Source organism: Empidonax traillii, unplaced genomic scaffold (assembly GCF_003031625.1).
Source record: "Empidonax traillii isolate 1590-97213 ecotype Southwest subspecies unplaced genomic scaffold, ASM303162v1 scaffold22:size5013007, whole genome shotgun sequence".
NCBI classification, from domain to species: Eukaryota; Metazoa; Chordata; class Aves; order Passeriformes; family Tyrannidae; genus Empidonax; species Empidonax traillii.
The window spans coordinates 2,615,558-2,758,691 of record NW_020955215.1 but is presented as its reverse complement, the minus strand read 5'-3'; the positions used below and the strand labels follow the sequence as shown (position 1 = coordinate 2,758,691).

At 50.7% G+C, this 143,134-nt stretch overlaps 2 protein-coding genes across 4 annotated transcripts in view; one reads left to right on the top strand and one right to left on the bottom strand.

The window, feature by feature from the left end:
* NR3C1 (nuclear receptor subfamily 3 group C member 1) overlaps positions 1-17,399 on the top strand; it is a 66,804-nt gene extending 49,405 nt beyond the window's left edge. Inside the window, exons 5-9 of the mRNA XM_027902203.1 lie at positions 602-880; positions 3,408-3,552; positions 9,136-9,266; positions 12,047-12,204; positions 13,027-17,399. Coding sequence (XP_027758004.1) covers positions 602-880; positions 3,408-3,552; positions 9,136-9,266; positions 12,047-12,204; positions 13,027-13,179 — 866 coding nt within the window. The 3' untranslated portion in view covers positions 13,180-17,399. The remainder of the gene's footprint in view (positions 1-601; positions 881-3,407; positions 3,553-9,135; positions 9,267-12,046; positions 12,205-13,026) is intronic.
* A 7,650-nt stretch (positions 17,400-25,049) lies between these two features.
* On the bottom strand, positions 25,050-137,004 carry ARHGAP26 (Rho GTPase activating protein 26). Of its 3 annotated transcripts, XM_027902172.1 has the most exons (23): positions 136,699-137,004; positions 118,268-118,363; positions 117,244-117,305; positions 116,784-116,855; positions 115,512-115,613; positions 112,774-112,884; positions 111,815-111,919; positions 111,070-111,199; positions 110,605-110,705; positions 107,821-107,915; positions 99,713-99,791; positions 84,689-84,725; positions 78,962-79,027; positions 78,144-78,218; positions 73,298-73,385; positions 72,144-72,202; positions 71,207-71,312; positions 57,614-57,773; positions 53,767-53,905; positions 49,481-49,634; positions 30,585-30,695; positions 28,715-28,806; positions 25,050-26,881 (listed from the first exon to the last, which is right to left on the bottom strand). In XM_027902172.1, exons 1-23 carry the CDS (start codon positions 136,850-136,852, stop codon positions 26,793-26,795), a joined length of 2,283 nt encoding a protein of 760 aa, XP_027757973.1. In that variant the 5' UTR covers positions 136,853-137,004; the 3' UTR covers positions 25,050-26,792. The 3 variants fall into 3 exon arrangements, with proteins under 3 accessions (XP_027757973.1, XP_027757983.1, XP_027757994.1); XM_027902182.1 differs by lacking the exon at positions 30,585-30,695; XM_027902193.1 differs by lacking the exons at positions 25,050-26,881; positions 28,715-28,806; positions 30,585-30,695 and adding an exon at positions 30,711-33,363.
* Positions 137,005-143,134: the final 6,130 nt, after the last annotated feature.

The following is a 143,134-nucleotide window of genomic DNA, read 5'->3' as shown; positions in this document are numbered from 1 at the left end:
TTGCTCCAAGTTTTAGTAGTTTACAGTTAACATCTCTGTGTGATGTTTTATTTATTTGGCGAATGAGTTTTATGGTTTAATTACGCAGCAGTGATTTATATGCAGGAGAAACTGGCAAGAGAAAAAGTTCCTCCTGCCCAGCATTTTCAAAAAAAAACCACCCTGTTTTCCCTGGCTCACCAGATCCAGTAATTTCTTACCCATTAAATTTATTTTTTTTCCTTTCTTTTGCCTGGTTCCTATACTTAATATCTTAAGGAAATGCAAATATTTCCAGTGGTAGGATTTGGCCTTGTATTTTAGGATCAGCCTTGTAAGGTACCTGCAGACATTACTGAACATTTGGAAACAGTAACATAAATGTGACTTTCATTAAAACAGAAAGCAAACTTACTTTCAATGGAGTCTCAGTTAGAACTCATGTGAAATTATTTACTTTATGCACAAATGCTGTGCAGGTTTCAGTGGCCTGGTCCCAGCTGCAGGGGAAAGGAGGGGAGAGGGGGGAAGAGGAGGGAAAGCAGCGTTTCCTCTGCTGCACTTTTACTGCTGTGTGGTCACTTTCCATCATCTCACCTGTGGCTTACCCAAACTTTCCTAGCTCGCAAAACAAAGAAGAAGATCAAAGGACTGCAGCAGGGAAGTGCCACGGGAACACGGGATGCTCCCGAGGCATCCGGGAACAAGAGCATCGTCCCCGCGTCGCTGCCGCAGCTGACGCCGACACTGGTGTCGCTGCTGGAGGTGATCGAGCCCGAGGTGCTGTACTCGGGCTACGACAGCACCCTGCCCGACTCCAGCTGGAGGATCCTCTCCACCCTCAACATGCTGGGAGGGCGGCAGGTGGTGGCTGCAGTCAAGTGGGCAAAGGCAATCCCAGGTAATGCACAAATATGTTAATTGCTGAGTGCTGTCTTCTTATGGCACTTAAAAATCTGTGTTTGTTTTCCTTCAAAGCTGTACAGGTGAAGTTTTAGTAATATCTGGGCTTGTTCGTGTCTCAAATGCTCCTGGAGTAGAAAAGTAGAAAAAAATGCAGATGCAGAAATGTGTTTGCTGCAAATTAGGTCATTTTACTTGAACACTTTGACTTTTGGATCCTAAAGTTCGTATTTAAATGGAGATTTGTTTTAAAAGTAATATAGAGAACTATTTTTATTAGCTCTGTGTCCACCTTTTAGATCACAGAATGGTTTGGGAGGGACCTTAAAGCTCAACGCCCAGCCACGGGCAGGGACAGCTTTCACTAGACCAGGTTGCTCCAAGCCCCATCCAACCTGGCCTTGAACACTTCCAGGGATGGGGCAGCCACAGCTTCTCTGGGCAATAAATAATTATTTCTTGAATATTTTTAGTAATTTTTAGACTTTACAGACCAGCACTGCTGTGCTGCTTCTCTGGGTCTGCGTTCATGGATGGTTATTTTTCACTCCCCTTCACCGTATCTGCAGTTTTTTCTTGACTGGGAACAGGTGTTTGAGTGTCGAATTCCAGGGTGGAAGTCAAGATGTTCATTTTCTCCCCAGCTCTGTAGCAGCAACAGTTAAACTGACTCTTACCTGGGGAAGGGGGGAGGTTTGTTGCTATTTTGGCTCCCACCTGAAGACACAGTTAGACACGGAAGGAGTGATGTCAGATCTCAGCCTAGAACATAACACATGGCATCTGTCTTGGGAGAGGCCAGCGCCAAGGATAGCTGAAGATCTGTTTATTCCTACAGAACAAAGGCCAGTGTTTTATGTCCCTCTCGCTCCTGTCAGTCCTGTTACCTACCTGTTACCTACTGTTACCTACCTGTTCTCAGAAACCCTGGCAAAAACACCTCCATGACGCATGTGTTGCCCAAAAATAACATCACAGAACAGGTCTGCCAAAAAAAAAAAAAAAAAAAAAAAAAAAAAAAAAAAAAAAAAAAAAAAAAAAAAAAAAAAATAAAAAAAAAAAAAAAAAATAAAAANATCATAATAGTGCCTCTTTGAGCAGAGGAAATAAATTAACAGTGAGAAAGAAAGTCTGGAAAACTCAAATATATCTGTAACCAGCAGATATGTGACTGGAGAGATTTGTGTGTGTTCCAGTTGACAAGGTGGTGATTGGTCACAAGTTGGACTCGATACCCTTGGAATTCTTTTCCAGCCTCGGTGATTCTGTGTCAAGGCTGTTCACACTGAGCAGTTACATGGGATTAGCTCAGTCTGCTCTAGGAGAGATTCACATGCACACACTTCCTTCTGGGACAGGTCTTTGAGAGACCATCTGGTATTCCCAAATCCAAATTTAGATTCCATTTTATAAAACACTTCTGTGTTCATCATCTCCGCTGAATGGTTTTCCTAATTAGTCAAACCCTTCAGGTTAGAGCATATGCTCTCAATGGAAATGCCAATCTTCTCTTTAATAACTACATTAATAGCAACTATTCTTATCATTTTTATCTCCTTTCTTTTGTTGGCTGAGGTGGTTCCTCATGAGTATTTAATTGTATATCCTGCTCCTGGTTGTAGCCCATCAGCCATGCTGATAGCACGCCAGCATTCCTTGCCAAATCCTTTCTCTGGGATTTCAGAATAATCTTTTCCTGAGGAGGGTTTGAGCACAGATTCAAGGTTTGACCCTGTAAGATTGGAATCACTTCGAAACCCTTTGTATTTTTGAAGCAGTACCTGGTTGTTCCTGCTGTCTCCAAAGCCAGGAGCTGTGTTTGAAGCTGTCAGACGAACCAAGTTTGTTCTGTATTCATCTGCTGGCTGCTGTCTGTTGGCACATCTTCAGGAAGCAGCTTTTTAGATGTTCTGAGCTCTTTAGATGTCAGATGCTTAATAAAATTAGATAAAATCAACTTGAATTCAGGCTCTAATAATGATTCAGTGTGGCACGATAGATTCCTGTTAAATGAAGGCAGGATCTGATAGGAACTTGTTGTAAATCCAAAGCTGCCAGCATTTTCAGAGTTTGAGGGACCAGTTGTCAGATTTTACCCATTTCCTCCTTGCTGGCTTGGCTCTGTTCATGCTGCATATGAGATCAGAAGCAGTTAATGCTGGTAACTAATGCAGTACTTATTTTGTAAGTTCTGTGTACAGTTGTTGAATAAGAACAAAATTTTACATTACGCCATTTATTGTCTGGTGGACTGCTCTCGGGAAAAGTAGCAAGCCCTGTTATTTTTGGAAGGCTGCCCAGTGAATTATAGTGTATATGAAATACAATAGTTGCCTCTATCTGACTGACCATCAGTTCCAGATAACCACATACACATATATTATGATTTTTAAATATTACATCCCCTTTTACTCCCTGTAGTGCCTATGCACTGATAACACAGCAGTTGTGCTGCTCATAACCCTGGTCCTTTTCCAAGTCAAGTTTCAACTGACACCACCACCCCCCAATTTTTATTTTTCTAGGTTTCCGAAATTTGCACCTGGATGACCAAATGACCCTTCTGCAGTACTCTTGGATGTTCCTAATGGCTTTTGCTTTAGGCTGGAGATCCTACAAGCAATCCAATGGCAATCTCCTGTGCTTCGCACCAGATCTCATCATTAACGAGTGAGTAAGACCTGCCACAGCGTTTCTGGGGTTTGCACTCAAGGGGTGAATCACTGGGTAACAAATCCTTGCTGAGATCCCAGATCTGCCTGTCATTTGCAACTTGTTTTTCTTTCAGCAGCTTGCTTAGCGTTTTTAACTTAAGTCAAATGAAAGAAAGGTAATTGAGATATTAAGTGTATTTATATCCAGGAGTTTTTGTGGGAGGTGTTTGGGCTTAAATGTTCCATATTGTGACTGTTCCAGCACCATTCACTAGAATCATTCATGTTATCAGAACCGACACAGTCAGAGCTAAAAATATGTTTGGGATGGAGAGAAAATTTTGGCAAATTGCATAATGTTCTGTCTGTTCAGTGTATAAAAGTGGCAGTATGGTCCTACCAGTTTCCCAGAGTTCCTGATTCCTTAAACATTTCTATCTGATCCTGATTAAAGTAGGGCTGAGAAGACAAGTTATAAGTGGAACAACCTGCCTGATTTGTATTTTCTTGTTGAACTTTGTTATCAATTTTCAAGCAGAGTTGAATTTTGTGGAATATTTGGACTTGTATTTTTCTTGCACCACACATCATTATCCTTGTATTTTTCCATATTTGTGTTGTGAAGTAACTGCTGTAGAGGAGGGAAAGAGGGAATTTGGGATTGTTGAAGTGATTGCATCTAATTGATGTCTCTGTTCCCTGGCCTTACAGTGGAGGCAATACAGTTGGCATGCTTTGACACAGTCAAAATATTTTTGGTTCTGTTGCACTTCAGAATCAGATCTCCCAGATATTTTCCACGTTTAAAAAAAAAAAAAACATAATTGTTGCGTTTTCTGTGGGATCAGCCATTTACATTTCACACGATTCCTTTGTCATGTTTATTTATTCCCTTCCTCTATTTTTTACTCAGTGTAAATATTTATTCAGACTTCTATGAACTATAATCATTACCTTATAATATTAACTTTAGGAAAAAGGTGTGGAGGAGATGGCAGGTGAAGGCCCATGTGTGTACTTGTTGTTTATTAAAGTGCTTAGAATGTATCTCTGGAGCAGAATAGTGTCTATGTGGTGAAACTGAAATAATTGATGTTGTCACTAAGTGTAACAGCATCTACTTTGCCTTACGTCAGAGGTCTCCTGCTGTTTTATCAGTGAATCAAAACCACAGATCTTCACAGCCAGGTGTTGATACTCTTAAAAAACACAGAACTGCAAGGCTAACCCTGTTATAGCAAACAGTAATTCTCAGATTCCTTCCAGTTACAGTTTGGTACATAAATTGTAGATCAGAATGACATTTGTTTTCAATAAAACACATTGACTGAGAGAACTGCAATTTCTTTTCCAGTGGGCTACAGGTTCTCCATAAAACTCTCTGGTCATAACTTTTTATGTCCCATCCCTCAGTATAAAACAGAGCCACCTCGGAGTTCAACGTGGCAAACACTGACTAAAAATAAAACCACTGCAGGAGTTGTGAGAAGGTTTCGGAGCAGGGAAAGCTGGAGGGGCACCTGAGGCTGGGATATTGGGCTGGACAGGAGAGGCATCCTGGGCACTTAAGCAAAAATGGACTTGGATTTTACTGCAAGAAAAAAAATGCCCTTGGATTTGAATGATCAAATGTGTCCACATAGGATAGATCAGGTAATAGTTGGTATCTGACAGTGGGGCAGGACAATAACACAGACCAGAGCGTGCAGAGTTACTTCCATGGTTACAGAGAAGTGCAGTTACTTCTGGTTTAATTTTTGGGTTTCTAGAAATCATTCTTTCAGTTTCTGAACTTTAAAGCCTTGTCATCCTATTAGGTACAATTCAGTGTTTTCAGCTTCAGGAAGGGAACTCCCATCTTGGAAGGGACTCCAGGCCTTGGTGGTTCAGTTGGACCTAACTGCAAAATACTTTTTTAAGATTGATTTATTTATGGGATTAATTAGACTTCCTTTAGCTTCATATATCTGCTTAAGCATCTGAACAACATCAGTCTTCCATGGATTTATCCTTGTGCCAGCCCTGGCCAGTATCATCCTGTGTAGTTACTGTTTACTTACATGGAGTAGCAAGATCAGGTAGCTCGTGCAGTCTGTGATGGGAAAGAGGATTAAATTCTGTTCTTCTTAAATCTTAGGATGGCAGCTTAGCCATTTACTCAGTCTCCTCCTAAAAATTGAATATTTATTGAATATTCCACTTTTATGTCTGTACTCTTATAATTTATTTATTTTTTTAATGGAGATATGTCTATACTAGCTGATAATAAATGTGTTCACACACAAAACTCAGTTTAAGTTGTTGAAACATGGCAGCTGACTAAATCTTAGGCTTTAGGCCATTATTTACTACTTGGAAATGGTTTAAACCTGTGATTTTGCAGTATTGTATAACTGTTTCCCCAGTCTGTGATTCAAAACATGCCCTGCTGGAACTGGCACTGGTGCAGTATCAGCTTTTGGCCTCTAGGTATGTCACAGTGTGCCCAAAATTACAGTGAGCACAGTGACAGTGCACAGTCGTGTTCATCAAGTAGCAAATTCCATTTAAGTGCTGCCCAGCTTGAGAAAGAAGTTCCTGGAAGTCCTGGGTCTCAGGATTTTGACTCCAGTTGCATGTTCACCATCACAGCTCCTTGCTCTGAGGTGTGAGGTCACTTCCATGGTCTTGTTTGTCCTTCGAATCTCATCTGTCATACAGAATATCTGTATTGATGTATTTGATTAGAAAAATAATCAGTGATTACAGTTTTTATAAGCAGTGTTTTGCCAGTTCTCTTATTCCCCAGATTTTTTCCCCAGTGCTCTTCTATAACTCCTTCTGTGGAGTCAGTGTCATCTGGTGTTCAGAACACCAGTGTCTTGTTTACTGGGTTTTAGTCTTTCACAGACTTGACTGAACTGAGTGACTCACAGCAGTGTTGAAAACCCATCACGTGCTTTTATCATCCACACACGTCCCCCAGAGCAAGCACACGTATATCCATGTGTTCCATGGGCTGGGCTGAGCTGGAACACCACCAGTGCCCCTTGGGGAGCTAGTCCCTAAAGCAGAGGGGTATTGGATACTTACAGAGCAAGGAGGAGATTCAGGTTGGACTCAAATGTGCCATCACTACAGTAGGATGCCTTCACAGTGATCAAATGCTGTGCCAGTCACCTCTTTGAGCCTTTTTATGTGTCTGGCAGCAATTGCAGAAGCCTTGAGCTGCTGTGGCCCTGCCAGTGTCCCTGGGGAGCTCCTGAGGCTCCGTCTGGGCTCAGCAGCTCCTGAACTGCCATGGGGTGCAGCTTCCCTGGGATTGCTGGTCCTTGGTATCCCAGAGCTCTGCTTGAGAGCCAGCATGGTTCTGTGGGTAGTTTTAGCTAAGAAGGAAGCACTTGTGGTGCCCTCACTGAGTAGTACAATGCCTATTTTAATTAAGTATAGCACTGAGTTGAAGCATTACATCTGGTCTGTGTGTGGGTAAATTAATCCATGGAGGTGGTAAATGGGCTGTGCAGGGAGGGGAACCAGGATCCTGGGCAGGCAGGGAGAGAGCCCCGAGCCCTGCCCTTCTCCGGGTCTGTGTCCGTGACCTGAGCCCTGTCCCTGGGCAGGCTCCCTGTGGCAGCTGAGATCATCTGATGTGCCCTGGCCAGGAGATCTGAGATGGGAATGGCTGGGACCTCTTCCCAGAGCATCTGCCAGCATTAAGGACGAGGCAGTGAATCAGCCTCCTCGTGCTCTGACACAGCCAGATCCGCAGCCTCCGGGGCACAGGGCAGAGCTCATCTGTGTGCTCAGACCTCGCTGAAGGGAGGGGGCTGTGCCTGCTCTCATTTTTTGAGAGCTACAGTTTGCATAGCCCCGGTACTGCCCAGGGCTGGCATGTCTTCCTATGGATTCTCAGCCTTGTGGGTACGGTTGCATTTACAGCAGACAGAAACAAACGACAGGCTGACCCATTTCATAATGTTTATTTTAACCTTCTGCCCAGAAATGGGCATAGTTTTACGTGAGGAAAACTGCTGAGCCCTGTCAGAGAATGTGTTTAAATTACTCAATTTCAAATCTCTGAGATGCCCTTTGATACGGCCCGGAGGGGTCAGGACAGCATTTGCCAAGCAGCCAGATGGTGGCTTTGTGTCAAGTGCCCTGAGAAACATCCCAGAGCCCAACATTGCACTTACTCCTGTTTCAAGCAGCTTTACCTTGTGTGCACTTTATATTTGTTCTGCTACTCCTTGATTATGGAATCTACTGTAAGTCCAGTGTTTCTGGGTTCGTGTGCAAGCCCACAGACTGTAGCTGTAGATGGAAGGCACTGTCCTGTTCCACTCGGAAGGAATTGTTCAACATCTCCGTTTGGAAACAGTGGGGTTTTACATTTGTGCTTGTTCTAGTTTAATACTGTTTCAGTAGCTTGTATTTCTATCTTTCAAACCCCTTTGGAATTCCTGTTCCCTCTGGTTTATGCACCTTCAGGAAGGTGTAGTTCTTCTTTCCAGTCAGGGTTTTTTAAGATGCTTGTGAGGGTGCATTGCATACTCCTCCTGCAGGGCTAGGGAAGGGAGAACAGAAAACTGATCAGCTTTGCAGGAACTGTAGTTTCATAACCAAATCTTACTTTTAACTTTCACAGGGATCCCTTTTTGTCTCTGTGTAGATTTTAATATTGAATAGGTGATGACTTAGGAAAGGTGACACATCGCTAATGAGAAATAAAGTGCTGACATCACTGCAGAGAGACTCACTGCATGGGAAACATTATTTTGCCTGTCTTTACAAAACAAAAACATGGAAAAGCATAAATCTGTCTTACCCTCTTCAGAACAAATCTGTTCTCCTTCATTTCCCACCCAAAACTAATTCTGCAGTATTCATGGTACCCATCTGTAAAAGGGGATTGTTGTGTCAAATGAGGTATTACTAAATAAAAGGAGGAGTTCCCGTCTTGATGCAAGGTTTCATTGAAATGGGGGGAAAAACCTGAAAAGAATATATGAAAACATAATGTATTTTTCTGATTCCAAGATTTTCCTTTGGTTGTCAACATGGCTTTCTATTTATGGTTAGAAACTTGATTATTACACTACAAAGGTAATGACATTTAATTGCAGTGCTAGTCATCACTTCATGAATGTGAAAGGATACAAGTGTAAAAAATTTGAGAAGTTACAGAAAGTTGCTGCTGTCAGTAGTGAGGAAGTATGTATTAAATTGGGTGCACTTTGCAAAAGTATTGAAAGAATTAGAGAAATCTCTGTCACACCGTGAGCGAACTCGATTTTTGTGTCAAGTTTGTGCTGACGTCTGTTGATAACAGAGCTTTGCTGACAGTCCTTGGTAGAGACAGGCTCCCTTTGTGGCGCTGGGATTCAGCACGTCAGGCTGCCTCGTTCCGCAGTGCTGGGCTGGTGTTTATCTGTGTAACCAAGGCAATCACCTCAGTGGGCTCACGAGCAGAGGGAGCGTCACTTCGCTGTGCGATGCCTCACGTACAGCTTATCGTCTGCCTCTGCACCCCCCGCTGCTCTGAGCACAGCGTGGAAGCCCAGAGATGTAGAACTTCCAGGTACCTGGACATGTCACTAATTTCTGTGCTTTTACTCCTCAGGCAGAGGATGAATCTCCCATGTATGTATGAACAATGCAAACACATGCTTATGGTTGCCCGAGAGCTCTCACGGCTTCAAGTCTCCTACGAGGAGTATCTCTGCATGAAGACATTGCTTCTCCTCTCTACAAGTAGGTGAACAGCTCAATTCTGAACTCTTGGCATTTATATCTACAAAAGTATGTGGTGGACTTGCAGTAGATACTGTAAGATAGATTTATTTAATATGCTGCATGATGGTTTTTATCTTTCAGTAAGATATGCTGGAATAAAGTCACAGCTTAGTAAAATTCTGGCTGTACTGCATGAAAGGTCAAGTGTGGTGTTACAACAGTCCTTTTAGAGTATACAGAAATAAACTAATATGAGACAACATAACTAGTACAGGTTACTGTGTGTAAATAACTTTTACAGTGTTATTTTTCCCCTCTGTTGAAATCACTGTTACCCAGTGACTTCGTTTTCCCTGTGCTCTGTGGGGCTGTAGCTCCCTGAGGATCTCAGCTGCAGCCCTGGCTTGGCTGCAGTCCAGGGACTCACCCAGCAAGGAGCACGTGTGTGTGTGTGCCGGGAGTGGGTGTGAGCCGGGCACCTCGCCTCACACCAGGAAAGCCTGTGCCTGTGTGTCCTGGGAAATCCCATCCCACGGCCGTCGCGGCGATCCCTGCAGTCCCACGGGGCTGAGGGAGCTGCCGACGTGCTCCTGCTTCTGCTTGTCAGATTGGTTTCAGTTCAGTGCAGTGACAGGTGCCAGCAGGCTTGGGAAGTAGCAAGAGCAGCAGCGGATTTTTCAGCGTAGTACTTCTGCATCAGCTTCATCGGATGGTTTGGGTTGGAAGGGGCCTTGAACAGGATGAAAAGTAAATACTATTGAGTTTAAAGAGTTCATTACACAGAGGGTGTAAACATTCCTTATCTCTAGTATTTCCAGGGAATAACAGCATTAATTCTTACAGAGAAATGAGAACTTGTTCACTTTGGTCTTTTCCCTGATAGGAGCAGGAGGAATGTGCACCCCAGCGCTGTCCACGTACAGGGCAGTGAGTGATGGGTGTGGGCAGGGGCACTGCGGTGCCGTGGCCAGTTCCCCCCAGTTCGGTGCCTCAGGAGTGGTGTGGGGACCACTGGGCTGCCATGGCCCATTCCCCCCAGGCCCAACACCCCATCAGCCTGGCAAGGCCCAGCACGGCCTCACTGCCAAGCCCGGAACTGGAACAAGGGCTCTTTTCACAGGAAACTTTCGGCCTCTCACAGCCGTGGGCTTTGTAGGAACTTAAAACCTCCCCAAAAACTGCAGATTTAGAACATTTTCTGGTTGATTCTGAAATCTCTCCCAAAAATTCCTTGAGTGTTTCTGGTGTGGTGTAGGCCAACTTTCCTTACAGGAATTGGAAATTTCCTTAGAGAAATTTCCATGGCAGAAGTGGTGACAAGGCAGCACTGGCAGATTTCGACCCATTCAGGAGCAAGGCCAGGCAGGCCTCTCCATTCGATTTACAGTGAAAGACAATATATCTTCATATTTTGTTGAGTACATACATTGTGTAAGTGGTACATTGTGGAACTTCTGCAAATTGAATGACTGAAATTTGTACAGCTCTTTAATCCACGACTTTGCAATTTTAATTGGTTTATTGTGTTTCTGTGTTAAGTTTTCCAAGAGAAGAGGAGGAGGAGGAGTAAAACAGGAATCCCACACGGGTCTGGACATGTAGCTCACACACAGACATAGCTCACAGACCTTTTACGTGTGAATTATTGAAACAACAGATGACTTGTTTCATCTCCTGCATAGGCAAGGCAGACAAGAGACTTCAGCATCTCTGAGAAGCTGACAGTGCAGCGAGGGTTGAATTTTCTGAGAAGGGGAATGTGCTGTATGACCTCTGTCCTCTCTTGCTTTCAGTCACTTTTGTCTCAGCTCTTTCTCTTCTCTGTCTTCAGCTCTTTCCATTCATTTCACCAAGGCAATCAAAAGCTTCAGAGGAAGGATGTTACGGGCCACTGAGTCCATGTTCTCCTTTGTCTGGGTTAGTCCTTGGCCTTTAAGGAGGACCATCCTCATAGGAGGATGTAGGCACAGGGACTTAACCTGGATTTGAGTCCCCACACCTTGGGTTTCTGACCCCCAGATCCTCATCTGCCCAGCACTACCTCCATTTCCCATCCCTATTCCAAAAAGCTCTGTCCATGCCCCGGTTCCTCCATGGCTTGGGCAGTCAGGTTGTTGTCCAGTCTGTCAGTCCTTGCCTGGACGCGTTACTTGATCCATGTCAGGAGGCTTGGAACTAGATGATCTTTCAATATCCTTTCTGAGCCAAGCCATCCTGTGATTCTGCCCTTGCTCTTCTGCTGGCATGCAGAATTTTTATGGAGTCTTTCTAATGTCACGTTTCCTCAGGCATGGAGAACACGAGAGCTCCAGTCCTGATGGTTCTTCATCAAGGCACTTCCAGGCCTCCATGGACTGATCCCTTCCCTCTTGGAGGGATACCTTTGGGGGTTTTAGTTTTACTTTGCAGGAGTCCTGTGCTTTTTGTTCAGCTAGTCATCAGTCCCAGTTCCTGCTCTTTCCTTGTCTCTCTGCTGTCATTTCAGTCAATTCAAGCCCTTTTTCTTCTGGTCATTTTCATAGAGTCACAGACTGGTTTGGTTTGGAAGGGACCGTAAAGCTCATATCATTCCAACCTGGCCTTGAACACTTCCAGGGATGGGGCAGCCACAGCTGCTCTGGGCTGCCTGTGCCAGGACCTCACCACCACATCACAGGGAAGAATTTCTTCCATATTTCTAACCTAAATTTCCCCTCATACTCCTCGTCCTATCACTACAGTTTCTGATGTAAGAGAACTTAAATAGTGACACAGTTCATAGTTTTATAATGTCTTAAAGGTTCGTATCAATGTTACAGTTCCCAAGGAAGGCCTGAAGAGTCAGTCTCTGTTTGAAGAAATCCGGATGACGTACATCAAGGAGCTGGGCAAGGCCATCGTGAAGAGGGAAGGGAACTCCAGCCAGAACTGGCAGCGATTTTATCAACTGACTAAACTGCTGGACTCTATGCATGATGTAAGTCCTGAAAGGAATGCTGTAGGCATTCCAGATAAATACGTTGGGGCGGTGACAGTGATCTCCTCTAGGCTTTTATTATTTAAAGGGATAAATATCGCGGGGGAGGAGGAGGTCATGCCCCCCTACTGTCTAACTAAAGGTGAATTGACAGCCGTGAACCTGCTGCTCTCAGGCTACTTCTGCAGTGGAATCCACAGCAATTAACTTTATAATTCATTTAATTTTCAGCCTCTTTCGTTTTTAAAAATTATATTGCTTTAAAATGGAGGAACTCAGAAACTGTAAGTGATTTGCAGTAGTAGCAGAGATGTGAAGTTTAAAACCTACGTTATCTCAGAGACAACTAGTAAAGAATTCATGGAATAGTTCGAAATAGCACTGAAGTAATTCCTCAGAGCAGGAACTCATTTGGCTAGGAATTTCAGAATTCAGTCTTTCTCCTTTGGCAATTTAATTCAAAATTACACAGAGCAATCCAAGCAGTGTTTAAAATGGGAAACTTTGGGACCTCAAAACTACTGTTTTTTATTTCGTGCTGTACCAGGCACCTGAAAAGACCTAATTAAGCTTATTCATGTGTATGTCACTTATCTGCTGGAATGGGAATTGATACCAAATCTCTTCGGTGTTTGCATCTGTTCGTTTGGTTTATATTGGAGTGCCACTGACAAGATTTAATTAATAAATGAGGATACCTGTGCCTGTCCTGTTGGAGCAGGAGGTGCTGGGTGGGTAGGGTTTGTGTGGGAGGAGGATGGATGTGAGTGGTTCCTCTGTACATCTTCGTGTGCGAGTAATTCTTTGCCTTATCACTTGTAGGTGGTTGAAAATCTCCTGAGCTTTTGCTTCCAGACATTTTTGGATAAATCCATGAGTATTGAGTTCCCAGAAATGTTGGCAGAAATCATCAGCAATCAGATACCAAAATATTCCAATGGAAATATCAAGAAGCTCTTGTTTCATCAGAAGTGACTGCCTTAACACAAAGGGTTGCCTTAAGAAACCGTCACTCGATAGCTTTGTTTTGTAAAGAGAAAACCTACAGAACTTGTTCCTTTTGTCCTCGCAGCGGTGTTTCTTTTGTAATTATGCACTACATGTGGTTTACAGAGGGCCAAGAGTTAGGCTGGAGAAGCAGTGGATTTCTCCCATTTGGGAAAGAACTGGGGAGAAAGGAAAGGCAAAGAAATCATAAATCGTATCTGTAAGAAATTTTCTCTCTCCCCTCGTGCACCATCCCCGGATGCATCAAACCACCGGTGACAAGCTCTGAGGCTGTTACGAACATTCTGCTAATTAATTAATTGCTGCAGTTGGCTGGAGACAATTTTTTAGGCTTTTTGTTTTTGTTTTTTTTTTATTTTAGTAAAGTGTTTTGGATTTTTTTTTTTTTTTTAAAGTTAAGGTAGCATTTTGGTTTATGCATGTAACCTGAAGAAAGTTTACAAGTGTATATCAGAAAAGGGAAGTTGTGCCTTTTATAGCTATTACTGTCTGGTTTTAGCAATTTCCTTTAACTTTATATACCGTGAACTCGGCTTGTTCATTTTTTCTTACATAATTTTTTTGTAATACTTCAAGATGCCTATTGTACAGCTGGTTTTTTAAGGTGGGGCAGCTCGTAGCTTTCCTAAATGACCTCTAGACAGTAAATCCTCGAGTAGATTCATGTGAAAAAGGGTTGGGCTTTTCTAACCTAATCGCTTTCAACTGTCAAAGCGGCTACAAAAATTTGGCTTTTTTTAAGGGCCAGGGTGGGTGGGAGAACACTCTCAAATCTCATTTCAGAAGATCCGAATGAAACAAATCCTTTTGGTATATTGCAGAAGTGTTGGATATGCAGATTCATAGAAAATTAACCCAGTCCTCACTGGATGTAAACGAGCAGGTTATTTTATATATTGAAAAAAAAAAAAAAAAAAAAAGAAGCCTGATTTTTGCATATGATGCAACAGCCATAACGCAAAGAGTCATGGGCTGCATTGATGCCAAGAAGATCAGTCCTGACTGCCCATCAGGAAATTTTCAGGAAAATATGCATAGCTTCAGAAAAGTTTACTACTGTGTGGAGAAACTCACATTTTCTATACACTTAAACCTGTCATCACACGAGTATATCTGGAAACCCCCACGGACAGAGGAGGTGGACATGTGATTGCACCCAGTGGTTTGGGTTTGTTCTCCTGGACGGATTCCAGAGTCCTCCTCTGCGGGGAGATGTCCGAGCGGCCGCACGGCTGTGACTGGATATCCCAGCTCCAGACTCACCTGGTTAGAGACCCAATTCCACATCTCCACCTGTCACTGACTGCTCCATCCTCTTTCCTGGAGAACAGGAAAGCTCCGCTACTGAGTTCGTGGTCTTAGAGTTGTCCGTCAAACTTTCTGTCTTTGTAAGGCTGCAGCCCTTCACACTGAATTCCTGGCGTGCCATAAATTCCCATAGGCCTTGTGGATTTCTCCTTGTTGCCATTGATAAGGATATTTTCCGACGTTTAGAAGCTGTAGTAGCCTTTTCTACGTGCACCTTAACAATTTTCTGTATCTCAAAATTGAAATATTTACTAAGCCACTCTAAAATTTGATTTTTACTCAAAGTGGCCAGATTATTTGTGTAATAGAAATGAGAAAGATCATCTGAGAAAATACAAAACCTAATATATTTTTATATTTAGTTATAGTTTCAAATATGTATAATCGGTATATTCGCTGATCCGAGAAAAGAAGGGAAGGGCTACTGCAGCTTTAAAAGCAATTTATTAAATGATTGTAAAATAGCTTGTATAGTGTATAATAAGGATGATTTTTAGATGACAGATTGCTTTATCATGATACATGTAATTATATTTTTTGTAGGGGTCACAAATATGATGAGTGGGAACCCGTTCTGTGTGGTTTGGCTGGAGGCAGCACCGGAGGCATCGGTGTTCGTATCCAAAGAAGTGCTTTGTTCAGAGGGGAAAACCTGTGCTCCGTGGGTGTTTGTAGGGTTGGGTTTGTGTTTATTGAATCACTGTGTAAAAATTCCTGTTGGCTTTGGGGTGGGATGCTCCTATCTGTATGGTCGGGAACTGCTCCCGAGGCATGGCTGAACCAGAGCCCCGCTGCAAAAACCGTCAGCCAGGACACCCAGCTCTGAACTCCCCCCGGGGGAATTTCATACACAGCCTCACTCCCACAGCAAAAACAGCTTCAAAATTGGGCAATAATCCACATCCAGGTGCCAGCAATATGTAAATAGAGAGCATGGGGTGTCCACAGCACATTTCTACTTTTCAGCAAACATTGGTTTCCAACTGAAATAGGAAACTCAATTCTCCTTTCTTAAATCTCTTTTTGAATGCTATACCTATTAAAAAGGATCCTATATTCAGTACTTTGGAGTAAAATAGCACCTTTAATAAAAGAAAATAATCATTCTCTCCTTTGATCTGTACAAAATATGTGCATTTTTTAACCGTTAAAGGTCAGATTTTTTAATTATGACATCCAGCCCAATTCCATGGGAATCCTCACGCGCCCGCTTGCCATACAAATACAGATACAGATAGGAGTTTGGTGCTGTTGGGTTTTGAGGGGGCTCTTTGGTTCAAAGGAAACTTGTTCTTACTTTTGAGAATGTTTTATAAACTTGTATCCCCAGAGCCCTCGGTCGGAGCCTGGGGCACAGCGCGGGTCGGGGTGCACGGACCCCAGACTTGGCATTTTTGCCAGCAAAAGCAACTGCAGTTAACTCCAACAGATGATGATGGAGTTGGGGGTTGGAACTGGATGAGCTTTAAGGTCCCTTCCAACCCAAATTCTGGGATTCTGTGATCCCCCCGTGAGAGAACTGGTCACGTAGGAGGAGAGGCTCTCTGCCCCTTGTGTCTGTTTGCCTGTATATTCATTTTTAGTCTGTGGATTTAAGGAAAAACAAAGGAAACTGTGACGTTAGAGAAAGAATCGTCCTGTACGTGCTGTTCAGTTTTAAACTTCACCAGTGAGAAAACGTAGTGCTTTAGTCAGCAGTGAGAAGTCCATGTCCTGTTATCCGTAGTCCGTGTAGCAGTGGGTAGTCCCTGCACTCTGGATAAAGCAGGGAGAATTCTGACTTTGGCTCTTCAGTGCCTTATCACAAAGTGCACGGATCCGCCCAGGGACGGCGGGGGCAGCTCAGGACGCGCCGGGCGCTCGCAATGGCCTTACGGGGGGACACCGGGACAGGGGGGCGCTGGGGGGCCCACCATGAGGGAGGGCAGAGGGAGGGGGGCTGGGAATAGGTGCCAATTGATGCCGAAAAATGACCTCGCCATTTTCACAGAGGGAGGTAGGAAAGAGGAGGAAGTGCCTGGATGGACGTTGGCTGCGGGAGCGTCCCGTAGTCAAGTTTTAGCGAGGGAGGACTTCAGGGACATGACTTAGAGTGAGATTTTATAAAGATTGTATTATTATATCCCTGGAAGTGTTCAAGGCCAGGCTGGATGGAGCTCTGAGCAACCTGGTCTAGTGGAAGGTGTCCCTGCCCATGGGTTGTAACGAGATGGTCTTTAAGGTCCCTTCCAACCCAAACCAGTCGGGGATTCCATGATTATATACCAGTCACGCTCTATCCTTCGCCCAGTCTGCAACCAGGGGTTGCTGAGCCATCAACATCACATAGGAACCAAATTTTCCAGGAAGGTCGAGAGCCTCTCCAGACAGAGGCCTCGTATCCAAGGAAAGGCTGTGTGTGTGTGCTTGTGGTAAACAGCCCACCTCCAACAACTTGCACAACAGCAGAGTCCAGCGATGGGTCATTACTCTATTTTGTATATTAAACAAAAAGATATATACTGGGGACGAATCCTATATCATACCGGTGTATGGCATTATTAAAAAAATCATTATTTTTATCACAGCAATTTTAAACAGCATAAAAGAAAAGAAAAAAATTAAACCAGTGACTCCTGTTTAAAAATAAAAGTTGTAGTTTTTTATTCATGCTGAATAATTCTGTAGTAACAAGTCTGTAGTTTTCACCTACTCAGTGAAATGTTGGACTGTAAAAGCTTGTGTGGAATTGTTGAACATTTATTTTTTCATTTAAATTTGCTGTTCTGGTAATACAAAGCCACACATCTGTACAGAAGTTGCAGTAAATGTGAGCCATTTACAGCAATGTCGAATAATGGACAGAAACCATATAATAAAATTCTGCTTTTTTCATTAAATGGCTCCAAAATGCTTTTGTGGAGTTTTTGCTGTGGTCCTGGAGAGGGTTGGGTCCGAAAGGGAGTCGGTTCATTTGTGTTGGTCTCATTATTCTCCTCATATGCAGGAATCATTTGCACTGGAGTGAATTGCTGCTGTAGAAGTTCTGGAGCAGGAGAATTTCTGATCATGAAGTTCAAATTAACAATTTAATTGGAAATCACATGTTTTGCCTTTGCATTCTGATGTCTGTTTTTCTGGAGGAAAATCAGCACCATGGTTCTCTAATGTAATCCAGAGCAGGAATGTGCCTTGGAGCAGCCTGACCTGTGCCCACCTCAGAGAAGGGCTGAAGCTGCCGGGACAGTTCAACTGAGGAAAACAGCACAAAATGTTTTATAACTAAATAAAGAATTGATTTAGGTTCCCAGAACAGCTGCAGCTGCTCCATCCCCAGAAATGTCCAAGGCCAGGTTGGATGGGGCTTAGAGCAACCTGGGATAGTGGAAGGTGTCCCTGTGCATGGCAGGGGTGGGGGGGGGGGACAAGAGGAGTTTAAGGTTTCTTCCAACCCAAATCACTCTGTAATTCTATGATTTAAAATAAATTTTGTCACTGCAGTGGTTCTCAACTACCTGATATTTGTCAGAGTGTGATGAAAGCTCCTTCCCAAGGCAGGTACTCAATGCCAAAAATTAGTGATAGAGGGAAACAAAATGTGCTACAAAGTCTTGGTGATTGCCTGGGGGAGAAGGTGTGGATTGGGGCAGGGATCCTGGGCAGGGTATGGGTTATGGGAATCCAGCCTAAGGGGTCCTATGCAGCAGGATTATACCTTCCCAAAGGCAGGATTTAACTCAAATTGTGAAAAAGGACTTCCTGTGTCAGCAACACTGAAAGGTGCCTCTGTCTGGCTGTGGCAACACTGCACTTGGTTCCAGAAAGTCTCAGCCCCAGAACAGAAAATGCTGCCATGAGGTTCCTTCCCTGCCATGTGGCCATTGGAGTTTTCAAATGTCAGTGTCTCTCCAACCCGTCAATAACTCAAACCTCAGCACAGCTCACGCCTTCACCCCCTGAGCAGCAGAGTGAATCATGCTGTAATAAAATCTCACTTAACTGCAGCGTAAAAGGCCGAGTTCCCAGCAGGGAATGATTTCTCTGAATTGTTTGCAATTAAAACAAAGCTTACATAAATTTCCCTTCATTAATTCCCAAGCTGGATGGCTGTGGATGGGGGTCAGAGGCAATACAAGAACGGGATTTATGATAACGACGTTGATTCGTGAAACAATTGTGGAAAGATTCTTTAAAGAGCGACATCAGATATTAGGATAAAATAACGGCTCTGTGGCTCATGAGCTCCAGCTTCATGGCTAGTGCATCAAGTCCTCGATGTGTTCACGTTCCACATGAAATCCCACTTGCCCCATTCCATCTATGAAATCATTGACATCAAAAACATCTGTGGAGCAGGTTCTGATTCCTTGCAGGGTTTCTGCCCCTCCTGTGCTCTGTCCCACCACGCTGGCCATGGCTGGAGCGTGGCTGTGGTGCTGCCCTGCCCCGGTAGGGTGGGTTGGGGGCCATGGAGCTGCAGCCCTTCCTCACCTGCTGCCTTACTTTGCAAATAGTTGCTTTCTGGAGCTCTATCCTTAGCTTCCAAGAAATTCGGATGAAGCCCAGCATGAGATGGCAACTCATGATTTCTGTTTTGTTCACATTATCCCAATAAAACGATGGCATTTCAGACTGGTTTGGAAAAGACGCCATTAAATGCCATTTTTACAATTTCGACATTTAAGATTTGAGCTCTTGAGTTCGTGTTTGTCCCTGGGATGGTCCCCAACAGGCCAGTTTGTCCGTGGCTGTCTCCCCACTGCAGTGGGAGCTCGCAGAGCTGTGCCATGTAATGCACAAATACTGGGATTCTGCAGAACAGGACTCATTGGCTGTAAATTACTGGTTATTCCAGAGGGCCTCCCAGAAGTTCCCAGTGTTCTTATCATGATACCATCAGGGACTAGACTGGGAGGGAACCCAGGACTCTGCAGGCTCAGGTCCTGCAGTGCTGCTGTAGGGATCCAAACCATTTCAAGTCCCTAAATCCAAGATGTAATCATGCCTTCAGATCCAGCTGGTCCTCATTCCAGGGATGTCTCTGCTGGTACCTGTGCCCATCTTGGCACCAACTGGATGCTAAACTGCACAAGGGCACTGGCCAGATCTGTTTCATGGAACCACAGACTCATTTGGGTTGGAAGGGATCTTAAAGCTCATCTCATTCCACCCCCCTGACATGGACCTGAACACCTTCCAGTAGATCAGGTTGCTCCAACCTGGCCTTGGACACTTCAGGGATGGAGCAGCCACAGCTTTTCTGAGCAGTGGGGTCATAGGCCAACAAGTTTGATTCGTTTCCTTATCAGGGTTACAGATAATTTCAATTATTGGCAAACTTGAAAATAATATATCGACTGCATGTCCATTTTAAAATAAAAAAAGTGTAAATATTGAACTTGTCAAACTGAGACTGGAGGGAGAGGAACCCTCTGAAGAGATTAGAAGTTCACTGATGTCCAGTGTCCGAGTCCATGGAAAAGCGGATAAAAATCAACCTGGAGGAGGGGTAAATATCCTTATCCAATCCATCACAGGCCTGGCACATCTCCAAAGCATAATTAAGGATATTCTCCGAGGTCACAACAGGGAACTTCTGAGTTTAAAAAATAACAAGTAAGTGGAGTCCTTCTAATTATGGGATCTGCTGATTTGAGATCAAACCACATGAAAAGGTAGGGGGAAAACTGCTGAGGCAGCATCTAATGTGGGCACTAATTGTGTGGCTGATGAGGGAGGACGGGCCGAGACTGGGAAAAGTGGCCTGGTGAGCCCAGTGACAGACACTGGGAACGAACGATGAACATGGGAGAAATGTGTCTCCAAGGAGCTGGAGGGATGCATCTCCGAGGGACTGGACATGGGGGACTTCATCCCTGAGGAGCTGAGCACAGGGAACTGCTGCAGAGCAGGGGTACAGGCCATGGGGAGGGCACTGAGCCTGATGTCCCCATCCCTCCAGGGTGACTGGCTTGGCCCCTGCGTACCCACATCCAGGCTCCTGCAAGAACCCATCCGAAATTAAACCCCAGCATTTTTAATTCCTCATTTCTCTCACACCCTTTCCTTTTTTTTCCCCTTCTTGGCTCGAAGGCAGAACTTCCACAGCTGAGCTGCAGCCAAGCTGCACGTGTTCCTACCCCAAACAAACACAGGACTGGCCTACGAGGTTCAGACCAGAGCAATTACTAAAAATAATTAAAAAAAATCCAACCAGCCCAACCCAACCCTTGGCAAGCCAAAGAAAACCCGAGGGACGAGGCTCTCACACCCTCCCCTTGTGCAGAGATGCTTCTCCCTGCCCCCGTGTGGGTCAGTCCCTCGCCCACCCACACCCACTGCCCTGGGGCAAACCCAGCCCCCCTTCGGGCAGGGGGAGGTCGGGGGTTCCCCCTCGGGGTCCCGGGGGGCTCACGGTGCTGGTGCCCCTCGGCTGCCCCTGCCCTGGGCAGCGCTCCCTCCCATCCCGCTGCTGGGATTTGCTGAGCATAATGGGGCTGAAACAGCTCAAAGCTGCTGGGCTAAATATATCGTCGTTGCTGGGGAAATAAATAATAAACAGCGGCTCGATTAGGATCTGGTGGTGTAATTGGTTCTGCTCAGGGTGGCTGGAGGGCAGCCCCGGGGCTCGGAGCAGCAGCACTTCAGGTACCAACACAGCAACAGTTAATGAACAAAAGACCCAACCAACCCCAAATTAAAAAGAAAAAAAAAATCAGAAAACCAAATCCCCCCTTCCCAAATAAAAAGAAAAACAAACAACAACAAACAAACAAACACCAAAACATTCAAAAAAAACAGAACCAAAAAAACCCCTAGAGGCAGAAGCAGCACGTGCACCTCCCAGACCCAGAAATATTTATTACAGATAATGGCTGCAGCAAAATGAATACGCTTTACAAAGCAGCACAACATCTCCGGGATCTGTGGGAGTGGGACAGGGCAGGCAGCTGTACCTCAGGCAGGCGGGGTTCGAGGAGCAGCTCCGCGGACACGGCCAAGCAGGAGCAGCCAAGCCCCCGGTGCCCCCCAGCCCTGCACAGGAACTGGATCCCGGTGGAAGTGTGGAAACGTCACCGTCCGGCTCGGCTGGGTGAGGAGGACACGGCAGACGCTCCCTGCTCAGCCCAGCCCTGGCCGCCGTCCAGGCCGGTAGCTCTCCCTCAGGAGTCATTGTAGGTAAACAGCATTAGAATGAGCTTGTTTGCACAAGAGCTGCTCCGGCAGCGGCTGGAAGGACGAGTTACAACCAAACCCACAGCCCGCAGCTGCTGCAGCAGCAGCGCAGCATCCCGGCAGGATGGGCTGCAGGGCCATGGAATGTCGCCGGTCCCACCGGCACAGCCCCGACCCCGCAGCTGGCCCCGGGCACGGCAGCACTTCCCGCTGCAGCCTTGGGAAAAGATCCTCCCTGGCTGCTGGAGCAGCTGGAACCAGCCCAGGCGGCCCAGGGTGCCATCAGCTGGAAAGGAGAACTTACCTTTAGGTGTGTTTGTGGAATGGGACTTTGGACAAGGGCATGGAGTCACAGGACAAGGGGGAACGGCATCACACTGACAGAGTAGGGTTAGATGGGATATTGGGAAGAAATTCTTCCCTGTGAGGGTGGGGAGGCCCTGGCACAGGTTTCCCGGAGAAGCTGTGGCTGCCCCATCCCTGGAAGTGTCCAAGGCCAGGTTGGACAGGGCTTTGAGCAACCTGGGAGAGTGGAAGGTGTCCCTGCCCATAGCAGGGGGTGGAACAAGATGGTCTTTAAGGCCCCTTCCAGTCCCCTGTGCCAGGGAGACACTCTCATTGAGGGTTCCTTCACTCCTGCATTCCAGCCTTTCTGGGGCTCATTCCCAGAGCCTCTCTCATCACCCATCACTCCTTCACTGCTCTTCACTCACAGGTGGTTGTGAAGGAAAGCTCTGACCAACCTGCAGATATTTATTTATCTGACTGCCCTGGGTAACAGCTGGACCCCAGCCCAGGGCAGGGAGGGGGAAGCAGCAGGCAGGAGGCGATGAGGGCTGTGGGGTCTCCCAGAGAGATGGACCCACAGCGGCAAGGGTCCAGAAAGGGACACAGAAATCTCCCTGTGGAGATGGGTTTGTTCAAATTCCACCTCGCTCCCACCTCCAGACCCTGTTCTGCCATCCCCTCCTAATCCAAGCCCACGGCTGGTCTCCAGGACACCCGGCTGCCGCAGACTTTTTCCCCTTCCTGCGTGCGTCAGTGAGTTTAGAGCCCAGGTGTGATTTTCTAGACCCTTTTGTCTGAGGTTTAGAAGCAGAATAAGCTTCATTAGCAGGAGGGAGGATTTACAATAAGTAATAGGTAGGTGCTACCTCGTGAGCCGTCAGCATTGTGCTAAATTACCAGCTGTTTTGCCAAGCTCATCTGCAAACAATCAGCTCCTCACCCAGAGAATAGAGCCTTAAACAGCTATTTCTTAAAAAAACCCCTTTGCTTTTAATCTTTATTTCCCAAAAGCTAAAATTTTGAATTAGCCCAAATGCACAAATTATAATTGCTTTGAGATTTCTGCTTCGTTAAAATAATTAAAATACCACGTGCTCGCTAATAAAGCACCACGTCCTTCCACCACCAGGCTCTGGGTTTGTGCAGGTAAATTCTTCCCTTGGCTACAGACCCCCCTGATCCATCAATGTGCTGAACTGCTGTCAATGAACCAGGGGGTTTGGATGCTTTTTTTGGAACCCCAATCTAACCACAACCCAAATCCAACCCAATCCAGTTCAACACAACCCAATCCAACCACAACCCAACACCAAACCCAATTCAACCCAACATAATCCCAACCCAAACCCAACCACAACCCAACAAACCCAGCCCAACCCAATTAATCCAACCACAATCCAACCCAACCTAATCCCAACCCAACTCAAATCCAGCCCAATCCAAGTGCAACCCAACACCAAGCCAAAACCAATCCGAGTACAATCCAACCCAAATCCAACGCAAACCCAACCCAACACAATCCCAACCCCAACCTGATCCAACCCAAACTCAACCCCAAGCCACTCCACCCCACCCAAAGCCCCCAGCAGAGCACTGGGAGGTGTGACAGGAACGCTGGTAGTAGTCTGGGTGCTCCCAAACCATCTGAGATGCTTCATTTGCTGATTCAAAACTCCAGAAAATCAGTAAAGAGACATGGGCAGCCTCACCACGGGCCTGTGGGGACCTCAGAAATGCCACAGGTGTCAGTGGCCACTGGGAGAGCAAGGCTGGCCTGTGGTGGCCTGGCCATGGCCAGCTTGTGAGACTTGTGTCCTTGAGCTGAAACAGGCCACCACCCAGCTTTTGTATCACTTTGACTGATGACTTTAATATGCCCCGTCAGGCTGGTTTAAAAAAGTATTTCCTATCTTTAATTTGTCTTGGAATAAACCGATGTTTACGACACTATTAAAGCTGGCCCAAAATGGGAACATTTAGCAAGCGTTCCAGCCAAATTTTTCTTTTTGGAAAGTTTTAATTAAAAAAAAAATATTCCACTGGCTCTCCTGTAAGAGCAATAACTTCGGCTTGATTTCCCTTTCCTCCAGGAGACGTCTCGTAAATACATCTGCGTGGGACTTTTGTTCCCAGAAACCCTCTAGGTAGCACATCCAAAAGCTCCCATGTGCCTCGGAAAAGGAATTTACTCCCATCTCAGAGTAACAGGAGCATCTGGGGAGCCAAAGGGGGACACTGCATGGAAAGGTTTTGTGGGGACACGGCTGGCAGCAGCCTCCTGGCAGCGGGTGGGCTGTGCTGGTGCTCACACAGCATCGCTAAACAGGCCCTTAAATACCGTGTCCCTAAATAATGCCTTTTGGAGTGGTTTTGGCATGTTTGCCATTCCCATTCATCCACAGCATTCTCTGCTCTGGCAGCATCCCATGAAGGCAGGAGTGATGATGGGGGAGCAGCTCTGGATGGGATGGTCCCAAACACAAGCAAATAGTGATGACAGATTAAATATGAAGCTTTTTTAAAAAATCCTTTCCCTTAGTCCTTCCCATTCCTCTCCTGCCCTCTGGGAAGGTGTTTTTTTACACCTGCCCCAGGCAGGGCAGCACCAGCTCCAAGCACCAGCACCAGCCAAGGTCCCAACACCAGCCACAGCCATGGAGTGATGCCAAGGCAGGATAAAGCCCGGCCTCATCCTATGCCTGAGCTGGATAAAGCCCAGCCCCATCTGATGCCAGGACTGGATAAAGACTGGCCCCATCCTCAGCTTCAGGAAAACCAAGAAACAGCACAAATGTTGACTATGCAATTCAAGGATGGACACGAACCAGCAATGTGCCACTGAAAGGCTGGCATTTATCCCTACAAACCTCTCACCCTCTTTGTCCAACACCCCAGAGCAGAGACCTCCAGGCAGGTGGGGAACTTCACCCCGGCCCAAACCACACCAGCCAGGTGAGGAGCCCAGAGTATCCCCCAAAAAATCGAGGTGTTATAGAGAGGGTGTGATCCCGTGGGAACAATCTGTGCTGCTGGCCCTGGAAAGCAGGAAAAAAAGATCGACTTTTTCTTCTATTTCCCCCCCCCCCCCCCAAAGACAAAAGCCCAGGAAGTTTAATTACTGTGGAAGAAACGTGAAGAGGGCTGAAATTTCAGCTCCCTCCTCTCTCAGTGACACCACAGAGCAAATGAAGCAGCAGCCCAAGACTCAGGGAGGTTGGGGCGGGTCAGGGTGTTTGGGAGCGTCTCTGTGACCGGTTTTGAATGTCCTTCACTTCTCTCATTACAGCTCTTCTAAAAATATCAAATATAGATCTTTGCCTTGTAATATTTTAAGATACTCTATTTATACATTAATTCTTTCAAAAATAAAAAGTGACACATACAGCAATTCAGTCACTCAGAGTCTTAAAAATTGTTACAAAAAGCCACGACATCCATCCCCAGGGCAGCGGCAGCGGCGCTTTGGTGCAGGACTCACCACCATGGGCTGGGGGTTCTTTTCAGACTTTCTTTTATAAAATATAATAATTCCAGCTCTCAGTATCCTGGCTCTGCAGTCAAACAGGGCTCCTTCTTCCACCTTCCCCCGTAAAAATGATCTGGAATGATGAGGGATTTGCACACTCGCTCTGCCGAGCCCTCGCAGTGTGTCCACGGAGGCAGGAGCATCCTCTGAGGGCACGCAGAGCTGAAGGGCTCGTCCTCTGCTCTCCACAGACCCCAGGATGGCCACACCAACAGCAAATGCTCTGTGAGGATGGAAATAATTCACCTTGCACAAGCAGCACTGCACAGACTTGGCACGGACAGACAACACACCAGGCTGCAAGCAAGGAGTCACCTAAAAAGCACTGGAGAGTGGCAGACGCAGCTCCAACACAGCACATCAGCGGCCTGGGCACTGGTGGGAGCATGGATGTGTCTGTGCAATGGGATTTGGGAAGTGGAGGTACCAAAGAGCCATAAAACAGGAGCGGGGTTTGTCTGGGGCTGCACCAGGAAGGCAGCCTGGGCTGCTCACCTCGCCCAGCACTGAGGTTCATCTCACAAAAACTGAAATCCTTAAAAAAAAAAAAAAAAGAGCTTGAGAGGTTTGGTCCAAAATATCCTCACACTGCCATGCCAGCACCTGCGGAGCCCCACCAGCCCTGAGCCCCCACAGAGCCCACCCAGGGCTCGCTCTCGCCTGCAAGACCCGGCACTGCGGTGGCACGAGGAGGGTGGTCGCCTCACCGGGGCTGCCCCAGCCACCATGGGGGGCTCAGCCCCCACAAAGCACTGCTGCAGCCCCAGCCTGGGGTTTGGTGTCAGCTGAAAGCACCCCACCCCTTCCCCTGCCCCCAAGGTCTGGGTGCTCTCTGGCAGCATGGAGAGTGTTGCTCAGGCCGGCTGGAATGCAGGGAAGGATCTGGGAGCACAGGAATCGCTGCTGGCCACTCCTCCTTGGCAGGAACACTGGTGGGTGGGGGTCCCCCAGCTCCCACTGACACTCCGTGCAGCCAGTGAATGGTCCTGCTGTGAGGAACACCCGGCTCAGGGACTCTCATGCCATTCACAGTCTGCAGGCTCAGAGCACGTGGCTGCAGTGTGGAGCTGTCCCTTTCCTGGTTTTCTCACTGGGATGTGAGCTTCGGGCACCTCTCCATCTCCTCGGGGCTGCTCCCACCCAGCCCTGGCACACACTGGGAGAAGAGGAGCATGTCACGATCCACACAAACATCCATCGCAGTGGGCACAGGGATGTCCTGGCCCCACGTCACGCTGGGGCCTGCAGGACTCGGCCATGGATACCATGGAACACTCAGCAGTGGCGCTGTGCACACCCACAGTTATAGGAACTCCACATAGTTCTCGGGGATCAATCCTGTCTTGCCATTGAGGGTCCCTTCCAGCCAGCCAGGCTCCTGGGATGGGTGAACTGTGGAGAGAAGGACAGGGCAGGTCACTACAGGAGGGGATTGGGGCTGCTGCTCCTTGTGTGCTGACAACGTCAGAGTTGCTCTTGGAAGAGAGTGAGACCTTTAATTTGTGTTTATTTTCAAGAAAGGAAAACTAACAGAGTTAAAAATGAGCTTTGGGGTCCCTTCCAACCCAAACCATTCAGTGATTCTGTGAACACACCAAGGGGCTCAGACAGCTGAAGTGCTCTGTCTGTGCCTGCTCTCCCGTGGGACTCCTTGGCCTTTCCTTCCCCAAGTGAATCCCACCACAGGACCAAGTGAGCCGCACGCTCGGCTGCGGATGGCGTGTCCACATTCTCCCTGGAGCTGCTGGGCTGAGGGAAGTGAAGCATTTGGGATAAAAACAGGGGGTTCAAAACTTTCTCCAGATTCGGGCTAAAACCTCTCTGATGTTGGAGAGAACATGATTAACTCCATCACATCATAACCCTGCACATCCCGGCTTGGCCTTGGCCCAGTCTGAGACGGAAACTGCGTTAGCGAATGCTCCTGGTGGGAAAGCAAAACCTGCAACCTGATTGTGTGCAACCAGAAACCTCATCAGTCCTCAAAAGCCTTTCTTTATTCAATCAACTCCTGAAAATGTGCTGATTCTGCAGGACCCAGGCCAGGGTTACACCAATGCAGTGTTTTGGAGCTGCCCCAGCCTCACGTGACTCTGCAGGCCTGACTGTTCACACCATGTCTGGAGTCAGCCTGAATAAGACATGAGTTTAACCAGAGCTCTCAAACATGCCGTTATTGACCACGTGGGTGTTGCTCAGTGTGGGCAGCAGTGCCCCAGTACCCCTGTTGGATTAAGCTGCTGCTTGGTCACAAAGCTTAAAGTCCAACTAGTACCTGCCTGCGTGTATTTCTGAGAGCCGTTTGCCTTTGCTGGGGTTTGTAAAGCCCCTTGATCACAGCAAGACCCCCACCAAGCTGTGCTGGTTCTGACTTCAGCCAACGTGAGCCCCGACTGTGCTGCTGAGTGACTGGAACACACTGTGTACTTTTTCCCTTGAATAATCCATTGATTTTTATCAGCAAACATAATGTATTTAATTCAAACTTGTTCCCCTCCTAATTCCCCACCGAGCTGCTCTGATTCCCACGGGCTCTCAAAGGGGAGACCATGTTTATTTATTAGATGACTATGGAGCTGCTTAGATGAAGGGCTGTCTTTAATTCACATGGATTCATTATCTTCCCCTTTCTGCTGTATCCTCCTCTATATCCCAGGGCAAAACCAGAGCCTGTGGTAGCAGCATCCCAAATGACAATGCATAACATATAAAAGCCAAGAACTATTTGCAAAGTAGTAAAAAATCTTTTCTTAACACTGGAATTATAGCTAAGCCAGAGCTGCTCAGTTCCATGGGACACAGACACTGGGTGCAGGAAACAGAAAAATCTGTGTTCATTAATGTTGCCTCTGACTAAGCAAAGTCCAGTGCTCAGTATCCAGAGGGACAAAGCACATGATACTTTTCCATCTTCTGCATGAAACATGACAGCAACTGCACAGAATATTTCTGGTGCTGGTACCTGGAATCTAATCTCTTCTACCCAGAAGCCCTCCAGGAATGGCTCTGTGTATGGCAAACACTGGGGCAGTCCCAGCTCACCGGGTTCTCCCCTGAACTCAGAAGAAGGGTCCGTACCCATGGGAGGATCCGGCACAGTCACACAGCCTCGCTCTGCCGGTGGCACCGGGCACAGCTCTCGCCATCCCGCCTTCCCAACACTCCAGGAACCGCATCCTAAACACTGCACTGAAAAATGAGCCCACGTGTAGCCCCAGGACTCACCGTTGTCGAACACGGTGCCGGCCGTGAAGGAGAGCTCCGAGTCGTGCTCGGCCTTGCAGGCGTAGAGGGCGCGGGCCTTGCGCAGGGGGGAGCTGCAAAGAGAGGGCACAGGTTGGTACAAAACCACCCAGACAGACCAGCACGCCCTGCTGTGCCCTGTGGTGCCCACAGAGCAGCAGCCCAAGCCAGGGTCCCCAGGGGAGCTGCAGCCAGTGGAGCTGGAATGTTCTGTGAGTCTCTGAGGGGCCGTCACCCACCAGAGGCTGGCACAGAGCAAAGGTGTCACCAACCCCGCTCTGCCAAACCCATCACTCCCGGCTGCAGCTGCAACCACAAGATTTCTCAAGGAAAAATTAGCACTGGAGGAAAGGTATTCTAAAACAGAAAACCAAGCAGGTCCGTGAAGAATTTGCTGCGCTTCTTTAGAGACTGTACCTGAAGGTAAAAAAGATTTAACAGCCATTAGATTTTGCTGGAAGTGTCAGTGTGCCCACGCTGCGGGGGAGGGAATCGGAGCGCAGAGAGCCAGGAATGGAGTGATCCACTGAAAGAGCAGGGAAAATGAGGGACCTCAGGGTCCCAGAGCAAAGCACAGGCGTACAAAGCTGTCCCCACACCTGGAGCCTCCTGGGTTTGGGCTGGAGCAAGGCTGGTGCAAAGCTGGGACACTGCCAGGCTACGGTGATGGTGACAGTGCCAACCTGCCCAGGCACTGGGTCACTCTGCCAGCCAGATCCATCCAGCACTCCACAGGCTGCTCGGCTGGGACACAGCCAAGAGAAGTGATGGAAGTGCCCCCCGGGAGCTGCTGGGGTGGGGAACAAGGCGTCACCATTCTCAGGTCAGTGCTTTCACCAGTTTTTATCTTTCCAAGGACTTGAACTTCCTCAGAGTTCCCTCTGAGCAAGCCCAGGGAAGCAGCAGTGCTCTGTGGCAAAACCAGTTCCCCTTTCACAGCAAATCCCAGACCAGGGGAGCTGAGCATGGTTTTGGCTTTGCTGTGAAGAGAGCCCCGACATGGAGGTCTCTCCTCTCAAAATTCCAGCTGCCTGACACAAGCAGCTCCCAAACACTTAAAACCCAGGATTGGGCAAACAATCCTCCCACTCCAGAGGGTCCTTCACTGCTGGGGTGGCACCAACTCACATGGAGTGCTTGAGAGACCATCAGATGAAAAACAAAAGGTATTTTCAGGCTTACTACCTTGAATTACTCAAGTTGTTGGTTTTCTCCTCAAAAAACCACCTTTGCAGCCTGGTGACCCTGTGCCCAGCCTGCCCCTTGCCCACTGGCCGCTCTCTGGCTGCCACTGTGCCCAGCCGAGCCCTGCGGGGCTTTCAGGGACCAAAACACTGGACCCTGGTGGTTGCTCCCGTTGGGTTCCTGCCTCCAAGCACACAGACATGGGCAGAGAGCAGCAAACGCCTGTGCTGCCCCATGTCCTTCACCGTCCTCAGATCCCAGATGAAGCAGTGGCCAGAAAATGAGGGATGACTGTGCTTTCCAAAGGCTCTTTACTCCTTGTAGGACACTTCTTACCTGTTGCAGAGCAGAGTAAAGCCAACGCAGGAGCTGAAATGGCCAGAGAAAACCACCGAGACCGGCAGTGACACTGGGCACTGTGGCCATGACCTGTGAGCACCAGCTCCTGCTGGCCTGGGCAGGAGATTCCCAGAGGCCCTGCGGGGTGTTCAAAGGGTCTCTCCTGGGGCAGAAGGGTTTGAAAGCTCCTCTCTTGCTGAGTGCAGACAGCTGTGTTGCAGGGGTTCGAGCAGGATGCGAAGGGAAAGGGAAGTGAAGTGGGGGAAACCGGGGAAATTAAACAGAAATAGCAAAAGCAACAAAAAGCAAAGCGAATTGTGCAACAGACCTGATGGGGGATGAGTCGCTGGACGTAGAGGAGGTGGGCATAGGACTTGATGGCGCGGAGAACATGGGCCAGGACGGTGAGAGGGGTGACGTTGGGCTTGGATTCTGAGGGCTGCAAGACATAACCAGAGACCTTATCAACGTGCAACCACAGCAACAAACAGCAACCGAGAGACAGGGAGACGACAGCCGACGATAGCAAGTGCCTTGGGAATATTCAGAGCATGAGACACAGCTACGAAATGAAGTGCCAAGACCTTGGGAAGTGTTTCAAGGCCGGATCTGCATTTCTCTGGACAACAAGAGCTGGATCTTCCAACTAACCCCTGCTCCATCATCCCCTCTGCTGAGGAGGGGTCTCACTGCTGGCAGCCCAGCCACTTACCTGCCTTGTATTTTCCCCAGTGCTGCCAGAAATAGCTGCTGGTATTTCTGGACGTTATTTCTGTGACCAGTCTCCACCCCCTCTGTATGTCACTCGTTGCAGTGCTCCTGCAGTCGGTGCTACAAAAATGTCATTGATTATGTTTTCAACGCTTTACATCGCACGACTCTTTTTTTCCCCTCATGCAGACAGCTCTGATTCTTCACTTTCAAGACACAGCTGTCAACTGAAGCTGAACCAATTTACTGAACTGGTAAATGCATGCAGAAGTGTTTGGTTCCTTCAAAACTGTTCGATTCAGGTCATTCTTGGGTTCACTGAAAAGCAATTATTGTACTAAAATACCAATTTGACTCGGATTCATCTACTGTTTCTATGTTTAGGAACTCATTGGTATTCCCTGTCCAATAGAGATTATAAACTCCATCCGTGATAAAACATCAGAAAATCCTCTTCCCACTGCAAATGCTTCTGTAAAAGCAAGAAGTCTTGTGAAAGGATCATGGTTTATGTTTTTTTTCCTGGAGAGAGGGACGGTACCTCTGATCACACAGGTCTGTGATGAGGTAGGCATGACCCACTGGCAACCCCCAGGATGTCCTCATCCCTGTCCCTGAGCTGGGGCCTCCCGGGGGAGAGGGAAGGGATACAGGGAATGGGAGCTCCAGAACATGTGGGAGAACCTCAGCCCTGCAGGAGCATTTCAGACCAACAATTTAACCTTCTGTAGTGTCCTCTGGCTGCCACCACACAGGGATATTCATGACACAGACACTTTCCCCCTGGAAATTGGACAACCCCTGCTTAAGGCCAAACTCTTGGCTTTACTCTTCATAGGAGCTGTGTCACTGGATTCAACAGACATTGATGAATTCCCGGCAACACCTTTATTATATCAGAGGATTACACGTGTATAGAAATGGGATATGATAGTGCAGCACCAGAGGCTGGAAAACACGGAATGCTCACAGGCAGGCTATAGCCAGATATCCTCAAAATGTTCTGCTAATAATAATCATTATTATAGAACAATCTTTTTGCATTTTTTATCAATAAAACTGCCTTTTGAAAAATGAGTATTTACCTGTTTTCCTTGATCTTTAGCAAACCTGACAGCCATTGGTACTTACCAGATACTCCAACTACTCCCACCTCCAAAGAGAAGGAGGTGCTACCAAGACCACCAAGTCATCCCAAATTGCCAAAATGAACCCTTCAAGCACCAGATCTTGTGAACAGATGGCACAATAATTCCCTTCTCCAAGAGGAGCCTGGCCAAGGTGGAACTTAGAGGGGCGATGAGCTGGTGACCAAAATGTGGCTGGGCCTAACCCACTGAGAGTGGCCACCAACACCCACCAGCCCTCCTGCCACTACACCCACCATGACTGCAGGCAGAGGGCTTGGGGTGCAAGAGGACATCTCACTGGGTGTGCCGGTGTGGGATGGGCACCGTAACATCCCACTCGGTGCGCCAGCGACGGGACAGCCACCACCTCCACCACTGACCCTGGTCCTCCTCACTGCACAACAGAAGGAAAATCCAACTGCTCAGGGCTCTGGGACTAGAAACTCCCAATGCACTCTCTGAGATGAAATCACGTCAAAAGAATGCAGCTCTCGCTTCCCCTAAAGTCGCTCTGTCATCGCTCCACAACTGCGTGCCTGCTACACTCATTGCAGGGGGGGAATGCAATCAGCAGGGTTCTCACTTATCTCTGCAATGGTGGGTAAAAAAGCCCGACAGCAAGCACTGGCAATCAGGCCAGCCTCTGCCTAAGAAGTTATCAATGATTTGGAGTGGGATTTTGGTGTCTTTGGATCCTTGGTGGCAAAGAAAACACTCTCCATGCCCACCAAACCAGCGGAGAGAACTGTTAACTACTTGATGTGCAGACCACTCTGTTCCCATCAGGTTGCTCGCTGAAGAGATGAACATGGCCAAGCTGCTCCAGCGCAGCTCTGCAAGTCCTTCCAGCACATTTCCTCAGGAAGAACCCATGGATACCTCAGGACCCACCTGAGCTGCACCCCAGCACTTACAGACCCCAAGGTATGATGCACACAAAGGGTTCATCTCCCTTCCATGAAATACAGGTATTTATTTTCAAGATGCTGCTTGAGTATCTCTCCTTTCTGAGCTTATGTAAGTGCAAGACCTGAGTGCTGTCGCGTTGGAGATGTCAGTGCACGCGATCAAACGGACTATCCCAGTGTCTCTGGCATTTTGGAAAACAGTTTTCTTGTAGGATCCAATTTCCTTTGTTTCTCATGGAATGAGCAGAGGTGGTGAGAGGCTGGGGGGAAGTGCTGGCTGCTGCCTGCAGGCAGCAAATGTCATCTGGGCCTTTTTTTTCCTTCTTCTTACTCGGGAGGGCTTTGCGAGGGGCTCTTCCTGTTGGATGCACAGTGGAAACAAAACAGAGAAAATTGCTAAGAACCAAAACCACCAGAAGCAGCAAACAAAGAAGTGGCTCAAATTAGAGTCCTCCAAGGTGGGAATGGACATTTCCTCAGCAGAAGCAGCCAAGGGAACTCCATGAGTCTGTAGCCCAAGACATCTCGCCTTTCCTGCTGGTCCGTCTGTGCCCTCGGAAGCAGCGACTGAGACCCCGTGGGGAGGGACCTCTGCCAGGCACGTGCAGGGTGAGGAGGACACTGTGCCACAGCCTCTGTGGGGGGCACCTGCACCTTCCACTCCATGTGCCCCTCTGGCAATCCCACTCTTCCAGCAAACAGCGTACTTAGAAATGAATTTAGGAGCTAAATCCTCCTCCCTGCTTCTCGTGCCTGCTATACACACTGCCTTTCCCATGCAGATGTTCAGTTTGCTGCCCAAACATATTAAAAAAAGCAGTAACTCTTGCTTCAAAACTGCTGGACTTGCTGGAGCTAAAAAATCTCTTTTCTAACCTGTTTTCATAGCCTGCCTCTTTCATTCCTCTTCCTCCGCAATCTGCCCTGGCTGCCTCGCTCTCCTCACCCAGCTCAAGCCCTCCAGGCATGTGCAGCTCTGAAGGGCTGTTCTCAGCAGGTTTCCAGACAACTTCTGCTGCTTTGTTCTCCGGGCTGAGAGGACATCAGTTCCACTTCAAACATGTTTACAACTTGTTGTTTATTTTTGTGGAACTCGGGGCTATTTCTGACACAGAACATCTCACAGCTATGGATGGGCAGAGCCCACTGAGGGATTAAAGCCCTTTCATGAAATCACCTCAAGAAAAACAACAATATTCCCTTTCTGACATGATCAGTACCTGACTGCAGCATAATACATCAAGGACCACCCAGCCCTTTACTCCCTGATCCGTTCCTCTAGAACAAAGCTGCAGAACATAAGGTTCTTCTCAAAGATAACCAGAAAATAGAAAATTACAGTTTTATGTAATGCCAGGGCACTTCAACTCTGCTGAAACAAGGACAAGACTGCAGCTCCCCAGCAGACATGGCTCTGTTGCCTGAATGAAATGGGACACAGCCTTGGGTTGGGAAGCTCATGGAGCTCATGCAGTGCTGCAGGTCCTAGCAAAGCTTGGAGTGGATGGATGGGCTCTAGGGAGCAGCTCCTGGAGTGGCTGCACTGTGGGTCAGTGACACACCACCCCATCCATACATGACTACCAGCTCACAGGGCTCCAGACTGGCAGGGTTCTTCCTCTGTTTGGTACTTTAACACGAGAAAAATGATAAACTCTCTCCAGAGTTATTCTCTTGGGAGTTATCTTGCTGCATGGTCATTCGGGTGGAAACAATGACACATTTAGGGAAATAAACAGCCAAAACGCCCTGTGGTCAGCATTGCTGGACCAAACTGGTCCAAAAAAAGCTCAAATTCTTCAGCATGGACCTTCCCCACATCTCCATTTACCAGTTCCCCATTTCCATCTCCAACAGCACAGATTACAGGATCTTCTTTCCTTCTGTAATCCTGGCGACACCCAGCACATGGGTTTGTCTTGTCACTTTGCTGCTTGGCTGAGTTCCCACATGTAGAAATGTTTCCCTGCTTTAGTCATTTCATAAACCATCTAAAAGCTTTTCTACTTGAATAAGAGAGAGACCAGATGAGTTCTGACTTTGGAAAGGAGAGCTGTAGTTGTTGTCTCACTTAATAGACATTCCCGTTTCCAAACGCAGCCGGATGATGCTCAGTGGTGCAGAGGGATGTGATGACTGTGCTGGCTTGGTACAGAATTCTGGCATGGAGCTTACAGCCTGCTGTTAATGCTGGAGAAAGTGAGTGAATAAGCAAAGAGTCAGCAATGGATGTGTTTTCAGCATGAGGAGGCATTGCAGGAAGGAAGTCTGCAGGGCCAGCGTGGTGTCAGCACAGGTGTCCTCCCCGGCAGGTGAGATCCAGGTGATGGGAGCATCGTGCCATCTTAACATGGAACAGTATTTCATTAATAGTTACACAATTTGTTTATAACAGAGAATTACCAGAATCACCAGCAAGTTACCGACCCACCAGTCACTGCTCTCATGTGGGACCAGCACTGGAAGTGGGACGGGCAGAGCAGGGGAACCACAGGTCCACACTAATGGGGCTTTGGGTCGTACCCAGCACCCAACCTGGACATGATATAGAGTCACAGAACGGCCTGGGTTGGAAGGGACATGAAAGAACACTCAGTTCCACACCCCTGCCAAGGGCAGGGACACCTTCCACTATCCCAGGTTGCTCCAAGCCCTGTCCAACCTGGCCTTGAACACTTCCAGGGATGGGGCAGCCACAGCTTCTCTGGGCAACCTGTGCCAGGGTCTCACCACCCTCACAGGAAGGAACTTTTTTCTTATATCTCATCTTACCTTGCCCTCAGTAGGAAGCCATTCCCCCTTGTCCTGACTCTCCAGGCCCTTGTAAATAGTCTCTCTCCATCTTTTCTGCTGGTTCCCTTCAGGTACTGGAAGGGGCAATTAGGTTACCCCGAAGCCTTCTCTTTTCCAGGCTGAACAATCCCAATTCTTTCAGCCTTTCCTCACAGCAGAGGTGTTCCATCCCTCTAATCACCTTGCTGGCCTCCTCTGGACTCACTCCATCCAACAGGTCCATGTCCTTCCTGTGCTGGGACCCCAGAGCTAGAGGCAGCTCTGCAGGTGGGGCCTCACCTGCGTGGGGCAGAGGGACATGTTCTGCCTTGCTCCACCATTTGCTCAGCAGCTGTATTTTCTGTTCCATCAATAACCCCCTCCCTCTTCCTCTCTGCCCAAAAGGCTCTCAGCAGACTCAAAATCAAGCTGGAGAGTTTTATGTTGAACTGAGTGCTTTCAAACTGTGTTAAAGCTCTTAATTATTAATAGAAAAGTTGTAATGTGGCAGTAGGAAGCCAAACTGGCAGTTTAGGAGGGAAGTGTTGGTAAATCAGGAGCCAGCATCTTAGTCACGGCTTCTCCATCGTGCTGCAGCTTCTAGCACGAGGTAATTCTGCAAGTCTGGGTGCATTAGTCACCAACAAATTGTGTTCACAATTAAGGAGAGCTCAACAGCCCTCCAGAAATCTCTCATTCTCTCTGGCATTCAATGCACTGCTATCTTACGCCCCCCGGAAAAGAAAACTTTCCCATCTGCCATCCCAACAACCATATGGGATTCTTGGAAAATGAAGGAAATTAAAGTCCCTGTGGGAGCACAGCTCCCAGATCAGCCGGCGGTGGGGGGAGGGGGGGGGGTTGGTAGGACCAAATATTTGAGCTAAACATATCCCCTGCACCGGGCGGCCCCGCTGCGATGCCGAGCCAGGTTTGCCAGCCACAAGCAGCTCAGACCTGAGGTATGTGGGTGAGGGTGGCCTCGTTTCGGGAAACTGGAGCTGCAGGGAAGGTGACTGATATGGAATGACGCTGCCCTTGCTGCCAGCCACTGTTTTCTTGCAATGGGGGAGGACAGCCCCGACTCCCTGCCTAAGGCTCTGCTGGGACCAGCCCTGCAGCACCGCCCTGGGAGCCCTGCTCTGAGTGCAGGGCAAGGGGATTTGGTCTTTATTTCCCAAAAACAAAGTCTCCCTTCGGCTGGCAGAGCCATTCTGCTGCAGGGAGCCAGGAGGGATGCCTGGATGGCCCAAGGGAAGCAATGCCAGGAGCCGACTGCTCTGCCCCAGGGGGTCTCAGGTTGTCACACAAGCCCCAAAGGAAACACCATGCTCTACAAGCACCCAAGGAAGGCAGAGATTTTGGGATGAAGGAGAGCAGAGATTTCAGCACGGCAGCAGCAACCCTCCCCATAAGCTGGTGATATCACCTCTCCAAAGGGAGAGAAGCTCCCTTTACTTTTAAAGTAATTTCTGGAAATGACCAGAACACCTACTCCCCACTATAAAAAATTCATTCCTGGCTAAGGAATATTCCTCACATAACTTGATAGGAGGTCATTTCCAGGCTCAAATCCTAACAGAAAACAAAGACAGTTTATTTAAGCCTCATCAGCACCACAAGCTCAAACTCTCATTTTTTTACCATACAAATATTCTCCCCGCAGCGTAAGGAGCCAACACCTGCCCACGTAGGGCACATGCAGTGGGAAAAACAATGGGGATTATTTGGGCCTGAGAAGGTGATTCAAGAATAACAGATGAGTAAAGCCACTGCATAATAATTTTCTGCATTTACTTGATTTTCCTGATTTCCTTTTGTTCATCTAGCCTTGTGCTGTTTTGCTTTGCAGCTTTCTGCAAACACCAGTTAGGAAAGCTGAGCGGGGCATTTCACTGCAGAACCCAACAACCACAATACTGAAATGATCCAACTTTATCATGTTTATCAAAAGAAATCCCATTTTTGGTCTATTCTTTTTTTTTCCATCTTTTTTTTTTTTCAATTGAAACCACCAAACTTCATAATAACATTTTTGCCTCAGCAGCTCTCACCAGCAAAACTCTCCTCTTCCTCCTCCAGTCACACATCCCCTCCCAGTGCAGCCCAGCTGGGAGGTGTGAGCACCACAACCCTCCCAGTTTACTGGCCCAGCCTCAATTCCTCTCCCAACAACCAAGCTGGACATGTATCCTTGGAGAACCCTTCCCAGTAATAAAATACAGCAAAGATTTTTACATTCAATTCACTTCTTTTGGTGGGCTATTTTTCCACTTCTTATTCCTTGTGCTCTCCCAAATCTCCCTGTGCTGCACTCACTGCTGTGCCCAGAGTCCCCCAGGGGTCTCCAACACAACCTCCTGCTCAAGCAGGGGTTGGAAGGGGCCTTAAGAGACCACCCAGTTCCATCCCCCTGCCATGGGCACTAGACCAGGTTGCTCCAAGACCTGTCTAACTTGGCCTTGAACACTTCCGGGGATGGGGCAGCCACAGATTCTCTGGGCAACCTGTACCAGTGTCTCACCAGCCTCAGAGGGAAGAATTTTTTCCCACTATCCCACCTAACCCTGCCCTCTGGCAGTGGAAAGCCATTCTTCCTTATCCTGTCACTCCAAGCCCTTGACCAAAGTCCCTCTCCAGCTCTCCTGGAGCCCCTTTAGGCACTGGAAAGGTCCCCAGAGTCTTTTCTTCTCCAGGCTGAACAGCCCCAGCTCTCCCAGCCTGTCTCCAGAGCAGAGGGGCTCCAGCCCTCAGAGCATCTTTGCAGCAAAAAAAAAAAAAAAAAGGGGATAAACTTTCCCTGCTCCTCAGGGTTCCCAGAGTCAGTCTCCAGTGCAATCCCCAAGCATCGTTTGAAGCAGGTAACCCTTTCCATGCCCACAGTTCCCTCCCCTCTCCCTGCTCCCACCCCTCAGGCTGGTGAGGTCAGAATCCAGAGGGATTTTCCTCTCCTCTGCAGGGGACACAGCCAGTGGTGCTTTTAGCAAGTGCTGGTGCAGGCAACGACAAAAGATGACACACTGCTCCTTTCTCCTGTCAATTCCTTTCCCACTGCTGGCTACACCAGCCGGGACACCTTCCCTGCTGGACGCCTGTGGATCCCTCACTCCCTGCGGAGCCGCGGTGCTGAGCGGGGAGTGGGATCCGTGCCAGCGTGCGGGGGCAGGCGGGGAATTGGCAGCGGTTCTTGTGCTCCTGACAATGTCCCAGCTTAGCACAGCCCTGTCACCAGTGTCTGCACAGCAGGGTGAGCACAGCCAGGGGATTGGGTTACCCCCAGGTGAGATAAAGCGGTGCCGTTACAGCTCCAGCTAATTTATAAAGTTAATTAGGCACGGGGATCTCCTTTCAGAGGAGACAGGATGTCTTTGTGAGAGAGCAGCCCTGTTCTCCTCGGACCCTTTGGGGGGAATTATCAAGCCCTTTGCTGGGAAATCGGATCGCCCGGGAGGGGTGGTCACCCCGGGACAGCCGCCCCGCGGGGGTGGTCCCATCTGAACCCCACTCACGCTCCGCGGCCCAGCTCCTTCCCAGCCCTGGCAGCTGGAGCTGCCGGGCCACTGGGGAGGTTTGGGAGGTTTTCAGCACTTCTAGTGCCTGTGTGGTGCTGCTGGAGGCCAGCACTGCCTCAAAAACACTCCCACAGCCGTCAAAAGACTTTTACAAGACAGAGTCTGGGCTACATCCTCGATTTTGAATTCGATCTCCCCACAGAAAGAGAAACCAAAGAATGTGTTCGGCCGTTTCGCTAATATATTTCATCCAAGGTGACATTTATAGGTGGCAAGAAGACCTAATGTACCATCATTTTGCTTTCAGCAGGCTCAATAAAAATTTTGGCTGGGCTTGAACTTGAGATTCTGCCCAAGGGAAACTCAGATGCCAACTGAGCAAGCTGGGAGTGGAGCTGGATAAGGGGACTGAGTAGACTGGACCAAACAGAACATCCCAGGACTCTGAAATCAAAGGGGGGAGGCAGGAGAGGAGAGAGAGAAAAAGAAAGGCAGGATGATGATCCTGAGCTCCATACACCCCACTCTGCACACAGTGCCTGCAAGTGCCCCGGGGAAGGCTTTGTTGCAGCATCTTTGATTCCTCCATCCATCCCCCCACAATGACCGGGACGTATTTCAAATCCTGCTCCATTTGAAAGTAAAATTTCCAGTAGCCAATATTTGTCTGAGGCAGTTTCTTTGAAGAAGACGCTGCTATGCAGCGATCTCCACACTAATTACAGGAATTAGGAAAGCAATGGGAGTGCAAGGTCTGTATTTTTTTCTTTCCAGGGCTTTCCAGAAAGCTGCCTTTTAAGAATCATGTGCTGCTGAAGTTTAAGGTGCTTTTTTTTAGATCTCTTGGAGGGAAATCTAATTTAATTCAGCTTGTGAAAAGCACCCTTAGATGTTCCCAGAGCATCACCCAAATAGAACAGTGCTCTTCAAAGGCAGAAACTTCTGAGAAGTCCCCTGAGAGGCAGCACTGGGAAAAGCTGTGGATGGTGGGAGTCAGGCTGGAGGAGCTGCAGGATGACCCGGAGTGTGGAGCCTCTGAAGAGGCTGTCGGTCTGTCTGTCCCCTGCAGACACCCACACATCCCACGTGCAAAACAGCACCCACACACACAGCAAGGCAGTGGATTCAAAGCTGGGAAAGGAATGATGGGCACCTGACCCCATTAGTGAAGGGCTCGCAGTCTGACAAATTACTCTTGTTTTAATGGATGAGCCTGGAGAAAATATTTTGACATATGACCACTGGATCACATGGGGTTTGCCACAAGGCTGGAGACTTGTTTTACAAGAATATTTGGCTTAATTTTCAAGTTCAATTTGTGGAAAGTTTCTAGACCAAGAGCCAACTGAAAAGTGAAAGAGCTAAAGCTTTGCACAGTTGTTGTGCCAAACTCCAGGGCACGTGAAAATCCCACACAGCAAAGGAACGGATCCCAACTTTTCCTCCTACAAGCCCTGAGGGGCTGGTGGAGGCAGAATCCCATCGGCACAGGGCTTCTCTTGCCCAAACATCCTACCTTGAATGGAAGTTTGTCACTTCCCTCTGCCCTCCCCAAACAAATCCTGGCTCCTGTGGCCCACCAGCATCGTTCTTTTCCACACATCTTAAAATACCTCATGGAAGCATACAGATGGCTCAGAAAATAAATCCTGGATTATTTAAACGCAACATGGGAAGGAATTCATAGAATCATTGAGATTTGGCAAAAGACCTCCAAAACCAAGACCAAACTTTTTATGAAATATATACATATACATGTATAGAGAGAGAAATTTTAAGACATATGGTCATCATCAAATAAGCCTCAGGTATATGTAACTGTGGAGTTTACTGAGTTTGCTGCTTGTGTTTTCCATGAGCCAGGTTTAAGGACATTTGCCAGAGCCCTGAATCACTCTGGTTTACGGGGCTTTCTCACCACAGGCACGATCTAGGACTCCCAAGCTAAAACTGTTTTAAAAGAAACAAACATGCAGACACCCTCGAAACAGTCTGCACCAAAAAAAAAAATAAGTCATAAGATAGTTTAAATATTATGTCATTTGGAATCAGCCAAGCAGCAGACTGGGAATTTAAGGAGCTTTTCATAACTAAGAGGACTGGGAGATAGGCGGGTTCTGTTCTAACCTGGCAATGATCTCTGCTCCTCCTGAGCTCGAACCAACCCTTGTCTGAGACACAAAATCCAATGCCTGCAGCCACCTGCTCCACCCCTATCCCATCCCTGTCACATACCTGCAACATCCCTGCTCCTGGGAATGCCCAGGGCCCCCAGAAGATCCCCAGAGCAGGATTTGCTGGCTTTGCTGGCTGGAGTATCTGCCTTTTTCTTCCCCAAAATTGGCCTTTCCCCTCTCCCAGGCCCCAGCCCACCCTGCAGTGCTGCCAACCACCCTTCACTGTGCTCAGGATGAGCCATTGCAGAAAACCAAATGGTTTTCTTTTGGACGCAGAACCTGACGCCTCATTTTTGCTGTGCTGTCCCCATTCTTTTCTCATAAACTTTTAATATTTCCTGTCACTCCAAACAGGAGAGGAAACACATTTGGGGTAACTTCAGTCCACTCTATGTCAAATGCCACAGGCTGACTTTCAGCTGCTGGGACAGTTCCTGGCCACAACCACTCTGCCCTCCAGACAAAACGATGAGCAGATCTGGTTTTAGGGGTGTCCCAGGGTTCTTCCTCATTCCCACGAGCAAAACAGCAGCACCTCAGATCTCTGTGAGAAGATGGGAAAGAAGCCACACGAGAAGGCATCTCGAGGGGAGGGGAGACAAAATAACTGTGTATCACGACACTGCCTGGAAGGCAACACTGTGAGCAGCAACTTCCCTGAGGACTGAGGGTTGGTGACCCAGGGCTGGGGGCCATCCAGGGCACTTCTTGCGCCAGCTCCAGCCATCCCACCCCACTGCGACCACAGATTCCAGTCGCAGCCGGGAAGAGGTCTGCTCCTCTTATAGAGCAATTTAGATAAGGCTTTTCCGGAGCAGCTCTGATTACAAGATTTCACATAATCCCTAAAAAATGCCATTTATTGTTTGGCAGCCTGAAGATCCGCCCCTTGGGGCTGGCCTTAGCGATCCAAACCCAGATTAGGCAGAAGCCCAGAGCTTTGGGGTCTGGGCTGAGCTTTGCACGGCTGCACAGAGCGGGGACAGAGGGAGACGCTGCCCTCCAGCCCCATTTTCCCTCTGGGGTTTGCTGTACCCCACCTAAGGGTGCCCGGCACACACTGGGTGCTCAGAGAATGAATTCCCCCGACCAGGGCAGCAGAGACACACAGTGGCAGAGGGTCCCAGGGGGACCCCAGCCTTGTGCTGCTGGCCCTGACACGCCTCTCCAGCTCTTGGCTTTCTCTGGAGCCACAGTGGCTCCTGGCCAGGTGGCCACAATGCAGTGGAAGGAAGAAGAAACAGCTTTGTTTTACCCAAAGCCTCGCAATTAATCAAGTTCCTATTTCCTCGCGGTCCCACGTTCTCCACCCCAAATGCACCAGGCAGCTTCCACCCATGCCAGAGAAACAGAAAATGAAGTAAAAAAGAAACGTCTTTACTATGGCAAGCACCATCTGGATGGCATTTAGAATCCAGAGAAATACAGGACCTTCCCAGGCAGGCTGGCAGCCCCATCCCTGCCAGCCTCTGGCCCCCGAAATCCCCTCCTGGGCACCAGCTCTCCCATCCAGGAGGAATCACAGAATCATTCAGGTTGGAGAAGACCTCCAAGATCACTGAGTCCAACCTGTGACTGATCCCCACCTCGTCAACCAGACCAGAGCTCTGAGTGCCACATCCAATCATTTCTTGGACACTTTCAGGAGCGGTGACTTTACCACCTCCCTGGGCAGCTCTTTCCAATGCCTGACAACCCTTTTGAGAAGAAATTCTGCCTGAATTGGACTCTTCTGAGCACAAACCATCCCACTTTTAACATGACACATGGCAATACAAAACACCAGCGCATTTTCCTGGTCTTTTTCCAAATTAAAACTGGGGCTGAATATCAGGGTGGGGAAAGAGCAGGTGATAATCCAGGTTCCTCGGGGACAGGAGCATTTGATTTATGAGCAGATTTCTTAAACAGAAGTCTCAGAGATGCCATTTCAGAGGGACATTCCCAAAGCAGCTGCCAGGAAGGCAGGATGAGGGTGGGACCTGCCCCTGCGCCTCTGCACCTCTAATTGCCATTATTCTTCAGGAATATAAACAACAGGAACGAGAGAACAGAGAGCCATGAAACCTCAGCATAACAAGGGCCTGGGAGCAAAGGGAAAGGAATTGGAGGTCAGGCAGGTTAAGGGCTCATTTCTGGCACACCACAGCCCCTCTGGATGAGGACAGATGGGCAGACACAGAACAGCGGGCACTGCTCGGTCTCTGCTGTGGCTCCATCAAGCTCTTCCAGGGAGGAACCAGCAGCATTTAAAGGTCTATTTACTTCTCCTCATGTGCTTTTGTGTGTCACAGCTGATAACTGACAAAGTTATTTGCATTTTTAAGGGATCATTTATTTCAAACAACCCTACCCTATCCTGTTTGATACTTTGCCCCTTCCCTGGAAGGGTTCAAGGTCAGGTTGGACGGGACTTGGAGCAACCCGGTCTGGTGGAAGATGTCCCTGCCCATGGAGGATGTTGGGGCTCAGTGAGCTTTAAGGTCCCTTCCAACCCAAACCATTCTGGGATTCCATGATTCTGCACTGGTTTGTCTCCTGCTGGACTTGGATTTGGGATGATGAGGGACTTCACAGCAGAGCAGACGGATGGGGCAATGGGAAGAAGGGGCTGTCTTTCACATGGTGCAGAATTGCCCCAGTCCCACAGCTCTGATATGCTGTTCCCTCTCCCACTGCCCCACAGCTCCCTCCCAACCACTTAGAGAAGTCCCTGGTAGAGGCTGTTTTGCAAAAACAGTAATATTTGAAATTTCTCTCATCTTCAGGCACAGAAGGAGAAATATTCAATTTTAACTGGGATGCTTAATGAAGATTTATTCCAGTCCCGTAAATGAAAAGCATGTGGGAATAACTGCTCTTCCTTGGATTAACTGGGTTATTTTTTCATGACCACTAGACCTTAGATGGGCTGCTTGTTTCTTTCCATACCCATGGAGGGTAACAAATAGCCATACTTGGTCAGTGAGAAAATAAAGTTAAATGCAAATAGAAATGCACTGACTAAATCTGAGTTTCCCAAGGTTCTATTTCCCTAAATGCCAAGTCCCTGTGGTGAAGGAGGGGCAGCAAACAGCCTGGGGGTGGGGGGGGGGGGGCAGGCTGATGAGAGGCTCAGCCTGGTCCCTATGCCACCAGTGCCCTGAGCCCATGGGTGAGGATGGACAGCACTACTGGGAATGCTGATGGGCCTTGGGAGCTGTAGAGAGCAAGAGACACTGAACATGGGCAGGGGCATTAGGCTGGTATTGTATCTCCTTCACTGGAACCATCCAATACTACTCCCTGCCATGGGCAGGGACACCTTTCACCAGACCAGGTTGCTCCACACCCTGTCCAACCTGTCCATGAACACTTCCAGGGAATGGGGCAGCCATAGCTTCGCCGGGCAACCTGTGACAGGGCCTCACCACCCTCATGGAAAAGAATTTCTTCTCAATATCCCATCTAACCCTGCTCTCTGGCAGTATGAAGCAATTCCCCCTTGTTCTCTCGCTCCATGCCCTGTCCAAAGTCCCTCTCCAGCTCCCTTGGAGCCCCTTCAGAGATTGGAAGTTGCTACAGTCCCATTTGCTGGGCACAAAATAACAGCAGCCTGTCTCCACTCCTGTGGAGCAGCAGCAAGAAGGTGTGGATGGAGCAGCTCATTCTGGCACTCGCCCATGACAAGTTGACAGAGGGGTGCACAGCTACTGCTGAAATGGGGTATCCTGGGACCAGGCAAGCATCTCACGGGCCAGCTGGGAATCTTGAGTGCTCTGCCACCCACCCCAGCCCTCCCTGTGTGCCTCTGGCACTCCCTCCCATCCGAAAAGCCAAGGCAGCAGCCCATGGGTACCGTTCGCACATGGAGTTCTTGGCTGACCCTCAGCTGGCCCCAGCCCACCTTCACCAGCCCTGCACAGCCAGAAATGACTGTGAGAGCAGACTGAATTCCTGTGACTCCACTGACCTCTCCAGCCTGTTTTGGCTGCTGTTTACTCCCCAGCCTGCACACACAGGTTGCTCAGTTTGCAGACAGCGTGACAGGAGGACATCCAGGAGCATCCAGCACTGCCCAAAAGCTAATTCAGACTGAGGCATTAGGGTTATTTTAAGCACTAGAGGGTGATTTTAAGGAGGTTGTGTGTGTAACACGACCTGGCTACTGCTGCCTGTGTTTGCAGCACCCACCTCTGACCTGCCCTCAGCATGCTGAGCAGCTGCTCAGACCCACAGCATAGGCAGGGCCGGCACACAGGGAAGACTCTGAACAATACAGGTGACACAACGAGACCGATGGACAAATAAAACAGGAGAAAAAACAAGCAAACTCCAATCAAGGCGTTGGTTATCTACAGCAATACCTCCACACCAGAGGCTGCCCAGGCAGAGCCGCCACGGCACTGTGCTTCTCTTAAAGGGTTTAAAACTCACAGTCTTAAATATCTTGATTTTAACTGCCATTTAGTTTGAAAACTTCCTCCACTTCAGCTGAAGTATGTGTCTGTGCTACAAACACGGTGCTTTCTGCTTCAGGTTTTGCCATGTTTTCTGAGGAAGATATTTTCTGCACAGGGAGGATAAAGAAACCTGATGGGACACAGAAACCCAACACTGGCTTGGACACAAATGCCTCCCTGGGGTTTGGTGGCCCCAGGAACCACTCGCGGTCTCCAGGCACCCACAGCCGCAGTGACAGCTCCTGGCACAGGACAGTCCCGCTGACTCACCCAGTACAACTCCTGCCCAGAGCAGTTTTTCCATAAAAATAAACCCAGCCCTAATAAATAAATGCATTCCCATCGTAAAAGCCTGATTGGTGGCTGGGAAGGGAGAGCCTGCGCCCTGCAGCAAAACCATTTCCCTCTGGATTGGTGAAAGAGGACTGTGCTCCAGGGAAGGCATGTCAGAAGAAGGACCCTATTCCCCTGGGGAAGGGGACAGGGGGACCAGCACTGAGGCTTGGGGACCTCATCCCAGCACAACCACTGCTGTAACACCATCACACCCAGAGACCAGGGAAGAAGCGACACACGCTCTTGAGGGGGATTTAGGAACTGGCGCAGCTCCCGGTGGAGCAGACCTGGGGGATACATGAGCATTTAGCAGGGAGCCAAGAGGCTTTTGTAAACAGAAGCTCAAACAAACATCTCTCATTTCACAGATGGTGCTCACAATTTACAGCGTTGCACATTTAAAGGCCAGCTTGGGCACATCGGTGCTCCCTGCACAAGAAATCCCCCAGACCTGCAGGTCTCAACGTTTGTGCTCCAAGGAGCCTCCCACTGAGACCCACAGGAGTTATTTCCACAAGAACATCACTTTTCAACCTAGTAAGAAGTAAGAACATCAAAATGTTCTTTCCCTGTTCCCCAGTTTGGGTGAGTGCAGGCTCCGAGCTCAGAGGCCAGTCAGCTTGTGGGGGCTGTCAGGAAAGCCAAACCCTCCTGAACGGGGCCTCAACACGATGGCCCTGGTCCACAGCTAAAAAATTACAGAAAATACTGAAGAGTACAAGAAAAAACCCAAAGTCCTGAAGGAGAGCCCAGAGATGAGTCTTCCACGACCAGCAGAGAATTTGGCAGAGTGTCTGAAGGAGCTCAAAGGCCAAGGCACCCCAAGACCCTCACCGTGGCCATAGACCCTAACTGTGAGCCCGGTAATTCCAGGGGAGCACCAGAAACCCTCGCACGGCAGCACCAGATGCCACAGCCTGTGGCAGAGAGGCTGCCCGAGGCTTCCTGCAAAGCCCAGATTACTCAGCTGCTTGGAAAAACAGAAGCAGCTTTATCCAGACATTATTTGGGCAGCCCCGCTGAGCAGCGGGGACGGAGCCACCGGACACTGGCACCATTCAGGCACCCTGCCCCGACCCAGCCCGCAGCCAAAGGGCAGGGGTGGGGACAGACCCACTGCTGGTAGCCCTGCTCACTCTCCTCATCCTCACCACTGCAAAGCCACCCCCCCACAAGCACTGCCCATGGAAGGCAGAACCCCACGGAGCTGTCAAAACCACAGGCACAGCCTTTGCTCCCGGGCAGGCAGGCACAGAGGGGTGAGTGACGTCTGTACACACAGTTTAATCACAATAAAATTAAGTCAGATGCCTCACTGGAAGATTGGATTAAAGGGATTTGATTTAAATATTTGGGGTCATAGTGGATATCTGCCTCGTGGTACTATTCACTTTAACACTTACTTTTCAAACTTTAGCTCAACATGGACCAAAAACTCGTGTCTTCCTGCATGTGCAGAAATTATCCCACAATCACTGGATTTGAGGAAAAGCACTGAATGCCACAAGCACTGTCAGAGCCACGAGCTGCCAGTGCTGCCCTGCTTGGCCCTCTTTTACTGTGCAGAACTGGAGGCCCATGAACTGGCACAAGCACCTGGTTCAGTGCCAGTCTGCTCACCTAATCCCTTGGGAACAGCACGGTGCTTCCGCTCCCCAAAGCGTCACACAGCTTTAACTGATTTATTCTGCTGAAGTTCTTTATAACTTCTGTTAAGAAAGAAACTATTAGGAAGAGGCAGCTCTTGGAATCTGAAAAACTGTGAATTTGGCAAATAATCCCTGTAAGGTTCCAGCAAGACCTGGGCTCAGAAACCTTGCTTTGGGATAAGCCACACCATTTTTTCCCCTTAAAGGATAAATAAACTGAAACCATCCTACTGGGGGAACGAGATGTGAGTGAATCCAGAGCTTCAAGCAAGCATGAGACAGAGATGCATCTTTACTCCACATATAACACATGTAAAGCACAATCTTGATTTGGAAGTGTCCTACCTTTGGATGCTCTATCCTGCCCCCACAGTTGGAAAGTCCACAGGGAGCAGGCATGGCGTGGGGCTGGGCCTCACAATCCTGCTCCCAGGAATGCTGAGGAGAGGCCGGTGTGGTGCTCATGCAGCTCAGGGTTTAGTGGCAGCGATGATGAGGAGGGAGGCAGAGCAGATGATGAAGCTGGATGAAGCTTATCTTGGCTGCTCCACACTTACCTTCCTGCTGGGAGAACCTGGATGGGCAGGGCCCGTAGCCATCCCACCTGCTGGAGCGAGGGCTGGACCCTGGACCTCCAAACCCAACCCTGGTGCCATCCAAGCCAACAGCCAAGAGATTCACCATCTCTGCAGCACCTGCCCTGGCACCTGGCCGAGCCCTCCACCGGCATCCAGCTAAATCAGGAATGTCCCTGTCTGCTCTCAGGGGACGGGGGCTGCTAGGGATGGACAGGAACTGGAAGTGTTTGAGGCCTGTGGGAGGACCAGAGGGGTGGGAAGGAAGGTCTCCCCGAACTGAGAAGGTCGCTGCATGCAGCGAGGCCACAAGCCGCTGTGGTGGGAGCAGCGTTCCCGCCGGCCGATCCGCAGGGATGTGCAGGGGCGTGCCGAGGAGCACCAGGGGGAAACTGGGTTCAGCTCCAGAAGATCTGAGCAGATCTTCACATGACAAGGAGGGGAGGTTCTGTGGGAAAATGCTATCAGGCCCGGCCAAGCCGCAGCAGGAAGGAAATTCCCCCAGCGGAGCCGCCATCGCGCGAGGGCTCTGCTGTGGCAAGTTCAGGGACTTCGTAAATAACTCGGCCATCCCCGGGGAGGCATTGCTAAGGTCGCTGTTTTTTCCCTTGAACTTTCCAGATGAAGGAAGCAATAGCAGAAGCAACAGCACAGATTTGGCCGGAGATCAACTGTACTGACAACAGTCAGAGAATTGAACCGAGAAGAAAAGTCCTTTGTGTGTGTTGGAGTTGTCACCAGATGGGCTGGGCAGCACTGGGGAGTTCTGCTCAAAAATATTCCACGCGGGCAAAACCCCCAGAACTGGAACTCACTGGCAGATGTAACCCGCAGTAACTAATTCCACCGTTTAGACCAAGTTAAAAATGCAGGGCACATGCTTGGTGCCCATTAAAAATTAAAATTTTAAATTGTATTCTTCAGCAAACTGCTGGGATTCAGAGTAAGAAACAACCCTGATTAAAGATTAAGAATGGAGAGTCTATAAAACACTAATTACCACTGTACTTACAGGGAATTTGGCCTGTTGGGTTTAATTACTTCTAGTTCAAGATCACTCGAGTTCAGGCTGGGCTGGGGAGCGCTGTTGGAGTTGAGGAAGCTGTTTATATTTGAAGAGATGACGGATTCCAGGCTGGAGTTGATGATACTGTTCCTGTTCTCCTCTAAAAAACACCAAACCCCAAGAATCATCAGCTGCCACTGAAAGCAAAGTAAAGAGCAAATGGCGGCAAAGTCATCGAGTGTTCCCACCAAACCCCATCCCAGGGCAAACTGGGAGCATCTCCCCAGAGCTCACAGTTAGTTACAGAGATATTATACATTAAACCACAAGAAATTCCAGGTACTCTTTGGTTCTTTTGGTTTTAAGGTACATTTAAAGCACCGTTTTTAGTAAGAAAATACGCACTTTTCTCAAAGCATTAATATTTTATATTCCCAATGACGTCTAAAATGCCCCAACCTGAAAGAAATTAAAATGTAAACTATGCACAGGAATGGATTTGTGTGACTGAAATCAGCTCCCAAGGGATGGAGTGTTTGGACAAGAGAGCAGGACAACACTTTAGATCAAGAACAGGACAGATCACCCTAAGCTGCCTAAGGACCTAAGTTTATCTCAGCAAAAAATGCTTCAGTCTCATACTTGACGTCACTACTGTTGCTCTTTCCTGTCCAGGTCTAAAGGGGAAAGGGAATGGGGTCTCTGCTCCATTTCAGCCCAGCTCTTCCAAAATGCAAAGCCATGGTGGGACAAAAGCCAGCTTTGGATCTGACAGGGAATGGGATGTGCTGGGCATCCCCCAGTGCAGGGGGATCATTGCTCTGCTGACAGTCCAGAGCTTCTCAGAGATTCCTGTTTCTCTCGATCACATTAAGAGATTTCCTCATTATTTGTGTAACTTCAGCAGTGAGCACTGACAATATTGTGCATCTCAAGCCGACACCACAGCATGGGCCCCTCCTCATCTCTGCCCTAGATCCCCTAAAATCCCATTAACTCATTTCCAGGAGAAGCTTTTTCCATATGAGCAGTAATTGTAATTGTGAGAAGCAATTAGCAACACTGATGCCAAGACAGCAGCCCCAGGCAGAGAACTGCTGCTTCTGGAATGATGCTTTCCTGAAAGACAGGCAACTGCTGGAAAACACAGAGTCCTACTTCAAGGATACATCTTTCCAAAATTATTTTTCCAGTGCACAATAATATGGTCCAACTACAACGATAAAGCACATAGAAATATGGAAATCCTTGTTCTCAATCCCCCTCAATTGCCACCTCTGTTTGTGCAAGGAGAACGTGCAATATTCATCCATATCCTGTGCACGTTTAAAGAGCAATAAATGAGTTGAAGAGGAACTCCTAGGATTTGTGAAAAGTTAATCCTGAGCACACAGCAGAAAGGAACTGCCTGTAAAACAGCCTGGCAGGAGTGTTGTCTCAGACTGTTGAGGCAGCTCTGCCACTGCTCCAAAGGGAAAAACCACCTCAGCCACAGGTTTGTGGATGTCCAGAGCAGGGTCCCACACTCTTTGTCCTGCTCCTTTGCTGGAGCTGCTGCAATTCCCAGATATCTGGACAAAATCAGCAGCTACACTGCAGCAGGACAGGGCTAAACCTTGGTTTATCTGAGGTTGAGCTTATCTGCCAGAGATGAGCCAAAGCCCAGGATGTGTTAATTTTGCTGATACATGTCAACACGTTCCTGAAATTGGGTTTCACTAATCTTGATCTGCAATGAGTCACGATGGGGACAAGCAGCACAGACACCTCTCTGTCCCCAGCTCTGTGAAAGTTGAAACCTCTGGGTTCAGAAGGCACCAGCACCTTGTGATGAGAAAGATTATCCATGCAGAAGACAAAGATGGAAAAGTAAAGAAAAGCCGAGTGCTGAGCAAGACAAATATCAACATGCAGACATAGGAGCCAGCAGACAAAATGAGAGAGAAATAAGCTGCCTAAGGACCTAAAACCCCCAAATCCCTCTATTTTTGTGTCTGCCAGAGCAGGTTTTGGGCAGCCTGTGACAGACCACCTAAACACACATGACCAAGCCCAGGGACTGCTCATGCTGAGCCCAGCTCGACCCAGGGCCAACCTGAGTCCCTGGAGTGGGGACTAACACTACAGCTTATTATTTCCAAACATTTTCTACCCAAGACTGAAGTCCAGGAATAAGCTCCATAAGCCTGACAGATCAGTGTGGATTGTCTGCCTAATCTCCACACCCGCCACCAGCCAATATCGAATTAGAGTCCCCGTCAGCCACGGAACTGAAATGTTTCAGTAAAGGGGAAGGGAGATGAATGGCAGAATCTGAAACTCCTGCTTTATTTTATTTCCTCCTTTTTAAAAGGTTGAAACTGTGTTTTGCTTCATGTTTTTAAATGCTTATGTAAAGGATTCTTCGCTGGGAGATTTAATTTGGTCTTACAGCTACAAGAGCAGAACTGCCTTTCAGCTGAAGAGCACTTGCAGAGCGCAGAAGAGAGAAGAGCCACTTTGCAAAGAAGAAGAGCAAGAGATCCTATCAATAAACCAAACCTGCAACTTCTCTCTGAGACCCCCCTGAGTCAGTTGTGGGCAAAAATGAAAATGTTTAACAACAAAATAATCACTATAATCATAGATTATTCATAATGATCTAATCCACTCTCTTGCATGACCCTGGTTTTTGAACATGATAAACTTTGACTTACACACAGCTTTGTATGATGAATTCTAGTGAAAATTTTACAGAGATACTGGACTTCGATAAACAGATTTCTAGTAATGGAAAATTCACTGTCCCACTTCACTTCTTATGGTAAAATCATTCTCAGTCTTAAAAAAATGTGCATCTTGTTGCCCTTTTGAATGCTTTTAGCTTCAATTTTCAGCTTTCAATTTCTGTGGTGCTCAATTGTGCTTGAGCTGCTGCCCAAGCCCTCGTGCTTCAATCTGATTTTGAGTCTTGACCCATCTCTGGACCAGTTAGAAAGAAAGAAGTGAAAAAGGAAAAAAAGAAGAAGAAAGGAGTAAGAAAGGAAGAAGAAATGAAGACAAAAGAAGCCTCACATTATTCCTCAAGTGACATGTGCAGCAGGGATAGCAAACATTGAATGAAATGGTAGTGGCTTCCCAAAGACACAGGAGGAAAACTGAGAAAACATTGCTTCATCTGGGAATAAATAAATGCAGAAATAAATACACGAGCTCAGTTCCTCTTCCAGGCATGGGGAGGATGGCACACAGAGGCTCCAGCAGCCCCTTGACCCTGGAGTGTGACAAGCAACTGCTTAGTTGGCAGAAAACAAATTACTGGGGCTGAATTTTTCAAAAGGAACTTTTGATATTTGAGGCTCCTCTGACAGTTGCGCTACACCATCCCCAGAGCACGCTCTGGTGCCACCACTGCTTCCTCAAACTCACACGGATCGTTCCGGCACCCTCTGAAAATGACAGTGCCTGGTAATTAACAGTAACTCAATCAGACAAACCCACATGTTTTGAGAGTCAGCAAGTCCACAGCGACCACTCTGTCCACCCTGACTATCTCCAGCCCTCCCCTGCTCCTTGCTCCATGTGTGCCTGTCCTGCTCACCAGGACACCCTTGCTTTTTGATCAAACTGGGAGAGCTCCCAGTTGGTTCCAGAAGCACATGGCCTGGATGAACCAGAGAGCTGGGAATTGGGTTTATGCTGTAATGCGAAGCCACAGCCTGAGCAGACACATTTCTGCCACCCCATGAGCAGGGATGGGGCCTTGGCTCTTTCACCCAGATATCTGGAGCATCAATTAGTGACACAAATGGAAAGATGAGCTCCAACATTTTTAAACTGCCGTGGTACATAATCCTCAGGAAAATGCCAAACCTCCTGGCCAAATTTTCCTGTCTGTAAAAGGCAAAGTGCCTGAGGGCATCCCAAAAGGGTTGCCCTGCAGGGATGTCGGCAGGTGGCCACCCTCGGCACAGGTGTGGGACTCGCGTCCCGGCAGCTGATGATGGCGATGATGGGGGCGAGGAACATGAGAAGGGGAACAGACAGGGGCCTGTCAGGTGGGGAAGGGACAGCAACACTTTATCCTGTGCTACGGCAGTCTCGTGTCGAGCCCTGGTTAAGGGCTCAGATGCCAGGAGAGCTTCACACTCCCCACCAACGCAACAGCGGAGGAAACCAAAGCCTGACCCTGTTATGGAATCATCTCTTCCACTGACAGCAGAAAAAACTGCACGGGAATGGCATGGGAATGACGATCTGTTAGGCATGATTAGGGCAAATATGGAGGGCTGGGAGGGCAGCTGGGCACTTACGCTTCTCGTTGGGCTGGGGTGTGTGGAAGAGCGTCAGCGGCCGCTCGCTGCAGGAGGGAGGCTTCGAGTCCGTGCTCTTCTTGCGGGATAACAGCAGCTGTGAGTTTGATGCCGGAGTCTCTGGCGCGGTGTTAAATATCTGTTAAAAATAATAAACAAGTTGTTCTCTGGCATCATCCTTCCAACAGGACAGCTGCCCACCTGCCTGGGCTGCACCGCTCTAGAACCGCTCTGCAGTGCAGCCTCTCTGGAAGACATGTGTTCAACGGAGCAACGTTTCAGGTAGAATTTCCTAAATTCCACATTTCCACTCTGTCTGCACTCCTCTATTTTTCACCCAAGATGCACATTGCAGAATGGAGAGAACCCCGACACTCTGGCACTCTGCTGAATTTTTAGGGGTGCAGACGATGGAGAGTGTCCCAGACAGACCAGCCACCACTCCTCCCGTGCCCCCTGTGGCGCAGCCTCGGCGCCCACGCTCCCACGCCTGCAGGCCGGCTTGGGAAAGTCTTTGCAACTTCCAGCCACAGCTGTCAGAAAACTGAGTAATCACATTTTTCTCAAGGGGATGGAATTTTAAAACTGCATGAACCCGAAGAGAAGCAGTTTTGTTGGTTGTTGATATTTGGTTATTTGTTGTTCCTTTTCTGGATCCCCAGGCTCAGACAACAGCAGCCTCCAGATCAGCTCTCTCAAGGTCTCCCTTCATTGCTAGAGCCCGTTAAACCCCATCCTTCAGTGTCTTTCCTGTTCTACCTGCCCCTGCCAGACAGTCGACCAGCATGGACAGGGGTTCTGAACAGGAAAATTGCTTTTTGGCAAAGCTCACTGCCCGCCACAGCATGGGGTGGCTCCTCTGGAGCACATGGCCATTGCCACAGTCACTGGCAGCCATCACAGTGGCCACCAACAGCCATGGCCAAGGTCACCATCAGCCCTCTCCAGCGGCCATCACACGTCACCAGCGAGCAGAGCCGCTGCCAGCAGATAATGGGCTTGTTTCATGAAACAACATCATCTTCACACACACACCAGCCCTCCACGATGATTCCTACAAAGCCCTGATAAAGTGTCAGGATGCTTCAGCCAAAAATGTCAATGTCCTGTCCCTCCCAGAAGTGTGCAGGGGCAGTGGGAAGGGCAGCACTTGGCCCTTGAGAGGAGCTGATGACCCACCCGCTCCCAGCAGATCGAGCACCACATGGCCAAGGACATCCCTCCCTGGCCTTTCCGAGGACATTGCTCCCCAGCCTCTCTGTCCATAGGGACTCCCCGTCTGGGCTTGGGATTGGCCCTGGAGCTGACAGCTGGGGTGAGGCACGGGAACTGGAGCTGAATCCCTGTGTCCAGCTCCTGCGTGCACAGCAGGGCCCAGCACCGGCCCGGTGAGTGCTTGGATCTGACTGCACGGTGGGACAGACGGAGAGATCATTGAGCCCTTCCTGGGGAGCTCTGCTGGGCTCATTCACACATTCCTCATGGGCTCAGGGATTAGTGGAGAGAGAGGCAGCCCCAGTCACGCTCTCTGCAAGAAGCACCAAACGTTGTCACCCCACACACCTGCCCACGGCCATTCCCACTTTGCAGTGGCTGGTTCCCAGTCTCCCCATTGGAGTCTGCAGGATGGTGTCTCCCCAGCCTCTTACACGGCTGATGCACCACATTCTCTGCACCCCCATCTGTCCTCCTCAGCACCCAGCAGCTCACTAGCACCCCACCAGCCCAGCCCAGCACATCCCACAGTCCCAGTTAGCCGGACTATTCGTGGCTCACTGCTTACCACGTCAAACCTCGACACAGCTGCACATGCTTCAGGTGCCTTCCTTGGCTCTGGGACCCCACCATGAGCCCTGTGCTCAGCAGGCTAAATACAGCTCCTGGAGGGCAGGAGCCTCAGCACAGGGGCTGAAATCGGTCCCAGGGCACTCTGCATGCCCCAGGCTCCACTCCCCACACCCAGCACAGCCACTGCCTGCTTTAATGTGCTCTTGCTTTCAAATTGCTTTTCAGTAATAAATTCAACTTGGGAAATATAATGAAATATATAAACCAAGCAAGATAAAAGTATTGATTTATGAATTGCATTTTATACAACAATTCCCACAGCACACTTGAAAATAAACTTCCAGGTTTCTGTTTCAGGTTGGTTTTTTTTTTTTGGTCTTTTATAATAAGAGAAGATATAAATGCTCTTCAATGAGGAACTCAGTGACTAAAAGCAGCCTCATTTCAAATGCAGCTGGAACATCATTATGAAACTATTTTGCTAAAACCTTCAGCACTGAGATCTTACCATAACTTTGTATTTCTGTTAAAGCCCCCAGTCAGCCCAAATATCTCATGACCTGCACTGCACCCTCAACAAAGGCTCTCCAGCTGCTTTTGTGGAAGCAGAGAGAGGTGTGGGTAGCGTGTGAGGCATTACAGAGAATTAGGGTATCTTTTATAATACATTAATGTATTGTAGTCACAAACACATGGAGAAAAGGCTGAGAATCACTCGTGGATAAATCCTGTTCAGCAAAGTGACACTGGGGTTTGTTAGGAAGTGCTGAGCAGCAGAGCAGGGCATGTGGCTCCTGCTCAGCTTCCTTAGGCTATTTGCTCCATTGCAACACCTGGCAGGCAAACAGAGCCATCATCCCTTCCTCCCCAAGCCCAAATCCTACTCCCATCCCAAGGTTACTCCGCATTTTCCAGAGGATCTGGTGTCACACCCATGGGAGATGGCCCAAAGGGCAGCAGTTCCCAATGGCAGCTGTAATTTAAAGTCAAATGCAAGGGCTGCAACACCTTGACGCACAGGGACCTTCCTGAGGAGAACATGCCTGAGCTCCTCCATCCCAAATCAATACCACAGCCTTTCTGTGCCCACAGAGGCAGTACCTCCAAGAATCACAGATCCTGTCTTCCTGACCCCACTGGCTGCACATTTGAGGCCCCACTGCAGCCCCATGCAGCTGTGCCCCAGCGCTGCTGCCCACACCACACAGACCAGACGCTCAGCCTTGCATGTGAACACACAACAAACCTGTCCAAGATGTCTGTGAGCAAAGCCCCATGTGAGAGCTGTGATGCCACCCTGCACCACCACCCCGGTCAGGGCAAGCTGATCTCTCCGTCTACCTTTCCAGCCCAAATGCACAAATTAAATACTTCTTTCCAACCAAAACCAGACTAACAAAAGGGCATAATCATGGAACTGGATGAATTTAGAAGATAATGGTATATTTCAGCACATGCGGCCACCCCATGCAACCAACTGGGAGGGACATCCAGCACCATGGCCCCACCAAGCCACCGCTGCTTCACTGACAAACAACATCCTTACGGCCAACAAACACAAATGCATCAGGATTCAGGAGATCAACGTTGTGGATAAAGCCAGTACTTGATAAACCCAGATTTAGTTAGCAAAGCAGGAGCCAGCCAAGCAAGCCATCTTGTACTGGCTTCCTTCAGTGCTCATCTCTCTTGAAACCAAGGACAAATTCCTATTGAACAGTGGAAAGGGGGGAGAAAGGTGATTTCTGTGATGGAGACACAGACATGCTGACTCATACTGGGATGCCAGAAACAGCCTGTTTATACAACTACAGCCCAGGAACAGGCAATTTTGGCACCTCTGTGCCCTCTCCTGAGCTATGTCCCTCACTAGTGACAGTGCCAGGCAGGTGCCAGCTGTCCCTTCCCTGGCACAGCCCCCCCACCCGCAGCAAAGCTGCCAGTGCTGCTGGTTACAGGGAATGTGGGGGGCCCTGGGAGAGGGGGTTCCCACTGGGAAAGAGAGACCAATTCCTTCCCATAAATTAATGACACTGAAAGAAGCCAGGGAAGCCATTACCTTCTCATGGTTTTCTATTAAAATCTCAATCACGATGTTCTGGAATTTGATGTCCATAATGGCAGCGACTGTTTCCTCTTGAGGTCGAAGCAGCGTCGGCCCAAACACCACACCCAGATTAGCAACAGTCATCAGGTTCTGCTTGTGATTATCTGCAACTCTGGGAAAGAGAAAAAAAAAAAAAAAAAAAAAAGAGAAAGAAAATGAAGTAGGTGATGGAACTAATCTGCAGGGAACCCCCACTCTGCTCTCCCTGACTCGTGGCTGGCACAAGGCTTACAATGCTGTTTACATTTTTTACGCTCCTGGTGAGCTCCTTGAAGGCTCAGCCATGTGGAAAAGTACAAATTTAACTGTTGTGTTCCTGGAGACCTTTCAGCTTCCTTGAATTGACTAATCCCACAAAACCCCAACCCCGCACTGGCCACTGAGCCTCATGCTGCAAACCACTCCCAGGAAAACATCTTGAATCATTAATGCTTAAAACCCTTCTGAAAACAAATTGTTGGACCTCTGACACACACTGCTCTCCAACTCAATGAGTGACCTCATATGTTCCAAAGGCCAATTCCTTCTCAGTCATTCCAGCGCTGGGCTGCACCAGAGGTCAGCCCCATCCAGGCCATCCAGACTGGCTGGGAGGTTACAATGGGTCTTTACCCCCAGATCCCCATGCCCCACATCTGCCCTCCTCCATCCTGCTGAGGAAGCCACCTGTGAGATGAGCACCTGCTCACCCAGGGACCTACCAAAACTCGAGCTTCCTCCCTGCCACCTCCATCTCTTTTTTGTTCGCAGGAGGGCACAGACCAGTTCAGAAAAGTGAAGTGGTTCACGCTGAGGATGTGGCCCTGGTCTTAGTGGTGCAAATCCCCACCAGCCCTAATGGGGCACGTTCTCTGCTCTGTCTCACCCCAAGGACACACTCCCATGCACTGGGGCAGCCCGGCAGCCCCCATCCATGTCAGACCATGGATGCAGGGACCAGGTGCTCGGCTGCCCCACGGCAAAAGCCTGGTTGAGGCTTGGACAGAACTCTCCGGGTACCGTGGGCTCTGCTGAGTCACACAGGGACACGTGAGGGTGGCGCAGCCGGGACCTGCAGCACAGCCCTGCAGCCCCGTCTCCCTGAGTCTTTCTTGTGGTTTTCTCCTGACCTCTTCAACCAGGAAATGCGGTGGCTTCGGGCTGTCTGCTCATGCAGTTTCAGCCGGAGGGGTTTTAGTGTCTTTTCCCTTCACTCTTTCTCTCCTGTTTCCATGGACAAGCGCAGGGGAGGAGCACAGACTGAGGCTGGACTGCCCCAAAAATTCATTGCCGTGATCTTGGGGCCAGGATATTTGTGTGCGTGCTCAGTGTATTTCAGCACACTGTAAGCACAGGCTGGCTTAAAAGGAAAGATGCTTTCCATCCTTCTCCATCCAAATCTCACTTGAACCAGCTAAGAACTCACTCCTCATCTCTATATACAGCTCCTCAGGCAGCAGATGGGGACCTCAGCACAGAGGAGGGCTCAGGGCTACTGGTCTAGCTTCTTGAAACAGCAGCATCAGCCCTGCTTACTGCCCAGGCAAGAAGTCTCACTCCAGTGCATGTTACATCCCTGGAGAACAGCCAGAGCTGTCACCTCCACCAACTCTGCGCTCATAAGTGGGAGGTCCCGGTCAAAGCCCCTCGGGAGCTGGTGGAACCTCCCTCTTACCCGTAACTCCCCCCACTGTCAGGAAGCTCTGAATATTTTATCACAAGCGTGTGGGAAATCTCCAGCATCAGTAAACGCTGTGGGAGATGGGCTGCCCTGGAGACGGGCTCCGGCACAGAGATGACAACCTTGCCAGTGCTGAGGTGACGTGCTGCCCACAGGGCTGCTCTCACCCCATCCAGTCTGGACATTCCAATCCCCAGATGGGCACAGTGCCTCTCACCATCCCCATTCTCACCACAGCCAACCTGCGCACGGCAATGCTGACACCACCCACCATGACCCGCAGAGCCCTGGAAAGGGGGAGCAAACTTGCCTTAGGGAGTCACAACCCCACGCATCAGTGAGAAACTCAGAAGTTTCTGAAGAGGATTCAAACCTTCCCCTCACTCTGACCCATCTCCTCACCAAGACATTTTTGCATTGCAACATCTACATTTCAAACACACACTCACGTGCTCCTAACCGGATTTTGAAAAACGCAGCTGCAATTCAAATGGCTTTGAAAAGTACTAATAAAATAATAATTTTAGTGATCTTCTGTGGTTAGTAAAACAACGTTCATTTATAAAAAAAACAACCGAATTGATCTAAGTCATACAAAATTAGGTCCCTCCATTTCTCATTACCGTTACCATGTCCTACATCACTCTAATAAATTGCACTGTCACCGGCTCATTACGGCGAGGCAGCTGTGCGTGGCCCGGGTAATTATTTCAGACTGAGCTATTAATGGCTTCCCAGGCAGGACACGGTCCTGCAGCACCAGCCTGCCCAAGGAATGTCCACACAACTACATGGGTGGCTCCTTGCCTCCATCACCAAACGCCACTGTGTTTTATGTTGCCTCTGAAAGTGTGGGAGCCATTCTGCAGCTGTGCAATCTGGCTCCTTTCTGGAATAAACTCTAGTGGCACACGAACTCCTGAGCTGCATCCCGGGTACTTCTCCAGCAATAGCCTTCCCCACACTGGGTCACCACAGCTACGCTCCAAAACATGATTCACCTTTCACATCCTTCAAATTCCCCATCCATTACCCACAGGATAATTTACTCTATATTATAACTCTTCATCATCTTTTGTACTAGGAAATAATGCCACAGTTTCTAAAGATGGGGTGTTCTCAGCCCAAAGTGAGCTTCATGCCGAGGCTGTTCAGCAGGGAGTGGCAGTGCTGTTCCTCAGCTGCCCTTTAGAAGGTTCCCAAGCATTCACTCTATTTTCCTTTTAACCTGCTGTTTCTTTCCTGCCCTCGGTGCACTTTGAAAGAACTGCACTAACATTAACTTTGATGGGCCCTTTTTCCACTCCCTCTCCATACCCACTTTGAAGGAGTCACATCTAGCACAGGGAAGAAGCAACAACTAATGGAGGAATGTGCAGAACCTCTTCACTCCTGCTTGGGGCCCACAATGGGCCGAGCTACCACTGGCTTTTGGACTCTGGGCTGTGCCTCCTCCTCTCAACACATGATGGTTCCCACATGCCTCCCTCCAGGATCAGCGGGAGATCAGCCTGGCAGCGTGGGACACTCCTTGGCCAGGGGAATATCTGCGCTCAGCAGTGCCTCCCCAGCGAGCAGCTCCACGAAGGCCTGACCCACTTGGTGCTGACCCAGGAGCCGTGCTGGATGCTGCCAGCACCCAGCCAGTGGTGCTGAGACCAAGCTTGGGACACCCTGGGCCGGGAGCCCAGCGCTCCCGTGGGAGCTCCATCCCTGTAGGTCATTTCCTGGGGTGTCCGTGGACGCCGCTCACTTTGCACTCACTTTCAGCGAAACAAAGGAGAATGGGAGCGGAGTAAATCCATGTTGTGTGGTAAATTAGATTACACCCAGGTTGCCTGGATACCGTATAATCACCGCCATGACCAACCGCAATTTAATACAGGGTAACTGGTAGCCAAGGTTCAGCACAGGAAAAGCACAGGAACAGTAAATATTCCCTGGCTGCGCTGGCTCGTGGTCGGCACCGCGTAGGGGAGGAGAATGGCAGCGGGTGCCATGGGCGGGCAGCACGGCACGGGCCCTCGCTCCTCTTACCGAGATTAATGAATTTGGCCTTTTCAGCCTGCTCAATGGCTCAGACTCATTTTCACTGAGACCCAGTCAAAGAACTCATTTGCTTCTCCAGCAACCTACACAGGTGCTTCCAGTCCTCCCAGTAAGAGCCAAGATCCAGCACCAGCCCAGTGCTGGGGCCGTGCAGCTGCTGCCAGCACCACAGCTGAACATCATGCACAGGGCCCAGGACAACAGAGTCCAGACCTCTGGACTCTGACCTGGCATCAGTGGGATCACTTGACACCAGTGGACATGGTCCAACCCCTGCCCAGCACAGCAGGCACCAAGAGCCACAGAGCTCCATGGGGGCTGCTCCAGTGGATGCCACAGGGGCAACTGGCTCTGCTCCCCACAGAACTCCTGTTTCCTGTGTCTGGAATACATACTTTGTGCCAGTATTTTATATATGTGTATACAATTATATATATATACACATACACTTTTATGCGTGTATTTTATATATAAAATACATCTATCTGAGTATCAGTCAGAAGCGCCATTATTAGTTCAAATATCTTCCCCGATTCAGAACAAAATCTCTGAGCAAACAACCATTTGAAGGGAACAAAGGCAAAGTCTGGAGTGTTTCTATTTCCATGCCTGGGACAAACCTTTGAAAACGAAGTGCTTGTTGTGGCTGGCCTAGCAAGTCCTTAGAGGATGGAAAATAATGCAGCTAATTCCTATTGCTACAGGTAAAAATCCATCTCCTGTCTGCCATCACCAGTAGAGCTGTTTAACGTGAAAAGCCAGTCATGCAGAGGCCAGCAATTCCCAAAATTATTTAGGCTGCTCTGGGTAGTTTGATAGAAATTAAACACTCACCTTTGACTCTGGATGTGCATGAGAGGTAAAAAGCAGAGGGAGTGCAGGCAGCACGCTGGGCTCTGAGGGGGACCTGTGGATCCACCATCCTGGATGGGGTATTGGCGTGTGGCAGAACTGCACTTACCCCACACTAGGGAGAGCCCACCAGGGCAGCAACTGAGTTCCCACCAAGTTCATCCAAAGAATCATAGCATCATGGAATTACTTAGGTGAGAAAAGCTCTCCAAGATCATTGAGCCCAGCTGTTCCCCAGCAATGCCAAGGCCACCGCTAACCCACATCCCCCACGTGCCACATCTACATGGCTTTTTAATTCCCTCCAGGAATGGTGACTCCCACCACGGCTCTGGGCAGCCAGGGCCGGACAAACCTTGGCATGAAGGAAATTTCTGTTATATCCAACCGAAAACTCCTCTGGGATAACTCGAGGCCATTTCCTCTTGTTCTGTCACTTGTTATCTGAGAAAAGATCAGACCTCCACCTGGCTGCATCCTCCTTTCAGGGAGTTGTGAAGCACGAGAAGGTCCTCCCTGACCCTCCATTTCTGCAGGATGAGCCTCCCCCAGGCCCCTCAGCTGCTCCTGGTGCTCCAGACCCTTCACCAGCTCTGCTGCCTGTCTCTGGACACGATCCAGAAAGCCTCCCTGCGGCAGCACAGGCTGTGCTCGGGGAGGCTCAGCACAGCCAGGCTTTGTCCAGGTGGAACCCCACAGCTCCCTGCTCCCAGCTGCCCCCACTTCCAGCCATTTAATCTGGATATCACCCAGGAATGGACGGACAGACACAGGCGGCTGTGAGCGCACACAATTGCTGGTATTTATCAGATACAATCTAATGAGTTCTGGGAAATGTTCCTGGGTGCATTTAACTCATCCCTGCACATTATTGAGTTTAATTGCGCTGCAGCAAATGAGTGTGTAGGTGGAGAGCGGGTGAGGGGCCGGGCTGGTCCCCACTCGGCTTCATCCCTCTCTGAGGGGCTGGCAGAGTTGTGTCCCAGGAGATGATGGCCCTGCAGGTCCCTAGGGATGACTCACTCTTGCTCAAACCCACGGTGGGTTTCCCAGCCTGGGGAATGTGTCCAATGGCCAGGAACGCAGCAGGTGTTTATTGCAGTTGGGTTGTGACCACGGCGCCCAGCGCAGAGCTGGTGAAACCACCCGTGCAATTCCACCTGCAGCAGCACCCGCTGGTGTCCCAGGCAGCTGAACTGGTCAATCACACATTCCTAAATCATTCCTAAAAAGGCTGTGTGCATCACAGGAGGTGACAGGGACACTGGGCTGCAGTGGCTGCTGGGAGATGGCCATGGAAAACCAAGGAGCATGGCCAGCTCCGCTTCTTCCCCTGTTTGAAAGGCACCCAGGACATGGGTTAGTGGTGGCCTTGGCAGTGCTGGGGTAACGGTTGGAGTCAATGACCTCAGAGGGTTTTTCCAACGTTCATGATTCCCAAGCTGGAGCATACAAGCACAGAACTGCCACACTTCCAAATCACACAACCACGCCTTTATCCTGCTCTTGGGGGTTCTGGACATGACCGTACTCTTTGGGCTGCTCTTGGATGCAGGGAGCTCTGCAAGGGCCAGAGGAGTCTGGAGTGGCAGGAGGTCACTGGGCTCACTCAGCCACGCTGTGGGAATTGGGAACATCTGGAATATGGACAAACCCTGCTGCCTGAAGCCCAGGCTCTGCAGGCCACAGGCTTACAGCTCCGCACCCTCCCCAGCCCCACCACTCTGGCGAGGAGAGCCAAGCCTGAGGAATGCAGATGGAGGCCAGCGGATCCAGAAGGAGGACAGATCACCAGGGAATGACAAGGGGAAACTTGCTGAAAGCAAAAACCGTCAGAGGCAACACTGAGGACTAAAGGGGTCCCAGCAAGCAGCAACGCTGCTCTCGGGTTCCCTGCTCAGGCAAGGATCAAACCTGTGCCTGCACTGATTCCGGGCGCTTAGACTTGCTCCAACAAGACTCTTTTTCCTCTGGGTGAATCTGGCCACAGCTGGATGCTTGGGTTCACTCCCAGGAAAAAAAAAAAAAAGGGCTCGTGTTGCACTGAGAAGATGCCGAGGCCAAATGTGAGGTTCAGTATCAGCAAGTCTGATCAGTGTGAATTCCAAACGTGCTGCAACTTGCAAGGAAAACACACAAGGACCTGCAACACTGCTCCAGTTCAGGCTTACCAGACCAAGCCAGCGTGGTTTCCAAAGCCATCCTCTCCGTCCTTTCTGGCTTTGGGCAAGCTGAGCTTACTAGGGGATCTCAGAGGGATCCCAGATCTGCTCAACAACCCACAGCCCAGGGCTGAGTGGTGCCAGGCTGGCACACTCCCTGCACCCCATCACTGCATCGGCAGCGCTGTAGGTCTCCACCGACACCCTGGAGAAAGCCACAGGCATGGCCATGACTTGATGTTAAATGTCACTGTGGTTTCCACCTGCACAAATACAGCAGCCAAAGGGGCCTCACCCTCAAACATCCCCAGGGACAGGGCGGAATGGGGGCTGCCACGGCTGAAAACACCATCCCCTGTGCCACTGCCATCCCCAGTCCCAGTGCCCTGGCGAAGCCCCTGCTGAACAGGCAGGTTTTCCTTCAAAAACAGAACTCACTGGTACTGTCACAGTGCAATAACAAGCCCACACGGCCAGCAGGGCAATGAAAGCCCCAAGGAGAGGTATAAGTTACAAACAATCCTTTGAAAGATCTGCCGCCACGGTAAGCGCTGTGCCCAAGTCTACAACCTGCTGCGTGGAAAACAGCCAAAGTAAACGGGCTCTCTGGGAGCCTCCTGTCAGGAACTGGCACTGGGGTGAGCAAGTGCAGCTCCCACCGTCCCTGCAGGGAATCATTCCCAGCTGGAGCCAGGTCGTGGGGCCACAGGCAGGACGTGCCTGGTGCACACCTGTACGTTCACACGAGTGCAGTGGCTACAGGGAAGGAGAACACAGAGGGGGTTTGACTTTTTTCTTTCCCTTACAGGTGTTTTGGAGCACATTTGCTTCAAAAATGCAAGGTTAGTGGCCACTCCTCCAAAATACTGCATTTCATAAACCAACAACTTTGGAAGAAAGGGAATACAGGAATAACCAGCTTTGCAAAATAAACTAAGTCTTGGTGAAAAACAGCAGGAGAAATTCTTGTCCCACATTTGCCAGCGGGACAAGGTTTTGCCCAGTGATTGAAAACACCCCCCAATCCCCCAGTTCTGTGTACCCTGCCACACACACATGGGTTGGAACAAGATGGTTTTAAAGGTTCCTCCCAACCCAAACCTTTCTGTGAATCTGTGAGCTGGAGATCCCACGGAAAACTGCAGCTCAGAGACAACTTGGTGCTGGTGATCTCTGCTCTCCTTCCTTCTGCTGAATAAAGACTGGACTAAAAATCTCTATAATTGAGTTTGGTTCAGTGCTGGGTCTATTCATACTGAGCAATCAAGGGATGTGCTCATTAAGACATCTCCATCCCACTCTGTCTGAGGGGGACGGCGCAGACACCATCAGGGAAAGACCAGCCAGTTATTTGGAAATCTTTTGCTCACTCTCAATTCAGTCTGTTTCCATACACAGTTTCAGTTTCACTGTCATAAACAATTAAAAAGAATTATGTGCTATCAACAACCTCTATCCCACAACACCAAGTTCAAACACAAGCACACAAGCATTCACACACGAGGAATGCAAAATGCCCGGAGATCCTGGCCATCGAGAAGGAGCTCAGCAGAGATGTTCAACCAGAGAAACTCCCCAGCAAACCCGGCATGTGCTGCATTATGAGCTGCTAAACCATCATGCCAGGTTGGTGACATCAGCTTTAGTCCAAGACCCCCCCTTATCATACCTACAGACATAAGTCTTGTGCGGGAAGAACCTAACAAGAGGTGCTGGAGGCTCCAGAGCTCATTCCTCTCCTGCTAAAAACTGGGGAGCCTGCAGAATACATAAGGACATTTTGGAGAAGCTTGGAAGGAAAAGCTACCGGCACACACACAGCTGCTCCATGGACAATCCAGGCTGAGGAGGTTAAAAGTTCATTTGCAGAAGCAGAACAAAACCTTTTGCTAATTTACACATTACAGGAAGCCAAGCCCAAAAAACCCAGCGAACACCTACAGGGTTTTTTGCGGTGGTTTTTCTTTTTAATTCTGCAGAATCTCAAAAACAAAACCAGAGGAGTAAAAGGGAGGCAGAGCAGGCAAGGGGAAGGCAGGTATAGACTGCTGCAGGGCACACACTGTGCTGTCTGAGCTCTGTGGAAGCATCACCAGCTCCACCAAAACAGATAAGGCAGAGGAGAGCAAAGGGGAAACCAAAGGTGTTGCTGTGCCCTGCAAGGCTCTGGCACCTCTGGCTCCAAAGCACATACAATCATGGAACCACAGAATGGGTTGGGTTGGAAGGGCCCTTAAAGCCCACCTATTTCCAACTAGGAAAAAAGGGGCAAAGAAAGCATGGCAGGAGCCTGACACGAGCCTGAACCAGGACAGCCAAGCCCCAGACAGGATTCTCCCATCTCCAGAAAGGCAGCACGTGCCTACAGGGAGTCACCTTCCATGCGACCTGCCTTTTGCTACCTATGGGAGCCCCCAGGTCCTTTGGGTCACTCAAACTCCCAGGGCTTTGTCCAGGGGTCAGCAGTGCTGTGATCCAAAAGGAGAAAAAACAGACACTGGGCAAAACCATGGCATTCCCGAAGGCAGCAACGAGGATCACTGCCTGGCCCAGCTCAGAGAATGCTCCCTGTCTGCTTTTGGCAGCCAAATCAGGTGAGGAGCATATGAGAGTGGAGCATCTCAGAGGCCTCAGTGGCTAGTGGAAATTTCCAGAATGTCCGGGACAAGAATGACTTACTGGAAGCAATACATAAATCAAGCAAATGAATAGTTACCAGACAGCAGCATAAACAGCTGCCACGGGGATGAAATCAGACCTGCAGTGCCAAGAGGCGTCAGCCTCCTCGCCGGCTGCACCTTCGGGGAAAACCAGGAAAACAACCCAAGGAGAAGCACATTTCTGGGGGATCTGCCACCTCTGGTCTCACACAGGCGCCTCGGTGGGTTCCTGAAGTCGTGGGCACAGAGCCCACCATGGTGAGCACTGGGGACCGGTTCCCAGGGGGCTCTGCAGGGCAGCACGGCTGGGAGCGCGGCACGGGGCTGCCAAAGCCGGGGCTACTCCACGCCGAGGAAAACAAGCACTGGTTGTATTTTTAGGCAGAAGACCTGGAGGATTTTTTTTCTTCTTCTCCTTTGCCAACAGTCCCTCGTACACAGCAGTGAGCCCTCTGAACGTGCCACACACCGTGCCTGGCCCCTGCCCTATTGCACCAGCATGGGCTTTGCTGGATCCCTGACTTCAGCTGCCCTGCAGAGCCCATGGAAACCATCGTGCTAATCAGCAGCAAACAATTTGTGCTAGAGATAACAATCACTGTCTTCTTGGTTAAAAAACGTAAACTAGAAAACACCACTGGAGCAAAACCAAAAGGAACCAGTTGGTGTTGGCCAGGTTGCAGCTGGGAGAGATTAGAGATAATTAATTCTGCTAAACACATGTACACACAGCTCAGCTGCAGCCTCCTCCATGGTCCTGACCTTGGCCAGGAGACGAGTGGGTGCACAGGTCAGGGGACACCCGGGGCAGCGATGCTGGGGCAACGCCAACCCACAGGAGGGTCTGGGAGCCCTGCAGAGGATGCACGAGCCCAGCACCACCTGTGCTGGAGAGCTGGACTCACTGTCACGAGAACAAAGCAAAGCTCAGGTGTCAAATCATGGCCATGCACAAAAACTAATTCCCGAAATGCTTGAAATATAATCAGAGCGAAATCCTCCTGCTCTGCGCCTCCACAGCACTGACTCCTGGGTGAGAATGTACATTTAGAAAAGAAGAAAGAGACATGGATGATATTGCAGCTCCACAAAGGAAAATGGCAATTTTCTGCAACCAGCTCAACTCTGGCAGTGCCTCTGCCAGCCCAGCAGCACTGTGGGAGCCTCCCTTAGCTCTGACTTACTGGACAGAAAAAAAAATTGGTTTAATCATAGAATCCCTGAAAGGTTTGGGTTGGAAGGGACCTTAAAGCTCATCTCATTCCACCCCCTGCTGTGGGCAGAGACTTCTTCCACTAGCCCAGGTTGCTCCAAGGCCCGTCCAACCTGGCCTTGAACACTTCCAGGGATGGGAGAGCCACAGCTGCTCTGGGAAACCTGTGCCAGTGTCATCCAGTCTCACTGACTGTCATCAGGATGCAGGCACAGGCTCAGGGGATGGTCCAGGCTGTGGGTGCTTAGGTTTTCCTGATGACATCTCCTCAGAAAAACACCAGAACAAAATCTTCTTGCTCTCAGGAACAGTAAATCACAGCTGGGTTTATTACGGGGATCCTGAGAGTGTGAACATGTCCCAGCAAAGAAAATTAAAGGGTTTACCTTCTCATTGGTCAAGGAATAAAACTGTTTCAGTGGAACTAGGGTCTGCAGAGCAGGGGAGGGAACTGCAGCATTACACTCTGGATGAAGGAACATGGACAGGAATCACTCCTGCTCTGTGTGTCTTAATGGATAACTGCCTGGACACACAGACATGAGATAGTCTGAACAGTCTTGGAAATGCAGGAAGAGGCAGAAATCATGTTCACTTTCTATTGATATGCTCTTTTCTCTCCATTCTATCTGGGCCTGTTCCTGAGATCTGTCCTCTCCTTCCTCTGCTAGTCCTTCTCACTGCACTCCGATTTTGGGGGGCACCCAGCTGCCACAGGGAACCCACTGCGTTCCTCTGCTGTGCAGGAGGAAGGGCACTGCTGAATTACCTCAGAGGCACTTATCCTGTCTGATACTGGTGTTAATAATTGCCATTTTTTAATGTATCCGCTTTCTTAGCACAGTTTTATTACTGTTAATAACTGCAGCCCCATTGCATGAGGAGCCCCACGTCCCTCATCAGAGCAGCAGTGCACCGGTGCACGTACACCCCAAAAACCCAGAAGCCATAAACCAGCGAGGACAGGCTCTTTTTCTATTCAGCTGACACAGCCCAAGTTCTGTTTTTAGCGTCAGAAATCTCCACAGCAAGACTGTGAGAAATATTTTTTTAGCTCATCTGATAAACACGCAAATCTTGATTATTCATATGTTACTTAAAATAAAAAACCCAAACAGAAACAGATGAGACAATCCCCTCCAAGCAGCGTGGCCCAGTTTGGCAGGGCCAGGCAGCAGGCCTTGGCTTTGCCCACGTTGGCTGTGGGTACCCTGCTCTCAGCAGCACCCAGACCCCGGCTGGTCCCACCCCTCAGAGCATCCCTGTGGGACAGCCAGGCCCTGTCCCTTCTGCAACACGGCCCCTCCCTCCAAACATCTGCTGCAGATGTGCAGATTTATCTCCACTTATGCCTTTAATACGGCTTTATGGCACTGCAGCCTCAAACAGCTCATTTAGAAGAGTTGTGGCAACAAGCCCTGTCCCCAGCTGCCCCCCAAGGTGCCCCTTGAGCAGGGTGCTGTTCCCAGATCAGGGTGATGCTCCTGGAGCAGAGGCTGCAGGACCAACACCAAAGGGATGCCGAGTCCATGCCTGGGGCTGGCTGTGCCTCTCCCTCCACAGCCCAGGATCCCCTAGAAGTGGCACCAGGGCTGGGAGAGCTCAGCAGAGCAGGCTCTTGCTCCTCAGCTTCCTGCCTTCGTCTGAGATATTTTTTTTTCCTATTAAATAACACTATGATCTGCTTCTCTTCCTAAAATAGCAACACCACCACACTTGCTGTTTTTTTTGTTTCAGTTCCTTCCCCACCAAAACAGCACAAACCCCACTGTACACCTGCCTCTCCCTCCATGTCTCACTCCATCACCAGGGTTTCCTTCTAAATGGAAAACACTTAAACAATTTTGCATTCCTCACATACACAGAATCCCGGAACGGTTTGGGTTGGAAGGGACCTTAAATCTCATCTCATTCCACCCCTCTTCCAGGTATGGGGCAGCCAAAACTTTTCTGGGCAATCTCATCTGGCCAAGGGGAGCACCCAAAAGAGCCTGGCTCGCTTCAGGCTGTAAATACAGAAGGTTTGAAACCAACACCTAAACCAGCTCTTTGGTTTTTAACAGCCTTGCCAGGGAGTCCATGGAGACACAAACCCATGTCACAAGAAAGCATCTGGAGTTGGTTTTAAGCCTATTTCAAGCACCATTTGTTATTTTTTCCCTTAAACAGATAACTTGGGTTCTCCCAGACTTTCCCCTAAGCAGTCATCCCGATTAACTCATTCCCCAGGTTTCCCAGTCCTGCCTCATCCCTGCTGCTCCTGCAGCACCAGTGCAAACTGCAAGAGCAGGTCTGACCCCGCAGCCTTGAGGCTGCCACAAACATCTGATGATGCTTTCACTTTTAAAACACTAGTCAAAGGTTTCCATGGGAACCTGCAGGAGCAGGAAGAAGATGGGAAATTACAGGTCAGCTCTATCACTGAAAGAAAAAAAATTATTCCATTCCTTTGCCCTCGCCAAGTTTCAAGGTGACCCAGAAACACTGATTCATTGGGGTACATGAAGGTAGAAAATACGCCCCAGAGTAGTTGTCTGTTGGGCACAGAAATCACTTTTAGTCCTTTAATGCCAGGTTTGATCGGAAATCCTGTGAGGAGCTGCACGTCCGCTCTGCCTCCTGGGCAGCCAAACCCCACTCCAGGCCATAAAAAGCAACACGAGATTCCCAGGAGCTTACGGGTTCCTGGTGCCGACACAGGGCCGGGGGCTGGTCAGGAAGCCCCCTTCCCTCATCCTTGCCTCCCTCATCCTCCCCTCCTCATTCTTCCCTCCCACCCCACTCTGTCGCTCAGCCCTTGGTTCACTCACACACGGGTTTCCAGTTTCTCGCCAACCAGATATGACTCAACACCACACATACACACACACACAAGGCAACTTTTCCACCACTATTAACTTTCAGAGGAAGTGGAAAAAGGAGAGAAAAACACATCAGTCATAAACGTACTTTGCCAAGTGGTTCATGAGCAACTGCAGCATCTGCCTGTTTTTCTCCGGGAGCCGATGAACGAGGTTGTGGATCTCTGACACTCTGGATTCCTGATTCTCCAGTTCTGCATGGGAAATAGAAGATGATTTATCTCTGCATCAAGGGGCTTGTTATGAGAAGACTCATTAACACTAATCCCAACAGAATCCCGAGGACATGCTCACACCCAGGCATGGTGTAGATACTCTCCATGGCACTGCTCCTTCCTACCAACTCCAAGCAGTTGTTTCCGAAGGAAGACACTTAATGAGCTGAAACTGTGAGCCAAGAGCAGATGCCATGTGAACAGCCAGTGCTGAGCAGGGCAGGGCAGAGCTGGCTGTAACCAGAGTGACTTCAGCAATGGGAATATCAGCACGTTCCCTTTCTGTATGTTCAGTGTGCCCAGCAAAGATCAGGTTGGAGCATCTGTTTGGATCCATGGGTACTAAGTGGAAGCTGCTAACAGAGGCCACCACCACTGTGGCCATGGACCATGTGAGCCCCTCATGGCCCTGGCTCCTTCCATAGCTGCCAACAGAGAGTTACCTGCTCCCAGCAAAGCCCCTTCTCTCCCAGGAAAGCGACAGTAACACAGCACAGCCATCTGAACCACCACTGGTCCCATCAAACACCCGTGGGCATTGTTTGAACAACAGCCTCCCCCGCCTTGGCAGCTGATGGTCACAACAAGCGGGAGCCGCTGCCAGCTCTGCGCTCCCAGCACCATCTGTGCTTCCTCTTCATCTGGTCACCTCCCAAACAACAACCTGCCCCGTGGCTCTCCATTCTTATTCTGCTTTCTGGGATGGGAGCCCGGGAGGTCGGTGGGGAGGCAGCAGGGCAGAGGGAATCTCAGTAACTTGCAAATGAGGCTCCACTTTGGGAGTGGGGCCATAAACATCAACAAACTCACTCGCTGCTTTGATGAAGCTCCTTTGAAACTGGTACATCATGAGGGGCCCTGGGAGCATTCTGGAAGATAAAAAGGAAACAGGCACAAAACACATCTGGGGAACACAATCCACACACAGAAAGTTTTGCCTCTATCAGAAATTCAGCTCCATTTTGAAAAGTGCAGAATTAAGCAGCAGCAACTCTAATTAATTCCCCTCATCAGAAGGAATAAGATCTATGCAAGTACCTTTGATTTATTCGTCACTAAATTAATCTTTAATTTTAGTATTCCTTCAGTAATATGGAGTTTCACTGCATTACTGAGTCTGTGACTTCCAAGTAAGTTTAAAAATAAATTAAAAAGGGAAACAGGCCTAGTTGTAAAACTTTCACAATCTCCATTCCCGTTCAATTCCCCTTGCCCCCTCCCACTGCTGCATCCCTTCAGAAGGTCACACTGGTGCTGCCCACGTTCCTCTTTGCTTTTCCAACAGTTCAAACTCTGGAGCAAAGGTTGCCAATCACGCAGAATTCTGTAGTGTTCTCAGCTGAGCTCCACCATGCTAATTACACTCATCACCCTAATTGGATTTAGCCTCTCTCTTGTGCTCCCTCACTCTGTCAAACACAGCCCAGCACACACAGCAGCCACAGAGAGCAAGAAGCTGCGGTCACAGCAGGTAGAAGCATGTTGTGGATAATGAGATGCTGCCGGCTGCCAACACCCGAGCCCGGTGGGAAGATACCCAGGATGATAAAGGCATCGACTTACACAGAGAAATTATAACTACAATAAAGCTCAGCACCGCGTCTGGAAAAGCCCTACAGCTGCTGCCCTTTACACAGCACTGCCCCCACCTCCTGCCACAAGCTCAGAAGGTGGAAGTCTATTGGGAAAAGCTCAGGGAGAAGCTTAAATTAAAGCAGGAAACGCAAGAATGAACTTTTAAAATCATGTTTGTATGATACGTGCGTCTGTCAGAGATGAGTGTGTTCTCCAGATTATACTCACACATGCTGGAAGGTCAGCAAAAAGCCAGAATAAATTACCTAAGAGCAGTTTCTGCTCTGTTTCTATCACAGTGCTGTCACTAAAGGTTTGCAGTAATGGGCAGTAATGTCCCAGACCATCACTGAACCCTTCCTGATGCCAGGTGAGGGTTTTCTCCTTACCTCAGGTATGTTTTCAGTGCACTAGTAATGGTCTTGATCTCCCACTCTGCACAGATCTCTGTGTCTGTCTCTGTGGCTGTTTTGGGATCTAAGGAAGAAGACAAAAAAGACAAAAGGGAAGCAAAGTGAAGACAATTCCATTTTGTGCCAGCTCAGCTGTGTGGAGAGACTGTCACGTCCCATTTTATTTGCTATTCCCAGCCCAGGGTCCACAGCCGACTTGCATAGACATGTCGGCAGGGGAACAGGGTTCATCACCTGGGATGGGCCACATTCACTGGGATGGGACAAGAGACAAGAAAGGGAATCATCCATCCCAAGCAAGGACACAATCAGTTTGGCTCTGAGGGAGACAGGACAGAGGGCACAGCAGCCTGTGGTGCTCAGTGACAGTGGTGACAGCCAGGCACAGACAGGACATGGACCCAGGGCACAGGGACACTCTTCCCACTGATGCTGAACATCATCCTGCAGCCACCTCCTTGCGGAGGCAATTACAGCCCATCTCCTGCACAGCCACCATCAGGCCAGCAGGAAGTGGCCCGGCCATGGATACCTCAGGCACAGCACTGAGTCCCAGCACAGCAATGGCTCCGTGCCAGGGTGAGGAACACCGCGCCGGCCACGGCCGGGGAGAGGCAGGGCATGGATGAGCCCCACGTGCCCCATCTCTCCTGTGTGGATGCTCCTCCACACACTCTTTGTGTTAGCAAACAATCTTTGCTAACTCAGTGTTGGAAACACAGCCAGGATCCTGCTCCCACTGAAATCCCAGGGAAGCCTCTGCGGGGATCCCGGGATCCCATCAGTGCCAAGCGTCCCTGGGGAGCAGCGCAGGCGCGGGGGCTCCCACCATGCCCAAGGCCAAGGCTGACACAGCCACAGCTGCTCGCACCATCTGCTCCTACGGGCTCAGCTCAGGGGGTATTTCTGCCTTTTCGCAGACACAAATAATGCACTTTTGAATTTTAAAGCCCCAGGTAAGCATTGGGCAATTTTCAACCTACTTAAAAGAATGCTCTGAATAGAGTGTGGCTTTCCCTTGGAGCAATGGGTTTATTTTAATTAAAAAAAAATAATAAAAAAAAAAAACATCAAGAGGAGCATCTGGAAAAGTAAACATGTGAGAAATGTATATTCACACAAAGATCATGTGTGTCTCAGCAATCACACAAATGAACCCCATCCTTCTGTGTCAGTGCTGAGGAAACTTCCTACTGCACTGCCTTTATAAGAAGGAAATTTTAATAGAGTCAAAATAAGCTTAGCATAGTAAAAAAAAACCCCAAACAAAACCCACCAAAAAAGTTCCACCTTTTTTTAAAAGAAACTTTTTAACCGAAGGAGAACAAACAAGCCCAGACTGTGTGTCTTTGCAAAACCTCACCCAGCAGTTTCTAGGCAGGATCATGCAACACGAGGTGAAATTCCACAGTCGGTCCCATGAAAAGGCTCAGAGCAGCTAATCAGTTCCCCTTGACCTTCAAATTTATGAGTCTGCAAAAAGTGAGCGCTGTGGGTTCCAGCTGCAGCATCTGTCTCCCCAGGCAGCAATGCTGCAGCCAGAGCCACAGCTCTGCCTCCCGCAAGGACACACTTCCAACAGGAACTGGGGTCAGTGTGGGATAGGGGCTGGAAAGGCACCCATAGCCCAAAGTCAGCATTAACCCCGGAGCTGCTTTTTGCTGCCAGTCACTGATCTGATGTCTCTCACAAATTTCTCCGGGGCAAGAGGAACCACCTGGAGCACTACCTCATCACCCAGTTGTAATTCTCACCAAGAGACTTCCAAAACCACCAAAGGGAAGTTTCATCCCAGCAGTGAGGGGCCTGAAGGAGCCTGTTCCCAGCCCTTATGGCCCACGTGGGGAAGGAGCAAGAGCAGATCGGATGCTGTAACTCATCCCAGTGCTGGTGCCCCCACTGTCCTCTGACACACCACCACAATAAATCCTTTCACAAGAGCTCCCACTGATAAAAGTTTGGTTATTTGTTGGGTTTTGTCCTCCTTTTGATGGCACCTGGTGCCGGTGAAGGCTGAGGAGATGATCTGTCCCTGGAAGCACCTCCCCACTGCTTCACCCTGGTTCAGACCGTGACAAGCTGCGCTGCCTCAGCCTGAAACCCACAGGCCGGGGCTGTCCCTGATCCAGCTGCTGCCTATGGGGAGATGGTGCTCCACAGTCCCTGCACCGACCTCCTGCAGGGACACCTCATGCCAAAGCCCTTCCCGGCAGTGTCACCGACACCAGCTCAGGGAAACTTGATCTTTTTGCCATTTAAACTGTATGTGAAGCAGTAACGCTGCCCACATTCATTTCTAAATATAAGGGAAACCTGATGTTGTAAGCACAATTTGGCTCCTCCGTTCACAAGGGTTGGATCCAAACGGGAGTGTCCAAGCAGAGCGGTGCCGCTGCCGGCAGGATATCGGAGCCCTGAGGGCAGCAAGAACAGATGGGGTTTGACAAGGGGCATGTTTCTGTGTGACACTGACTTCACAGACAGCCCTAACACCAGGGCTGAGGAAGATTTAATCACTCACAATTTGGAGAAAGACATGGAGTCATGGGTTTGCAAAGCATCCCGACGACTGAGGGCAAGGGGGATCCCCAAAGAGGGTCCTGTTTCCAGCCCCCACTCGCCTGTAACAGGGCTCCAGCATCAACAAGTAACGAGGACACGCCAGGACAAAGGAAAACCACCAGCAATATATCACAGCATTATGAGACACGAGGTCGACAGCTGAGCGGCTTCAGTCGCTGAGGAGATAACGGATGCTGGATGGCGTCCAAAACTGAATCCCTCCCAGCTCTGGAGAGCTCTTCACCCAAGCAAGTTCTGCCATCTGTCACAGCCCTAGGACTCACCAAGACCACCCTTAGAGGAGAGTTCGGGGTCCATCGCTCTGCTAGCCCACGGGATGAGGTGCAGCAGCACGACAAGCACCACTAGAGGACCCGGCTGTGGACCTGCTGCCCCCCTGAGCACCCACCCCAGGGCAACGCTCTTCATCTGATGCTCTAAAGCAACCGTGTCCAACGTGTGCCACGGGAGAGGGCTGGCTCCCCCGCCAGAGCTGGGGGGCCATGGGCACCTTCATGTGTCCCACAGCCTGTGCCAAACTTCTCTATAAAAGTATCAGTCACCAGCTCTCGTGACTGCAGCAAACTTTCCAAATGCCAGAGCAAAGCTGGCACACAGAGGTCCCCTGAGCCTGGATTTAGTGCTGTGCCCTTCTGCTCCAATCACCCCTGGATTATCAGTTTTCCACAGGTTGATGCTGACAGCTGTAACAGCTACCAGGGGCTTGGATCAGTGAACACCTCAACGGGGGGAAAAGAAGGAGGAATTGGAAAAGGAAAAGGAAAATATGTTTAAAGTGAAACACAACAGATTAAAACTTCCTGTGAGGAGAAATGTGTAGAGAAAGGAGCACTGGAGTTTTGTGAGGGCAAGGAAAATGAATTCTTGTAGCAAAGGAATGATAATAAGTGAAGAGAAAGATGAAAGAGACCAGAAACGCCACTTATTTCCCTCAAGGAGTAACAAAACACATTTAATCGGGCACTAACAAATTATTAAGCATTTGTTTTCCCATTCCCACAACAATTTCATAGGTGGTTTCGCCAAGTCCGAGCAGCACCAGACAGGACTGGCCGAGAGGCAGCTGCCCTGCTCCAGCCCAGATGTGTTGTCTCTTCAACCGTGTGTCCAAGACATGCCTGGACGGACTGACAGACTGCCTCGGGCTACAGCTGTGGGATGGAAATGCTGACTGCGATGCCAAGGGCTGAAATGGTTTTGTCCCATATAGCCTGAGCCAACCTCAGCACCAGCCTGGACCCCAGGGAGCAGGGAAGGTGCTACTGGAGGGGCAGCAAACAGAGCAGAGAGTGGGAGGGCTGAGTTCCTCTTTGGGTCAAGAATAACCCCCAGGCTGTAGCTGACATGGAACTGGACTAGGAGTTAGGATAATGATTTCTTCAGTGCAGCCCAAAAAGTGTGACCCAGCACAAGGCTCTGCACTATGGTGGGTGATGGAAGCACAATATTTCCAAAAAGGAACCACTCCAGGAAAAGTCAGCCGTGGTGTCCCAGACCTGCCCCAGGAACAACAACCAGCTCTCAGACACAAGACCTATTTGCTCCTACACATTCCAGTGCTAAGATCCAGCCCACAGGAATGCTGGTTCAGAGCACAAAGGCACTGGGAGCAAACACATCCTCTCTCTGGCCATCACACCATGTCAGAGGTGAGAGGCTCTGAGGCTGCTGGGCAGACACAGGGGGCTGCACAATGCCAACACCGAGCTCTGTCATGGTGTGATTCAACAGCTTTTCTCTCCCAAGCATCCAAAACTGCAAGGTCCAATGCCTCAGGCACAAGGGAAACACATGCTGGAAAGGTCTGGGCAAGACTGTGATAAACAGGCACAAGAAGGTCCGTGGGGAAAGCAAGAAGAGCCACAGGCAGCATGCAACGCGCAGGAGAAAATAATTTCAAAGTGTGCTGGGAACAGGGAGCAGGTAGGAGATGAAAACCCAAAGCTTTCAGCTATTTCTTTGAAGATTTTGGTTTGCATTTGGGAAGGCTGCCAGAACTCAGAGTGCATGTGAGCAGGACACCAGTTACTGCACCAGAGACCTCATAGAGCAATGTCCTACACGAGTCCTACCTTCTGACCTGCCAGCGGTGCCCAGGGACCTCCTGGCCTCTACCAGCACGTGGTCCTAAGGGCACATTCACCACAATTAGGGACTCCAACAAGAGCCTCTGCTCCCAGCTGGCAAGACTTCAAAGCCACACAGTCAGCTTGCCTTTAACAAAATACCAGATACTTACCCATTAATATACTGAGCAGCTTTTGAACTCTGGAGTTTACTCCAACAATCCGGTAGAGACCCTGCTCATTGATCCCTAGGAAAAATAAGGAGCTTATTAGGAAAAGGTCACAAGAGCTGCTAATATTTCTTTCATTTCCTTGGCTTCTCAAATAGCAAAGCCACTGAAATCTTCTCACCAGCTACATACAAAATTATATAAGAAGGTAAAATTTGGGGTTGATATCAAGGCTTTTATGTATTAAAAGTGTTACACTCAATTAGCTCAGGAATAAGGATCTAAGGATGCCTTTCCTCCTCCCCACGGCCATCAGGGGAGCTACAGCTTGCCCCGTGAAGTATCTGCACTTAACAAGGGCAGTTTGGGAAAATTTTACTGTGCCCCAGTCTTCAGGTTGAGGTCTGAGCCTTTTGCATTTCTTCACTCCCCCATGTGGGGCCAGGACGCTCACAAGAATCCTATCTGTATACAAGGAGTCTCCACAAGAGGCTTTGAGGAAGCAGTGCCATGCCCACCTCTGTTATCCCACGTGCTTTGCAGCATTCCTGCAGCAAGGATGCTCAAATGAACCCCTGGCTTTGGTCCTATCCCCTCTTTTGCACACCCAGTGTGTTACTGCCCAACTCTGCCCCAGCGTTTGCTGAGTCCAACCACAGGGCCAACGCGTGTCTCGGCAACAGCATCGGCCCAAGCACGTTCATCACTGGGTTCATCTGATGCGGGTCTGAGGGTTAATGAGTCACTTTTGTTCATGAAAAGAGCAGGAAAGCAACTGCTCCACTACCACCAGCTGCAGGGCTGCCCCAAAGCTGCCCTACCTCTTGTTTCCACAGCGTGGATGCACTTCTTGATGATGCTGAAGCCGATACTGTCCAGCTGGGCAGCTGCAGGGAAAGAGAAGAGAGAAGTGATGAACACCTGGCAGAGGGACAGAGCACAATGCTCCTCCTGAATCCCTGCCATCCCCAGCAGTGCTGCACCACTGCCCAGAGGAGACAGGGAAGAGGAGAAGTAGATAAATGAGGTGTTCAGGGCAGAAAAGCCTGAGTACAGCAGCTTGTACCGGGTTTAACCCAGGCAAGCACAGACACTGACTGTCATTCCAGCTTCCACACCCCTCTGAACCAGCCCCTCCACACCCACTGAGAAGCAGAGCCCTGGGCTCTGCCAGGCATCTACTCTCTGTGGATGGTCAAAAATTACTTTAGGATCAAGGTGAGATAACCTAAACTTGTCTGGAAAGTTGACAACAGATTGCTTGGAAAAAGGGAAATAATACATTATTGACACAACAAATCCCCCAAAATGGCAGCTTTCTTGATGAGTCCCAGGGAATTCCTATACATCCTTTCTGCTCTGCGCCCAGCCAACCAAGCCACACATGTGCTGGAGAGCAATCCAAACCAAACAGTTCTGTGATTCTATAAAATGTGGAGGTAAAAAAATCACACGATGAGGAGAGAGCTGACAGTGCTTTACAGTGGAAGAGCATTAAGAACTGGGAGATGGGAACAAATTTTGGGTCAAATCTCTGTCTGAAGCATCTCCTATGCCCAGTGGGAGGGAAACTGCCCCTGGGGTGCCCATCAGCACTGACCCTAAACCCTCCTGCACACCTCAGGCAGCTGCTCCTGCCCCCAGCAAGGCAAAAGTCCAGCTGAACAATATTGTCCCATGAGCCATCACATGCCATCCTGCTCAGCCTCACCCAGCACAGATGTGCACAGTTCAGATTCTTTTATTAGCACAAATGACATATTTATTTGAGCAAATTAGGGTGTCCCAAAGGCAGCTGACTCTGCCTGAGATTGAGAGCTAAAACATTGGAGTTAATGGGACGTACAACTCAACTCACTCGTGCCAATGCAGATTTTCACTTTTAATTTCAAGGAATTAACTGTACACAGATCCAAACACCTGCTGGAAAAAATTCATCCCACAGACAGCTTTCCACCACTGCCTGGAAAAAAACTGCTCACAGACAGCTATTTGTTATGGAAAATTACTTCCTTCCTACAGAAAGGTTTGGGAAACCTTCCATAGGAAGGAGACCCACAGAGAAGGGTGTGCAAAGCTTCCCTGGGCTCCAGACTCCAGGGAACGCCGTGTTGTGAGAAACACAACTCATTCTATGGAGAGCAGGGCAGAAAGGGATCAGAGCCCAGGGCTGGCACTGCCCTCACAGCAAGGCACGTGCAACTTCCCTCCTTTGCATTCCCCCCTGCTCACATCGTTTATTCACACATGGATCCACTGCTGCTCCATGACCAGCTGCCAGCTCACGGTTGCATGGAGCAGTCCCTTCCTAATCCCTTGTTTAGAGTTCTCTGCTGGGGGTGTTCTTTGTCTGATGAATGGCACAAGGACCCAAAACAGTGCAAAGTAAAACAGCTCTACTCTGTTTTTCTGGGCAAGCAGGCTTTAGTGCCGAGCCAACACAAGCACACGAGTTGCAGGATGCCTGTGCCATAGGACGTGTGGATATCCAGAAACTGCAGGGCCCTTTCCTGGGCACCTGGAGGGCTCCCAGCACCACTCTCCAAACACAGATGCAGAATAAAACCAACATGCCTTCTGCATCAGCAGGGCACAGCTGCCATACCCCAGATCACTCAGATACAAGGGTACCCGAGTAGCACAAAACCACAGTGTGAAAACTCTCTTGTACCAGCAAACCTTGATCAGCAGGTCTGATCAGCCTTGGCTTGGCACTGATATGACCCTGACCTTTGGGTGTCCCTGCATGGTGCTGTCCAGCCAACACGGATCACTGTTTCAGGCTCTCTGAAGAGCCTGGTTTATGCAAGTGTCAACCCACTTCAGAAAACAACAAATTTCCTTTTGTCCCTTACATGTTTGGACTTGAGCAAAAGACACCTACAACTCCCAAGGTAAGGTTGGACAGGCCTTGGAGCAACCTGGTCTAGGGGAAGATGTCCCTGCCCGCAGCAGGCAGTGGAATGAGATGAGCTTTAAGGTCCCTCCCAACCCAAACCATTCTGATTCCATGATTCTATGACCCTGCAGAGCCAACTGCCTCATGGCCAAGCAGGGCTGGGATCCCACCTCCCTGCAGCAATAGCAGGGGCAGGAAACCCAGCAGTCCCCCTGGATGGAAGTGACCTGGAATAATCCCCCTAAGCAGATGAATAAGCTCTTCCACTCGTTGTCGAGTTCTGGATCAGGAAAGGTCGGGGATTTATTTGCAGTAGTTACATCCAGAAATAATATCTGATTAAATATCCAAAGTGCCTTTATTCATCCTTAAATTTAACTTTTAATGAGCATTGTAAAAGCTTGATTTCCCCTCTCACAGAGCAGCTGCTCTTTATCTCAGTCGTTTACCCAATGATTCAGTTCAGCAACAGCCCAGATCAAAGGCAGATTTGGATCTACTGCTGTCCAGATCACAGTATCATGGAATCATCTGGGTGGGAAAAGCTCTCTAAGGTCATAGAGTCCAACTGCTCCCTCAGCACTGAAAAGGCCACCACGAACACATGTCCCCAGGGGCCACATCCATACATTTGTTAAATCCCTCCAGGGATGGGGACTCCATCACTGCCCAGGGCAGCCTGTGCCAGGGCTGGACAACCTTAATTTCCAACAGTCCCTGTCTGCCTGTCCAAGGGCAAGCGAAAGAGCCTCCCTTGAGGTTCTCTTTCCCCAGGGAAGCATGTGAGACCCAGCTCCAAGCTCTTCCTACAGCAGCAGCATTCCAGTGCCAAGGAGATGCACTCCCCAGGCTGTAATTAATCTACCAGAGAAATATTTTACATCGGCAAGCGTGATACACATCACCTGTACTGCAGCTGCTGCCCAGACACACCCCCACGCTCATCTGACCTTCAAGTAGCATCACATCTCTAGTGCTAGTGAGTTGGTCTTATCCCATTCTATTTATGCCTAGCAGATTATTTCTATTTAATCCATTAATTCCTTTACTTTACGCTGATGTGGCATATCAGAGCATCAGGAAGGGGGCAGGACTGAATCAGCTCTCTGCAGCTTGGCTGGCTCCAGCTGTGTGTCGGTTGTGGCAGTGCAAGGTCAAAGCAGCTCCTCTGCCTCCCCATCACACGTTTTTGTGCCATGCAGTGATCACTGGCTTGAATTGTTTAAAAGACTTCAAGGAAATAAGAGACACAGAGGTGGGGAGAGACCAAGAAGCAGAGACCAAGTCTTACCAGAAATGAGTTTTCAAGTCTCAAACTATCAGTGAGCTGCCAAGTTTGGGAAAGGAAGATTCAGGGTTAATTTAGGTTAGATAAAAGGAAGAAGTTTTTTACAACAAGGGTGGTGAGGCCCTGGCACAGGTTGCCCAGAGAAGCTGTGGCTGCCCCATCCTGGGAAGTGTTCAAGGCCAGGTTGGACAGGGCTTGGAACAATCCAGTCTAGTGGAAGATTCCCATGCCCATGGCAGGGGGTTGGACTAAATGACCTTTAAAGGTCCCTTCCAAACAAACCATTCTGAGATCTCATGACTGTGCCTGCTGAGGGTGGCCAGATCCACACAGATAAGGGCACTGCAGACAGGGCAGCCAAGGGTTTCAAGGCACATGAAGAGCTTGGGAAAATAAAGACAACTTTTGATGGGGTCCTCAACTAATGGGGAACCAAGTGAATGTGGAAAAAGGAGAGGGAAATAGGGAGAGAAGGGAAAGGAGTTCTTCTGTGCTTTTCCATGCAATAAGCACAAATGTCCTGGAGGATTTGTTTCCACAGAGCAGGACAAGTCCTTCTGGTTTGCAAACTAGTGCATCTAAATCCTCCTGGCTCGCGTGGTTCAGTGACACCCACTCATCCCCTCGGCACGGCTTCCTCCCCCCTCCCAAAGCAGATTAAGATAAATCACCTGTGGGCCGATGGCCATCTGGCCACTCAGCAGGGTTTAAAACCAAAAGCTCTGTAAAATTAGATAGTGGCCAAAAGTGCCACTACAGCACTGTGAGGTGCTTTCACACTCCCATAAGTACAAGCAGGAAGCAGAGGTATAGAGGTTTCCAGGGTCAGGAATTGCATCCGGACCCACTCAATCAACACACTCATTTCAAGTCCTTATAGGAAGCTCCTGTATCAAGGGCTGCTGGCAGAAAGCCAGTCCCTGAATCAATTTTAGAGTGGCTGGTAAGGCAAGCAGAGCTCCAAGACAGGGATTTAATGAGGGCTGAGGCAATCAGATCTCTGACCACACCAGCCCAGCCCAACTGGAGGGTTCAGGAGCATTGGTATGTACACAGCCAAGGGTTCCAACCCTCTTCCAGAGCTGGGAAGGACAGTCTGTGGAGCAGACAGGGAAGATCCTTCTAATTTTTAAGACAGACCATCAAAATGGTCTCTTAAGCCAAATCTCCAGGTACAGTCCAGGCAGAGTCAGGGGCTGTGTGCAGGCAACACAGAGCGGTGACAGCTCACAGCCAGGTAGGAGGGAGCTGAGCCAGTCCTGGTCTCTGTACCTCAAAAATCTCCTTTTGCCCCTCTGGAAAACTGAGACAAGATGAGCTGTTCTAGCAGAGTTCCTACCCCACAGGCCATTGGCCATGCTGCCCTTCCTGAGTGTGAGGCACAGCACTGAGCTCTGTGAAGATCACCTGGGATGCACAGAGCCAGGAGGAACACATACAAGAAAGGATGGATGTGCAGCTGATGCCAGGGAGGATCAAAGGGAAGGAAAAACCACGGCAGAGAGAGCAGAGAGGGGAAGAGGCCGCTTTGTGCAAGGGCTGAAATGGGTGTGAGGAACATTAGCTGCAAATTATACCAATTACTGCGAGAAAAATGCTTCGGCTCAAGATGAAAATGGCGTGTCAGAGGTAGCACAAAAACGAACCATGGACTGACCGTCAGCCCAGGCCGGGCTCCCGCATGACCGGTGGTTTTGAGGGAAGGAGGGATGGGATCGAGGGCTGGAGTATTGCAATTATGGCAAATCAAACCTACTGGGAAATGGCTCAATTAAGGGTTTTAAAACACAGGACATCAGAGGCAGGACCGGGTGCAACTGCTCCTCTAGGAAGAAAAACAAGTGCTTTCTTGACTCAAGGCTTTGATTACCTGAACTACAATAAAAACAGCTTTTTTATTTTAAAGGGCTCTTGTTGACAATCCTGATGAGATGGGACCTCCTCACTCTTGTATTTGTGCTCCAATTCCCCTCTGGAAATTCATTCTGGAAATTCCCTGTTCATACTGTACATTCTGGCTCAGAAAGGAAAGCTGGTGCCACCTGAACCCTCTGCTGAGCGTCCGAAACAGGTTCCAAGGCCACCCCTGCACTACTCTAGGGACATCACGGTTGGGGCAGGATGGGACACACCCTGAGGGGCAGAGGGAACTGCCTCACACTGCTCTCTGTGGCCCCAGGTCCCACCATCAGGTTTCTGCCCCGGTCCCTGCTGGGTGCCAGACACAGCTTTCCTTGGGCTACCCTGTGCTGCCCATGCCGATTCTTGTCACCCCCCAGCCCAGCGTCACCAGCACCTCCTGCTAACCCACCACACAGCTCAGTCACCTCATAGGGATCAGGCTTGAGAAGAAATACTTACTGCCTTCACTCTGATTGTCCTTGTTCGAGTTGTACACCTGGAAAACACAAGAAGAAAGTCTTATGAGGACCTGGGCTCCAGCTGGGAAGGGACTGCTGACATGCCTGGTGTCACCCCGATGGTGTCTGCTGCCAGGACTTGCCTCCACCTCCCCCAGCAACAAGGTCCCCAAAGACCACCATGACCTTCTGCACCCAAAGGCCACAGCTCTGGAATTGTATTAAAATAATAACTAGGATAGAACCTACAAGAAGAAAATGCAAATGGTGTGGACCAGGTAAAACCAGAACTATAGGGCTTTTTAAACGAAATGAAGGTGGGGTTGGACTAGATGACCTTTAAAGATCCCATCCAAGCCAAACTATTCCACGATTCTATGACTCCTGTTCTGAAAGACACACATCAAGGATATAAACTTGGAGCAAAGCAGGCTTTGCCCTACGGACATTACAGGAACCTCTGGTAGGTGCAGGTCAGACATGGAGCAGGCAGCCACCCTCCTCAGGTGCTTACAGCCTGAGCAAATGAGTCAGGCAAAGAGTACAAGAGGAAAAGAAATGCCATTAACTTAGAGAGGACATGAAGTGCAGCAGGATGAGGCAATGCATCCAGCACTGCCCACAGCAGAGACCCCCCCAGACTCCATCCCAAGCCTCTCCAGCCTTCAAATGTCAGTGCTCCTCCTCCCATCCCCATCACCACTACAGCTTGGCTACTTGAGATGAAAGTGATGTTTCAGTGGATACAATTAAAAGGGAAAAAACACAGGCAGAAGGTTTCAATCATGGTATGAGGGTGGTTTAAAAGCCCAGCATAATGCCTACACCAGCTGTAAGAAGATCAGCCTTCAGACAGGTTGTATTTCTCCAGCTCAACAGAGTAAAATGGTTTAAAATCATCCTTCAGTATTCAGAGTCCCTACAGGAACACATACACACCCCCCACCCTAGAGCTCCAGCAGCGTCCCAGCTGGAGCTGACTGCTGCACCATCCACAGGGCAGGACAAAAAGCCAGTGCAGGCTGTTGGAGCTGCATCGCTCACATCCTTCCTCTGCTGGGAACAGGGCTGGAAGCCCCCTTCCACAGGGAGCCGGCACAGGGAGCTGCCTGCATCACATGCTTCCTCTCAAAATAGCTGGGGGGGGAAGGAACGTTTCCAAAGGCCGTGTTGATAGCAACGCACGGGCAGCAACAGCCGCACGGGAGCGGGGACGGGAGAGGCGCCGGGCTGCAGGCTTGGCTTTCCCTCCACGGGATCCCAATCCCTGATATTAACGCTGCAGGTGGGAGGGTCTGTGCTTCCAGCGGGGTCTCTGCTGCTGGGATCACCCCTAGGAACTCCAGCAGAAGGATGAAGCTGGGGAGGTGCGATGTCCTCAAAGGTTCAGTGGCAGAGGCCACCGGGCACGTGTTGTTCACCACAGCAGAGGTAACCATGGTGCCCACCCTCGGTGCCCCAAAACCAGCCCAACACCCCCACCATCCAAACCAAAAACACCCCAAAAAGGCTGTGTGTCACGCAGCACGTTACCATTAGGGCACATAAACAGCTTCCTTCCCTGCAGGTCACTGAAACACAGGTTATTTCTGTGCTCTCCTGCCTGTCTGGGCACCAGCCAGAGGGCAGTAGGACACCTTGGATCAGATCTGTCATCCACGACACGCTCAGGGAAGCACAAATCTAGTGGAACAGCTCAAAACCGGGGGTTTGGGCAGAGACTAACCCTTCAACACTAATTCCTGGAAGAGTTCCCAAATAACACCTTCACTCTCCCTCCCTCCCAGGGCACGGGGCTATGCAACGCAAGACCAAGTAGAGATGATTGTTTGCAGGAGAAAATCCATCAGGCCACATCTGGCAAGCAGGGGATGATTCAGCAGCAAAACCAGCTGCAGTCAGCAAGAGAGTTTTCCTCTAGGAACAGTGTTTATATCAAGAAAATAAGTGAAAAGAGGGAAGGAAATCACCCGTGGGTTCCCCTGCCAGTAGTGCTGCCCAGCAGCCCCAGCCATGCTGTCAGCCTTCCCTAAGGAGGTTTTTCTCTCCAACCTCTGTTGGAGGGCTTGTTGAAGGGACCAGGGACACAGCCTGAGGTGACTCTTACTCAAAGGCAGGCTTGGAGACACATGCTTGGATCACATGCAGGCTTCATGCCCTGGCTCACCCCAGACATACAGCTAACACTTTATACAGCGAAGGATGGAGCTTGGAGCAACCTGGTCTAGTGGAAGATGCCCTTGCACATGGCAGGGGGTGGAATGAGATGAGCTTTAAGGTCCCTTCCAACCTAAACCATCCTGCTCGAGTCCTGGTGCACAGCACATCAGATACAGGGAGATCATCTGCCTGCGCATTCGCTGTTCCAGTTTGGATCCACGAAACAATAGATTGTTAATCACCAGAGACTGCTCCTACAACAAGGGAAAAGGGCAGGTAAGGAAACAACATGCTTATGCCATTAATTGCAAAGTGTGCACACAACAAGAAGGAAGTTTCATGCAGAGGTCAACTGCAACCATAAAACAAGGAGACACTGTGATCCTACATCCATCTTATTGAGGACAAACCTTTAATCCATTGTCTGTGTTAATCCATTAACACCACTCTACATCATCAGGGTTTTAACTAAGTCCCAAATCTTTTTGCAATGGCTAATATCCTTTAATATCCTTTTGTTTTTCAAGAAGAGCATTACTTTTAAAAAGAAATACTTTTCCTATACTGCCTCAAATCTTTTGGAGAGAGATTTTTTGGGATAAGAGAAAGTTTCCAAGTCTGAGGAAGGGGCTGCTGTGAAAGAGGTCCAAGAATTCCAAGAGTAAGGCTCATCCAGTGCCCCAAAGGTCCCATCTGCCCCCTCGACAAACCCTTGGGCTCCTGCCCAGCTTGGATCTTGGGATGTTAATATTCTATCCTTTGCAAAACAGCTCTGATAACACACTTAAAGCACAGACTTAAAGCACAAGGATGCTTCTGAAGATTAAGCCTCACATATAAGACAGTCAGTTGATGAACCAACCTCCCCCTGTGAAAGGGTGTGGAATTTTAAAGAGGTTCTTGCTGTTCCCTACACTACACATACAGCACCGAGCCTGGGCCTGTGGCACCTCTGTCCCAGGAGAGATGGGCACCTAGCTGGGAACACATGGTCCCAGCTCTTCTGAGCCCTCTTCCAAACTAGTGCCAAGGGCTGGATTTGATTTTTTCCCTCCCAACATCCTCTCTCTTGCATGTCTGCACACAATTCCCGTGCTCATGCTGGCTGTGGGCTGCCTCACACGGGGTACAGCACCGGGACATGGGGCTCCCGATGCCTGCGCCAGGTAAATGCGAAGGGATGGCGCAGTGACACCTCACAGGCTGACAGCACCCAACAAACACCCAGCGTGGGAGGGCTGCCAGGGAGAGGAAAAGGCCAGGCAGGAGCTCTGCAGACACACACATCACCCAGCATCGAGCCAGACAATAAAACACCATTAAATAAGTGTATTTTTATACCCACACGCTGTTTTCCTGTTGTTAACACACTCTGGAGAAAACAGACCTAAACCCAGAAAGCTTGCAGTGAAATAAAAAGCTTCTTTCACTTTTCAGTATTAGTCACGGACAAAGGGTGGGAAATCTGAGGGAAAGAACATCACTCAGAGGTGAAGGGCCCATGTCCCACAGACACATGTGGGAACAGGCTGGGTTATAAAACTCAGAACTCAGGCTAGTGACTAACTCAGAGACAGATCCCTGCCCTGCAGCGCTGCGATGCTTTAATATCACCCTCTCACTAATTATTCCCATTTGAGTGTATCTTCGGAGCCAAAATATCTTTACTAGGCAGTTTCAGAAACGAAATGTATAGAAAAAATATACATTCACCTAGTGCAAAACCCGCAGACCTTGATGACTTGAATTTACTTTCCTAAATTCACACTGTAGATGGTCAAATATCCTGAACAAAAGCAGACTGCATCTTTTTATCAGCAAAAGCTACTGCTTTTTCTTTCCTGTAGGATCACTGCTGTTTGGAGGCTTAAACAAGGCCTTTATGAGCTATTACTGAAAAATTCCAAGATACATCTCTAAGTAATCCAGAAGGATAAATTTTATAAGAGCACAGTAGCAGTTGCAACTCATGACTACTTTGACACTTGCACTATGCTCAATTATGAACTTGATATTTAAGATAATTCATCAAAGAACAAGTTATTTCCTTTGGTTAGATTATTTCATCAAATATACACTTTGTTTTGCAGAGGAAATCATTTTATAGGGATGATTAAGAGGTCTGCAGTGTTCAAGGGTGTGCTAGAGGAACACAAAGCCCAGGAAGCACCACCAGCCATCGTGCTCCCTCGGAGCCGGTGATTTGAGCCAGAGGGTAACTCACACCCACCCACAGCCACAGTCGTGTGTTTGCTCCTCAGTCCACATCCCCACCTTCATGTGCACCAAAGTTTGGGCGGAGGCAGCAACGCAGACACCGCATCTGCTCCTGCCCCTCCAAATTCAGTCCTGCCATTACCACATCTACACATGATGCTGGAGCTGTGGGTAAGGCAAACATCAGCTGTGGATTTTCCTAATCAGAAATGCTCTGAGAGCCATCATTCAGAGCTTAAAGAACCCTTACAGCCACTGACAGTCACCATCAGGAGCCTAAAACACCTCTAGAGACACCATCCAGAGCCTAAAATACTCTGTAGACACCAACGGCGACCACACAAAGTCTGAAATACTTCCACAGGCACCAATGCCCACCATCCAGAGCCTAAAATAGTCCTACAGCCACTATTCCTCATCTGATGGCATTTTCTGCTTGTGCACAGATAAACCAAGAAGAATCTGATCCATCAGTTTTCCAACCTGATCCTAAAGAAATTGCACACGTGAGCGTGCGAAGAGCAAACGGGTGTGTGGGTGGTTTGAGATGAAACTGGATTGTGGGAAAAGGAAAAGGAAGTCGCTGGGGGTTGGAAGGGGAACTACAAAAAGATGATGTTGAGTAATTTAATGTTGATTTCCTCATTTCAGGGGTCACACTGCTGTCCATGGTGTCCATTAACCTCCCAAAGACACATAAGGCACTTTTAGAGGTGCCATGAACTTTCTGTGAATATTCATTTTATACAAAAAGCAACTTCTCATTTAAAATTCAAAATCCAAAATGGCCCAACCTAAGCTGCTTCTCTTGGAGCTTGCACAGTGTTCAGCAGAGTTCCCAAAATCCTTCAGGTTCCAACATCAGCATGAAATTCTGCGCAATGGCTAAAATCTAGAGGAAAGAATTGCCCAGTTTCTCAGAGAGAACAGGGATTTAAGGAAAGCCTCGGAGACCAAGAGGCCAGCAGACCTGGTTTGGAGGGAGTAGAAACTCCATTTGAGAAGGATTTCAACCACTACACCCCGGAGTGGAAGATTCCACCTCACACTTCTTTCACTCGTGCTGGGACCTTCCCTTCAATCCAGACTTTCCATCTGGACTATCAGAAGAGGCCAGTCCTGCCAGAATTCCCTGGTCTCCCTGGAGAAGCATGGTGTTTGCAAGGCCCAGAGCAATGGGAGGAAATGCTGCAGTATTATGCAATTTCCTTGTGATTCATATTCAAAAATCCTCAAAACAACCAGGAACAAGTCTTTCAACTTTCAGCTCAGAAGATGCACAAGCCAAAAGGGTATAAATAGATACTCTCTCAGAGTTGGTAGCCCAAGTGGCTTCCCAGCCACCCGGGATGGGTTGGGAAGATAGGGGCAGGAGGAGCATAGACATTCCATGAGGGTGTTTTGCAACCCTTTTATAAAGGAAAAGGGAAAATGGGCTTAAAACCAGCCTGGAGGTTGGAGTCCAGCCATTCTGACTGACTCAGCTGGTGCTGGGGGGTGTCTGCAGCACCCCGAGCACCCTGGAGCTCCAGCAGAGCCCCTGCACAAGGCCTCACTCAGCCCAGCAGTGGGAAACACAGGATGGAACTCTCACGCGTCCCTTTTCCCACCCATTGATTGCCCTACAACAGAAGATCCACTTCGAACAAGTCTTTCCCCTTAATGTCTCCCTCACTTGGTCACCAGTGATGCACCTGGTTGTGTCCCTGCACTCCAGAGCGTATCCCACAGAGAGCCACACCCACGGTGCACACAGGGATGCCCAGAGTGGGGCCCACCTAGGGAGCCCTTCAGAGATGGCATAAACAAGCCTGGGGAAGGGAGGGCACCCTGCAGCAACAGGGAAGGGGAAAGAGGAAGGATGGAAAGGAAGAAAGAAGAAGAGTGAGATGGCACAGGTATGTGCCACGCCAGGATCCTCTGCACCTGACACCCGAGCTTGGCTCAGCACTGCAGAGATGCTGGGTTGGGACACAGCCCAGAAGTAGGATCCCAGCAAAGCACGGAGCAGGGCAGATCATGTACAAAAAGCCTATTTCCTTATTAAAAGCAGGACACCTGGCAACCTTGATGAAATCAGCCCTTGTTTCTGGCTCTGCCTTATCAGCCCTGTTCTATTTTTGTCTGACAGCCAGGTTTTTGTAGTACAAGCAGGATTTTCAGAGCTAGACTACACTGCGTTGTGGTTAGAAATAACCTTCCTTGCTCTGCGAGCCAGAAGGATACAGATAGGAGTATGATCTCTCCCAGCCCACATCCCTGCAAACCTCCCTGCAGCGGCAGAGGAGGAAAAAATATGCCTCGCTTCCCAAGTGGAGAACTTGGCAGGGCAGCAGAAACCCACTGTGAAATGCTGGTTTATGTCATTCAGACGAGGCTGTTCATTTGGAAGAGGGTGGCCAGGGACCCTGGCAGCTCCTTCCTTCCTTCCTTCCTTCCTTTCCTCCCAACCTACTGTTCATCACTGTCGGAGTCACCTCCCACCTTGTGTCCCCCCCTTCTCTCTCCTCCTCCTTCCTTCCAACACGAATTTCAGCTCACAACTCCCACCCTGGGCCTGATTAAAAGACGAAGAAAAAAAGTCCATCAGAAGTGAAGCATCTGGGGGCTTGGATCCTCTACACGGGTCCTGCTCTCCTGTCTCTCGGAGCTGAACTAAAGGATGGTTCTAATTAAAAACAAGCCCACGTTTTATTACAAGTGCAGGCATTCCCAAGGGCCTCCGGAGCCGAGGCTGGCCGGGCTCCCCGCCAGCCAGCTGGGCTGCTTAGCTCAGCTCAGTTATATAACCCACCATGTTTGTCACCCAAGGAAACAATTACCTGGGTCAAACTAAAGGAAAAAATTACCTGGGTCAAACTGTCAACTTCCCACGTGTAACTGCAGAAAGGGAATCCAGCAGCAGCTACTCTGGGGGTTATGTGGACGTAACAGAGGATAGCATGTCAGATCTATGGCAGCCTCAGAATAACGCAGCTAAAGGTCAACTGCTTCAGTAAAATACATTTTTGGAATAACTAAGGTGCCTGAAGTTTCCCAGAGCAGCATTTTCAGGCAAGCCCAGCAGAGCAAATATGTTGGGATCACCCAAATGACTGATTAAAAGTGAAAACTTCTATCAGTCTAAGCTTCCCCTAAGTTTTCTAGGATGCTTGAGCAACAATTTGCACATCCTCCTCCAGCAGCTCTGCCCTGGAGCCCAGCCAGCCCCAGCCAGCACACACGCCCTTCCTCCTCCCAACGTCTGCTGACGAACACGGGCTCTCAACACATCAAAACCAGCCTAATTTTAAATGACAGTGTCATCTTTATTTTTAAAATAACTGTAACACAGCCATGCCTGGCGCTCCTCCTCTGTGAAAGAGGTTTGACACTGCCCGGGTGTTCCGAACAACGCTGGTGGCTTGGTGCCAGCGCTGGGTAAACTACCACTGGCTGCTGGTTTAAACACCGTGCAATCCTTGAGCTGAGACCACTTTCACCCCCCCGTTTGCACAGCTGTTGGTGGCGGGACTCCTGGGTCAGCCATGGGGCTGAGGCTCTGGGAAAGGCCAGCAGAAAGGGGACACAATTCCATCCTTCTGCTCCCAGGGAGACCCCTGTGAGCCCAGGGTGGCTGCAGAGGTTTCTCGGAGCAGCCCTGGGAGGCAGCACGGGGTTCCTCCCTGGAGCTGGGAGCAGAAGAGAGACCAGAAGGACAGCAATAAGATGATTAAAACAGTTTCAAAGGACAGACCTTCTCTTGGGGCTGCAGCTGGGAGAAGAAAACCCCCTGGGTCACGGACAACGGCGAGGCTGCAGCAGGACAGGAAATCACTGCTTAAATCCAAATGTAAGAACCAATAAAGGAAGAGGGCAGTTTTGCAACTCATTGTACGATGAAATATTCACTTTAATTTTTAATTTAAAATAGGAAACAATACTCTCAATATTCAATATTCAAACTGACAGGGGAGTTTGTTCTCCTAAAAACGAGCTATTCCCTAAATTTCTACATGTTTCTTGAAGTGCCCGATCAAATCATTCTAAGCAGACGTGATGAAGAGCAGAGAAGAAGGCAAAGCAAGCACACGGTCTTTGGTCTGTCACTCCAGCCAAGGCTCTGTGCCTCCCTGCAGAGGTGCCAGCACAGCCAAAGGGTGGACAGCAAGTTCCCACCAAACTATGCAATGAAATCCCAGGATGCAACCCCTCTGCACCCTTCCCTTAGGCTGGTTCACCTCTCCAGGCCCAGACTCACAAACAAGTTGCCACACGCAGCTGATCTGTCCTGTTCCACACACTGTGCTGCAATCCAGGTTCAATTAACCAACATTACCCAGGAATTCTACAAACTCAACCCACCTCTCATCACCACGCTCACCGCTGGCCTGAACCCCCCAAAACCCAAAACTCCATGATGCAGTGGAGCTGGTGGGTGTCCTACACAGGAGATGAGTGTTGTATGATGTCCAGTGGATCAGTGATGGGACCTACACTCACATCCCCATTCCTCACTCCTCTGCAAGTTTCCCTTGGGGGGGTATCAGCAGTGACACAATATGGGAGGAGACGTGCAGCAGAGCCAACATCATCTTGCCAAAGGGAGAGCAAAACCCAGTTGGTCTCCTGGGACCAACTGAACCCGTTTCCAGGCAAAGCCAAACGTTCGTAGCCAATTTCCGCAGCACAGACCCCCAAGGAAGAGCAAGGAACGCATTAAAGAAATGATGAGGTATTCACAGGAGAGCTACTGCTCTGCTCCTGCATGTCCCCAACAACAGAGGGGGAAGAAGAGGTCACAAACTTGCCAGAACTGGGTGGCACAGCACTTTTAGGTGTGTAAAAGCAATCCAGAGGGCTCTTTTCTCTTTCAAAAATCATCTAGAATGCTTCTCTCAGTATTGTTCTCTCTATCACCCAAGCAGCTCAAGCAAAGGACGAAACCTGCCAGCCTGAAGCCAGCAGTGACTGCAGCTGGGCGAGACAACAGCCAGTGAAGCAGCAGTTGTTGGAACCAGGAATAAAAGCCTGAAGTCAAGGCTTAAGACCTCACTGGCTTAAGTGCTTTAGAAGTAAAATAAAAGCTTATGAACTCCACGTAAAGTTACTGCTATTACAGGCTTAAGTGAGTTACCAAACAGGGGAGGGAGAGGGAGGGAACAGTGGGAAGAGCACGTGATACAAGAACTAACATGGAAAGTGATGCATCATTCCGTCTGAAAGCTCCGGCTGATTCTCTGAAGATCCTCTGCTACCACCTTGTCTCCGAAAAAGATTACAAATTTTCTGGGGCGATAATCTTGACCTGTGGGATGCAAAAATAAGCCAAGCAGGAGCTCCCCTGGGCCAGGTTGGGGCCCAGTGGGACTCACCTCCAGTGTGGCTCCACTGAGGCAGTGCTGCTGCTCTGGGAGGCAGCACGGATGCTCCCAGGGCACGGAGAGACTGGGCACCAGTTCAGGGAAAGTTCACTGGGTGAACTTAAGAGATTAAGAGCAAGCAGAGTGGGGAAAAAACATTCTGTTGAGCAAAGAGAGAGAGACAGGGAGATGTAAAAGCAGCAGTCAGAATGACTCGTCATGGAGAAAAACAAACAACAAAATTGATGTAAGAAAACAAACTCAGGCAGGATGAAGGTCATGAAAACCTGCAAGATAAAAAACATCTATTCCAGAAAGCCGGCAAAAACACAGGTCTGTGGGATCGGGAGCGCACAAAGATCAGCATGGGAAAGGCTGTGAGGAAACAAGCTGGAGAGACAGACACGGACCCAGCCCTGAGGCGAGCAGGGGGAAGAACACAGTGATCACTCCAACACTTGTCTCAGGCTCCTCGTGCAAAGAGAACTCGGCCAAAGACACCGTCTGTATGCAAAGATGCTCTGGGTGAGGATTTTTCTACCTGCGTCAGGATTTTTCTCTGACATCTGAGATGGAGGGAATTAAAAGGGCAAAGCAGATCTGCATCTCCAGTGAGTCCCAGCCCAGTGAGGGGGTTGGGCAGGGGTGTGGTGGTAGGTGCAAGGTTGCTCCCCAGCAGCCGCACGGGCGCTGGGACCGAAATCCTTCAAGTTAATTTATTTTTTGAATGAGCCAAAATGACAGGAATGCCGAGGTTGAAAGCACTGGAGTGAGTTCAAAAGACATCATTTCCACTGGGAAATAAATCCCTCACCATTTTGTATAATTAGACAAGGAAAATGAAAAACAATTTCAGAAAGAATTCCCAGTAGCAATATCCAAGGAGGAGGTGGGACGTGCGTTGGGCAGGAATGCGGGGCTGGGCTCTGCTGTCACTGTTTGGCACACAAACACCACACAGCACCTCCAGAGCGGCAGGGGTGAAGGAGCTCCTGGACCACTGACCTGTTGTCCCACCAGGAGCGTGGCTGCAGGGCTGGGAACAGGACCACGGCATGGGGAGCTCCAGTGGAATCACCACCAGCCTCGGTGCACAGCCAGAGCTCCTGGAGGGCCCCTGCACCCAGTCCATGTGGAAGAGCCAACAGTGACCCTGAGTGGGACACCCGCAGGGAAGGGAGTCCTGCCCCACGGTGCCAGGCTGGCAGTGGGTGGAGAGATGTGACCACACTGCTGCTGCTTCACCTCTGCTCCTCTCACCAACCCAAACCCACCACCAGCACCACAGCACAGCTCCCAGAACGGTGACAGAGGTCACTGTGGACTGGGGGGACATGGAGGGGCAGAGAAAGGGGAAAGACGCCCATGGCTGTGGAGGGAGGAGCTCAGAGACCTGACAGGTCCTAAAGGTCTGTACTCTCCTTCTCTCAGTGTACCCAGATTAAACGCTGCCATCCCAAAACTAACAGCTTCTTGTGTAGGGGCAGGAGGGAGAGGTGGTTCTGATTTAGGGCTGTGACAGGTTTCAGGGGAAAAGCTGGGAAGTGAGCACTGTCCCCACCCTGAGCAGCCCAAATGCAGGAACGGGGGGCAGGCTTGGGGGGCACGTCCCTCCCCGAGACCTCCAGTCCGCAGGACAGGGGGGAGGGCAGCCCCAGAAACCCCGCAGAGCCCTGGGGTGTGGGGGGTCCTGGCCAAGCCCACATGTCACAAGTGCCATGAGTGGCCGGTCTCAGCTGCCCTCTAGTGGGGAGCAGCTGCAGGGCACCGACAGTCTCAGAATCATTTCGGGTGGAAAAGACCTCTAAGGTCCTGGAGTCCAACCTGTGACCGATCCCCACCTTGTCAACAAGACCAGAGCACTGAGTGCCACGTCCAATCATTCACTGAACACCTCCAGGGATGGTGACTCCACCACGTCCCTGGGCAGTCCTTTCCAGTGCCTGACAGCCCTTTCCAGGAAGAAATTCTTCCTGATGTCCAACTTGGACCTCCCCTGGCACAGCTTAAGGCCACTTCCTCTTGTCCTGTCCCTTGTTCTCCAGGAGCAGAGCCCCATCCCACGTGGTTTCACACTCCTGTCAGGGAGTTATAGAGAGGGATAAAGTCTCCCCTCCACTCTAGCTACAGGCTTGGCAAGAAAGCCACAACCTTACCAAAATGCTTACCTTGTTCTTTGCCACAAAACACACTGTCTAATTTGTGCCTCTCCTAATCTTGCAGCCCACCATCAGCTAACATAGCTTTTATTCCTGACTCAGGCTCCAAGGAAGTTTCAGAATTACTCTTAGCCTCCACCATATACATTTGCAAACTTCATCACCAGAGGAGTAAATCCATAGGAAACTGACCTCAGTATCTTAATAAAACCAAACACCACTGACCCATCATGGAGTTAGTAGTTTCTCCTATTTCCAGCCTCTGTAATACCATAGAAAACCCAAAGTCAACACAGGGGGTTTATCCAAATTAATAACAAGCGGTAAGAGTTAACCGCGCGATGAGAGTTGTCTGGAGGCTGCTCCGGCTGTGAGATACAGCATAAATCTTCTCAAGTTGTGACAAATGTCTTGGCTAATGCAGCCACATTCTATGTTTAGATCTCACTAAGATGTAATTTGACATTTGGGTTTACTTTCTTCATTATAATTAAGAAATAAACTCCAGTCCACGTTAAGCTCTTCACAGCCTGAATTTGCGCATGGAATTACTGCCCCCACCGTGCCAAACCTTTCCCACGCTCAACAGTCAAATCAAAGGAAAACCAGACATTCTTTCCAGCATGGTTCTTCGGTTACAGAAACACAGTCAAAGATGGATATTTCTAGGAGTCTAAAGGTTAAATCCTTGTCTCTTGTTCAAGGAAATCTCTGTGGAGAAGGTAACACACCACACCCCGGTGTTGCAAGATAAGAACCCAAACAGAACAGCCCACAACTCCATTCCTGATGGATGGAGGAGGATAACTGAGGACAAGGAGGTGCCTCATCTGTCAGCACGCACCACCTTCGTCAGTTAAGTGCCTCTTGGATCCGTTTCCATATGGGCTGCATTCCCATGGTTCCCACTCCACACCTGAAGGCCAGTTTAAGCCATTAGCATTTAAGTGCCATGAAGTGTTGCATTAACACGCAGCCACAACCCCTGACACGCTGGATGAGCAGGCTGCCCTCAGTTGATGGGCACGATAGGGAGGAACAGCAACACACAGGCGGCACGAAGACCTGCGTGTTTTTGAAGGAGCTCTCATAACCACATTCTGGAACAGGATAATCCAGGCAGTCCTGTGCTGGTTGCTCCACAGCTCCTTTTGCACGCACAGCGCTCTGCAAGCACCCAAAAATCCCTGTCTGCACCTCTACAGAGTGGCTCTGTTCTTGTGCCACATCCTGGTAATATCAGCAGGTCAGCACACAACTGGGTGACCATATTCCAGCAGTTCCTGTTGCAGGTGACTGGGTTTCCCATCCTTGCAACAGCAGCCCCCAGCAGAGGTGGGCAGTGGGAAGCAGGTGAGCAGGCTGGAGGAGGACAAGGCTCCACTCAGACTGGGAGCAACAATGCACATTTTGCTCCTGAAGAAATGGAAAATATTATCTATTCGGTCTCTAGGTACAACCAGAATCAAGGCAGGGGTTCATTTAAGAGGGATCAAGACAGCTGGCACCTGGAGCTGGAGACGGTTGTCTCAGTACAGCTTCCCCAGGGCTCAAGAGCCAAGGTGCAGGAGCTGGCTGGTTGTCCCATGCAAGGGTTTCAACAGGTGATAGAAAAAGGGAGCAGAGGCTGTCACAGAATCATCGAATCATGGAATGGTTTGGATTGGAAGGGGCCTTAAAGCTCATCCAGTCCCAACCCCCTGCCATCGGCAGAGACACCTTACACTAGACAAGGCTGCTCTGAGCCCCATCCAACCTGGCCTTGAACACTTGAAGATGGGGCAGCCACAGCTTCTCTGGGCAGGGGTAAATTGAAACAGAAGAGGTTCAGCCCAAGGATCAGGAGGCCACGGCAGCAGCCAGGCTCGAGCCCAGGCAGGTTGCACCCTCTCCTCCCTTGGATGCTCTCAGCTCCCGACCAGGTAACACCCCGAGCAACCTGCTCTGAGCAGGAGGTTGGACTAGAAATTTCCCGAGCTCCCGTCCTACCTGAATTACCTGATGGATCTACCATTCCAGGCTGGGACCTGGCTGTAATCCACAATGCAATCCTTTCCCTGAAATGCAGGGCAGCAGCCTTCCACACCCAGCCTCCCGATCTCTGAACTGCTGCGTGTTCTAAAAGCAAGTGCTTGACTAAGCCCAGCACGTGCTTTCCAGCACTCTCGGAACAACCCCACGTTTCCACACCTCACTCGGCTTCAATGAACATTTTCTGTGGTAAATAAGAACCTTTCCATGGATCTGGGGGGGATTCGCTCAAACCAGTACCAGCCTGTGGCAGTGGGCTGTGCTGGGATGTGACACCACGCTTGCCACATGGACTCCACTCCAGCTGCCAGAGCCTGACTCGAGCCCGGAGCACAGACACCCAACTCCAAACCACGTGAGCTGTCACGGAACAGCCTGGGCTGCTCTGGCTCTGTGCACGGCTTCTTTTCATGTCCTGATATGCTTTTGGCCACGCCAAGGAATGGAGGTCACAGGCTGGTCTTGGCTGCCCGGTGGTGCCGTGTGTGCAACGGGAGAGCCCCACGCCGAGCCAGGATGGGCCACACCAGCACCTGAACCCTCCGAGGGACCCACTTGGAACCGGCCAAATTTTGAGCTGGCAGGAAGGTTTGAAAACGCATTCAAAAATAAAAACTGACAACCTGCAAACCTCCAGAATCCCTTCCAGAGGTGAGGAAGCCTTTGGCAGGGCAGGAGCAAGCACGGGGAACAGGGGCCACACTCCTCCGCTCACACGAAATGTGCAATTCTCTACCAGACTGAGAAACGGCTGCCAAGGAGTCGCAGGACTCAAAAAGCCCTCGAAATCTACAGCATATTTTCTTCCACTGCTCTTTTTGCCATGTTTTCCTTTCAGCACGGCAGAGCAGCGTGTTTGTGCTGGCCAAGCCTACCCTCCTCCTCTCCACCGCACCTTCAAGCAATCCAAGCACAGGAGATACAGTATTACCTCAAATATTTAACTAAGGGATTAAACTATTCTCTTGGCAGGAGGCAGGAGCTGCCCCACGGATACAGCTCTCACGCTGGCTGGCAGGCGCTGCGTGACAGCGGGCTCCGCAGCAAACAATCTGCCCTGGGGTACCAGAGGCTCTCCACAATTTTCTCTGCTTTTTGGGTACTATCTCTGCTCACCGGTTCCCGGCCATCCATTGCCTCCATCCACAGCCTCCGGTCTTCTTCCGAAAGCGCCTGCATGGTGATGACGCCCGGCCTGCAGAGAAAAGGGGGATGCCATAAATAAACTGCCGGATGGAAATCAAAATAAAATAAAATAAGCGGAGATAAATTTCCCATGAGAAGAAGACGGAAAGAGGACAAGCTTCTTTCTAGCCAAGTCCCAGCAAATGGGGCTGAGCCCAGCCTGACCTCTCCCTGGACATCCTTGCAGGTTCTGACCAGGGTCAGCAAGCAAGCAGAGGACATCTCCAATGATCAACACACCTTTCCAGTGGGTTTAGTGTAAGAGCTGGATGCCAAATTCCTCCTCTGGCCCTCAGCCAGACAGTTCACCTGCCCTGGGCTAAGCAGGTCCATCCAGCAGCAGCAGAAGGCAAGGAAGGTAACCAAGGAAGGTAACCAAGCAAGCAGGAGCCCCACACATCCCAGCCCTCCATGTCCCACCACCACCCCATGCACCAGCTCATGGAGGGGACCTTCTGCTGTGAGAAGCATTACATCCCTGAAGTGTTTGTGTCAGCATGGCTGTGCAAGTGCCCTGACCCTGTCCATACCCTGCTGTCACAGGCAGCAGTGGCAGTGAGGCTATCCTGGACCGTGCACCCCTCCAGCAGCAGGGGAGCACTGCAGGAATCCTGTCTGCCCCAGGGTGCTAGTCCTGCCCCTGCCATCACATGCACAACAGCCCTGAGCTGCCCTGTAAATCCAGTCTCCAGAAAATGACGGCTCATTTACTGTAATGAGAAGGGGAAAGGCCTGAGTGCTGCACACACAGCAGAGGAGCCAGAGGACAGCACTGGTCCTGCCCTCACCCGAGGGCCAACGCCACCTCCACGCTCCTGAGTGGATGCTACATCCTTTCTATGCAAGGAGTTAAACCTCAATTACCTGCTCTGATAAGCACGATCAGCAAGGTCAGGATGGATTTAACACGCTGGAGAGTGTTTGCACAACCTCAGTCATGGTGTGTGTTTGCACCGAAGCCAGTGCTGTGCTCCCACGCCGTGGGCTGGCGACTCACTGCACCTCGCTCGGCTGCAAGCTGTCAGGATTTCCATCTCCACATCCCAGCTCATTCCACAGCCAGCTGATCCCAACACACACAGCCTGGCTACTGCTGTACCTCCTCAGCATCGTGCCTTTGAACCAGGTCTCCAGTTCCTAAGGGGTGGTCGCATCCCATCCCACCACTGCTCCCCACAGCGGGGTTGGGCAGAGGCCCCAGGCTCAGTCAGACAGTGAGATCTGTTCTGTGTGTCTGCTCTAGCCCTGCTGCTTCCTCCTGGGCTATTTTCAGACGCATTAGCAGAGCACAGAAGCTATTCCTGCTGGAGAGCAGGCAGAATCCCTGGCAACGGGGAGACAGAGGCACAGCCCGAGCGCTGTGCAGCTCAGCAGGCTCGGGGGGTCTGCTGGTGCTTCTCTGCTCCATGGGAACTATGACAGTGGAAAACCTCTGACACTGCTCTTCCCACTCATGGCAAAACATAAGGCTCCAGAATGGCAGAGGAGTCAGGATCACTGCTCTGGGGTGCCAGGATGCCACGGCACAAGGTGGGAAGAGCGATTAAACCTTGGGAGCTGCCAACCGCCTGCGGAGAGCAGGAGTGTTCCGCAGAGCACGTAGGCTCTGTTCAGAACTAAATCCTCAAAAAGTGATAAAGCCTGGGAAGAAAGGTGATTTGCAACTTGCACTTCCCCAAGGGTGATTCAGCAGGAGAACGTGAGCTGCACCAACAGTCTGCAGAAGCCCTTTGGTCCTTGATAAGAGCCGATCCTCTGTTAGAAGAGTAAACATCAACGGGGGCTTTCAAGTGGTGGGTTTGGCCCGTCTTCTATTGCTTTGTGGCACGTACAGGCAAGGAACAGAGGATTAACCCCTCTCCCTGACTCTGCTCCCTATCCAACCCACCCAGCCACTGGCTTTCAGCACGTGCAGCAGCCCAGCATTGTCCCACCAGTGGATGCCGTGTGCTCAGCCTTGCACCAAGCCCAGGTCCAAGAAAACCAGACATAATGTGCTTGATCTCTGTTAATCCCATTGGTGAGTCAGTCAATATTCACCAGCTTAGTGGTTTGGAAGTTTACTCACTTTGAAGGGAAGAGGAAACCACTTAACCATCACCCCATCTGAGAGGGAAAATACTTCACATCCAACAGCAAATATGTCCAAAACATGGCACAAAGCTCCTAGTTGTGCAGGTACAAAGCAACTGAAGAGCAGTCCCTGGTACCTGCGGAGCTGAATGGTCGCTTAAGCCAGGGCTTAAGTCTAAGCCAAGCTGCTGCTGAAGGCACAGATATCCCAGGCAGAAAGCCCTGGAATGGCTCTTGCTGAGCTAGGGAGACACAGGCAAATGAAATATTGGGATTTCTGTCTCTGTAGCCAAGACATTAACACAAAGAATTTTAAACTCTCCATTCATTTAGGGTACACTGGAGTGGAGTACCAGCAGAGTTTGGTTCTAGTGTGGCAGTCCTGGTATCTGACATGCCAGGTTCCCTCAGAACAGGGCAAAGAGGTGATAACACAAAAATGTTTTTACTGACTCTGAACAGATAACAAACAACTCCTCTGGCTTCACTTCAAAGTCAGACTTCTTTACCAGCATAAGAGGAGGGGCTGCAAAACTGAATTAAACCAAATTTCCATTGCAAATAGCTCTGCATTTCCTCCCCCAGTGTTTATTTGCCACGGCACCCATTGCATCACTTTCCTGAGCAGAACCATCTTCCTGGCTGTGATAAATTTAAAATGCACCCACACATTACGCCTCATTCATAATTGATGTGGCCCATGCCCACGGAGTACCCTCTGCTTACAGGGTCTGATGGCTGGTGCTGGATCAGCCTCCTGCCAACACTGTCAGCATCAGCCTGCCTTGAATACTGCCTGCAGCCAGCCTCATCCTCATGGAGTCCTCACCTGGAGTCTCCTGGAAGATCAGCTACTTTCCAAAGTGTGCTTGTTAGATTAGGGATATCTAAGCTATCCAGTGAGGGGGAAGATATCCTGCTGTGACTTACCTCCCCAAAAGATAAACAAAACAGATCTGTCCTTGTGCCCTCTCCCAGCAAATCACCCTGAATACTGGGGTCATTTATATAGATAATTATTTATACAGGTAATATACAGCAGATACAGATCCTGCTGCGGGGCAGCTCCCATCCTCCCCCAGAGCCTGATGTGGGATGCACCCGGATCCACATGGAGGAGCCTGCACATCCCAGCCAGCCCACAATCCTCTTGGATCTGTCACCCAAGATGCACAAACAGGAGCTCGTGTCAAACAAGATCAAGGACCTGCTGATTCATTCCTGACCTGCATCCTGCATTTCCACCTCCAGGCACCAAACCCCTTTGCCTTCTTCTGAGATGCAAGGTGGAGATTTGGCATCAGAAGGAACCCATTTCCAAATGGAGTGGCTGCAGGAGGGTGAGACCAGAGCAGAATATTGCAAACACTTCACAAGAAAGTGTATTTTCAATATGCTACAATCTAAAAACGGAAGACTTTTCCATATGAGACCACACAGGAAATTTGAATTTTCTTAATATCTCAGCTTTTGTGACAAATAGCCTGGCCTTAAGGAGCTGTGACTAAGCATGCTGAGAAAATGAGAAAGTCCAATAGTTTTTCCTTCTTCCAGAAAAATAAATAAATAAGGAAAGCAATAGAAACAGATAAGACCAACTCTTACAGCAGCTTATCACAGAGAGACAATCTAAACTGCTGGATGAAAACATGTAGGAGTGGATTAATAAGAGAGGCTGAGCGGAGCCGAACATGCAGAGATATTCACAGTCCCAATCTGAGAAGAGCAAGGACTCCAGACAAGCCCCCACGGCCACAGGCCAGGGCACCAGCAGCCAGATGTGGACCCAAAACATAGAAGAGGAAAGATGGAAATAAGGGGCAGACTGCGCTCCTGAGCTCAGAAAGTCTCAGTGTCCATGTGGAGCTTAAAGCACCATGAGAAGTACAACAACGACCAGCACGTTCTGTGGGTCCCTGTGGCTGCCAGCGGGAAAGGAGCCTCATCCCTCATCGCCAGCCTGCCTGCGACAACCCCCCAACGCTTTGTTCTAAAGGTCACTGGAAAGGCGACACCGGCAGAGGAACAAGCACAAGTTGAACTGCACGTGCTGTCCGGAGCACCGGTGAGAGCCGCTGGAGCCACGGACACCAGCAGAGGTGGGGACACCAGCAGAGGTGGGGTCCCCACCAGCCACCCAGCCTCAGCACAGGGAAGTGGGGAGCAGGTCCTGCCATGGTCAGGGTGGCACTCAGAGACACGCAGGTCTGTCAGGTGCTTACCCGGAGCAAGGCCAACAGCCCTCCTAGGGAAAACCATCTGGTCATGGGAATGCTCGGCAGGGTGCCTGGCAGCTTGTTCACCCCAATGCAACCACCCAGCCATTGCCATGCCAATCCTTCTCTCAGGAAGAATTTCTTCGTGGAAAGGGTTGTCAAACACTGGAATGGGCTGCCCAGGGAGGTGGTGGAGTCACCAACATTGGAGATGTTCAAGGAACAACTGGGCATGGCACTCAGTGCTCTGGGCTGGTTGACAAGGTGGGGATTGGATGGACTTGATGATTTTGGAGGTCTTTTCCAATCTCAGTGATTCTGGGATTCTATTCTACAATCATACTGCCCACAGAGCACAGTGACAAGCCCCCTAAGGAGCAGCCCAGGGGAATGGTGGTTCCTGCAGAGCTCACTGCCTTCATGAAGGACCAAACCCCCATTCTGAAAACCGCCTGCTCCCAGAAAAGCCAACTGGCACTTAGAAGCACTTTGCTTCTGTCCCAGAGCAATGACCTACATTATCCTAAGTGACAAAGCCTTTGTCATCAGTCAAATGAGATACTCCTCCTCCTCAGGCTCATATTGTAAGACACCGGCTATCATCCCTGTTTACTTTGTTTACAAACCTGATTTAATGTGCAGAGACTGTAAATAAGTTTAGTTAATGAAAAAAGAACATTAACAGTAAAACACAGTATCCATCACACTGGGGGTATATTTCAGCCAGGCACTAGAACACCATTCTGGGGCTAATTTTGCTGTAACAAAGCAATAAAAAACTTGCTACAGTGAACAACAGAACTATTTGCAAATGCCAAGGCCAGGTTGGATGGGGCTTGGAGCAACCTGATCTAGTGGAAGGTGTCCCTGCCCATGGCAGGGGAGTGGAACAAGACAGCCTTTAAGGTCCTTTCCAACCCAAACCATTCTGGGATTCTGTAATTCCATGGCAAGGAAGCAATGCTGTAATAACAGATTAGGCTCCAGATTTTCATCTCAGCAGTGCTGAATCATCTTTAGAGGAGAAAAAAAACCACAATTTTTTTCCCCCCTAACAAGGAACAGCTCTTAGCTGTTGCTATTTAGGGTGTTATTTATAAGCTCCAGCCCTGCACCCCATGCCTGAGTACCAGCTTCCCAAAATGCAACACAGACACAACAAGCCCGTTTCTGTGTGATGTCTTTTTTGAGAAGGACCAGCCGAGGCTGCCACCTCCAGGCTGTACCGAGATCCAGGAGCTCCAGCTCCCGGTCCCTGTGCCTGTGTCAGCACAGTACCAGGATCACACTGTTAGGACACCCCACAACACCCTCAGGTTGGCACGGACAGTCAGTGAGATCGATACAACCTCCGACACAATCTGTCAGGCCATAATGAAACAAACTGAACTAAGCCAGTCTGTGCACAGGGAGCTTAAAATACGACTGAACAGGCTTTAGGGGAGTTTGGGAAGGAAACTGTTGTCCCCACAGCACCAAGTGACATGAGGAACTCGCTGAAAGCCACCGAGTCACACCTGTGAAAGGGGAGAAGTGCTGTAAGTCAAACCCAGTGTGTATGGGAGACAGAGAAGCACCTTGGGCATGTTTGCCTTCATTGTATCCAGACTTCCCGCATGGGCCCCAAGAACAAGACATCAAGTTTCTAACCTCTCTAATAGTAGAGGCAATAATAAACCACCAAAAAAAAGAAGAAAACTATCCCAAAAAAACCCAGCTTGAGGCAAAAAAGCCCACAGATTGGTATCCTATGATCACAGGCACAGCTCCAGCCGGTCCTTGGGCAGAGATACCCCATCATTTATGGTCCCACACTTGGGTGGAGAGTGTGAGCTGAAGTTATTGCCTCTGCTCAGGTCCTTATGCTGGAGATGATCTCCTCCAGCACAAAATGGAAAGTGATGCTTCCAGGGAGGAAAACTCCCTGCTGCCTGAGCCTGGCTGCCCTCTGGAGCAGCAGGATGGTTCTCCCAGGTGAGCCCCAGCACTTCTGGTTGCAAACAGGCCGCTCTGCACCACGAGCTCCAGGTCCCCCATGTCCCCAGAGCCTCGCAGTGAAGCCAGGCCAGGCCTGGCAGGGCACTTGCAGGTTGGCAGCCACACACTGCCAAGCCCCAGTAATCCCAGACTGGCAAGGAAACCATTCCTCAATACACAGGATTCTGTAAAACAGGCCAAACCCTGAGTGCCAGGCAAGGTGAAGGTGATCTCCAGCAAACCCTGGCACTGACAGCATCACCCACTGCCCTGATGGTGCCCAGATCTATCCCAGGAAGAGGAAGGCAGGTTGACCACATCACACTCCCTTTTACACATGACAAAACCTGTTGTTTCCTCTTCTTTTTAGTTTATCTTGGGAATAATCTATATTTTAGATATCAAATGAAAAATTCTGATAACCAAAGTACGCAGAGCTCCCTGTATACTGGGGAGAAACATCCTTTTCTTTCAGGCATCCTGTTCCCCTGCTCTCTTGGACAGGAGCAAATTCCTGCAGCAGGAAGGAGTACATGAAAGGAGCAACTCCTCAGGTGCCGCTCCCCTGCCATGATTACATGGAGCAGGCAGATTTTTGGAGCAGCTCTTGATCCCATGCCTGGCAGGCTCCACACATCAAGGGAAGGTTCATTTGCCTCTGAACACGCTGCAGAAGAAAACTATTGTGGTGGTTCTATTCTCCTCCTCCCACTTTTAGTTTGATTTTCACATTATAAAAAAATATCCTCAGGGCAGAGGAAAAAAAAAATCCCTGTGTCAGCTGAAATACTGCAGCTTTCTGGAGGAAAGCACGGCTCCAGAGAGTGGGAGGCAGCCCCAGGTTATCTTATCCCTCAGCCAACACAGGCACAGCTCCATCACCCCAACCCCTCCCTGCCACGGGCTGGCACCGAAATGCTGCTGAAGCACAGGCTGGAAAGACACTGTGAGTTATTCCAGCATTATTCAACACCTCGGATTTCCATGAGCTGGGGTTTTTCCAAGATCTCCTGGGCATTCCTGAAGAAGGGAGGACAGCTGGACCACTGACAGGCACAAAACTGGGAGGACAAAGACACTGAGTGGCTTTGGAGTGGGCTTTTGTGAACCATGTGAACTTCCTGCAGCAAGAGAGATCCAAGGCAGTGACTAATTCAGCTTGGAAGAGTAACTCCAGCCTGGTTTTCCTGTTTATATACATAACCCATGCACGATGCTAATTGATATGGTAACAGGCTGCTGTAGAATGAATCCACACATATCTCTGGTTCAGCTGCTAAGTGAGAAGTTACAGCAGAAGCATTTTACTCCTTCAGGAAAAAGAAGTGAATCCAAAGTGCCCAGAGGCACGAGCCAGACATCCATTATCCAGTGGACCAGCAACAGCCACACTCCAGCACAAAAGCTGACCAACACATACTCAGAGCTGGAAAGAGGCATCACATCCCTGCCAAAACACCCAGAGATCATCTTTTCCAGACTGAAAACCATTTCCCTTGTGTGGCCAGAGCATGCAGACGTGCTAAAGCACCATTAAAATCAGAGAGACTTGAGTAAACTCGGCACCTTGTAAACTGAAGCACCGAATCAATACATAGAGAGCATCTGGCTGAGAGAGGTGTGATTCCATGGATTAATGCTTTCCATTCACAGAGGATATGACTAAAGGAGAAGAGAAACATGGAAACTGCACAGGAAATCCAAGTGCACATGAGCACAGCCCTTCCCTGCACACGGTCACTGTAACCCCAGGTTTGTCCTCTGGGCACTCACCGATCCACAGCTTCCACATCGAAGCAAAACCTCTTCTCGATCGAGTCTGTTTTCCGCCGTGTGCAGGATTTCAGGGTAACGGCCTCGTCTTCTCCCTGAGAAGAGACAAAACTGCAGGTGAGGCCAAGAACACCTGCCTGCACCCACTGCGGTAAATGAACAGGTTCAGACCAGGGAAGATTTGGGAACTCGCCCTGTTAGAAATATCTGTTTATATCTCTGACATAAGAAGTAGTCTTTACACTCTTGTTTGGACTAAAACTTTCATGAGGAGCCTTCCCTTCAGGATGCCCACAATCAAATCTGTGCATTAAGCCCATGCTTCAGGCAGGCAGGGAGTGCTGAACCACAACTTCTGGGCAAAGTCAGCTTTATTTTCCATTACTGAATGGCACACCATAGACCCAGCTGTCAGTTTTCACTCCAGGCTGCATTTTTGGGAGCATTCTGCACACAAGGACTCTTAACAGGACCAAACATGCCTTAAAATGTTTATTATATAACAAAGCAACGACAAAACCATTCTCTCATGCAGAAAATGCCTCTCTGCATCCAAGTTGTACTGGCTTTCCACAGGCTGAGCAGCAATCCAGCAGGATCCCTGTGCACTGCTGTCCTCTGCTGGAGGAAATCCTGGCTCAGCCCCTGCCAGCACAGACATTTCTCCTGCAATTGTTAAATTCCACTGATGACTCAAGAGAAAATGAATTCTGAAGCAGGTCCTGGAGACAGACACTTTTCTGTGCTCTCTGTGCTGTTCCTGATGACACCTTGGCTGACCACCCTGTTCCCTGACATCCCCACTTTTCTAGGAAACATATTTATAATCATGGAATTGTTTAGGTTGGAAAAGACCACTGTGATCACTGAGTCCAACTGTTCCTCCAGAACAGCCAAGCCCTCCACTAACCCATGTCCACACAGGAGAAAACTACACATCTGTTGAATCCCACCAGGGATGGGGACTCCCCTGGATTCTTACGCAGAAACATCCCACCCCACCATCAGACAACTGAAACACTCTCCAACACACAGTCCTGCCTCACCATCCCCTCTCCCTTGCTGATCCCTTCTAAAGAGTTTGCAACCATCCAGTTGCACCAGTCATCCTACCATGTCTCCGGGATGGCAACTATGCTGTAGTTTTATTGCTGGCTTCCAGCACCTCCCGTTCCTTGCCCATGTTGCAGGACACGCCTCCTTTTGGGGGAAGAAGCCCTAACTCCTATGTGACCATTCTCATGTGCTTCTGTGTCTTCTAACACATGAATAACCCTCGTGAATAACCCCCAGACACGGGACCCAGAGCAGACCCAGGAAGACAGACCTGAGAGCTCCCTGCAGGGCATCTCCCCAGGGTTCAGCAGAGGCCACCTGCCCCTGGTCCTTCCCAGCCTGGCCTGCTGCCAGCACCAGGCTGCTCCCACGCTGCCCAGCTCCCTTTCCAGTATTCAGGGAATGCCCCCATTTCTATCCCACTAATACCCAGCTCCAGCCACAGTTCAAGGCACGGTCACGAGGGGTCGATACCATGTGCAGTGTCCTCTGTGACCCACGAGCCATGGGTCTCCTCCTGCAGCACCTTGGCACCTGCTCCAGCCAGACCATGAAATTCCCTGCAGCACAGCCACGAAGTCCCTGGCTGCTCCACGCTTGGATGCTCATGCCAGTCATCACCAACAGACCTTGGGGCCCAGCCAGAGCTGCCCTGGCACAGGCAGTGTTTCATGCCAGGGTGGTACAAGTCACAAGTCCCTGGGTGAGCAGCAGCCACAGTGGCAGGGCTGGCACAGCACTGGAGTGGGGCTCCTGCAAGGTGTGAGACAGGCTCAGGATGCCGCCTGCAGTGCCTGTGCCCCAGTGCAGGGGGAGCCCTGGAATGGGAAGAGCCCAGATGAAACACTGTGCAGCCGCTGACGATTACAGGGCTGGGATATGTTAATGCGGAGCTCTAATGAAGATGCTCCAAGGCAAGAGGAAATTAATTTTAGAAGCTGCCCTCCCCACAGTAGGAAGCCATGTGGGAGCCTGTCCAGCTCCCGAGGCGCTCCCTGGCAAGGGGATTGTGTTTGCAAACTGTCCCAGCTGGGAATGCTCTGGAGGAGTCTATTGTTCCTGCAGTATAAAGGAGCAAAGCCAGTGCTGGATACAGCCCCAGGAGCAGTGGGCACATGGTGTTTGCTGGTCCCCCACATCCACTGCTCCCCCTGCTCCTCACATTCCCTCGGGGTTGAGGGGAACTCCAGACTCTCTTGCGGCTCTGTCCAAAACAAAACAACTTCATTGGCCAAGTCATAGGATCATCAGAGAAGCACAGAATGGTTTGGGTGGGAAGGGAACTTAGAGCTCATCTCATTCCAATCCCCTGCCATGGGCACAGACATGTTTCACTAGACCAGCTTGCTCAGAGCTCCATCCAACCTGGACTTGAATAAGTTACAGGCACTGGGGAAGGTGCAAAATAATGAAGAGGTTCTCTTGTCCAGGTCTTGGAGCAGGAATGAGGGACTGAGAAGCAGGCACCCATGGCGCTGCAGTGTGGTGGGTTCACAAGGCAAACAAAGATCTGTGGGCTTTGGGGGGCTTCTTGACTTTTTTCTTTCTCAAACAAGGTGCCAAGTTAATTCCCCACGTGGCACCTGCTCAGTCTGGAATGAATATGCCCCACTTCACTGCACTTGTGCCCCCTTGCCATAAAGGTGACACAGTCTGACTCCCAGGAGAGCCTGCAGCCAGCAGTGCTGCGTGTTTCCCAGGACAGCCCTGCTCCATGCCAGCACTCACCCCTTTTCCTCCTGATTTCTGGTCAAATGGCACCATCGTGATCCGCTTCGATTCTCTCTGGTACGTGCAGTAATGTTTCACCCAGGAAGTCCCAAAGTGACCTACAGAGCAAATGTAGGTTTTATGCCCAGAACCAGCGCCCTCCCATTAACAACCTGCTATGTTTAATGATCATTTAACATGACAGATTCCTGTATCTACACTTTCCAGTTGGATTAAGTGTTATCACCCTCCTTCTGTTCAGGGGAAAGACTTTTACGAGGCACTGGCAGTGACTCTCCCTCCCAGAGAGAACCTGGCTCCTGTATTCCCACCTTAACTTCCCACCCATTGGGCCAATCCCTTTCTTTCAGGGATTCTGTACTTGCTGAACCAGCCTTCGTGTCCCACACCCTGACAAACCCCTTCTCCAGACTCCCACCAACCACATTCCCTATCGGGCAGCTCTGCCACCCCAACACCTACGCTTCTCCTGCACGTAGAGATAACCCTCCATCGTGTAAGGGCTGATGTTTTTGTGCTCGTGAGGATTCTCCTTCATCTTCTTCATCAAAGCTTCAACCTCTGATCTTGTCCCTTCAAAACGGTTTCTTGTCTGCAAATTAAAACAGGAATGTCTTCCCCAGTGCATGGACCCACACTGGGCTCTGCAGCACGGAGGCACCATAGGGAGTGGGACCTCAACTGGGTCCTTAGAGCCACGTGGGAAACAGGACAGGGGAGCCCACTGACAACAACAGGACAGGTTTGCTTCCTGGGCCTGAAGTTAAGCTAAAGCAAAAATATTATCATAACTGGCAAGGGCTTCCAGTACTTAAAGGGGGCTTACAAAAAAGAGTGAGAGTGACTTTTTCCATGGGCAAATAGTGATAGGACAAGGGGGAATTAATTAAACTAGAAGAGGAGAGATTCAGATTGAATGTTAGAAAGAAATTCTTCTCTATGAGAGTGGTGAGGCCCTGGCACAGGTTGCCCAGAGAAGCTGTGGTTGCCCCATCCCTGGAAGTGTTAAGGCCAGGTTGGACAGGGCCTGGAGAAACCTGGTCTAGTGGAAGGTGTCCCTGCCCATGGCAGGGAGTAGGGACTAGATGAGCTTTAAGGTCCTTTTCAACCCAAGCCATTCTGTGGTTCTATGACTAAAATACATCAAAGGGTGAGTTAGCTTGGCTGGATAGTGACAGCAATGAGCACGTGGCCCAGGCACACTCACGTTCTGGATGCTGATTGTCAGCTCTGTCTTGAAATCGCTGAAGTCCTTTGCAAGCTCATAGCCGTGGTGGTAGAACGTGAAAAGCCCCTGCAGAAATGCCAGCAGCTGTTTTGGGGCAAAACAAATGGAGATGGTCAGTGGAGACCCCACAGCTGCCCCTAGAGCTGCTTCTGCCAAGGGGAAGGAGTCCTGCAGCACCCCCAGGCAGAAGGGCTCACTGGTGGGCCCTGGGGAGACGCCCTGCTCCTCATTTCACTTTCACACCTCCTCTGAACGGGCCCCAAAGCCAAAGCTGTGCTTCCCCTCCCCAGAGTCAAGGCAAGACCCCAGCCCAAGACCCCACACAACGCTGTCCCCCTTTCTGCATCACCCAGGCCCTGGAGTCACCGTGAGTACAGCCAGGATGTGTCAAGCACAGCAGGCAGCACACTGTGCCTCTCCCAACTCCAAGTTACTCCTGGATCAGCAGGAATCACCTTTGCAAAGAACTGGAAGGTCTGGCCCCTCCCAGAGCAGCTTTAAAGGACTTAACACCTGGACAAAGGTGTTTTAGAAAATATTTTTTTCCTTATTTCTGTCACTTCTGCACTCTTCTTTCCTTGCGAACATTAGTTATAATTTGGGTTTTTTTTCCAAATCAAAAGTGGTTTTCTTTTAATTGTTCAGGCCCCTCAGCCTAGCCCATCCCAATAAGAGTGTCTCCACAATAAAAAATTAAATGTTGAAATGCTTCCAGCACACACATGGCCACTGAGCCAATGGTTCTGTGCCCCAAGGCTGCCATGGTGTTTTCCCCCCTCAAACCTCCCTCTGTAATAGGGGATGTGGGGTGAGGCTGGAGGTCCCAAGTCTCCCCACTGCAGGAGAACCCACACCACAGCCCAGCTCCCCATGAATCCCTATTTCACCACACAATCCCCTGGATTTTGCAGGCTGAGGGGGCTTGAGCTCTTACTTACAGGTTCCACAAACTCAAACATCTTCCTCTCCTGGACCTCTTGCACCTTGAAGACGTACTCTAGAGAGACTTCATAGAAATGCTGGCGAACCTGGTCCACCTGGCTGTCTGCCTGCAGATGGATTGGAGAGGAAACTCAAGCTCAGTACCGAATGGAAACACTTGGCCTTCTGACCAGAGCACACCTGGGTCTGATGGCAACGTGGCCGTGCAGAACAAATTCAGCTTCAGCCCCCAGTCCTGGATTGGGCAGATGGCACAGTGATAAATATAAACCTGATTCACATGAACACGCTCTTCCTTCAGACGAGAAAAATGTTTTTGATGACTCATGTTCTCACCTCCCCGACAGCTGTGAAGAAAACATGCAGGAGAGGCGAGGAAAATGGGAAATCATTGCACACTTGACAAGAAAAGGTAATCCTCCACTTTCTGGAAAGCACCATGACGGAATCTGCCAGAGCATCCCAGGGCAAAGGCGGGTGGCACATACACCTACCACCAGCATGTCACTTTGGTGGATCAGCAGACAGCAAATCCCCTCTGCTTTGAAAGCCCAAATGAGCAAAAATAGGGATATGCCCCAATCCTAGTGCCTAAAAATAACCTGGTCACGCACATGGAGTGGAGCTGCTGCACCAAAAGCAGTGTGAGGGACACAAGTATCCCCGGAATGTGACACAGAATCCCAAACTGGTTTGGGTTGGAAGGGACCTTAAAGACCATCTTGTTCCAAGCCCCTTCTATGGGCAGGGACACCTGAGGTGACATTTTGCAAGTGACACTTCGCATAGAGCAATCCAGGGTGTCACTGGGGCTTTGCACTCACAAAATCCAGCTGGCAAACACCCTCCTGGATGTGAAAAGCAGCTTGTTCCTGTGACACACCCATGAAATCTCCTGTTTTTCTCACTGACCTGCCACCATTTTTTGTGTCCACAGTGTGCAGGCTGAGGGAATCAGCAATCTGAGTTCTAAAAAGCAGAAAATATGATGTAATCATGTAGCTCTGCCAGGAGTTAAATGGCAAATTAGACTCTGCATGTTGTTTAACTGGTCAACAGCCAAAGCAGCAGAGAATTCCCATGGTCTCCTCCTCTCCCTGCCTCACCACAGCAGTTGCACATGTGGCTGCTATCACCCTCCAGATGTGGCCAGCAAGAGGTTAGGAAACAGAAACCACCAAATCTCCTGCACACAAACACTTGTCTCAGGACATGAGGGGGTCCAATGGAGCTCCAGACTCTCAGAAACAGGTGGTGTTAATTCCCAGAAATGCTGCATCCAACAGCACCTTTCCTGTGCACTTACCTGCACCACCCCAAGAGCCCCGTGGCCAGCAGGGATGCTGATGGGCAGCCCCCAGGGAGGTGCCAGATGGGTCCAGTGCTGCACCACATCATGAATGCCAAATCCACGTTTCACAACCCTCACGCTGGATGCTCTTTCAAAGGCATTCCTCTTCAATGGGGCCTGAGCCATCAAAACCATGCACACTTGCCAGTGTCTTGGGGAAGCAGGTCCCAGCACCTGAACTGGGAGCTGGTTCCAGCAGGCTCCAGCCTCCCTCCTCCTGCCTTTCCAGCAAGAGCCCAAGTCAGTGTCTGGGGTGGGAGATGCCACCAGATGGCACCAGCAGCCAGCACTGATCCAATGCACCTGCACAGCATCCCACACACAGCCACTGCCTACATCCTGCCTGCATCCCACACACAGCCTCCACCTACATCCTGCCTGCATCCCACACTGCGTCTCTGGGCAGACCCGCAAGGGCCATGCTCTGTCCAGGGCACAGGATCACACCTCTAAAAGCCACCCTTTTACCCTGACAGCCATGAGTGGATCCTTCTCTCTCTGGACAGAATTCCTTCCACTCCTGTGCCCCACACCAATGTCTCAAACACAAAATAAACCAGGGGTTCAGCGGTCATTCAAAAGCCAACATCCCCTAGGACACAGGGGTGCTTCCATACGGGAAGTTATTGACAAGTCCAGAGGACAAAACCGGCTTTCAGGCCTATCTGCCCTCATTCTGACCCCTCCTCAGCTCTGATTTGGTGGAAGATGATTACCTGTGCCACAGGTATTTCTGCTCACAAGTTCCCAGCTCTGCTGGGCATTGTCCCATCACCTGTGTTGTCCTGGTGCAGGAGCCTTGTGCCCACCAGTGCCCCCAGTAAGGGATCAGCAGCACATCAGCACCATGCCCAAAGGCAAGGGCACACATACTGAGGGGACCAATTGCAGCACAGGGAATTTCAAACTTGGAAGAAGTGATTGAAAACTCAGTGTAGTCATTCAGTAAGAGCATTTGGCACCACAGCAACCCACATCCTGAGTCAGGGTTGGCTCCTAAAGCAGTTTAAGGCACTAAGCCTGATCCCTCCTCCCCTGGAGCCCAAAGCAGCACAGCCACTTGCAGAGAAGGAGATCAGACATCCTTGATTTGTGCTGGCACACGGGAAGCCTGCAGCAGAACCAGTTCCCTTCTGTTACACTCTTTAATTATAAACCCTCTCTCCTTTTTGATTGCTATCCCTTTTGGGATCTCTCTGATTTACTCACCAAAACAGCTCCATTCCCTTTCATTAAGGAAGAGGGGAAAACCCAGCACTCGCAGCCAGAATGAGGGAAAAAATGAGTTTACAGTCAGGAGAGCCATTGTTATAAGCTGGGTAAGGCATTCAAAAAGCTCTCCACGGTGACAGCCAGACATGAAAACCCGGAGGTTGCTCTCACCTCCTGAAGCTGGGATTCCTTCTTCTTAGAAGACAAGTTCAAGTGCTTTTCTAGGACACCACAATACTTCTCAGTCTCCTTGTCATATTTCTTTTTGGCGTCCTACAAAACAGAACAAAAGGAGTGTCACTGAACACAGCGGCACCGGATTAGCCGTGAGGACTCACGGCATGCCTACGGCACCCGGCAGGACAGCACATCCCAGGAGTTAATATCAGACAGGACCATGGTCTGGAGGCATCAGCTGGAAGCAGGTGAAGCCGCTTTTATCTGTCAGCATCAGGCACCTACAAGAAAGCAGTTTATGCTGCCACAATCCAAGGCTTGAGGGAACCCCTCCGCTACTCCTGGGGACCAACGCTTGGTAAAACATCCAGACCAGCCTAGTCCAAAGACAACACAGTGAGGAAAGTGCTTTTGAACCGGAATATTATCACAATTTCACATCCCACCCCTGCCAATCCTTGCAAGGGCTTCTCCTTCATGTCACTCAGGACTGTGACACAGTATGGCTGTTTATGGCAGGAGTGTTAAAAAAGGATGTCAACTTCACTTCCTTTTGTACCTCCCATCCCAGTCAGGCAATCCCAACACACCAGTACCAAACCAATGCCGGCACCTGCTCATAACCAGCTCCCTTCTGGAGGACTCCTCTCTGTCTTCTGTTTTCAGCTGCATGAGGCAGGGCAGCACTGCTGGACTGGGCACCCCGCTGCCATGCAAACGCGGCCCCAGGCACTGGCATGAGCTTCTTGCAGGCAGCAGCAGGTTGTTATAACAACAGGGGAGCAGCAGACAGTAGTTTTCATTTCAGAACAAAGGCAGGAAAGAAAGTGGGGGGGTCAGGCTGTCTCACAGCCACTCTCAGCCACACCGGCGCTTCCCTGTCCTGCCAGAAGCCGTCTGAGTTCCCGTGCAGCCACCCAGTGACACACCGGGTGGGGAGTGCAGACCAGGGGGTTTGGGTGATTGGGAACCCCGCCAAGAAAATCCTAATTCTTGCTTGGAGTAAGGAGAAAGTTCACTTCAACTGGAATGTGATTTTTGGCCCTTGGCATGTTACTTGGTTGTGGGTGAACTCAGAACTCCTGGGTGAACTCCTGGCTCTTCCTGGGAGCTGGTTCATCCCTGTGTCCCTCCCACAGCAGAACATTGCCTCCTCCTGTGCCCGTGCCCATCCCTGCAGTGTGCCAGGTCCTGGCCACCTCTGTGGCCATCACTGTGCTCCTCTGCCTGAGCTGGGGCTCCCAGAGGGGACACTGGGTTGGTTACCTTGGCAGCCCCGATCTGCTCCTTGCGGAATTTCTCCAGCGGCGTGATCAGCACCTCACTGGCATTCTCGATCTGTGGGCAAAGACAGACACAGCTCTGCTGACCTGTGCTGCTCAACAGCCTTTCCACAAAAACCCTGCCACAGTCCACAGACACCCACAGGCTTCACCCCTCTGGCTCTGCACTGGCTGAGGGGCTTGTACCAAACCTGTGAGCCCCCCCAGCACCAGCACCACCCATTTTCCAACAGCAAGACGCCATTTCTGACGCTTTTCAAGTGTTCCCCGGCCAAGGCCACCCTCCCCTCCCTCTGCCCTCCGCTGTGGCTCTGCCATGGGTGAGGGAAGGAGCACTGGGGTGGCAGCCACTGTCACCTCAGTGCCCAGGGTGCCACAACAGAGCTGTGGGCAGCAGCAGCGGTGACACCACCCCCTGCTCCCGGGGACAGATGGGGCCGTACCATGCGCATCCGCTCGTCCTCCAGGTTCCGCAGCACCGTGGCAAACTCCTGCAGAGACTTGGCTGGAAGGGACAGAGTCAGCATTTTTACATTCAATTTTTTAAAAAAGTGAGAAACTGAACAGTTTTTTTTTTTGTCTGTCTGCATTTTGGGGGTTGGGGGTTTGGGATTTTTTTATCCTCTTTGCTCTCTCCCTAGAAAGGTTCCAGCTGCCTATGGAATCAACTGGCAACAGAACAACCCCAGGACCATGTTCCCACTTCCAGAAAGCAACACCCTAACCTCAAACCTGCCCTAGCCAACAGCTGGTCACTGACCAGCCCCATGGCACAACACTGGTCTCAGCTATGTCCAGGGCACAAGGGACAGCTCACCAGCACAGGGACCCAGAGCCAGTGAGGAGCTATTTCTGCTGAGAGACCAGGCACAAATAAACAAGTGAAGTTAAATCAGGGCTAAAGCTCCTTTGCTCTCCTGGCTCCAGACGATGTGCACAATAAGCTCTGAAAGTCCAGCTGGAGCAAGAGCAGGATAATGGGGAGGGAAGTGGTTGAAGCTGCTGCCCTGTGTCAGGAGAAGCTCCATGGTGGAGCAAGGCCCAGTTCAGGGAGCACTGCCAGGCTCAGCACTGCTGGTTCCCACCAGCACAGGGCCCTGTGCTCCTGCAGTCGGCAGTGAGACTGCTGCTCCTCTGCTTCAGGTCACAGCCCCTTGCAGCATATCGAGCCACAACCACATCCAGATCCTGCTCTCCAATACTAAAGGTCCAGATAATCAAGATGGTTTCAGATACAGGCAATCTTCTCTGTTTCTTATCTGGCAGTGACAGATTTAGGCCAAAAAGCAACAAGTGATTCCCTGGGAAAGGTTTTGCTGATGTTGAATCAGAAGGAATATGCCATTTTCAGAGAGCAGGAAAGCACACGAATTCCTGCACCCCTTGGTTGCCTCACATGTGTTTCCCCCTGTGCCCTGCTGAGGCATCTGGAGTGTGGTCCAGGGCACCAGGAGTACCAAGACTCACCTATGCAGATCTCATCATCCGTTTCAGCGTCGCCGATGCAGCGGAATTTGAACTCATTGAGGGAATCCGCAAACTTGCGCTTGGCAGCCGACAGGTCTGTGAGAGAGTGGGAGCAGGGAAAACAGGGATTTTAGAAATGCAAAAGTCCCCCAACAGCAGGATACAGGCAGGCACATAATCCCAGCTGGCAAACACGCACAGAGGGACCCGTTCAATGGGACCCAGAGAAACCCCAGAGCACCTGGGTCCTTCTGCCCTTCTGCACCCACCCCAGGGACAGGGCTCTGAGGGATCCCTGTCAGCAGCCCCCAAAATACTCTACAGCAGATGAAACCTCAAAACACCATGAGAACACCATGGGAGCCCAAGCCCAGAGCCACGGGGCAATGGCAAACAGTGACACACAGTGACACTGCCCTTCAAGAGATGGCACCTCTGCCAGGCTCCCAGTCCTGCTGAGGGAAGGCCCCACAGACAGGCAGTAATGCAGAGGTTCATTCTTCTTCCCAAGCCGCAGATTCTCTCTGAGATCTGGATCCTATTAAGTTCTTACTTGCAGTGACCTGAGTGGATCCAGGACTGGCTTTTCGAACCGGCCCCATAACCCAGCACACGCAGACACGGTCCTGGGCACCACGAGGCCACTGGCTCCAAGGGGAAGTTGTGGTTGCCAGCACTGTCAGCGTTAGGAAGACACAATGCTCAGTCCCCTGAGCATTTCTTCACTCAAAGACCAAAATTCAGTGGTTTTTTTCCCCCTTTCCAAGCACCGGAGGAAATAGTGCCTGCACACAAAGGCCGTTTCCTCCTCTCAGACACTGACAGCCAAGAGATAACCACAGCAGAATCCAAGTGTTTTGCCTTTCCCATGGGATAAGGCACTTGGCAGCTTTCTCCAAGCACTAAAGCTGTTCTCCCAGTATTCCTGCTGACAGCCCTGGGGCTAATCCTGCCCAGTTTAGTTCTGGCTGCCTTCACACAACTGCTTCCTAAGGCAGCAGAAAACCACCAAGACACAGCAGGCAGAGAGAGAGAAGGCACCGGGAGATTTCCCAGTGGAAAAGTACAGAGGGGGGCTTCTCCAAGAAGGTTCACACATAAACGGATTTGCACTTTGCTCCCTGGAGGATGGAATGAGCATGGCTTACACCCTGCCAGTGCCTGGAGCTGCTGGGAATCTCCATCGGCACCTACAGATGCAAGCCACGTCTTTTTCAGGGGCAGCTTCCCCAGGTGCTTCTGTCAGGGTTGAAAAGAGAGACTCGGGGTGTTGGAGGGTTTGCTGCAGCTCTGGGGCTCAGTGAAGGGCACTGGCACAGCCCTGGGCAGCTCTTTCCACTCCCCACCAAGGGCTCATGCTGGTATTGGGGGGCTTGGGGACTTTCACCCAGTCCCAGAGCCGAGTGGCCTCCTGTCTCCTCTGGAATAATAACAAAGATGACGTTAATGACTCAAGGAGCCACTTCCTCCCCCACCAGCCCCGTGCTGACTGGTAGCCACCAGCCACACTCTCCCCACACATCTCCCCACATGTTACGTGTGACACATGCCCACACAAATCCGACCACATGTGACACCCCTTGTGCCCACTGCCAGCTGGGCAGGACCCCAGAGCCAGAGGCTGCTCCAGCACAGGGAAGAACATCCAGACAGAGCCAAGCTCCCATGGCCCAGGGCAGGGTCACCATCCCTCCCACTCAGAGTGAGGATGAGGTTGGGGCTCTGGGACCAGACATGAGCCAGAGCGAAGCCTAGAAGCCCTTGGTGCCAGCAGCACTGACAGCAGTGGCCCAGGGTGCTTATAAATAGGCAAGGGAGAGGCAGGGGGTGATGGAGATAACTCCCACTGCAACAGTGATAAAGGATAAAATTAGCAGCAGGATCGGCCAGAAAGGGAGAAAGGGGCACCCATGCCTGCCCTGTGGGGCCCTGTTGTCCTCCCTGGGACACCGTCAGACCCACCCACACCCCAGCACCCCCTTTTCCTCTAAGTTGGAACCTCTCAGCTACATTTGGGGGAAAACCCCTCCAGTGGAAGTTGGAACGTGTGGTGAGAACAAGGCAGCCCCTCCACAGGCCAGCTCAGTTCCTGAGGGTTCTTCTTCCCCAGGGCTGTGAACAAGCAAACCCAAAATCCTACAAAGGCTCGACAAAAACTTCTGTTTCCTCTCATGCACGGGTAAAACCACCCAGACACTGCACATGAGTCACAGCCAGGCTGTGCCAAGGGCTCTTGGAAGTTTTTCTTCCAAGTTCTCCGCTGGTTTGATCGATCAACTGCAACATCAGGGAAAACCACCACAAAAAGCCTGAAAAATCCTTCTGCCTGAGCAACACAACCAGCTTGGGTTGCAGTTCTCCTCCTCGCCTTCATCACCTTCTGTGGCTCCCCCTTCTCATCAGGGCTGGTGGGGATGGGATGATCCCTTCAGAAAAGTCCACTTGACAGGAAGCAGGCACACACATTACATGCCAGAGGTCCAGCTGCACAGCTATGGCAACCAAGAACCTAAATAAAATGTCCTTTTAAATGTGATGCATCCTCCCCATCCACTGAATCCTTGACATCCATGGCATTCTCCACATCCACTACAGGAACAGCAGGAAGGAGGATGGTTCCCAGCAGGACAGAGGGCAGCAGCCTCACTTAACGCCTTCGTCCATCCCTCCTCTCTCACGCCCAGCTCAGGGGTCACCCCACATTACTCCTCCCTCTGCAGCCAGGGAGCCAGGTAATTGCTGGTTGGATTCCTGTTCCAGCCACACATCCCCAGGCTCCCTCCAAACCCAGCTGAAGCCAATGCTACTCCAGGCCCCAGCAGCCCTGCAAGGGATCAGCAGCAAGGGAGCCCCTCGTGCTCCCTCAGACCCTCCTCCTCAGCTACTGAGAGTCAAATCTTTCTCAGAAGTGGTTGCTGTGCAAGAGGATGTCAGGCAAGGAGCCTGACGTGGTTGGTTTTTACATAAAAAGCCCCTTCCAAAGGAATTTGGAACTGCTGGGAAAGGCCGTTTCCAGAAGGAAGATGTGATTTCACAACCCCCCTCCATGCACACAGCACCCCAGCAACAATGGGGATGACCCCACCCCAGCCAGGTCTACAGCTGGTGCTGCAGAGGGGCAGCCCCTGGGACACGCTGCTGTGAGATGGGGCAGCTCTGCTCCCCAGGGCACAAGTGCTCGATCTAACATGTCCCTGGTTCAGCTGACCTGGCATGAGGAGCCTCTACCACTTTAAAAAAGTTAAACCACAGCTTTGCCAAAAGCCATTCTCTCCTGCTCACTGGCTTCCAGCTCCTTCCCCAGCTTTATTCCTCAGCTAGACACCTCACCTCTGTGCAATACCCGTCAAACCTCTCTCTGAGTGTTTAAAACCTTTTCAGGCTTTCCCAAAAGGAACAGAGGTAAGCTGTGCTGAGAGCCTGGCCAGACAAAGAGCAGTTGCAGTTCCCTTAAACCAAAACTCATGAGGAGCAGAGAAGAAATTGGAACTCTTCCACCTGCATGTTCTGGATGGACGGCTGGGAAACGTGACCCAGGACACAGAGGGGAACTGCAACACAGCAAAATGAGATGTCGAGCAGACAAATGCCTAGTCCTGCTGCCTGGTCCCGTGTTGGAAAGATCAGGTTGGCCAGAGAAAAGTGAAACTGCTGGCTCAGAGACTGGGGCTCTCCCCACAGCTGACTCTGCAGCCAGTTTGCTACGTAAGCTGGAAAAAGCAAAAGGCTCAGCTGGGCCCAGGACAGGGGCAGGAGCAGCACGATGCTGTGGGTGGTTCAGGTTAAAGATAAACGTGCTGCTGGGTCTGACCACGAAGGGTTAATGCTGCTGCAAAGGGGGAGCAGAGGATGCTGCTGCAAGGCAGTCCAGGCTCTGGGCTCTGACAGAGGCTGTACTCACACAGAGCAGGATTTCTACACTTCCTGCAAAGAAAATTGCTTAATAGCCTATATTTAATGTTCAAGTGGACAACAGGAACCAGGACTCCTGCCCCTTCCTTCCCCCATGGCAGGGAACAGCAGGAACAGCAGGCTCAGGCTGCATGTCCCCTGCAAGCCCCCACAGAGGGACAGGAGGGCCCCCAGTCCCCTGCTCCTGCCAGCAGTGACATCGCCTGTCCCCACTGGCAGGCCCACGGCCCCAGGTGGGTCTGCCCTGGGAAACACCCCAAATGCAGGAGCCCAGAGAGAGCAGATCTGGGGATCACCCCCAGAGACCACCCATTTGGATGAAGCGAAAGCAGGACACAGCACTTGGCCACTCTGGTGGCACCTCTGCAGCCCCACAGCTCCCCAGCCCCACAGCCGGCACAGAGCAACCCCACGGCAGGCAGGGGCCAGCCGGGATGGGTAATCCAGGGAACAGCTGCTCTAATCAGCAGCCAAAACAGCCGGATTACAGCCCGCCAAGGGTGCTTAGAAAGCAGCAATATGGTGTCTATCCCCACAGCGAGCACCCGGCGAGCCGGGGCTGCCGGCACAACGCCAGAGTGAGCCACTGTGGGGTCACAAGACACCTCCCGGTGCCCAGGGATTGGGGTTGGGAAAGGCTGAAGCTGGGAATGGCCAACTGGACCTGACCCACAGATGCATGCGAGCACTCTGCATGGGACACTGTCCAAACCTGGCCCTGCCGTTCACACAGGAATCCAGCAACAAGCAACTGGTGCCTAAAAATCAGCATTTGCAGCTGCCAGCATCAAGTTTTACCCTCCAGTCCCAGCCCGTGCACTGCAGGGGTTGGCACCAAGCATCAGGGCAGCATCGTTAAATGCTTCATTTGCTCCAGAAGGTTTAAATCCTCTCTCTGCACTTCCCAGCGAGGTCAGCAAAGCCCTGCTCCCACGAGACACCGCAGACCTCTGGACCCAGCCCAATCCCCAAGTCCCTTCCATAGAGAATTAGCACTGATTTGTTTATTAAACAACTCCACTAGGCGGTTGGAGTTAATCAGTGATTTAGGATGGGACAGCAGCTGCTGGCAGGTTCCCCCTCTGAATCATCATTGAGTAAATATATAAGCCCAGAAGGGCAGAGCCTACCCCACCTCCGGCGCAGTTTCTGCCGTCATGTTCCCACACAAAAGCCCATGGAGAGGCTGCCCTGGCTCAGCACGTGTCAGACATGGAGGTCTGAGGGTGCCAAAGGCAGTGAGGTGACGACAGTGACCGGTGCAATGGCCTCAGTCTCTGCAGTGACCCCAGGCAGAACCCCCGAGGTGGGGAGAGCATCTCTGCCATGACCCCACACCGCCCCCCAGACCCCATTTTGGTGCCTCTTCCACACACACAGCCTCTAGTTGAAGTGCAGCACCAAGGCCAAACCCCACTTTCCCAAATCCCAAAACCTAATTTTTACCATGGGAAGTATACAAACACACACACCCCTACAAACCAGGGAAAAACCCAGAACTGCTCGGATGTTCTAAAGCGCAACAAAAACTGAATGATCTGTCCAAGACGCCCTAAGACTGCAGATCCAGGAGGATGAGCTCCTGCCCAGCCTTTCCATGCAGCCACAGCACTGCTGCCTGCTGCCTGCCGAGGCATCCCCGTATGCCTCCCCTGACACACTCAATGTGGCTCCGTACGGCAACACGTTTGCCAGAGGGACAGAGAACCCTTTGTGGGCTGAATGGCACCATTGACCGGGCTCAAACAGTAGATCAGATTTGAGTAACACGCAGAAGACGTGGATTATTTCCACGGTATTTTAAGAGATAAAGGTTCTGCGCTTCACGAAAAACAAAGTTTTCCGTTGGAAAGGACTGCCTGGCTGCACAGTTAAAATTATCCCCCGCTGCCCACCAGCCCAGCACCCGGCCACGTCATCGTGCCACCCCCAAATCAATAATGTTTGGAGTTATCTTGGGAGCTTTGCCAGGCCAGGACATTCGTGCAAAGCTTCCCAGTATTCCTGATGAAAGGCAACGAAGATCCAAAGGAAATGAAGCCGGAAGGACTGTAAGGTCCCGAGCTGCCAGCCTTGCATGTCCCATGTGACATCCTGCAGTGGGACTGGGGCTGCAGCAGCTCCGAGGTGAGAAGCTGCTCCCTCTGGCTCACACTGCTACCGCCACCCTTCCATTTCCCCCCAGTTTGAGGAAGCTGACAGTCATTCAGAGCCGTCGCCCTTCTGCTCCACTTCTCCAGTCTGTACCAGCCCTGGACTTCTCAGGCTCTGGAGCCCCAAGCCCAGTGCTGAGCATGCTCTGCCTCAGACACCCAGAGCAAAGGTCTCACCACTGCTCTCCATCCTTCCTGTTCGCCTTTTCTTAGCACTTGTCCACCACTTCCTATTGCAACAAAGCCCCAGCAGCCACTTTCGTGACTCAGATCCTTATCTCACAGAGGCAGAGACGCTGCAGAAGCCCAGCTCATGCAAACAGCTCTGCCTTTCCCTACTCCCAGTGTTGCCAGAATTGTGACACTGGTGGGAGACAAACTGGCCCAGGCAGTAGGGACAAGTTAACAAAATTAAGTGTCCCTGACCACTGCAAAGGGTCCCACCTGAAGAGACTCACTTCAGCACTGGGCATGTGAACCATCAAACCTCTCTATCCCATCAGGAAAGGAAGGCACAGGGAGACTCCCATCTGTCCTGCATGGAAACTCTGGATGATTTTCTCTACTTGCCCAAACAGGATTTTTCAGCAGGAACCACTCCAAAGTGAAGTGTTCTGTTTTGTGCCTGGCAGAGGCTGGCCCTGGCCCAGCTCTGCATTAATCAGGTTATTTTAATGAGCTGCTGCAGCTCTCGGCTCAGGGACATGGGGGAGGGTGGACAGGGGTGACGCTGGGTGGGGATAAAGGAGAGCCATAGAAGACAAAATGTCCCGAGAGCTCCCAGTGCAGGTGCAGGGTCGACACAGCACTGCGAGCCAGCCCTGCTTGCAGTCAGGACAGGGAGGAACATAAAACCCATAAATGATGCAAATGAACCCCGGAAAGGCTTCCCATTCCTGGAGAGGCTGAGGAGACAGATGTCTGCAGCTGCAGGAAGGCACAGCCTAACACAAGTCCTCGCTCCCAGCAAGGAGCAGCCAGACTTGGAGAAACACGAGAACCTGTCAGAACCCTGTCAGCAGCACTAGGAACTGCTACAAGATTCCCGGGATGGCCGTGGAAGATAAGGGGTCTGAAGCCAGGTACTGCCCACCCGGCAGGCAGCTTCCAGGCTGACCATCACTGTGTTGGGAATCAGCACATCGGATCAGCACAGCCACCCTCTGACTGCCCAGCACCAAACAGAGCCCTCCATGCCCCCTGCCCAGGGGGCTTCTTGGTGTTCTGCATGAACATGGCAACATCCCAGTCTTCCCACAGCCCCCAGAGCATCACTGCCCACAGTTCCCAGCGGATCACAGCCATCTGCCCCCTGGGACAGGGTAGCATCACCCAGGTGCCACCCCCACTCTCTTGAACTCACCATGGACACAGAGCATTTCATGCACTTAGCAGCAAAACAAAACAAAACGGGATTTCTCCACTTCCCCACCCAACTCCATGTCTGGCACTTTTCCCTGGGCTTATTTTTGTTCACATCCTGGTGTTGTTTTATGACAGAGCCCCCTGTCCCATCCCAACCAGCACAGTTTGCTGGGCAGGTGGCCAAGCATTGGAGCAACAGGAGCTCAGGTGGGAACAGGCAAGGTCTCTGAATAAAATCAAATGTAAATATTCACCACTCCAAGACGGAGAAGGGATGCATCCAAACAGCAAACACAGGCAACAGCTTAAGTGCCTGGAAAACATCAGGGACATGGTAATGAAATGGAAAACTACTGCCCTGGCTGGCATTTCCACGGGCAGCCGACTGCACGAGTGAACAATGTGAGGAAGCAGCAGTGAAAAATCCCTGTGTCCCAAGCAGGGCCAGGGATTTAGGCACAGCACTGGCTCAAAGAGAGAGATGGCAGACCTGCAGAGCAGGGCTGTCCCACTGCACCAAGCTGCCTGACCTGCAAACACCGATCCCTGAACACTATTCCCAAAACAAGGGGTTTGAATATCGCATTTACCTGCATGCTGCCCCACTCCTGCTGCTCCAGGCAGGTTGTGTAAATGCTTTCAGCCTTACACCTGTAAAGTGCCTCTAAAAGCAGGTGGAAATGCCATATTTTTCCCAGAACTCCCCATTTCCCCTAGTTCCCTCGACGGGGAGGGCAGGTGAGTTCATGTTAGCGTAACACTGCCTTGATAACTGTAATTTCTCCTCTAAGCCTTTTCCTCACTGTGCCAGGGGAGGTTCAGGTTCGACATCAGGAAGAATTTCTTCACGGAAAGGGTGGTCAGGCCCTGGAAGGGGCTGCCCAGGGAGCTGGTGGAGTCACTAAACCTGGGGGTTCAAGAAATGACTGGATGTTGTACTCAGTGCTCTGGTCTCGTTGACAAGGTGGTGATCAGTCACAGGTTGGACTTGATGATCTTGGAGGTCATTTCCAACCTAAATCATTCTGTAATTTTGTGATTCCCCTCCTTTCCAAACCCTGGCACAACCCACTGGAAGGTTGCAGATGACTTTACCCTTGTTGCCACAATATTTCATCGACTGGAGCCTGGAATCACATTTCATTAGGACAGAATGCCCTGCCCGAGACAGCTAATCGATTTAGAGGACACTAATCCAGAAGAAATTTGCTCCTGACCGAGGCAATGCCCATTAGCAGAGCAGAAGGCCAGGCAGAGGTCTGGCTGGGAGGGGGGTCCTGGGACGGGGGGGGTTATGGCAGAGCCCCCCACCAGGCATCGTGCAGGGCAGGAGCAGATGCCTCAGGCACTGGCCCCACATTTGGATTAGTCTGTTATTAAATCTAATTAGTTAATAGGTGGGCCGCAGGGAGCCAGCTTGTTTTCTCCAGGGGCAGGCACCAAATCATAGAGGTTTCCCAGGGTCCCTGCGGTCCAGGTGGGGAGGGGACCCACACCCTGTCCCTGCAGGCAGGACAGGAGGCTTTCCCAGCACATCCCATTTGGCCCATAGTGTGGGGTAGTGCCCCCCCCGTCCCCCCCTCTCAGGTCCCCATCCCAGGGGCTGTGCCCACAGACAGGGCAGGGAAATGGGGTCAGCTCCCAGCCCCTCCAGAAGTGGTTCTGCACAACCTGCTTCCTTCTCCTCCCAAGGAGCCTGCGGAAATCCTTTTGTCTCCAGTGCTCCACCACGTCAGCTGTAAGAACAGGAAAAATCCCACCGTGTTCACAGGAACATCGCTGGCAAGTGAGTCAATTTTTCCTGCTCTGGCAGGAAAAAAAATATAAATTAAAATCTCCAGCAGAGCCTAGGGAGGCACGCAGGGTGAGAACAGGGATGCACAGCCCAGGGTGTGTCATAGAATCATGGAATAGTTTAGATTGGAAAAGCCCTTTAAGCCCTCAAATCCAGTCGTTCCCCCCAACATTGCCAGGGCCACCACTGACCATGTTCCCAAGAGCCACATCCATACATCTTTTAAATCCATTTAGGGATGGTGACTCCACCACTGCCCTGGGCAGCCTGTTCCAGTGCCTGATCACTCTTCTGGAAAGGAAACCTGGGCTTTCTTCTGGAATTCATGGGAGAAACACCCAATGCTCTCCTCTGCAATGGTTGGATTTTTTTAAAAATATTGCTAAGCAACCAGCGCTCAGCGAGGGCATCGCTTTGGACAGACGCTGTTTCAGCTAGAAAAGGAATATAAAAACAGCAGAGGGACGCTGTGGCGGGCAGTGTTGTGGAAAAGGTACATGCCAGCTCATTTTACAGGTCACTCAGCTGGTGCACAGAACCCTTCACACTTCCGTTGTTATGGATAATGGAACAGCAGAACAGTTTGGGTTGGAAGGGACCTTAAAGCTCATCTCATTCCACCCTCTTGCCATGGGCAGCAACACTTTCCACTAGACCAGCTTGCTCCAAGCCCTGCCTGAGGGTCCAAACCACAGGGAAGGGTGAGAAAGCAGCAGCACCCAGGCCCTTTGCTGGTCCCTGTCCCCATGCTGGCACAGGCAGCCCCGGCCCCCACACGGCACGGCTGTGCCCGCCGCTCCACGTGCGGGAGCCAGATGGTCCGGAGGCTGGTGTGCTTCCCACAAACTCCAGCTAGAAACCATCTTGGCATCACCACAGAGACATCCCCTTCCCCATCGGCGCCAGAGTCTCCACAGTGCAGAGCATCCTGCAGCTACCATCCCTCCTCAGCAAACATCCTGCACTCCCAGACATGCCACGACCCCCCAGCTCCCATCAGCAGGTGGGAGCGGAGGCAGAGCAGCTCAATTCCCAGTTTCTCCAAGCCACACCTGGGACCATCCTTGCTATTAAGAGCTGGGGTGATGCCCTAAAGATCCCGCCTTGTCAGAAGCCCGCAGGCCCAGGGTCACCAGCCGCTTGCACAGAGCAGGTGGAAGCACCTTTGGCACAGGGAGCATGCCAGGAAAACAGGGAAAACAGCCTCGTCTGCGCCGGCCACGGTGACAGCCGCTCGCGTGCCCGGGGGAGGAGGAGGATGATTCACGCTGAAGTGAACAAGCTGTGCAGGTTTTGGTACGAGCTCCCCCTCGCTTTGCCTCCCCTCCCACCCACCTCGGTCACGCTACAGCTACTCATCACACCACGGCTGAACCCAGATCCTGAAAAGTGATGGATAAAAAAAGGCGGAACCCGGCGGTGGATCCCTGGCACAGCCCGTCCTCCTGCTGTCCCACCGCTGTGTGGTGCAGAAGGGGCCCAGAATACCCTAAATCAGCACCACAGCACAGGCAGAGTTCGCTTGGCCACACTGCCACTGCCCCTCAGACAGGGTGGGGGGACTGAAGCCCCTCTGCTAAGGTGGAGGGATGCCAATCCCTGAGCACCCCTGTCCTATTTTGTGCAGGGATGCTGCCCTGGCCATAGCAACCCCATGCCTGGTCATGGGGTTCAGGAAGAAGCAAGAAGCACACAATGATTTTTTAGGGTACCTGTTCAGAGAGGGTGCAATCAAAGGGGTTGATGATCCCGCTCTGCCAGCCAGGGAGGGGGCTGGCAGCACAGCAAGGACAGACATTCCATCCCAGCTAAGGGCTCCTGTGGGCTGGGATCAGCCAGGAAAACACCACGTGTGCCAACCTGCAGAAAGCACAGGGACACGCAGAGCCGGCACCGCCGCTGCCTCCCACCCTCCCCGCAGCAACCATGGGAACGGCATTTCCTCACATGGATTCCCAACGTCACTGTGAGCTGCTACCCTCAAAGGAAAGAAAAAGAAAGGAAATCTAAAGAGCCTCCAGCCTGTGTCCAGGGCACGCAGGTGATGCCACACGTTGCCAGAGGTGATGCCATACATGTTGCATGCACCTCTCAATCCGGTGGCATTGCAGGAGCAACAAATAGAGACAGAAGATGCAGCTGTGACGGCACACCTGCAGCCTTGGAAAAACACTCTCTTGACCCAAAACAGGCAAATCTGCTCCATGCTGGAAGTGTGAGCAGGATGCAGCAGGTACCTGGCTCCCGGTGCTGGAGGAACACTGGGGCACCCAACCTGCCCCTTCGCATGCCCCTCCCCAGGACCATCCACCTCCAGCTCAGATTCACTTCCTGGACCCTGGGGTGTGACCTAAGGCTACACCAGCTCTGGCACCACAGCAGTTCCAGCTCTTGCCTCTTGGAGCTGCTGTTCATCCCAGTCCATCTCCCTCCTACCCAAAAAGCTGGGTTTAACCTGCGATGGGGCACACACTCAGTTGCAGGTGCCATGGCCAGGCAGCAGCACACACGGAGCCTGCGGCTTCTCCAGGCTCTATCAACACATCAGCGTATCAGGACATGTGCCCAGAGGTGCTCTGTGGCACACTCCCAATTAAGGAGATCTCCCAGCCCTGTTAATGAGCCTTCTGTCAGCATAATTTAAAAGATGTAATCACGACACAGCCTCTCCTGCACACCCAAACCCTTCCGCTCACCAGCTTCCCTCTCCAGCACTGCCAAGAGGCCGGATCTGGCTCCAGCTCAGCAGCTCATGGCATTTGTTTGGTGGCTACCACAGGACTCAAGAAGTCCACTCCAACTGGGAGCTTGGCTCCCACCATCAGTTCACAAACTGAGTGGTCATGGTTGGGGCAGGGGTACTTCTGGAAGATGGGTGAATGGTCCCTAGGGATGCTGTGAGGAACCTCCAACATGAATCACAACCACAGCAGCACACATGGGTGAGCCACTGCAGCATCCAGGCAGGGCAAGTCTCCCTCTCAGGCAGAGCCAGGTAGGATAAGCATGCAGCCCTCTGGAGCCAGCACTGCCGGCATTACAATTCCTCCAGGGCTCACAGTGCAGACCCAGCATCACAAAGAGCATCTCCCAAGCAGAAACACATTCCTGTCGCTAATTTCCACTGGGAAGGAAGAGCAGAAGCTTTAAATTTGTGCTGAAAATGAAGCAGAGTATTATCACCTGTCCTACTCCTCGTTTGAATAAAATCCCAGGCAAGCTATTAAAGATGTGGCTGCACAAGCCACACAGGTCATGCAAAAAAGAAGTCCTCAGTGCCTTTGGCCCTGCTGGTGCAGGACTGACTGGGCTGTAATCACATCCCTCTCCACGGCCCAAAGTATTCCCTACACCAAATGTTTCCCACAGGAAGGAAGAGGAGAAAAATACACCCTGACAACACAGGGGAACCACGTTACACCTTGGCTGGGTGAACAAAGCAGGAAAAGTCAGAAGCAAATCATTTTACCAATCAAACCCCAAACCCACGTGCTTTCCCCCAGACCAGCCCTGCGGTTTGCTTGCCTGGCCAAGGTGGGGGGAAAGCCCACGGGGGGGCCTGGCTGTGCCCCACCGCACTGGGGGTGCAGGCAGGAAATGAAAACCCTTCTGAGCACAGGGCAAGCTCCTTGGGCAGCACTGGCTCCCACCACCCAGGAAGGGACTGGAGTCTCTTCCCATACGGACGCTCCGGGAAATCCTCCTGTGCCGCAAGGCAGCAATTCCCCAGCTCTGAGAAGATGCTGCAGGTGACTCACCTTGGCCACCCCGCACCCAATGCTGCTCGTGGGTGGCTGGCACCAAGCGCTCAATGGCAGCAGCCAAACATCATTTCTCACGGCACAACCAGAGCAGAACCGAGTGCCAGCGGTCACAGCAACCCAGAGAGGGAGGGGGTGTTACTTTTGCACAACACTCCTTTTCCTTCAAACATGAGCCTGCAAAGTCCAGGACTCTCCTGGCCAGCAGCACAGTTCTGAGCACTCATGTTTTCACCTGCACAAACAAGGGGCTGTGCCAGGAAAGGCCAGATCTAAACCTCTGGACTTTGATCACTCCACTCCTCCGTGCAAGCGTGGTGGGAAGCCTTTGGGCTTCGGGGACCAGAAGGGCAAAAGGGATGAAAATAACCTACAATGGGCTTTGGGTTCCTCCTTCTCAGCACCAGTGGGGCACAAGGACCAGTCATTCCAGATGGAACCAGGTTACAAAGCAGCCTAAGACAGGGCATGTCCTCCAATACATCTGAGGGCTTTGCCCCTGCAGAGGCACACAAGGGCATTTTGAGTGCACGGCACTCTGTTACAGCCTACCTGCCCTCTGCCCACCTCAGTCAACGCTCCCCCAGACCCACTCCCCAGGGGGACCGAGTGTGCTGAGCCAGGGGCCGTGCAGAGCAGGAAGGGAGAGGCAGTGATGGTGGCAAAGTGGGCAACTGAAGGTATCGACAGTGAAACGTTTCCTTATCACCCGCCTAAGCCTTGTTTGTGTCAAAAGGGAATTAAGTAAACACTGGGCAAAAGTTTCACTTTCATTTCCAGGCTGTTGCACAACCAGTGCCAGCTCCATTCACTGCTGCCCCACAGCCATGGGCACAGCTCTGGGTACAGCATTGCCACGCCACAGCCACGGCCACAGACGTTTCATAAAGGATTGGTTTCACCAAGATGCTGCTGAGATGTGGAACAGAACCTGTGTGCAAGAACGCCCCCGAGCCCAGCACAACAGCATCACCAGCAACCACCCCACCACCCCACTTCGCGTTTTAACCTGCACACAACCCCAGAACTGGATTTGTCCCAGGAAAAACCCCACAGCTGCAGCAAAAGCCCTGCTGGCATCACCCGTGGTGGCAGCACAGGCCACTGCCGCCACCCTGGCGCAGTGCAGGCACACAGGGGTCATCCTGGGGGGCAACTCATTAAAATCACACCCTGCAGGCACAGACAGAAGGGCGACCACACTTCTCAGTCAGCCACATGCACCAGCTGGAAACCTCAGTTGGGAGTAGGGGAAAACCCCAGCTGCTCACTGCAGCCAGGATGGGACATGCTGGTGGAAGGCAGAGCTGGCATGAGACCTGTGAGACAGTACTGTAGCATCTGCCCTGAGAAGCCAGTGGGGCCAGAGAAGCCCCAAACTGCTGCAGGACTGAGGTCGACCCCAGCATCATCCCTTTCCCGCATTCCTCTTTGATCCTGCCCTTCCTCACTGCCAGCCACAGCTGAGGTGACCCAGACAAAAACTAGCCAAAGGAAAAGTGATCCAGAACACCAAACCAGCCCAACTTTGGAGGGCAGGGCACCTCCACCCTTCCCATGGGAGCCCAGGGCACGGTACAGCCCCTCGGGGTCCAGCCCTTGTGCCCCTCGTGGGGAGAAGGTTCACAGAGCCGGCCCCATCCCAGCCCCACCACATAAATGAAATTGCAGCCTCTGCCATGGGAGCGCGGCAGCAGCCGGGGCGTGGACGGGTTCAGTGGCTTCAAATTAGTGCCTGGGAGTTGGAAGAAGCAAAACAAACCAGTAGAAACGTGGCAGGGCACCGGGCTGTGCCCGGTGCCTGAAGGGGATGACAGCCCCATTGCCACGGGGACACGGTGCCTGGCAGGACAGGGAGACAGGGAGGAGGAGGGAGAGAAGCAGAGTGCCCAGCTCAGCCCCCAGACTCGGCGTGGGGGAGGAGATGGCTGGCAGCCACCTGCACCCCCACTCCTCCATCTTTACATATGCTGCCCATCTTCCAAAGCAAGCTGCAGGCATCTCTGCATCACCATCTGGGCACCTGGGCTCCATATCCCCCTCCATGGAAGCGAAAGGTCTGGGACGAGCTGCTGGCTGGGACACAGCTCCCTGCCTACCCCTTTCACAAGCACAGGGGCACACAAAGGGACAAAATCCTTCAGCATGCCTGTTCCCAATGGTCACCACAGCTCCTTCACTAGAGAACGAGTTTCACGGCATCCAGGCTTCGAGTTCATTATTTATGTTACACTCGAAGTCTTTGCATCTGCAAAACTTTCTGAATAATTTATGGTGGTGGATCAGGGAGGAAGAGGGACACGTTTTGCTGAAAACCAGGTCACTCCGAATACCAGCCAAGCAGCGAAGGGAGACAATGGAAACGGGCACAGAAACTCACTGGGGAGAAAAAATCCAACAGCATTTATCTATATACATATACACACACGATCCAGAGATGCCCCCGGCATCTGAAGACGTTTAGGAAGACCGGTCCCTTCAGCAAATGAGGATAATTTTCAATCTTCTAAATTTATTTTTTCTCTAAGGGAAGGATAAAGAGCTGTGAAATCAGTCCCATTTCCCTCTGTACCTCATGAAGGGCAAAAGCAGGGCAGAGCAGCCCCTTCACCAAACGCTGGCAGAGACACTTTTACCTGCCCTTATCCAGTCTCACCATTCCTGCATGTTGGTGTCAGCATGGGAGCTGTAAGGGGTCAAACAGGAAACAGAACACTCCTGCTCAGCACTATAAGGGCTCTTCCCCCTCCTGCACCTTCTCCCCACCACGGCCCGTCCAAGCCACCCCTCGCCGATACACAAGGAGTTATGTTCTCCTCACGCCCATCTTCAAACAAAGAGGATGTGAAATGTTCAGCAAAGGCAAGAGGAAGGAAAATGGGCAAGGATATTGCCAAGACCTCACGTAACTCTGGTTGCAGGACACTGTGCTGTGCCAAGGGCCCAGACACCCTCCAAGCCCCTCGCTCCAAGGGTAGCGTGCCTTGAGCTGGGGGTCTGCTGCTCCCTGGGCCTGCCTGCCTCCACTTCCACATGCCACAACAGCTGGGGAGCAGCATGGAGACAATAACAGCTAGATAAGGCCACCATGCCCAGCAATGAATCAGGAGATGAACAATTTGGAGAAAAATAAAAGCTGGGTAAGAGAAGCAAGCACCAGTCACGGCCAGGAATGGCCCCAGATATCACCTGTACTGACTGACAGGGGTGACATCCCCAGCCCTGAGCCGTCCCCAATCTCCAGACATGAAAGCAACACCAAGCAACAGGCAGCAGAGCAGCTCCCTCCTCCTGCAGCACTTCTATCCCTGCTGACAGATGCCAGAATGGTCTGTAAGGGCTTAGGCAACATGTCAGACCTTGGACCCACCACACACCGAGGGTAACACACATGGGGAGAGCTGGGACAGATCCTGTCCTGTGCCAGGTCTGCTGAAGCAGTCACAAGCATCACAGCTTGGAGCAGCCCCTCAGCCAGTGAAGTCACTCCTGCAGCAGCAGAAGGATGTACAGAGCGATTGAGCATCCAGCCAGGAAGGGGACAACCCTCCCCAGCCTCCAAGGCAGTGCCCTGCCCCACACACCCCCAAACCTTCCCCCCAGACACCCTGCAGACCATGCCACACGTGCAGGGGATGTGGCCACAGCAGCGCCGGCGCCTGGGCACTGATTCACACTCCAGCAGAATCGGCGTTATTCCTGTCCCTGCAGCCTGGGCACTCGCGGAACAATCCCCCGGCCCAGTGCAGGAATTAAGGGCTAATCCAGGAACGTATTCAATAGAGGCTACAAAACAATTCAGCCATAAAAACATCCTTATCTCCAGAGGCCGGCGACCGTTCTTCCTGCCCCAGCGCAGCAGCCTGGGGCACGGGGCCGTGAGGCACGGTCACAGCCAGCGGGACAGGAGCCCACTGGCAGCCACGAGCCCACAGGGGTTCACAGCACACCCCAAAATACCTGCACACAGCGTGACTGGGGCAAGGGCACAGCCAGCCCCCTCGGCCAGCACCAGCTAAACATGCCCAGTGACTGAACTCAGAGCCGAGCACCCTTGGGACCCACCAGTTAACTCCTAAAATGTATTTTCAGTGAAGAACAATGCTGTAGGATAAATGCTGTAGGGATAAAATGAACAGTCCAGGCAAGGCCAGGCACCGGCTGCCTTGAACAAACGCTCCACAGCAGAACACATCTCAGTCCTCCAGAGCTGTAAAAGTGCTGACAGCTGAAGGATTTGGGTTTTATTTTAACCCAAAATGCCAAGAATTGGTACAATAGGGGTCCATGTAACCCAGATGTTAACAGCTGCTACTCCAGCGCAGAGGAACCACACACACAGGGTTTAGTATGAGATCAGAAAGGAAGGGAGCAGAAATCAGCTCTCCCAGGAACGGACAGAGGGGTGGGCTTGACCAGAGCATCACCTGCCCCACCCCATCCCAGGGTGACAGCCCTGCCCCACAGCCCCATAACGACCCTACTGCATCCCCGAGGCCAGGCTGGGGCATGGCAGGTGATGCCACAGGGGCTCTATGGCACAGGTCTGTGTCATGTGTCCCTCTGTCACCCCATGGCACCGACTGGGGTAGGCTGAGCCTGGCGAGGTAACCACGTGTGCTGCCAGCCTGAAACCCCCTGGCTGGGGAAGCGCCCTGTGATTTGGGCCCAATCCCAGCTGTGGGGATAGGAGTCAGCCCAGCCTGGGCATGAGGGATAACAAGGATGCTGCCAGCCACAGGTGAGGGTCTCCCCAGCCTGCATTGCTGCATCCTCCTCCCACCCAGACCCCACCATAGTGGTTTGCAGCTTTGCCCCCTCCCCACCACCATCTACACTTCCCCACTGGGGATGGAGGGGTCAGCCCAGTCAGAGCCACAATGGGGCACCCCCACCCTGAGCAGCGAGGGCACTGATGACAACTGGAGGGTTGGGCACAGCACCAACCCATCACCCAGGCAAACCATCCCCAAAGGATGCAACTGCTGAAGGCCACGGACTGAGAGCTGGCAGACCAAGACTACACATGTCCCATGACCGTGCACATCCTGGTGGACCAGGACCAGTACCAAACATGTCCCAGTGGACCATGTTCGTGCATATCCTCATGGACCAGGACCAGAACCATGCACATCCCGAAGGATCCATCCTGACGGACTACACATATTCAGATAGACTAGGACCAGCACCCAGGACCACACATGTCCCCAGCGACCACGGCCAGGCACATCCTGATGGATCATGCACGTCCCGCTGGACCCGGACCAGGCACATCCCAATGGCCCAGCCAGACCACAACATGCAGGAGGGACAGGGTGAACGCAGGTGGCCCCCGATGGAGCAGGAGCCCCCGGCCCGGCCCGGGCAGCGCGGGGAACAGCGGGCGGGCCGGGGCTGGGGGAGCAGCCGGGGGTCGCGGGGTCCCGCCCCCGGCCCCGCACTTACTTTTGAGGGCGGCGACGAGCGACTTCCCGTCCTTGATGAGCTCCTTGATGAACTTGTTGGTCTTGTCCAGCTCGGCCTCGTGGGAGCGCAGACGCTCCCGGAACTGCGGGCTGTCCAGGCAGCACTCGCTGAACTCCAGCGCCGGCAGCCCCATGCTGCCGGGCACTGCGGGGGGAAACCGGCAAGAAACGGTGAAAAGAGGAGAAAAACCAAAGGTTTCCTAAGGCGAGGCGCGCAGCCGGTCGTGCGGGGAGCCGGCGGGAGAGCGGTGCCGGGCCAGGCCGGGCCGAGCCGGGCGGAGCGGAGCGGGGCCGGGCGGAGCGGCGGGAGCGGAGCCGCGGCGGGGGCGGAGCTGCCGCCGCTCTGGGGCCGCCGCCCGGGCCGGGCCCGCGCCGCCACCGCGCCACGCCCCCTGCGCGCCGCCAGCCAATGGGCGGGCCCCGAACCGCCCCTCCGCGCCTTCTCAGCCAATCGGCGGCGGGGGCGGGTCCGCGCCAGGCCCGTCCCCGCGGCTCCCGCACCTGGGCCGGACCCGCCCGGGGGCAGCGGCGGCACCGCCGTGGGGGCCAGAGGGCTGCTCTGCCCTGCCCCGCTCCCGCCCCGCTCCCCACGCCCCGGCCCGGACCGCCCGGGGGGAAAGCCGCGCCCCGGCCTGCGGGAGCGCCGCTCCGGCCCGCCCCGTGCCCGCCCGGGTGGTGGCTTCGCACGTTTCTCCTCCCATCGCACATCTGTGGCAGAGATTATTGCCCGGTTTAGTGTGCGAGCTGAGAGAATAAACCCTTAATCTCCTGGAAGGGCTGGTCGCGGAGGGGCGGCGGGAGAGCCGGCACCACTGAGGGGCTGCGGGGCCCGACCCCACCGACGTGTGCCGTGACGTCCCCAAAAGAGCATCGTCCCACGGACGGTGGCTGTCCCCACTTGTCTCCATGGCTGTCGTCACACACTCACCCGGTCACTTCTCCCTGCGGCCCGTTTCCTTCAGGAACATGTCAGGAATTTGGCCCTGGCGCAGCAGCTGCCTCATCATCTCCTTGCCTCGGCTGGGAGCCTCCAGGAGCAAACTGCAGCCCAGCAAACTGCTCCTTCTCGTCAGTATTTGTGGCTGCCATAAGGTGGATGGTGGCAGCTACTCACCAGGAGAACGGGAGAGACCATCAGTGCCAGCTCCACGGAGCTGAGAAAATCAATTCCTAATATAAACAACGGCACCAAGTCAAGACCAAGCCATGTCAAGCTACCCTGAGCCACCCCTCGGGCAGAGACATGCACAATGGAGCCATCGGTGACCTCTCACCCCAGACTGTGACAAACAGACACATTTGTGGATAATCCCCAGATGACTGGAATTCCCCTGTTCTCCACCCCAGCCATCCAGGCTCATGAGGAGGGCGAGGGCGGCGGGCGAACACGAGCCCCAGCGCGGTGCTCGTTCCAGATCGAGCGCGGCATTCCTGTCAACTCAGCCATGAAACACGACGCGGGGCCTGTGCCAGCTTCAGGATTTTCTGCAAACTGGGGAGAAGGGATGGTCTTGCACAAAGCCTGGGCTGACAGGATGGGCTCCAGCCCACGCCTGATGTCAAAAAGTTAATCCAACCTGTGTTTTCCAGCGGGCGGATCCGGGCACAGGAACCTGACACCAGCTCAACCTTTTGTCTCTGCTTTTTTTATCCACTAAAGCACGATTCTCTCAATCTTCACACCACAGCCTAATTCAGGCTGAGTCACCGCCTTCAAATATGGTTTGCGAGCCACATTTTTTTGGATGAGGCCTCCTAATTATAAAAAAGGATGTAATACTAATTACATGCTTATCTTGTAGGCAGGATATAAAGTTTAATGAGCTGTCATTTACGCCATATGCACGCAGCCCCATAAAAGCACGAGATGTTATTATTTGGATTATATTCCTTAATTCGACACTGTACAAAGCCACAGGAGCATTATTTTGGTTTTATCCTTTTACATCACCATTGTTTTCGTTCATATTAGAAAGTGTTCCAGCACTTACTACTAATAGAGAAGAACCTGTAACTAGATTTGTAGGACACTGCCTTAGAGGATCAGAATATTTGGGGCTGGAAATTAAATTTTTTTCAGTACTTTTCCAAAACCACAGAAAGTGACAATGCTCAGGCTGTTCTTTTCTGATGAAGACAGAATCAAGGCCTTACAAAGCTCTGTCACACATGAAGCACCACACACACCACAGGACTGGAACTGGCTTCATTCACCAGGAGACACTCATTGTGTTTGAGCTCCAAGTGTGGGAGCAGAGCAGGGCAGCAGGCACTGGGGAGAAACAGCCATGGACATCTTCCAGCTCCATTTTCCTAGGACTGTGCTTCCAAACAGTGAAAGAATATCATTGAATATCCTGAGTTGGAAGGGACCAACAGGGATCATCGATTCCAACTCACGGCCTTGCATGGCAACCCCGCTATGTGCCTGAAGGAAAAAACAAACAACCAAAACCCCCAAATTCCACATACTCCTGCCTGTAACTAACAGAGCTGCAATCCCTGCCGTATTTGCTTGCTTTATTTTTTTAAGCAACTAGATTGTCTCACCCCAAGCGAGCCAGGTCAGCTGGACACTGTGAAGGGATCCAGTAGCTTTGCTGTTATCTCAGCAGAACCCTGCCCACGGATCCCTGGGGCACAGTGCTGGGCCCAGCAGCTCAGCGAGCACTCCTCCGAGCCTCTCCAAGGCTGTGCTCACACATCCTTCCCCCAAATGAAAGCTGCGGCCGCCGTAATCCCACACTCCCACCCCTGCACCCGTCCTTGACCACACATTAGCACATTCTCCCTCGCTCAGTCACCATCCCGCATCCCACAGCTCACTCACTCAGGGAACAACGCCAGCAGAAAAACTAGTCCAGCTTTAAAAAAAAATATCACAAAAAAAAAAACAAAAAAAAAACAAAAAAAAAAAAAAACAAGTCTAAGAGAGCAGTTTCTACCTACATGAGCTGATTCTGGGATCAAGTAACCCCAGGTGCAGGGGTGGGGGCTGCCACAGCCAAGCAGGAGGAAGGGGGAGATTGACAGTGGGCAGGGTTAGAGGAGATGTTAGGAAGAAATTCTTCCTTGTGAGGGTGGTGAGGCCCTGTCACAGGTTGCCCAGAGCAACTGCAGCTGCCCCATCCCTGGAAGTGTTGAAGGCCAGGTTGGACAGGGCTTGGAGCAACCTGATCTAGTGGAAGGTGTCCCTGCCCATAGCAGGGAGTTAAAACCAGAAGATCTTTAAGGTCCCTTCCAACCCAAATCACTATTATTCTTTGATTGCAATAGTATCAGATCAGTTCCAGCTGTTCTTCCCAGCACTCCCTTGCCATCAGCGTTATCTTGGGCTGGGTCACACATGAATTAAACAGGTTTGTTTGAAAATCAGCAACTTTTTTTAGAGTAAGTTTTCCACTGCAAACATTTCCCTCATCTGAACACAGCATCTCCCCACCTTCCCATTGCCACCACATCCTTGTTGCTGGCTGCAGTTATTACTGCAATTGCTAACACGAAACAAGGAACCCCTTCTCATCCAGGAAAGCTTTCTGCCAGTTAAGTGACACTAGTCAGGTAAAGCCAGAGTGACAGCAGGAGTGGGAGGTGGGGAACCAGCCCCGTCCTCACACAGCAGCTCTGAGCCCCTGTGTCAGTTCACAGCATCTCACATCTGTCCTGGAGCGACAGAGCCCTGGAGGGAAGGCCAGTGCTGAGCACCAGCATCCACACACAGAGACAGCAAGCCTTGCTGTGGGACCTTAAACCTGGTCATCCTATAACTGTCTTGCCTTGGGGATGACCCTCAGTCCCAGCAGCATTCCCACTACTGTGAAAATCAGAACCAGCATTACAGGGGGAAGGAGGGTTTGAAACAAACTACTAACCGGGTCTCACAACACCAGTGGCTTGGGCACTAATGCATTTCAGCAAGTCCCAGGAGACAACAACAGGCATCCTGACTGTCAGAATCCAGTAGCTAAAGGAGAGGTTTCTTGGAATTGCCCTCAGGCAGCAATGTTCAAGGTCTATTTATTATGTGACTGTATATCACACATCTTCCTTGCTCCCAGGATTTTTTTATTGAGCTAGGCACAGATGAGGCATTGTATATGGCAAAAATAAAACAACCCTGTTCCAGATAACACGTTAGACCATCGCAATGAATCGCTGTGAATTCCTTGTTGTAAACCAAAGGGCATGTATTGACCTGTTGTACTGACAGCCTTCCAAGAGATCTAATCCCTGGCCATGGACCTTTTGTTGGCGGTGAATACAACTCCAGGGTTGCATTCAATACAACACCAAGGGCTTCCCCTTCTCCCATGTCATCCTGGAAGTGTGCTCTGGGTGTTCATACTTTTCCATGTGACTGCAGAAAACAGCCTTAGTGACACCTCGAGTGTAACAGAGTGCTCCCTCCACTGAGCATTTATGAGCTATACATATAACTATCATGATTTTACATATATATATATATATATATATTTTACAGTGGAACAGTACTTTTCCTTCCCGCGTTGCACCTCTAGAAATCACACATGGATTTCCACCTACTCAATTCTTCTTTCCCTTCTCCAGCTCACTTTTCTCCTTACAGACCCTCCTCTTGGCCTTCAGGCAGATTTGCAGGGGTGGGCGAGACAAGACAGAAGATGGGAACAGCAGTGACACAGCTCAGCCTCTGCAGGGGCTGAAGTGAAAAGCAATCCAGGCTGGGGTCCCTGTTCCATCTACAAACCCTCCTCAGCTCCCACCTCACACTTGTTAACCTCCAATAATTTTTTGCAATATTCATCAGTAGCCACTTGTGCTGCCAAGTCTTCCCAGACACCAGAGGTTTGGTAACTGGTTTTGGAAGCTGGTTTGCCTTTGAATGGGAATATTGATGCGATATACTATTAGTCAGCCTGCGTTGCCCTACTTGCCACAATGATCTCCACATCTATCTCCTTCCAGGTCCCTAAATCAGCGTTCGTGCCTCGGGCAATGAGTTCCTCTTCCCTGCAGAGAGCACGGTGCTGTAACCATAGCTGCTATGAGCCTGTCATCTATTTTAGCTAATTGGCTTTGCCTCCTGCTCGTGCTCTGCAGCACTCGCACCCGTCTGGACGTGCCCAGGACATGCCAGCTCCTTACGGCGCCGCCTTTGCCAAGCCACTCGCCTGGCACTTGCCTCTGGGAGGCATCTGGGAACACCGAGGAGAGAGCAGGAATCTCAGGGACAAAGCCCACAGGCAGTGCATCTGAGGGGAGCTGTCTCCAAGAGATGCACCTTTCCCTTTCATCTTCTTGGCAGGTGTCAGAGCAGATAGACCGAGACCCAGCTCCTGGTGCAGCAAGCACAGGGACACTCCTCAGGGTGAAGGGTTTTCTAGTGCTTGTGCTTTTAGCCAGTTTAGGAAGTTGTTTCCCTTGATTCCTTGTTAAAAATAAAAGCAAACCTTCTCAGTACTCTTCAGCCAGGACACTGAGCAGCTGTGTGTATCCCTGACCCCCTTAGCTTTGCTAACTAGGTCCATCCTTTCACACTGCAGAGGTGGCACTTTGCCACTTGATTTTTGGCACAATTCCCCAGAGTGCTTCTTGCCTCTGCCTTTCCTATCCCATCCTGCTGACAGGACGCCAAACCAGGATCCTCCCCAGAGAACAGGGATACTCACAAACCCCTGTGGCTTTTCCTAGCCTGATGTTAAGCTTTGACCTTTGTTTCCAGGATGATCCTCATGGTGCTGGAGCCAGGCTTCCACACTCAGTGTTTCCTTTGTCTCTCCATAATCTGGTGATGGTATTGATGATGATCAAAGGCACCAAAGGAGCCTTATGCTGAAGCACCATGAAAAGCAGCTTTTAGAATCACCGCGCTTGGGTCTGTGGTCACCCTGCCCTGCCCAGGAATGGGACATAAAATAACTTACAAACCAGAAACGTTATTTTAAAGAGCAATGCCTTAATGGGGAGATTGCAGAGGCTCATTTTCCCGGCAGCACAAGTCCCTGTTTGACTCAAGCCACAATGACCCGTTCTCTGTCTCCCTTGGGAGCAGCATTCCCACTGTAAATGTTAACAGCGCTGTGCACACATGTGGGACAGAACAAAGCTCTGCTTTATCACCCGCCGTCGCGGCGTGAGCCGGTCTGTGTTACAGATCACGAAGGCAGTGGCTGCAAGGTCACAGCTTCTGGAGATGTGACAGTCGTTCAAGCACAGAGGAGGGTAGGACATTGCTGGGTCAGGAGGCTGGGATGTCTAGAGGCATTTAGCACATTTAACATGATGCAGGAAGATCACACAAGGGAATTTCGTACAACTGTGCAGGTTGAAAGGGATCTTCAAGATCATCAAGTTCCAACCCCCTGCCATGGGCAGGGACACCTTCCACTAGGCCAGGCTACTCCAAGCCCAGTCCAACCTGGCCTTGACCACTTCCA

Coding starts and splice junctions, on each gene's coding strand:
- ARHGAP26 (XM_027902172.1), bottom strand. CDS start 136,852: ATGGGGCTGCCGGCGCTGGAGTTCAGCGAGTGCTGCCTGGACAGCCCG. Junction 116,856..117,243: donor AGGACGAGCGGATGCGCATG/GTACGGCCCCAT, acceptor CTTTGCCCACAG/ATCGAGAATGCCAGTGAGGT. Junction 111,920..112,773: donor TGTTTGAGTTTGTGGAACCT/GTAAGTAAGAGC, acceptor GCCCCAAAACAG/CTGCTGGCATTTCTGCAGGG.